General features: G+C 44.9%; 1 protein-coding gene across 1 annotated transcript; it reads right to left on the reverse strand.

Moving 5' to 3' along the window:
• Positions 1-28830: 28830 nt before the first annotated feature.
• HLF (HLF transcription factor, PAR bZIP family member) lies at positions 28831-83259 on the reverse strand. The gene is made up of 4 exons (XM_030881623.2): positions 82722-83259; positions 80214-80549; positions 38119-38339; positions 28831-33117 (listed from the first exon to the last, which is right to left on the reverse strand). Exons 1-4 carry the CDS (start codon positions 82834-82836, stop codon positions 32902-32904), a joined length of 888 nt encoding a protein of 295 aa, XP_030737483.1. The 5' UTR covers positions 82837-83259; the 3' UTR covers positions 28831-32901.
• Between the last annotated feature and the right edge of the window lie 31571 nt (positions 83260-114830).

Below are 114830 nucleotides of genomic sequence, written 5' to 3' on the forward strand. Positions count from 1 at the left end.
AGAAAATATTGGCAAACGAGGAAACTGACAAAGGATTAATCTCCAAAATATACAAGCAGCTCATGCAGCTCAATATCAAAAAAACAAACAACCCAATCCAAAAATGGGCAGAAGACCTAAATAGACATTTCTCCAAAGAAGACATACAGGTTGCCAACAAACACACGGAAGGATGCTCAACATCACTAATCATTAGAGAAATGCAAATCAAAACTACAATGAGGTGTCACCTCACACCAGTCAGAATGGCCATCGTCAAAAAATGTATAAACAATAAATGCTAGAGAGGGTGTGGAGAAAAGGGAACCCTCTTACACTGTTGGTGGGAATGTAAATTGATACAGCCACTACAGAGAACAGCATGGAGGTTCCTTAAAAAACTAAAAGTAGAACTACCATACGACCCAGCAATCCCACTACTGGGCATATACCCTGAGAAATACATAATTCAAAAAGAGTCATGTACCAAAATGTTCACTGCAGCTCCATTTACAATAGCCAGGACATGGAAGCAACCTAAGTGTCCATCAACAGATGAATGGATAGAAAAGATGTGACACATATGTACAATGGAATATTACTCAGCCATAAAAAGAAACGAAATTGAGTTATTTGTAGTGAGGTGGATGGACCTAGAGTCTGTCATACAGAGTGAAGTAAGTCAGAAAGAGAAAAACAAATACCGTATGCTAACGCATGTATATGGAATCTAAAAAGAAACGTTCTGAAGAACCTAGGGGCAGGACAGGATAAAGGCCAGGTGTAGGGAATGGACTTGAGGACACGGGTTGGGGGAAGGGTAAGCTGGGACGAAGTGAGAGAGTGGCATTGACATATATACACTACCAAATGTAAAATAGACAGCTAGTGGGAAGCAACTGTATAGCACAGGGAGATCAGCTTGGTGCTTTGTGACCACCTAGAGGCATGGGAGGGAGACGCAAGAGGGAGGAGATATGGGGATATATGTATACGTATAGCTGATTCACTTTGTTATACAGCAGAAAATAACACAACATTGTAAAGCAATTATACTCCAGTAAAGATGTTAAAAAAAAAATAGTGAAAAGCCTATCTCTTTCCTTCAGCTTTGGGGAAATTGCCATGATGTGACAATTACAAGAGCACTACTTCTTCAGTGACAGTGAACTGCTGCCCTTCAGGTCCATGGAGGGGAGTATGTGATAACAAAAGGGTGCAAATTTGGGTATTAATCATGTGTTCATTCAACAACATTTATTAATGTCTATTAGTGATGGTGTTCTAGGTGCTAGGGATAAAAAAGATGAATAACAAGATTTTAGGAGTTCACTCCCTAGTAACAAGGGACACATACACATGTATATATATAACTGAATCACTTTGCTGTACACCTGAAACTAACACAATATTGTTACTCAACTCTACTCCAATATAAAATAATTTTTTTAAAAATCTCAAAAAAAAGAGACACGTGAACAAATAAATAAAATTCAATAAAATTCAAATAAATTTTATATTCAAATAAAATTCAATGATTGGTCATTCCTGGGGAGGAGAGGTAGGAGGCTTAATAGAGGAGGTGCCTCTTGGGCTGACTCTAAAAAATGAGTGGGTTTTGCCACGTGAAGAAGGAGATGAGGGACAGGGCAGTGGAGGGAGAGGGGGTTTCGTGGGGGAAGGTCCTGAGGCAGGAAATGACAAGAAATATCTCAGGAAATGTGCTTCCCTGTAATGAATCACTGTGCAGCAGGGATGCGACGGGGATGAGACTGGAGACCAGGGGAAGAAGCCACGTCCTGGAGGGAGGGCTGAGGGTTAGGATTTTGTCCTTTAAGCCATGCTGACCGACACGGTAGCACAACCACACGTGACTATAGAGCATTTGAAATGTGGTAGCATGACTGAGAAGTTAATTTTTAATTTTAATTCATTTAAATTTTAAAGGTGTTAATTCAATTATTGAAAAATGCTTAAGTATGTTTGGAGCAACTTGGATAAGTACAACTACTCTTTCAACTCACCTGTACAGTTTATAAAATCTAAATATAAATTGAGTATTTTCAATGAAAATTTAACATCTGAATTGAGATACACCTGTAAGCATAAAAATATATACCAGATTTCAATGATTTGGCATGAAAAAAAGAATGTAAAGTACCTCATTAATGACCCTCATATTGTTTAGATGATGAAATATTTTTGATATATTTGATTTAATAATATATTATTTAAATTAATTTCTTTTGGAGACTTCCCTGGCCATCCAGTGCAGTGGTTAAGACTCCATGCTTTCACTGCAGGGAGCACGGGTTCGATCCCTTGTCAGGGAACTAAGATCCCTCATGCCGCATGGCCAAAAAAATAAAAGAAGAAAGGAGAGAAAGGAATTTCTTTTTTTTTAATTAAAAAATTTTCTAGTAGCCACATAAAACGATTACATATGAGCCTGCATTATATTTCCTTGGGGACGGTGCCACTTAGGCACTGGGGGAACATTGAAGAATTTTATGTAGGGTAGAGACATGATCAGATTTGCGTTTGGAGGGAACATTCTGGCGGGAAAGGAGAGGAAGCGTGGAGAGATCTAAGGCTGGAGAAAGGTACACGGTTAGGAAATGATTGCAATAGTTCAGCTGTGAGAAGAGGAGGGCCTGACTTAGGAGCTTTAGGAATGGAGAAATTAGAGAGATAATAAGGAAGGCCAATTTAGAGCGTCATCAGAATCACCTGGAGGGCTGGTTGCACCACAGATTGCTGCGTCCCAGCCCCAAAGATGCTGGTTCTGAATGAGGATGGAGTCCAAGCATATTCATTTATTTATTTATTTTTATTATTATTATTATTTTGTTTTTGCGGTACGCGGGCCTCTCACTGCCGTGGCCCCTCCCGCCGTGGAGCACAGGCTCCGGACGTGCAGGCTCAGCAGCCATGGCTCATGGGCCCAGCCGCTCCGCGGCTTGCGGGATCTTCCCGGACCAGGGCACGAACCCGTGTCCCCTGCATCGGCAGGCGGACTCTCAACCACTGCGCCACCAGGGAAGCCCCTAGGGAAGCCCCTAGGGAAGCCCCTAAGGAAGCCTCTAAGCATCTTTATTTCTAACTACTTTCCAGATGCTGTTGCCGCTGGTGATCTGGAGACCTTACTCCGAGAATCTCCCCTCTACAGGACTTGGCCACCAATAGGATAACAGCAAGAGAGAGAGAGGGAGCGGGAGAATTCTGTGAACTGCAGGTTTCTGCCACAGCTGTCTGCGTAGATGGAAACTAGAAGAGGTGATGCTTGTTTGGGACAAAATGTTATGGGTTCAGTTTGGGATATATTGAGTTTGAGGTCCCTTAGGAGCACCCAGGAGGAGACACCTACCTCATGAGTAACTGGATATAAGTGGGTTGGAACTCAGGAAAGAGACTGAACTGTAATTAAAGATTTAGAAGTCCTCAGAATAGAGTTGGCAGTTAAAGCCCTAAGCATGAGTGAGGTTGCACAGAGAGACAATGGCAGAGGAGAAGGGAAAACCCAAGGGCAGATTCCCATAGTTGGAGCTATGTTTTGATCAAAAATCAGCAGTGTTCAAGAAATATAAGATAGGCATGAATTTCCACTTGCCATTTTCAACTATATGCCTCTTGTGTTTGATCACAGTGACCGAAGCTTAGGAAACAGTTTCAAAGAACTTTAAAATTCTTCAGAAGATTCTAATCAAAGGTTAGCTATGCTTCATCAATGACATGACAGGCATCAAATAAAACCTTTTATTTATGAATTTCATCATGAATAAAATAGTCTTGGCCAAGACTCTCCTAAGCTTCCGTTTCTTCATCCATTAAGCTGGGCTGCCGATTACCTTTCTCACAGAGTTTCTGGGAAAATGGGGATAATGTATGTCAAGCACAGCACCTAACTGACACGCGGGAGCATCTCACTACGGGCGGTAATTACCATTATTGCTGAGAGAACACCTTCTAGACCAGGCTGCATCACCAAGCCTATTTGGTAGGGGCCAAGGAAAGACTCGCTTCAAATGGAATTCCAGCCAATGCCAAGAGAGTGATTTAGGATCAACAATAGCAATAGTAGTTTCAGTATTACAATTATTGCAATTTTAGAATTCAGAGGGAAAAACAATTCTTTAGAGCAATGTGTATTCTCCATTGTTTCATTGTGTTTTTATAATTGAAGTGGAGGAAAGCAGCCCTCCTATGTGCTAGGCAAGCTGGATATATTATTCCATTTAATTTATCAATGTAATATCTTTAAATAAGGCCCCAGTGAATGGCTCTAAGTGTTTCTTAGCAAGAGGAAGAGGAACTGGGTCTCTGTGGTCCCAACAAATGCCATTGCTGATCAACAGCTGGGCCATTGCAGAGGGCTTGCTGTCCTGTATTCAGAGCAGCGGATGGCTGGACACAGTTCTGACTCAGCTGTTGGGCAGACCAGACCTGTGTAGACAAGCATTGACTTCCTCTGGGGCATTTAGTTCAGATGGGTGGTCTGTCTCCACGTCTTCTCTTCCCATTCAGACTCCCCCTTCACTGTTGTGCCCATTCTGGTCTGCTTTCTCCCCTCACCACTCCAGAATGGCTCCTGTCTGAGTCCACAGTGATTCCTCTGTCCTCATGCTGCTCTGACTGCTCCCGAGGGGGCAGCATGACCCCCAGAGTTGGCTGTGATCAACGGGGAGTTCTTCTGTGTTTCTCTTTCCCTGGTTTTTGCTATTAGGCTTGTGCTCCACCACTTTGCTTGTATCATGCAGATATCAGCCTCCTTCATTGCTCTCCACAAAGATCAGGGGTATTTTCAACAACACTCTTAGGCATGGAGTTCTCCACTCTTTATTCCAAAGAAACTCAGAGCTGTGGAAGTTTTCCTCCTTATGGCCTGCCTTTCCCACTAGGCAGCACCCCTCTACCACTGCACTGGAGCTGGGCCAGAGACCCTTCTCCCAGAGTGATGTGCTTGCTTTACAAGTGGGTTCTGGGGGAGGGGGATGTGGAAACCCCTTGTCATCTCAGCACAGAATCTCTGCCCTGCAAGTGAGCTGGGGTGTGGGCAACCAGGGCCCTAGTACCCTGACTTGCCAAGCCTGGAGCAGAGCTTCCGCCCCACAGGTGGGGGGCCTGGTCCTCTTGGAGTGCCTATCTGCAGTACGACTTCTGCAAAATGAGGCTGGGGGCCAAGAAGCACCAGCATCCTGCCTCTTCTGGGGTCAAACCACAACCCCAGACTGGGATCTCAGGAGAGATGGAGCCCTTGGCTGTACCTGCCCTGGGCAGAACCTCCATAACATGGAGCTAGTGGGGAGGGCAATGGAGCAGAGTGGGGCTCAAACACCACAGAGTTTCACAGTTTTGATTGAGACAGTATAGATTTTCTTGAATGAATGTTTCTCTTTTGCTGTATGCCCTTAGGACACTTTCCAGAGACTTTCAATGATGACTATTTTAAATAATATTCTCAGTTCGATTGTTGTTTTGCTGGGGATAAGGTCTGCCAAGATTTCTACTCCTTTATTCCAGAAATGCTGCCTCTTCATTCATCTTTATATGCCCACCAAAATGTCTCTCGGCATGTTAGCATAGTCACCAGCAGCACAAGCCCCAGACTAACCAGCTTAGGTTCAAGTCTCTATTCTGCCACTTGTTAGCTATGTTGCTAAGAACGAGTTGGCAGCTACCTCAGAGGAGTGTGGTGAGGATGCATGAGCTACGCCTAGTGTGATATTTGGCTCAGAGTTCGCCACCCACTAAAGGATGGCTCTCACCCTCTTGTTGAACTCTGCATGGTGGCAGATTGCCACAAGGGGGCACCAAGAGCCAGGTTAATGATGAACCACCCCAGGGATTCAGTTAGGTCATCCCAATAGTTCCATCTGTAAGCCAACCAGAAGTAGGTATTTTTCCAGACAACAGAAGATGGAAGTGGAAGGCACTTCCTAAACATCACCACACCATTTTCCACAGAAAATAGAAATTTGGGACCTTCTTAAACATCACCAGTTCGCTTCCCCATGGAAATTGAGCTGTGCACAAGGAATTATGCTGTGAAGAGGAAGGTCCTGCGTGCAAGGTCGTGTTCTAGGAGTTGGGAGGATGCAAAACTTCCCTTAAGGAACAAATACCATAAGTTGGTATTTACTTATTGAGTGCCTGCCATGCACTAAGTGTTCTAAACAGTGTCAGGCATCACCCCATTCCTTTCATTCTTTTTATAAAATTTTGTTTATTTATTTGTTTGTTTGTTTATTTTTGGCTGTGTTGGGTCTTCACTGCTGTGAGCGGGCTTTCTCTAGTTGGGGCAACCGGGGGATACTCTTCGTTGCAGTGCGAGGGCTTCTCATTGCAGTGGCTTCTCTTGTTGTGGAGCGTGGGCTTCAGTACTTGTGGCACAGGGGCTCAGTAGTTGTGGCACACAGACTTAGCTGCTCTGTGGCATGTGGGATCTTCCTGGACCAGGGATTGAACCCGTGTCCCCTGCATTGGCAGGAGGATTCTAATCCACTGTGCCACCAGGGAAGTCCCCATTCCTTTCATTCTGATTGAAGAGGACCCAGGGGCTCAGCTGGGGATTTGATTTGTTCAGAGCATGATAAAAGGTCAACAAATATTCTGGATCAGGGGGGAGGTACCTTAATGAAGAAGCACTTAGAATCATTTATTTAGAGTGGGTGCAGGAAAAAAAAGTGGCAAAATCAGGGATGCCCTGGCAATGTTGCAGTAGACCAACGTGATGCCAAATATTGTAACAGCAAAAACTCTTAATAAAGCTGAATTTTAAGAGAAACCCCAGTAGTTAAGAGAAATAAAAATGAAGCTGTTGTTCTGACTGAAACAGGAGTATGGAACCTGGGTCTTCACCTACTAGGCCTCTTTCTTACCTTCTTACAGCTCGCAAATGGCGAATTGGCTATAGTTTTTAAAAATCAAATCAAATGTTGGGAGAACCTTGGGTGTACCTCTGGGTAGCACAATTTGAAAACACCTGCAATTGTCCAAAGAGTACAGTGAGTGGATGGAGATACGGGATAAAGGATGCCTATGAGGATGAAGAGGATGGAGCGGAAAGATGACCAGCACTTATACCTGCTGCCGGCAGCCTTGCTCAGCCCACGCTGCAGCCTGTGCACATCACTCCCTTCCTCCTTGCCCCAATCTCCTGCTCCCCTGCATTCTGCCCATTGTCTTACACAAGCACAGGCTCAGGGTCTGAGCCCCCATTGGCATTAATCTTGGTCTGGTCCTTGGTTGTAATTCACATTTGCCTCTCCTCCCCAGAGGCAACCCGGCCTGCCCCAGCCCTATACGTTGGAGCCCTAGCATGGACCCAGAAGACCACTACTTTTGCCAGGATTTTCTAGCTCCGGTGAAAATTAGGGAAGAAAAATGAAGGATACCTAGCAAGTGATCATATATGGAGGCAGAACTACTACAGGAAGGGAAAAAAAGAAACGTTAAAGGTAAAATTTGTTAAATGGTGGTTATGTACCAGGCACATTGCTAAGTTCATACATGTATTTTTATATATTTATATTTATATAAATATAAGGGAGGCAGATAGGAATAGGACAAGTTTACATGCACAAAGGACACTGTTTTTGATGAGATTCAGGCATTTTTTCGTAATAAATACTGCTCAGATTGTTGCAAGACTTTGGTTAATTTCCAGAGCTCTGAAAATGCTGATTCTGACCATTTTGACCAAATGGTCAGTGTTCTCATTGCTTTGTGGAAGAGCAGAGTTTCAAAGCCTCTACTCTGCCGTTGTGCAAACTGGAAGCCTGGCTGCAGGACTTTCTAAGCAGCAGCGTCACGTTCTCACTCATACTTGGCTTGTAGTCATCAAAAGCTGCAGTCTTTTGTCAGGAGCTGCTGGCTGCTCCTGCCTGTATTTAATTGTTTTTAAGGAGGCTTAAGACTTTTCATCTTCACTAATTCAATTTCGTTTTTCTTTATTGTTGTTTTTCCAAGATGTCAAATAATTGTGAATCCTGCATCAGTAAGTGTGCTTTTTAGTTTCATTTAAGTCACGGACAACATCCCTGGCTGAGTCAGAGCGCAGACCAGTCTTTTGCTGCTTCACCAGGTACCCCTCCAGGGGAACTTTTAGTCCATTAAAATCTTTTGGAATCCTTACCTGTTTCCAAACTGTGCCTCTAGCATTCCAAAATCTACTAGTAAGACAACTTTTTCTCAAAAGGAAAGTTGGTTAATTTTCCATGATTTATTCATAGCAAAATTTTCTAACTCTCATGTTTCACTATTTCTTTGCTGTTCACACATCATTTCTTTCTGAAGAACGTTACACTTAGTGAAATATCAAGGAGCCATCACTGCTCCTTTTTGAAAATTGAGGCAGCGTTGGTCTGCCCTCAAGTTCCTAGCCCCTTTTTCATCTCTTCACATATTACCCAAAAGACAACAACAACTGTGTGAGAATTCATCTGCATCCTCAGCAGTCTTGTTCGCGATGAAGAGAGGGCCTGGAGGAGCATGGTCGGGGGAAAGCTGGCTTAGCTACAGAGACTGGTTCCAGTGTAGGCAGCCTGGGCAGCTAATCCGTAGTTCCAGGTGTGGTGTCACGGGAAGTCAACAAGATCAGAGTTCCAAACTGCACTCAGAGGACTGTGGTGGGGTTCAGAGCTGGCTTTTTTTTTTTTTCTTTCTGTAATCATGAGAGCACCTAGTCAATGATTAGTGGACAGAGGGAGGAGAAATCTGCATTCCCCACTCCCTACGAGGGGGGCTGCTGAGAGTAGCATGGCATAATAAGGCCCAGCTAAGCTGACTGCAGTTTGGGGTGGAGCTTCTGACATAGCCCGCAGGGCAGGGGTTCTGTGCTGTGAGTCGGGCAACTGTGGGCACAGCCCTATTGATTCCTCTGCTGACGTGGCTCCTGCCTGTCTCACGAATGGCTCAAGGTGGAGGGTGGAGCACCTGTGATTCCAGCTGAGAGGGACTGGAGAAGGCAGGAGCCCCTAAGGAACACTGCTGTTGAGAGTTTACCTGGTTTAGTGGGAATGGAGGTTGAGAGAGGCTACTCACACTATGGTCAAACATCTTGGCAAGTTACTTAATATCTCTGAGTTTTAAATTTCTCGTTTATAAAATAAAAATAATCATATCTCTCTTGCAGGAATGGTATGAAAGAAAAATACGTGCATTAAGCACTCAGAACACAAGAGGCCCAATAAGTTGTACTTCGGGGAATTCCATTTTGTATGTGGGTTTCTTTCTGGGAGCAATTTCCCACCTCTACTGCAAGATGGCGCCTGTGAGCAGCGCTGCCCTTTCCAAAGGCTTTCATTTCCACCCCTTGGTGCGAGGTAGTTCTCTTCCTCTGTCAGTGCTCAGGCTGGTATTTAAAATCCAGTATTGCACACAGACTTTGTGTTTTTGATCCATCTGCTCCATGAAGAACTGTGAAACTCAGAAATACCTACTTCCAGCCAGACACCCATTTCTCCACTAGGATTTGTCAGTTGTTAAGCCTTTGTGATATAACCAGGCAGTTGGGCATTCCAAAGAAGTCAAACACTTAATTAGGATGCTGGCTTTTTATATGTTTACCTCTATTATAAGTTAAAGGACTTGGAAAGAGTGCAGAGTTTCAAAGTTCAGGCATGTGGATTTGAATCTCAGAGCGCTGAGCAACCTCGGACAAACAGTTGATCTCTCTGAGCCTCAATTCCTTCATCTCAGAAATGTTTGTAATCATTGTGGTTATTTCATAGGATTGTTGTAAGGATACATGAGATAATATACTTAGGATAATAAGCATAAAACCTGGTACCTAGTAAGCACGCCTGTGAGTATAAGCAATTATGACTGTCAAGGGCATGAGCTTTGAAGTCTGTCAGGTGTCGATTTGATGCCCTGCTCTTTGGCTTAAGATCTTGCATGATCTTGAATAAGTTATGTAAACTCTCTGAGCTCTACTTGCCTTGCAAGTCGAAAGATTATCATGAAAATTACAGAAATGTGTATACAGTACCTTTCACTTTTTATTTGTATCATGACCCATTTTAGATAGGATTTGAATTTACCCACTCAAAAACAGAAATTAGCCCAATGACTTTTTTTTAGAATAGGTCTTAAAATCAAGGATAGAAAAAACAAGAGACAAGGTTAGGATCTTAGCTCCCATCGTAAGCGTCTGTATAATTGCTAGTGATGGGGCACAAATTTGGCTTTGAGCTTCTTAGCATCCAAGGCAGTAAGAAAGGAAATATGGTTAGTTATGATTCAGAGTGCTGAGATAAATGCAGAGGAGTTCTGAAGAAGCCCAGCTATTCCTAGATCTGAGACTTAGGAGACTGTATGTAGCACATGGTGGATACACAATAGACACATAAATGTTAGCCGTCCTCATCTTCAGCACAGAGGGAAGAGTGGGTCTAAGAATAAAAGCAGCATGGAAGGGATAACATTTGAGCTGAATAAGACTGAACAGAATTTGCCAGAGGCCTGGAGGGCCGGAGAAGGGAGGGAGCCTGCCCACAAGGGGAGAGAGCAACAGCCTTGGGATCATCCCCACCCATCAAGGGCAGGGGCCGGGGATGCAACTGCCATCAGGCTGAAAGGCACAGGGACTTGTAGTCTGAAGAGGCTGGAAGCAGCCTTGTCCACACAGCTGCTTTGGTTTAGAGTCTCCCTCCTGGACATCTGGTGTTTAATGACAATCCTCAGAGGGAAGCTGGTTGTCTTTTTTTGAGTGTTTTGTTTTGTTCTGTTTTCCTGAGAACCCAGCCTTATGGCTCTTGAAGGAAGAAAATGATCAGGGTGGTTACAGAGAATATTACTATTTTTTCCTCCAGGTCTTCTCAGCCATTGCAACCAGTGCTGGGGGATTCTGTGACATAACATTGAGAAGGCATTTTTAGGCCGTGAAGACCCAGAGAACTGTTAAGGAATCGTATACTAATTCCTCCTCTTCTTTCATTTGTTCCAACACATTCCTCTCTCTCTCTCTCTCTCTCTCTCTCTCTCTACGTGGGAGGGGGTGAGATAAACCTAGCAGACGTGTTTCCTCCTGCTTCAGCCACACAGACAGGACAGGCCTAGGTTCCTGCATTGCCCTGTGACTTTGTCCTAAATAAACCTCTATGTAAAGGTGGAGCTTTGCTGCTTCCAGGTGTTTGTGCCCAGGAGGTGGAAAATGAGCTCATTAGTGGTTACAATTAGGTTTGGATTCCTGAACGCACACCTGGTATTGTTGCCTCACTCTCAGAGACAATTGAGTAGTCATTCACTTTCAGGACTTGAATACCCGATGGGCTCTTCCTAGCCTGCCCAGGATAGGTGTAGGTGATCATGCAGTCCCAGGCAGTAGCTTACTATCTCTGCAATCATCTGTGTTCTAAGAACTCTCCTGGGGGGCCAGTTCTTGGGATGGTTCTGACTGTTATCTTTGTACCCTCCGTGTGACATCATCTATGGAAGAGTCCACATGCTCCGCCCAGGCACAGGAGGGGAGAGTCAAGACACCTGGGCTTCCGGGTATGACCGTCATAGAAAGTTTGGTGGCTTTGGATAAGTCACTTCTGTTTTATGCTCCTCCATTTTTCCCATCTGTTAAAAATTGCATATTAGAAGAATTTTTATATGTGGAATTTTGCAGAAAGTATCCATGGATATCATTGTTTTCTCAAAAGGGTCTGTGACCAACAATGGCTTAGAATCCCAGGACTTATTGATTTACAAATTCTTATCATCCAACTTGGAGCAATTCCTTGGCTCCGTGCTTCTAGAAATGTCATACATCTAACTGTTCAGCAGTCTTTGCTAACTGCCTACCGATTCCTTTGATATGGTCCAAGGATGCAAAAGTCAATAAGACACTTTCAGAGAGACTGCTCTTCCATGGGAGAGGTGGACTCACAAACAAAGAGGCCATGGGCTCCCACCGACTGTCCCCCAGCACCCTCCACGCGGGTCTCTCTCCTTGTGCTGCCAGCAAGCTTGCTGTTCTTATGTGGGAATGGGCTGTAACCCCTACTGTGTATTCCTCAGATCTGCACCTTCTGGATGAGAAACCCCATACTTTGCAGGAGCCCTGGGATCCCACCAGTCCCTCTTTTCCTGACCTTCCTGGGGCCTCCTGGATCCTTTCAGGCCCAGCACTGCAGGTGAGTGAACTGTGGAGACACTGATGAATGCATATCACACCAGCATGCTAATTTTGCTCAGGTGTGGACCTTAGCAGTTTTCAGGGACCTCCTGGCTCTCCAAGAAACACTGTTAAATGGGAAATCTACTTAAAAGGAAAGAAAAGCAGGAGTATTTCTCTCAGCACACAGTGGGCCGGAAGGGCAGGTGCTGCAGCAGGCCAGGCTCTATTCCCAGTTGCCTTACTGCCTGAACCCAAGCTTTTCCTTTGAGTCACTGTCCCATAGTCCTGCTACCATCACGTCTGCCCTCAACCATTCTACTTAACTTCCACATACGTCTCATTGTAATTCATCCTCCATATGGCAGCCAGAGGGATCTTTTAAAAATGTAAATCAGAACACGCTACTCCCCTACTAAAACTTTCCAAATATTTTCACTGCATGTAAAATAAAATCCAAACTCCTCACCAAGTCCTGTAACACCTCCCATGATCTGGCATCTGCCTACCTGTCTAGCTCTATCCTGGACCCCCTCCTTCTCACTCACCAAGCTCACTGACCTTCTGTTTCCACATTGCGGTAATGTCCTTTCTGCCTCAGGGCCTCCGTGCTTGCTGTTGACTGAACTGCTCTTCACCAGTTGCATGGCTTCTCCCTCTTATGATTCAGATCTCAGCTTCGCAGGTACTTTTTTGTTAGAGTTCTTCCTCGAGGATTTCGTATAAATTTCCCCACCCTACTCTATCACAGCCCTTTTACTCTGCTTTCTTTTACTCTCATATTTGTTGTAATCTGGAATTATCTACTTTATTTGTTTATTGTCTGCCCCCCACCCCCCGACCCGCTAATGAGCCTGGTCTGTCCCTTTCACTGTCGTATCCTCAGCATCTAGAATAGAGTATGGACCATAATAGATAATCAAATATTTGTTGAATGATTGAATGAGTAATGATGGGAAAGTCATTTAATATATTGGAGCCCCCATTCCTTAGCTACATATCTGATCTTTTATTATCCTCAGAAAACTCCCTGAGGTGGATATTACCATCACAGCCACTTTACAGTAGAGGAAATGGAAAATCAGATGAGTTTAACAACTTGCCTAAAATCATAATTGTGGCCTGGAAGTTTATCCCTTTTGAGATACCAATAGACCTTTTAGGGAGAGAAATTCTCTCTATTCTTCCAAATTTTAAATCCCACCATCACGTTATCCATCCATTGGAGAATGGAATAATGCATTGCCTGTCTGGTCTACTCAAAAGCAAGGTCTGTGACCAGGACTCAACCCCAAGGAGTGATGGACTCTATTCCTACACATGTTTCTTCTGCATATGATTCATTCTGAGCACATCTACTACATTCAGTCATTTATTTATTAATACATCGATTCATCACATAAATACTCTTAGCCGGTACTATGATAGGCACCTGGCAGCTCCAGGGAGGAAAGGAACCCTTGATTCATGCTAAGGGTTTGTTCCTGGTCTCCCCTAGAAATGGATGGTCCCTTATAGGTTCTGTTGGTCAAATTCTAATTCTTTTGACTAAATAAGACAATGCATATAAAATGCTTATTAGCTGTTATTCTGGCATGGAGTAGGCACTCAAGGGATATTAGTGATGATGAAGATGATGATAATGATGATGATATTGGAACCTGGACTTCTTTTCTCAGCCAGGATGATTACAAGGGGAGAAAAGATTAAAAATGCCCTTGGCATTTTTTCCCTTCCAGAGGCATCCCATTAAAAACTCCAGCTCACATGACTTCTATTGCCTTTTCCTAAACCCACAGCAAGCAACTGCAAATAATAAGCATAATTTAAATGCTGTCTTTCCTAATTAAAATCCATCCAGAAGGGGGATGCCAGAGTTATTTTAGTCCATAAGGCAGAGGAAGTTCCATTATATTAATCCAGGCTTTTCAACAGAGCTGAAGGGGAGATGTGTTCGGGGGTGTGTGTGTGTGTGTGCGCGCGCGCGCACGCGCGTGGCTCATAGTGTGAGTTTGGAGTGCTATCAAGAATGTATAGTTGGCCCTGGACAGGTTGTAGGATATGAATTTTCAAAGGGAGCTGTTGAGGGAGCCACTGGGGATTGCTTCCTGAGCGCCTCAGGCTGGTGAGTAACTCTGGGGGCTGCCTTGGCCCTATTAGGTGGCTCTGAAGGAACCCACTGGAATGGCTTTTCCGTGAGGAGATGCTGTCCCAGCTTCCTCCATGGAGGCTCCAAATGCTTGGCGGCTCTCCTTGGAAACGATGGTTGCCAGAGCAGCTGTGTCAGCCCAGCTTCCCCAGAAAAGAAGGGAAAGCAAGCAGAGCTCCCTCTGCTAACCCAGGGGGCTCTTTCCAGGGGACAACTCCCAAGAGCAAACCATACAGGAAACCAAATCCAGATAGAGAGGAGATGACAATGGAAAAACAAGGAGGAAAAGAAAAGAAAGGAAAACTCAGAAGGGCAAGCAGGTCTAAAAGGTTTAAGAGACATTCTCTCTGAGGACGGGTTTTGCTTTGCAAGGGCAGGAGTTGGTCTCTGTGTAGAACAGTAAGCTGAAGGGTGAAGACAGTTTGGGGCATGCTTTTTATGTTCAGAGAATTATTCTTCTTTCCCACCACTGGGCCCTGAGCCCTCACTGTAATATTTTTGAAATACATCTAAATGTATTTTCTCTTATTGACGAATCCGTCTCTTTCCCAGGATCCCTTCAGCCATATGGCCACTGGGAGGGAGAGGAAAGCTACGGAGTAGCAAAGAAGGAAGACAGGTTATTAAGGGAATTCCACACCCAGCAGTAAAGGGGAGGAAATGCATTTGTATGTCTGAGAAGAGGGCGTAGAAGAGAGAGAAGTCAGGGCAAGAAGTATGAGGTGTGGGTGTTTCTGCTCCTCCACTCCAGGTCAAACTCAGGTTGTTGTGGGTAGTAGGGGAGGAAAGATATTTATCAGGGGTTAGAAACACCCAGATAGGGAAATAGGATGACTTACCCATCCCCGACCCCAGGAAATGCAAATGTCTTAGCCCAGGGCAGCAGACACCAGGGCTGAGGAAGGTTTCCAGGAGATCCAACTTGCAGAGACTGGCAGACTCCAGCTTGGTTGCGGGGTACACATCTGAGAGTTCCTGGACCCACAGGGAGATGCAGAGGCTGAAATAAAGGAAGAACCAGAATAGATCTGGGTGGTAGATAAGATGGCTGCAGGGAGTGGCAACTCATCCCTGGAGGCCAAGTCGGGGACCCCACACAAAGCTCCGAAGGACCAGGCGGGATTTCCTTCCCAGGTATATACCCAGGAACCAGACCAGAATGGCCCACGGGTCAGCACATACCCAATAGCAGCACATGGAACTGTGACTACCCCCTGCTACTGTAGGACTTTTAAGTTCCATCTCCACCCAGACACCTCCACCTCCACCCTGGAGAAAGAGAGGAAGGTAGAGAAATATCTTGAGAGAAAGTGCCCTGGACATTTGTACTTTGAATTGATTGAATTATTAACCCAAAGAGTTCAAGTTGAATGAAAGAGCCTGTTTTAAATTGGAAAAGAGGAAATTACTTTTAATTGGCCAATTAAATTTTCTGGGAACTCAAATAAATTGATGAAATCAATTATAGATACTTTTTAGTGCTACAATTTTCTTTTTTTTTTGCACAACTGAATTTCAGTGTAAAAATTTTTACCTCTCTATAATGATGTGCTTACACATTCACAAACAAATTTAGAGCCTATGAATCATCTTCACATACATTATTATCATTTTTGAACTTGACATCAAATCAAAGTAGATGTTTTATTCCAACTTTATAGCTGCAGAAAACAGGCTCAATGATGGTCAGAGCCTTGTTCAAGTTCAACAATTCAGGAGAGGGCCTCTTCCATGTCCATTTCAATACCAGCTGCTGAATCTCCGCCTAATTGTCTCCGTTTCTGGAGACAATTTTGGTTGTCACACTGAGGGGAGGGATGCTATTGGCACCCAGTGGGTAGTGGCCAGGGATGCTGGTGAACAACCTGTGGTGCAAAGAACGGCCCCAGCAAAGAATGATCGGGCCCCAAATGTCTAGTGCCAAGGTGAAGAAACCCTCTGATACATACATTATAGGGGATTGATTCCAAGGGGGAAATTGTCTCTCTCCTTTCACACTTGTGAAAATGAACTAGGACCCAGAGCCAAGGTGATTACTATTTAATAAGGAAGACACAACTGATAAAACTTAACTTACCAGAGACATAGCCTCATTGGAGCTTTGTTTCTGAAATGCTGTGGGGGATGGATAAGTCAAAGGTTTTATTGGATCAAGAGGAAATTGTGTGCACCCTTGGCAAGCTGGCACCCAGGGTGTATTTGGAACAGATCATTTTTAACTTCCTTTCCTCTGTACAACACGATTATATTCAGTAACAATCAAATTAAAACAAATAATAACAGCCAGAAGACAATTTTTTTAATTGAATATCATATACATAATTGTCAGTAATAAAAAGATAAATATAGTAAAAAAGGAAAAGGGTACTATATTAATACTTTTAAATTATATGAATGTATTTTATTTTATTTTTTATAAATTTATTTATTTATCTTTGGCTGCTTTGAGTCTTCGTTGCTGCGCACGGGCTTTCTCTAGTTGCAGCAAGCAGGGCTACTCTTTGTTGCTGTGCATGGGCTTCTCATTGTGGTGGCTTCTCTTGTTGCGGAGCACGGGCTCTAGGTGCGCGGGCTCAGTAGTTGTGGCACACGGGCTTAGTGGCTTCGCAGCATGTGGGATCTTCCCAGACCAGGGCTCGAACCCTTGTTCCCTGCATTGGTAGGCGGATTCTTAACCACTGCACCAACAGGGAAGCCCTGAATGTATTTTCTTTCAAAAGAGAAAAAGTATACCTATATATTGGTCTTCTGCAATAATGAATAATATTATAACTTCTATGTTCATGCCTTGACTTCTATCAATTTGTCAATGATTTTGTTAAAATTAGTCTTCTCTGTCAAAATTAGTCTTCTTTGGGCTTCCCTGGTGGCGCAGTGGTTGAGAGTCCGCCTGCCGATGCAGGGGACACGGGTTCGTGCCCCAGTCCGGGAGGATCCCACATGCCGCGGAGCGGCTGGGCCCGTGAGCCATGGCCACTGAGCCTGCGCTTCCAGAGCCTCTGCTCCGCAACGGGAGAGGCCACAACAGTGAGAGGCCTGCGTACCACCAAAAAAAAAAAAAAAAAAATTAGTCTTCTTTGCATATTCATGTTCAGTAGACAATGCAGCCAGCTCTGTCAAGCTATCTTCACTCATTGTAGATCAACAAATATTTTTATTAGTCAGTCTTAATTTTGAAATTTTCTTTCACACAAAGCAACAGTTTTACAAGTAGAAATTTTAATACCTACCTAAGGGTGAGTTTGGCTGAGATACATAAAATATCCCATTTCTTAATAAATTCCAGAAATTGCAATACTCCCCGTGTCTTTGTTTCCCTTCAGGATGTATTCTAGCAGCTTTCCAAAGTCTCCACAGTTGAGAATTTCTACTAAAATACCTTCAGCAGAAAATCCATCTAATATCATTGCATTTGGTTAAAATCTTCGAAAATGTTTCTTCTGCAAAAACAGAAAATGACTGAATAACAGAGAACATTGATATTATCATTTAAAAAAATCACTTCAAACAATGAACCCCTTACTGCCTACACCCAGGGCTGACCTATCCTACCCCCCAGCTCGCCCAGCCCTCGGTAGACACTTCCTGGAGGAAGTAAGTTCCATTTTTACTTTGTTAGGGGAGGATCTGTGTGGTCAGGCAGCCTTCATGGAACCAGTGTTCCACCATGAGGTCCTTCTTTTTTCACTTTTATTTCACTCTTGGCTTAAAAGATATGCAAATACAGAAACACATTAAAGAATAAAAAGGAAGCGTTGTGTTAGTTAGGGTTACGTTCGGTTTTCCATTCATAATATACAGTCTCTGCCCACAAAGATGTTGATGTCTTTGTGGAGGGGCTACTTTATAGACAAATGTATCATTGTAGGATGTTAACCGTCACAAGAGCAGGACAGGTGGAGAGCTTGGGTTGGAAATGGAGTGAGGTCCAGAGGAGGGAGAAACTGCATCCAACCAGGAGACTAGAGGAGATTTCACAGGAAAAGTGACATTTCAGTTTGTCCTGAAGAACGAGTAGGATTTGCATACTTAAAGACTATGCTAATGCCTAGAAGCCAGGGCCTCTATTTCTCCATCCTCTCTACCCCTTGGGTCTACACGGAGAATAACACAAGAGGAGACAGGTGCTCTATTGAACAGAGCCCGGCCTGGGAGGTAGGGGATGACTGTAGTTGCACTTAGCTGTGTGTGATACTCAGCAAGTCCTTTTCCTTCTCTAGGCTACAACACGAAAGGGTTTACCCGCTGAAATATCTCAAAGGCATCCTCTGACTCAAATATTATTGCACGATCCTAAAAGGGCCTTGGGGTGGATTTCTGAGAATGGGCACTGGGCTTCCTGTTCACATAGTCACTTTAGCAAATGGGTATTGCTTCAGGGAGTCAGCTGTGGTGTTTACAAGGTCACAGAGAGGGGGCCAGGAAGTCTGGGCTTTTCCTGTTCCATCTGTGGTCTTCCCCACCTCTCATTCACATCCACCCGCTCACATCCCCCCTCCACCACCACAGAAAGGGAGAGAAGAAGGGAGAGAGGGAGGGAGTGCGGGAAGGGAGAGAAGGAAGGAGGGTTGGGGAGGAGAGAGACTGCAGGAGACAGAGGGAGGGGAGAATAACCATCTCAGCGCACAAATAGCTCAAATCCAAGCTTCCCACCGAGAACTGTGAGACCAAGGAAGTCTCATCTCCTTTCCGCTCTCCCACCTCCGTCTCCTTTCAAAAATTTTTCCTCTATTTCTGAGATTCATCTTCATTCAAAAGAAAGAAAGGGCCTTTGGTCTTTCTTTTCACGAGGCTTTTGTGGGTGTCCACATCCCTCTGTAGTTCTGGGGAGGCAGCAGGGGGAGGGGGCACCTGAAAGAAGGGGTTCTCAAGGTTCCAGGGCAGGAGGGGCATCCCTGGGCTGTCACGGAAGCCTTGTCAAAGGGCTCATGTTCTGGCCTTCAAAGCTATGAACAAAAAAGTTAGGAAGAGGAGAATAAGGGTATAGGTGGGAAGATTCATTTTTAGGAAAGGCAGTCCTGTCGCGGATGAAATCACCCGAGCCCCGGCTTCTCGCTCACAAAGCCTAATCTGATCTCAGAGGTTGTGGGCGACGAAGCACCAGGTGCAAGTTGGGGAGTCAGCACCCTGTCAGAGGCATTTATTTTTTTAATATATTCAAAATTCATTAATTATAGCTGTGGAAGTCGGGGTATGTTTTCAGAGCATTGAGGAGGCATATGATGGGCTGGGGTCAGTACAGTCCCTTAGGGAATGTAGGGATGTCAAAGCCACTCTGCAGCTCAGGTTGCCTCCTCCTCTTTGAACTTGGGCCAGCCCTCAATTTCCTTGTTTATTCTACCTGGAACACCTCACAGGGTTGCTGAAAGGGCCCTAATGAGAAACAGATGAGGGACCGCTCTGAGGTGCAATGGTGTTCAGACATGTCGGGAGCCTCAGCACAGGGAAGGGAATCATTTCCTTCCCTGAGTGGGTCTTCCTCATGTGAAAGGTTCAGGAAGAGACCTGCCCTTCTCTCTCCTTCCTTTCACCCCCTTCTCAAGTCACAGGAGGCCGCCAGGGGAAAGGACAGAATTGGAGAAGAAACCTGGCTTGTAGCTGGACCGTGTGTCATGCTGGAAGCCACCTACTCCCCAGGAAAACTGCACAATTTTCCTGTGGGTCCACACTGAAGGGCATAAATCTCTGAATCCTTACATCCTAGGACTCATTTTCAGGGGTGGCTTCAGAATTTCTAGGCAGAAGTGGCTTAGGGGCTGCAATCTGTTTGGGGAGTGGGGTGCAGTCATGTTAGTAAAGCAAGCATTTTACATGCTAATTTGGGGAAGCTTTCAGAAGTTAGTGCTGATCATGGGGTAGAATATTCCATGATGCTCCGCTACCAGTTTTCCTTGGAGTGAAAAATTAAAGACGTGATGATGGTTCTGATGCCGAAAACTTGGCCTCTGTGCACCAGAGCTGAATGGAACCTCTGAGACAGAGTTTTAGGTGAAGTAGAGAAGAATACCTTTATTGCTTTGCCAGGCAAAGGGGGACACAGAAGACACGTGCACCTCAAAAACTGTGTATCGCAACCAGGCAGGATTTGGTGAGGGGTTTTATAGCGGTGGTTCAAGGGCAGGGTTGCTGATAAGGATTATGGTGTGTGCAGGCCCCCCCACCACCACACTCCTTTAATCTGGTCTCAGGTGGTCTCTTAATCTTGATGAGTTTCTCTGGTTCCTTTAATCTGGATTTAAGAATGCTAACATCTTCCATTTGTTGGGGGTTTTAAATTCTGTAAAGAGCTCAAAGATATTGTTATGTGTATGCCTTGAGGCAGAACCAGGACCCTAACCTCCCTTCCCTGATTAGCAACTGTTGGTATCTGCCCTTTGGAACTCAGGGAAGGTCTTGGAGGCTAGAGTCTACTCTCTACAAATAAGAAATGGGGGACATAGAAAGACTTCCATGGCCAGGAGCCCCACAGGGTTCTTCTCGGTTTCATTTCTTAGGAGGCAAGGTTGATGTTTCAGCATTAGCATTAGACCAGGAGTTTGCAAATCTACGATGGAATCCAGTCTCCACTAGCAAATGTTTGATTTCTAATCTTAAAATAAGGGTAATAGATGAGAGATTCTCCAAGAGTCCTTTTTTAATCCATTCACTTTCCTATAATGTGTTAGAATAGGAATCTTACAAGTAAATCTAGCTTAAGGGACAAAAGTGCTAAAAGGTCTCATTGTGTTCTGTCCTGTCCTGTCCTGTGTTACTCATTTGAATTTCAAAGGCCAGAATGAGGACTCCAACTCTGGGCCCCTCCTACCTGGAGCTTCTTATTTACCTCCTGCAAGGTCAAGGAGAGGAGAAGTTGGGTAGCGTGAGAGAAGGAACTAATACTTGTTGAATGTCTAATATTTCAAGTTGCCAGGTGCTTTATATGTGTTGCTTAATGCAAACAAGGTGGCATTAAATGACTCTGAGACTCAGAAAAATTAAGTACAGTGTTACTAGCTAAAAAGAGCTTCTCCATAGTGAATGCTCAATGAATATTTGTTCATTAAATAAATGGATGTCAGAGGCAGGGTTTGAACCCAAGTGTAAACTCCAAAGCATTAGAGTATTAATTCACAAGCTGCAACTGGAATCACCTGAGGAATTTTTTAAACTACCGATGTCTGGGTTCCACCTACCCCAGCAGATTCTGATAACAATTGGTTTGAATATGACCTGGGAATCAGGATATTTTTAAAGTTCCCCAAGTGATTCAAATGAGGGGCAAGGTTTAAGAGCCACTGCCTTAGATCAAACTCTCAGCTGGTTAGAGGGAGTGGCTTCTCTGGAGTTAGGTGTCCCTCCTAGTTCAGGCAGCCATAGATGGAGCTGGGGCTCACAAGGTATAAACCCACCAGCCCCACTTGGGACTGTATAGGGCAGGTGGGCAAGGATCAGCACATCCGGAGCAGTAGAGGGCTTGGGAGTCCAAAAAGCTTGGTGCGAATCCTGGCATTACTTTTCCTATTTGTAAGCTCTGCTCCAGAAATTCTGATTCCAGAACTCTTTGAGCCTTGGTTTCTTTAAGTCAAGGGTGAAGGGTCTCAAATTAGGGTGTTTGATTTGCCACCAAATGAATACACATTCACAGAGATAGAATGGAAACTTTTTTGGTAACTTTGGGCACTCCTTCACCTTTTGAAATATACCTTAACATCCGTAAGATAGAAATAGCCTGAAGCCTCCCCTACTTTCTGAGGCTTGCCAGAGAAAAGTTGCCAATCTTGGATCCATATTCCTCTCAGGGTGTTTTGAGAGTCAGTGCAGTGCTCTTCAACCAAGGGTATACAAGGGAGACTCAAGTAGGAGAATTTTCTAGGGAAAACAGGCTGGTCTTCCACACCAGAGGCTGCGTGTCTCAGGGTGGTGCAGGCAAGGGTGTCTTCACAATCTCCCCAGATGATCCTTCTGTTCATCCCTGGCTGTGACCCATTGATCAACTGAGGTCATATAAATGAAACCTTAGAGCTATCCTTGACTCTTCTACCAAATCCTGTGGACTCAACCTCCCAATCTATCCATCCATCTCATCTCTAGAGCCTTATTCAGAGACTAATGTAAGATCCTCCCTCACCCTCCAACTCCTCCTAATTCCTTGCAATCCATCTTCCACATAGCTGCCAGTATAATCTTTCTAATGAGGAATCTGCTAATGTCATTCTCCTGATCAGGATAAAGTCCAAAGGCCTCGGACTGATGTGCAAGGACATTCATGGTTTGGCCACACCTCGTTTTCCACCATGCTGCTTCTAAGACCCTATGATCCAACAATGCTGTCACCCCAATGAGGGTTCTGGTTTCTCTCACCTCTGTGCTTCTACCTGGAATATCCCTGCCCATCTTTCCCCCACAAACTCTTGCTTTTCCTCACTCAGCTCAACCATCACCCTCCCTTGTAGAGCCCCCCAAGACCCACCCTGTTCCCCATCAGAGAGTGAGGGAGGCTTGGGGCCACTCCTATTTTATGGCTTTTAAGGTATATTCCAAAAGGTGAAGAAGTGCCCAGAGAAAGTTACCAAAAAAATTGCCATTCTATCTCTGTGAATTTATATTCATTTGATGACAACTCAAACATCCTAATTAAACAACCTAAACCCTTCAAAAATGTAAGACTTGGCCATATGACCTCCCTGCTCCCTACCCCCCCCCCCATCCATCCCACTCCAGCACACTGCTTTGAGCTAGCATAACCTTCAAATTGGAGGAGCCATGCAAGTAGTGGGATATGTGTGCACAGGCGAATTTTAAGGGAATTTCTAGATCCTCAACTTCTATATGTACTTTTTCTTAAACTGATCTGCCCAAGGAAGTGCTGTTGATGAGGACTCCTTTCCTTTCCTCCTCTTTCAAAATCATACTCCTCTCTCTTTACCAAAAATAGGCATACTTCCCGCACAGTCTAAGTCTTACTTGGGGTGGGGGGGCTCTGGTTCCAGGTGTAAAAATGCCTGGGGCACCAAGGGATGAAGAGGAAGTTGGCTGTCTTCAAAGTCTTTTGTTGTCAAGGCACCACAATCACTCACATCCATCTCCCCAAGATTTGCAATTCCACTGAAGTTTTGCTTTTAAAGGTCAGTAGTAAATTTATCAAAAAATTTAACATATGTATGGATGGATCTAGAGATTATCATACTAAGTGAAGTAAGTCAGAAAGAGAAAGACAAATACCATATGATATCACTTATATGTGGAATCTAAAATATGACACAAATGAATTTATAAGACTCACAGACATAGAGAACAGACTTGTGGTTGCCATGGGGGAGAGGGGGTGGGGGAGGGATGGATTGGTAATTTGGGATTAGCAGATGCAAGCTATTATATATAGAATGGATAACCAACTAGGTCCTACTATATAACACAGGAAACTATATTCAATATCCTATGATAAACCATAATGAAAAAGAATATGAAAAAGAATGTATATATATGTATAACTGAATCACTTTGCTGTACAGCAGAAATTAACACAACATTGTAAATCAACTATACTTCAAAAAAATAAATTAAAAAAATTTAACATATATATGTGGTTTTGATCAATTGCATAGTAGTAGTCAAGGTAACTGTAAATCACACCTAAAGAAACATTTTTAAAACTTTTTCAGCCTTATGTTCAGAGAGAAAAAAATAATAATCTCAGTCTATAGATATGGTTTCACGGCTGAAAAATATGGAGGGTCAATACAAGACTTTTAAGCCCCAAAATATATTACATTAGAAACAAATTCAATGAGGGACAATACCATGAAAATAACGATTTTGGGGGAAAAAGAAGTGATGTACAAATTCCAACTGCATTTCTTTTTTACTCTTTTTTTAAAAATTTTTACATTTTATTTTATTTTTGGCTGCATTGGGTCTTTGTTGCTGTGCGCAGGTTTTCTCTAGTTGCGGTGAGCAGGGGCTACTCTTCGTTGTAGTGCACGGGTCTCTCATTGTGGTGACTTCTCTTGTTGTAGAGCAGGGGCTCTAGGCGCACAGGCTTCAGTAGTTGTGGCTCGCATACTGAATAGTTGTGGCTCGCGGGCTCTAGAGTGCAGGCTCAGTAGTTGTGGCGCACGGGCTTAGTTGCTCGCGGCATGTGGGATCTTCCGGGACCAGGGCTTGAACCCGTGTCCCTTGCATTGGCAGGCGGATTCTTAACCACTGTGCCACCAGGGAAGCCCTGCATTTTTCAAATGGATGTTGGCAGGTATCTGATCACTTGGGGTTTTGTACCTCACTGGGTACATTAAGAAGAGCCATGTCGTGCTTTATTAAAATGCTGATATTTAGAGCAGCTAGTGCTCTGTTTGTACCTATTTATACTTGTGGTGAAAATTTTTAGATGTTAGCTTTATAATGTGCAATGTGGGTTCATGGTTAACAAAGAATTTTAGGGAGTTATGTGAGTTAAAATATGGGAAGAAGCCACCGCAATGAGAAGCCTGCTCCCTGCAACTAGAGAAAGCCCGCCCACAGCAACGAAGATCGAACGCAGCCAAAAATAAATAAATAAATAAAATTTATTCTTTAAAAAATGGGAAGATCAGTGCTCTAGGAAACATTAGACCTCATTTCTAGGTATGTAACTGAATATCTGGTGTGAGGGATGGAGGAGGGACCAAGTGGCCAGGGAGAGGGTCTAGGCTAGGGGAGAGATAGATATAGAGGCTGGTCCCCTGAGGGCATCTGGACAGCTCTGGACACTGTTCAAATGCAGGACAAACTGAGGCAAGAGGCAGGCAGTGATATTCTGAAGGTCCAGCCCAACAGGTTGGGCCAAACCAGGGTGGGAGGTCTGTCCTGGAGGTAGGTAAACCACAAGGTCCTGTATGCGAGAGGTGACAAGTCTGGGTTTTAACAAGGAGCCATCCTCCACTCCCCAGCCTGGGGAAGAGGCTGGCAAAGATGTGAGGACTTCAAATAAGGACACTGGAATGCAGAAGAAGGTTCTCAAATCAGGGTAGGCTGACCACTGCAACAGCCAACCCCAGGTTCTCAAAGGCTTAGTACAGGAAGGTTTTTTTCTCCCTCATGTAACAGTTCAGTGACTCAAGAGACCTAGGTCCCTTCCTCCTTAAGTCTCCTTCTTCTCAGAGCACCTGCTGGAGCCAGAAGAAGGAGAAGAGGAAGAAGGGTAGATGGAGATGTTTGTGGGCCAGTCGTGAAGTGACACCCAGGATCACTCCTGCTCATGCTCTATTGGTCAGAATTCAGTTGTCTGGCCACATGAAATGAAAGGAAGGCTGGAAAAGGTGGTCTAGGTGAATGTCTAGAAGGGAAAGCAATGGGTTTAGTAAGCTGCTGACATAGTTCTCAGCCTTGTCATAGACCATGGGGGTCTGGACCTGGCTCTACATGTTATTAGCAGGAGCTAAAAAAAGATGACAGATGATAGAGAGAGAGAGAGAGAGATACATAGATAGATAGATAGATAGATGATAGATACATAGATAGATGATAGATAGATAGAGGTATAGATATAGATGTATAGCATGGAGACTGGGGCAGGCCTGAAGGCAGAAGCTAACAAAAGACCCTTGGGAACCACCCACGACTTCTCATCTCTGTGTGAGCGGGAGCCTTCCCTCACACTGCAAGGGTCAGACTTTCAGTATCATTCAGTACATTCGTTAAAGTAAAGGTCTCCAAGATCCCAACAATATCAGAGGCAACAGAGTTGGCTTGAAATTGGTGATGCTTCATGAATTTTATGTTTATAAAATCAATCTCAGAAACACAACTTCGCTCATAAAGTGACCACACTCTCTCCGCTGTTTACTCATCCATAAAACAGGGATGTCACCAAAATGTAGAAGAGGCTCTTGAATCAAGTATTTGCAGAATAAAAGTGCACCCACTAGGGCTTCCCTGGTGGCACAGTGGTTGAGAGTCAGCCTGCCGATGCAGGGACACGAGTTCGTGCCCCAGTCCGGGAGGATCCCACATGCCGTGGAGCGGCTGGGCCCGTGAGCCATGGCCACTGAGCCTGCGCGTCCGGAGCCTGTGCTCCGCAATGGGAGAGGCCGCAGCAGTGAGAGGCCACAGCAGTGAGAGCCCCGTGTACCGCAAAAAAAAAAAAAAAAAAAAAGCACCCACTAAAATACACAATATATAGTCTGACTCTATCGTAACACATCACCAGTGAAATCAAATCAAGCAACATTTATTAATAATTGCTATGATTATTACAAAAAGCAAATACTTGTTGAATTCCTGTTATACTCTGCACATTGATCCAAGTGTTTTCAATGCATGTTCTCACTTAATCCTAATAACAACCATATAAGGAGAGTTGTAGTTTGTCCATTTTGCAGGTAAAACTCAGGGCAATTTGATGAATTTTCTATGGTCACACAGTAAATAATAGAGACGGGATTCAAGCCCAGGTTTGCCTGCTCTGGGCTCACCCTCCTAATTACAGTGGTTGCCTTTTGCCTTTGTTGAGCCCGTAGTTTAAGCCATGGAGTACAGTAGCACAGAACACAAACTCTGAAATCAGGCTTCCTGCCTGGGCTTAAATTCTGCTTACTTCATTTCCATGAGCCTGTTTCTTTAAAACAGGAAAAATATTAGTAGCAATTTCATAGCATGAGAAGGAAGTGAGATGTGGCAGGTACACGGTTTAGTACCTGTCAGCTTTTAGTTTAGTACAGGGTTCAGTAACTGTCAGCTTTTCCTATCGTGCCAGGCTTTGCAGGATGAGGAGAAGTCAGAGAGGGGCCTTTGGATGCAAGTCTTCACTGACTCAAAGCCCAGAGAGGCAGAGAACGCTCACCACCTTCTTTACCTGGGCCTTTCTCCTCCAATAGGGTCATTTACATTTATTACCAAGAAGCCATCTCCCGACCACAAAGGCAAGACTGCCACAATTCCCACCCAGATCCTTGCTAAAGATGCCCAAAGAGACTTCTAAGCCAGTGATTTTCAAAGAGGGAATGGAATTCCTGTGCTTTGAAGAGAAGGGCTTTGCATTTGAAGGTTTGTTACGTTTAAATGGGAATGGAAAAGCCATCCCAAGGGCAGCATGTGATGGGCCCTGGGGACTGAGGTCTCATGAGTGACTGGGCATCTACACAGCTGGGCTTCACATCAGTTCCTGCCACCCTAAAGTCACAAGTCTCTCCAGGCATGGAGAAGCAGTAATTTCCTCTAAGAGGTTTGAAGATGCAAAAATATAAAATCAGTTACTCAAAGAGAATCTTGCTAAGGTCATTGTACCTATTCCTCTGAGAAAGGAGAAAGTTGTTTAATGGTGAAATAGAGCTGACCCCTGACTTGTAGCTGCTTAAATTGGAAGGTGCCACCTGGATGGACGTCCCCCAACCTGTGGTCAAAGCTCTGATCTACTAGGGATGTCAGAGTATGAACCACACCCATGCCGGGGCATCACCTGTTCTCTCGCCACCAGCCACCTACCCCTTCTTCTGCACAGAACTGTTTTCTGACTTCTTTGGAGGAACAAATGGTCTGAAATATTGAACTGGAAAAAGTGCAGCAGGTACACATTCTATCCTCAGGTCCCTGTGGCAGTAATTTATTGAGGGCCGATGAGGTACCAGAGACTATGCATTTATGTCATTAGTTCTCCCCAAAAACCCTCAGGGGTGGAGAGCTGACCTTCTCACAGATGGGAGATTTAGGTTTAAAAGTGCTTAGTAGCTGTTCAAGGTCACACACTCGCTAAGTGACAGATCTGAACCACTGAACTAACTCCTCACCAGAGCTCCCTTCTCTCTTGCCACAGATGCTGAGCTCCTTGGCCTGGACCGTGGCACATGAGCGCCAGTGTTTTGAGCTCCCCAGGTGATTCTAATGGGCTGCCTGGGCTGGGAACCACCATTCTACATCAGCCTTCCTGTTAATCAGGGGGTTTTATTCCATCTTGCATCACAGATTCCTTTGGAGGGTGGGGAAGCTATGGATCTCCTCTACAGAAAAATACATGTTTATACACAAAAAGTTGCATACAGTTTCAGGTAATTATGGAAGTTTTGAAGCTTCTACATGGATCCCCCAAGGTCATGAACTCAAATTAAGGTCAAGTCTGTAAATCCTTGGCTCTAATTACTTGGCCACACATGGGAGTTAGCTGTGAACCTTTAAGAAATTCAGATTTCCAGGCCCCATCCCAGATGTACTGATTCAGCATCACTGGATCTGCAGTCTTGTAATATGGTCCCAGGTGATTTTTATACGTCCAACAAGAAAACAGTCTTTGGACTGGTTTTGGGGAACCACCACTCTAAATGACACCCATTTGATGGATCAGAACTCTTTTCTGTCACTTCTACCAGCTACTTAAGCTCCCGAACCTTCTATCTTTCTTCTGTAAATGGAGATAACAATTGTCCCTACCTCATAGGGTTGACATGGGATTAAATAAAATATTCCATGCAAGTGTTTAGCATAGTGCCTGGCATGTAAGTACTCAATAAATGTTGATTTTTCACTAACTATATAGTATTATTACTTTATCATCTATGTAATTAACTCTGTCAATGGCTTCTTTATGATAGAATTAGGAACAGAATCTCATTTCCAGCAGACTGTCAACAAAAATAAAGGAAAGACAGGAAACAATCCAAAGTTTATTAAACATTAAGAATAACAGACAGATAAAGGTTTGGACTTATCAGCAATAAACACCACCAATACCATGGTGTACAATTACACTGACCTCAAGTGAACTTGTACCTGTTTAACAGATGCAGTCTTTGTGGTGTTGCCAAAAGGATAACAGTGATTATTGTTATGTTCGGTAAGGTGCTCCAAAATGAAAGATTTTATGCCTTAACTATTCACACACACACACACACACACACACACATACACACATTCCTCTACATACACTTGGCCCTTTGCAAAATGTACTGACTTTAGTTGCCAAATCCAATGCATCAAGATTGAAGACATGGCTTTGCTCATTTAAAAATGACACTGTTGACTGTAGAGAAAACCTAGAGGAGATCTTGGCCTTCCCAGTGGGGGCCTAGAAGCCCTCAGCAGGAAGCTGGCGGACTGAAAGCAGGTGTCTACCACCTTCTGGGATTGGTCTGATTAACGCTGATCAAGTTTGAGTTTTCCTAAAAGGAACATTAGGGGAAAAGTAGATAAACTCCTTGCGTTTTACAGAATGACCTTTGTTTTACTTTGGGGTGGGGGTGGGAGGTGGGAAGGACTCTACTTAAAATTCTTCTTGACTCTTCTGAAAACAGACTCAAGACCTTTCAAATGTACATTCAGAATTATTGTGAATTCCCTCACAAAACTGGTGAGTTGGAAGGAACCTCTGGGCTTTCTCATACAGCTTCCTCCCCACCCAATGCCAGAATTCTGCACGCTCCTCAAACGAATGGTCCTTCTGCTTCAAAGGATGGTTTCACAGTGGTCTGTTGTATTTGAAGATGAAAGGCCTGTCACTATCCTGCTCACTGTGGGTTTTGAATGGTCAAAACTGGCCACTGTCTCAAGGGGAGGAAGTGATCACTGACCTCCCTCCCATTCCCTACCTATGTCCTCAAGGCGGCACAAGCAGAAGGACAGGCTGACCAATTTTTGCCTTTCTTCGCAAGTCTAGTCAAAAGAAATGATGATGTGACCTTGTCAGAAGTTCTAGGCCGCTCATTCCAAATCATGTCTAAATGATGTTGGCATAATATGATTTGGATTCATTTTTAATGGCCAAGTAATTAATCTCTGAAAGATGCTTATGATGAAAAGGTGAAAAATTACAACAGGACTCTTTTAATAGCTTCAGTCTGCAGAACTCATTTGACCCTGGATGATCCAAGTCATTCCAAATTGGGCCGGGCTTCCCATACCATTTAGCAGAACTGCTTTATTTACTAGTTGACTGCCCTGGACAGAAGGCAGTGAGTCCAGGGGTTGAGTGCTCATGTGTGTGGTGACAATAACCTACATATAAGGCACCTATACAGACTCCAAAGTTTTTAAAGTTTTAAGACGAGGTAGGTTTCTGAAACCTCCCTTGGCACGCCAAAGAATGTTTTATTATGATCTTATTTCTTCTGCAGGAAACATTTATGATGCTCATTTGATACAAACAACCTAATTTCAGAAAGACCAGTACTCAAATACAGTTTTTCAGCTACCATTTTAAACGTCAATGAATTTAGATGGTCTTCAGGACAATCCTTCAACACTTCTCCACTTAAAGATGTCATTTGTTTCTGTTTTAGTGATGATTTAACAATTCTGCTGCAATTAGTCTCTTTACCTATAAAAAGGCCAACTCCATGTCCACTTGTTTCTCTGAATAACACTTATTCAGTTCTGCTTAAGTTTGCCAAAGGTCTTGTTTATTTTATTGGTTATTTACCTGAACAATGTATTTCAATTCCAATACTCTCCCATCTCCCACCATAATCTGTAGCTTGGGACAAAACGGATACCTAGCAGGAATATTTTACTATTCAGATTTTCCAAGACTATGACACTATGAGAGAAGCATTGCTGATGGATTGACAAGGAGACCACCAGGTCACTAAAGAATTACATACTCTGGACACAGGAAACTAGAAAATCCCACTGATTAAAGGGTATTTTAATCTTGCGGAAAATGTTTCTTTGCAACAACAGCAGAATCTCTCGACACAAGTTAGTGAAACAAAAGAACAATCGTCTTTAAAGTCAAAACATCTATCAAATTATAAACCATACACATAGCACCAATATTAACCTTATACTGCGTACGATGCACGTGCTCACAGAGGAGAACAGAATTGTTTGGGATGCTTGCAGTGATGCTCCATTCCAGGAACTCATAATTTTGAAGTGAACATTTTTGTGGCAGATGCTTTGCCTAAAAAACACTGTATCATCCAATAAATATTTGACTAACATCCATTTTGTGCTTTTGGGTGATGTTAACTGACTTCTTTCTGAGACCTAATAGGAAATAAGAAAGCTCCTTTGATGTTTTAGAGCAGAATTTGTCACAGCAAGCTTCGATACTGTTGTAAAATTTTAATTTAAAGCAGAAAACATGCTGATGTGTCAGTGATAGGCTTAAAATATTAAAGACTTCAAAAACACCCAAGCACTTCTTCTCTGTACAACATTGATGAATATATATCTTTGCTATATAATTTTAAAACATGGAATAGTTTTCCTTTTCTCTTTGCTATATATAATATATGTCTTCCAAAATACATCGTCAGTATTTATATCTGAAAAATACTGTACAAAAAGAACTTCCTATAATTACTCTGTATAAACATTAAACAATTTAATAATCTCTCCTTTTGGTCTACAGTAAACATTTAAATTGATTGGATTAACCACAGTTTGTGACAACACCATCCCCTTCTGAGATACACCAGTGTCTTTTACATTCATTTTTCAGAAGTCCATTTTATAAGAGCACATACGTTCAAAAGCAAACAGAGAATAAGAAACATAAGCTCCAAAATCATTAATTTATGAAGCATTCAAAAATGACACCACTAGGAAAAAGGGTTTTACAAAACATCAACTTATTAACTTAACTGACTGATCTTTAAAAACGACAAGGTATAATTCACAAAAACATATATATTACAAAAAACGGGGAAAACTGAATCTTAATTGAATTGTATTGAATATCAAGAGGGATGTGGAAAAAGTTAACTAGAAAACTGGGGGCTAAGGGTATGGGAAAGAGAAGAAAACAAAAGCAAACACATCAATGTCAAAAACTGTTCCAAGATGCATTTTTTTGGCTGTATACTGATAAGTTAACCCCTCGTTCTTAGACCTGGCATTTCCCTCTGCTTCTCTGTCCTGGGGATGTTCTGGTCATGCTCAAATGCATTACTGTAATTTTTGTTTTTTAAAAGACAGTGAAATTCTTAGGTAGGGAAAATATCCTACGTCCACTAGTAATACTCAGGCAGCATGCTCTAGCGTACAATAGGATTATTGCTTTAGGTACAGACAGTGCAAAACACACTCTGTGTTCTATAATAGTACTCTTACTTGCCGGGGTTGGTAGAGTTAAAAGGAAACTTAGTAGACAGCAGTAAGTAAATATGGGATCTAATAAATCTAAACAGCACTTTAAATTTGAAGACGATTATCACCAAAACTGAAGATAGGAGGGAAGCAACCTGTAACTGAATGGAGCTGCAGTGTAGTGCTAAATTATTCTGTGCACCTTATTAGCATGGTAACTTACAGATTAAACAGAAACAAGAGCCTGTGGTCTTGAAAACCAAGATCTACTATTTCACCAGGGCCCTTCTTAGTGAGCCCAACCAAAGTGTCCTGGAAGAGTAGGTAAGTGCCAACATGAAGCCACGCGGAAAGGACAGGAGTGGAGGAGGAAGGGGGTCAGGAAACCCACGAGAGGTCTCCGCAGTCCAGTAAAAACACGGCACCTTTCATTTTGGAACTCAAAGACGATGGAGGGCTATCAAAATGGCAAGTGCAAAGGGACGCGCGCATGCGCGCGCACACACACACACTCACACACACACACACCCGTTGACCACACATGAGCACAAGCACATACACACACCCACGCCAAAATGTGAGTCCGTCCTGTTGATGCATCTGGTAAAGTGCTGATGTCAGGAAGGTCGGTAGGTGCGGTGCAATCAACCAGGAGACCCCTGTCCGGGGCCTGAGGCCGCCCGCGGACGCCGGCCTACAGGGGCCCGTGCCGGGCCTCGTACTTGGCCAGGATGTTCTTGCACTTGCCCAGCTCCTTGCGCAGGTCGGCCACCTCCTGGCGCAGCGCCGAGTTCTCCTTCTCCAGGAAGGACGCGCGGATGGCGATCTGGTTCTCCTTGAGGCGCCGCGCATCACGCGAGCGCTTGGCCGCCATGTTGTTCTTCCGGCGCCGCGCCCAGTACTTGTCGTCCTGCTCGGGGCGGGGGAAACACACACCGACGCGGTTAGACCTCGGCCCGCGTCCCGCATCCCCACCGGGCTTCCCGTCCCCGGCTCCGGCTCCGGCTCTGCGAGCCGAGGGCACCCGCCCTTCGCCGGGCCGCCTCTCCCGCCCAACAGAGCGCACGTCCCCAAGCGAAGCCTAGCTTCCCGCACTCCCTGAAGGACAAGCCTAACTCCTTCCCTCTCTTTGCTGGAAATGTTAAACCCTTTTCTTCCCTGGGAGCGTGCTTTCCTGAATAAATTGACACAGCATTGTTGAAAGGCGACCTGGCAGTATCTGCACCGTGCCTCTGGGCTTGCACCCTAGCGCAGTCCTCACGCACGTGCGCACACACGGGCACACAATTTTTACTGCAGCATTGTTTGTAATAGAAAATAATGGGCAAACCCCCCTAATTATCAGGAGCTTTAATAACTACATCATGATAGATTCACACAACTGTTAAAAATAATGATCCAGCTGAACCAGAAAGATGCTAGCAACATATCACTATCTGGGTAGAAACAGTGGCAATTTGCAGATCAACAGGTTCCTCATCCCACTTTGGTTTAAAAATTATAATAGTATATATTCATAGAAAGAGGCCCAGAAGATTTATACGCAGCTATTAAAAGTGGTGGCTTTGGAAAGGGGATTGAAGGAGGGAGCCAAGGAGAGAGGTAGGATCTTTCACCTTTTATTTTATATCCTTCTGAACTACTAGAATATTCTATAATGGGCATGTATACTTTGGCAATTAAAAACAAATAAAAAAAGTTCCACCTGCCACTGATCAATATACTCATTTTGGTGGCTAACATTTAAATAATTTACTCGAATTTCCTGTTTAACTGTTTTCTAGGCTGTCTTAGCCTAAGTGATGTTTAACTGTGGTCAACATGAAAGCAATCCCTCCTTCCCCCCCCCCCCGCCCCCATCACTGCCAAAAAAGGGAAAACCTTCCTAGGAGGACTAAGAAATGTAAGTCTTCTTCCATTTATGGTGCCACCTGGTGGGTTTTGCAACCCCCTTTTTTCAACAACTTGCAACAGTAAATTCCTCAATCCTAGCAAAGCTAATACCTGCAGTTATGTGCCACCCAGAATAAGTGAGTGAGCCAGTTCTTCCCCTCCCCCAGGATTCCAAGAGGCATTTGGCACTGGAGGAGGTCACATGGTTTGAGGCCAAGGCTGCGAGCAAAGTCCAAAGTCAGTGGTCTGTGCCATCCCTGCCATTTATCCTGAGCCAACACTTGCCCAGCACAAAGACAGGAAGTGTGAGACAGAAAGCATATGCAAGCACCTTCTATCTGCCCTTCACAGGCTAGTACTGTTCTCTTATTTATAAACCACTCCCAGCTTGCTATACATTTCATAATGTGTAACAAAGTGAAAAAGGTGATCTTCATAATAGCTAGTACCAGAATTCTTCTTAGAGAGGAGGCTGTCCTTTGGAAAATACCTGGATAATTAAGCTTCGGGCAGGATTTGTTGCTTTCCTTCAGAAAGGGTGCAGAGGAGGGAGGAAGGGGTGAGAGACTAGGGCGCTGGCCCAGAGAAGCTGGGAGGAGCTAAGAGAGCACAAGACTCCACAGGGGTGAGACAGCCTAAGGCACATTAACAGCAGTGAAAGCTCCAGCTCTGATGGAACTTGTCTGCATTACTTTGGAAGCCCCAATTCCACCCCCTTGGTCAATCAGTGAATCTACCATACTCATTAGTCTTCCCAGGAGTGTAGTTTCCAAGATGATTGGAAAGAGGGGTTGGCTTAGGATGTATCAGAACCTGCACACAGGGGCCGGGGAGAGAAGGGTTACATGAGAACAAGGAGAAGCTGTGTGCAGCGCGCAGGAGGATGGGGAAGCGGTACCACCGTAGGCCATGGACTTGGTGGTTTGTGACCAGGTCTTAAGGACCAGGGGAGTCACCAGCTGACCTCAGTGTAGCAACCAGTTTCTGAGCTCTTCTCACTTCTAAGGTGCTTTCATTTCCCAGCCTCACCTGTCCACATGTGCAGATGAGCTGGGCAAGGTGTGGAATGGGGACCATCTCAGGTGGGAGGGGAGCTGGGAATAGGACTGGAGCAGAGGCTGCAGAAGGCAGGCATGATAGGAGGACTGTCCCAGACAAGAAAAACCAGCTTTCCCACCTTTGTCAGCACAGAAATGGGGGGCGGGGAGAGCGGGATATTGAGTGGGGCTGATACATCACCTGTACCCTTTCCCTCTATCTCCCAGGGGCAGATGCCATCTGGCTACGGAGATACCCCTACCTGGCAAAGAACTCCTCAGTCCAGTCCCATCTTCTTGAGGGTCTGGTGTTTGATGACACCTCTGCCCAGCAGGCCCCCCCTGACATGTCAACACTCCCTTTTTCTCACTTGGGGGCAGGAACAATGTCAGTAGTGGCTCACCTTGGAATCCCCAGGCCCTGACATCGGACCTGGCAGACACTAGCATTTGAAAAATATTTATCAAGTGAATGAATGGGTGCTTGAAAGACACCAAGGCGATTAAACTGACTCTCAGCTAGGAATCAGTATGCCACCCCTTCATCCTCCTGGGGCTGCCCCCTAACCCAAATGAATGGCTCCAGAGAGAGAGTGCAGGCAGTGGCAGGGAGAGCCACTTCACTCACTCGGTCTGCTCATCCAGGGCTGGAGGTCACCTGCCCCACCCAGCTCAGTCCTCCTGCCACACGAGAAACATCTTACAGCTCTGCTTCTTGCTTCACCATTGCTCATGCTCTGGGGCCTGAGACTTTACTCACAACTGAAGGAATCCAAGGACACCTGGCAGGACAGTGTTCCTGCCTGCTCCCCTCACTGGCACGTGAGAAGGCCAGGCCCAGCCACGGTGGCAGTGACATGCATAATTCCAGCACAGACGTTTTTCACGTGGCCTCTTTGTTGCTGAGGTTACCAGGGTAATTAAGTAAGCTTGCTCTTTGCTTTAAATGTGTAAATTTGGAGACCATGTGCAGGTCTGGCTGGAAGTTGTATCTACTACTCAGCAGCATCCCTTCAAACTTGCCTCCATTCAAGAGGAAATCCCTACTGAATGGGCTCCCCTGTTTAGTTTAAGAGGCAAGTTCCAAAATGCACACAGAATTGTATGGCTAAGAACACAAGATGAGGAAAAGCATGAGCTGAAAGAAGATGCCTAATCACCCAGGACCTAATCCCATGGGGCCCCTTTCTTACCCCATCTTAGTCTAACCATCGATTCCCTGACTAGCTTCAATTTTCTGGTGTTTTTACTATGCACTTTCCTCTTTTGATTCTCAGGGTGACAGCTATTGGTTTGTCACCCAAAGGCTCCCGATGTAGCTCCTGTCAGGGCCAACGTGCTTCAGTGACCTTTCTGGAAGCTAGCCGACCTGGGGACGAAGCTGGGCCTTACACTAACTAGCAGTGCTCACCTCTACCTTTCTGTGTCTCCATTTCCTCAGTGGTAAAATGATCACTTTGGTCCAGTGAATCTCTGAGGTCCTTTTTAAAACCCGACATTTTATTTTTTAATAAATTTATTTATTTATTTATTTTTGGCTACATTATGTCTTTGTTGCTGCGTGCGGGCTCTCTCTAGTTGCAGCGAGCGGGGGCTACTACTCTTCGTTGTGGTGAGAGGGCTTCTCCTTGTGGTGGCTTCTCTTGTTGTGGAGCATGGGCTCTAGACATGTGGGCTTCAGTAGTTGTGGCACACGGGCTCAGTAGTTGTGGCTCGCGGGCTCCAGAGTGCAGGCTCAGTAGTTGTGGTGCACAGGCACAGTTGCTCCGCGGCATGTAGGATCTTCCTGGACCAGGGCTCGAACCCATGTCCTCTGCATTGGCTGGTGGATTCTTAACCACTGCACCACCAGGGAAGTCCCAAAACCCGGACATTTTATGATTCTGCATCACTGAAGGTAATCTGAGGTATTGGATGACAGCAGTGACTTAAATCTGCCGGGTACATTTTCCTCCAGTGCTCTTTGTATATGTGAAAAGCAGAAGTAAATGGTCTAAATCAGTTCCAGGACAATGTCCCAAACTCCCATTTTCCCAACAGGAGTGTCTCTTCATGTGAACCATATTTAGGTTTGAGAAATGGTGGTCAGCAGTTAGAAAATTATGTCTGCTTCCAATGCCTTGAATGTATACAATCATATCTCTATTGTCCATATGATTGGAAAGCAACATAAACACAAAAAATTCTAAGCAATGGGTAATCAAAAATGGTTCTATTTTGGTATTGGTAGGCGTGGCGTAAGTTTAGAAAGAATTCTCTTCCTAAGGTATCGTTAAATGTGTCAGATTAATTTTAAGTTGTATCTGATTTCCTAAGGTAAGGCTATTTTCCTTTATAAATAATGTGTGCCTTCAACACAGTAGAGAAAAACCAAGCCCAAATTAACCTTTTGTTGAGATACTCAAGTGATCTTTACTTGAGACACAGAGTGAATATTACTTATAAATAGTGTCAGGAAACCCACCAGCTTCCTTAAAAATCCCACCCTAGCTTCCAAGGCTGGCAATGTGCAGAGAGGTCCTGTCTCTGGCTGTTACTCCCTGAGGCCTACAGAGAAATGGAAGCAGTTAATTAGTGTGAAATTCCCAAAGGAAAGGGAACCCTTGGAGACTATGAGGTCCAGATGCCCTTCCCCAATAATTTTTTTTTTTCTCTTTTCAACCTTGAAAGATCCTGGTTTGATTTTATTAGGCTTTCATAGGTTTCCTTGCAGATAGTAGTGGGTTTGCTTCCTTCATGGGCTGCAAAGCACTCCATTTTATTGCTTTTCCTTATATCTATGCATTATCAAGATATGGAAGGCATAGTTCAGAAGACACCCAGAGAGGAAGCAACTTGCCTCGTCACGTGCCAAGAAATGGGATCAGAAATCACAAGTCTTTGTTCACTAGCTTGTGTGATTTTCCTGGGGTCACCCTTTTAATCTGCCTCTTGATCCCACTCTCCACTTGCCCACAGCCTAATTACCAGTTCCAATTTACCTTCAGATCATCTGGGATGAAGACTTTGCGAGCTTTCTTAATCATGGGCTGTGGCTTCAGTTCTTCCTCAGAGAACTTGCGTTTGCGAGGGTCAAACATTTCCTGCCCGGGGATGCTGGAGAGGGCAAGGTCGGCCGGGTCTGGCTCATAGCCCACCGGGACCTGGATGGTGTCAGGGTCAATGGGGCTCGGAGTATTGCGGTTGGCTGGCAACAGCTGGCCTGGAACAACACAGGAGTTTTAATTCATGCACACTCTATGGAGGCCCAGGAGACAGCTACTTGATGATGCTCAAGTATGAGAATGAGGGCAAGAGTCTTAAACTTACTTAAATGTGACTCTAACATCGTTCCTGAGGCACAGCAGGCTGAATGGCTTTACTCATGTCAGATCAGGGAAAACAAGGACCCACATACACATATTCACAAACTAAATTAAAAAATACATGCATTCATTCCGTCCTACAACATATTCATGAAGCACCAACTATGTGTCAGGTACTCTTTTTTACCTTTAAGGTGTTTTCCAGGTGAGTCAGGGAATCAGACCAAAACTAGCCAGTGAGAGATAGTGAAGGGATGAAAGGAAACCACACGTGCTTCCAGAGTGTGGGGGGAAAGGACATAACCCGAAGCAGGTTAGGAACACTCCTAGAGAAGATGCTTGGTATAGCGGCGTCTTGAGACACACAGTAATTAGCAAAAACGGTAATCCAGGGACAGATACAAGACAGAGGGTTGCATTTTTGAGGAACCACAAGTAGTCTTGGGTAGCTGTATCAGAACACAAGATGGAAAGGAGAGAGGCATAAATGCAAGAGACGTGGTCAAGGAAGGTGGGCAGTAGGGATGTTATAAAAGGCCTTGAATGTCACTGAGGGTTTCTGAGCACTGAAGTGAGAAGCAGAGCTGAAGTGTGGAAAGAAGTGTGAGGAGTGAACTGAAGGGGGCAGGACTGGAGACAGGAGATGAGCTACCAGGCTGTGGTGCTAACCCATGTGTGCATTCAAGGAATATTGAGCAAAACGGAAAAGATGCAACGGAGATGATCTAACTTCCACTTGACGGTTCTGCAAACAAAACCACTGAAACGCACAAAGGTCCTCGAAAGAGGGTGGACTGCATTTCGGAATAACAGACTGCAGCGTTTATGTGGGGAGCTCTGAACCTCAACTTCTAGTTCCATTTGAATTTTACAATCACCCCTTTCACGCCCAGAGAATAAATGAGAGGATACAGCTCAGCTCGGCTTAGCACACGTCCTCTTCTCCCTCACTGCTGAAGGCTGGACGCCATGCGGAGTATCCTGTAGGTGCCATTAGAAACTACCCCGGGTTGAAGGGCAAAGCCATCGACTTGCTTTCTGGCTAACCTGTGAAACCAGGCTCGTCTGTTTTCCGGAAAGGCCTGGTGGGGAGCTTGCAGAATGAACGTTCTGTGGACCTTTTGGTCCCCACTCTGCTTTGAGCTCTCTTTGTATCCTGCTTGCCAAAGAGGAAGAGATGGGTCCCAAGGCATTGGCAGAGGATGGAGATTTCTCATTAGCCACGCTCAGTTCAGCTCCAGCTTCTAGAGGCTGCTGAGTTCTGCACTGGATGGGGTCAAGCTAAATCTGATCTTGTGCCTCTCGACATTGCCTTAGAAAATGGACCATATCTGAGTCAAACGGGTATTTTACTTTCCCTTTAGAAACTCTCTTTGAACTTAATAATAAAGCTACCCAATGCCCTCTCAGTTCAACCACCACGCCCCAGGTGTCACCCCCGCATCACATACACACACCCACAGGTAGATACATCCTCTGCTCCCCTCTGGAAGCGTGTCTTAATTAATATTTCCCAAATCTAATTGCTCAAAGTTACTTCAAGTTCTTCCCTAGTACTTCAGTATTCTGTTAATTATGTTGTATTTAAATCCCCTTTATTGATTTATACATGCTAAGGTTTACACACACACACACCCTCCTCTACCAGACCACATGGTCTTTCATGTTTTCTCTATCTTATCCCCACCCCACTCCTCACGGTGGTGCCTACTTCAGAGTTCTGCTTCTACAAAGAATACTCCTCATTTAATGGGGGCCCTCTGAGATGCTGGGCGCTGACATTCATTCATGAACATTCTAACAATAACACTTCACATTTAGGCAGAAGCTTTATCTGCATTCTTTCTCTCGAGCCCTTTCTCCCAATGGAAGTAGGTCAGCCCTACCTGCAGCACAGAGAAAACCTAACTGGACCACAGACGAGTCAATGGCTTTCAATAGCTTCCCCAGCATCACAGAGCAACCAGCAAAGGACATGAGAAACACAGCCGGGTCTCTTTTCTCCCAAGATACCCTTGCATCAACTTGTTTGTCTATATTTTCTACTGTATTAACTCTGCTGGACTCATTTTTCCCCCTTTATTCCTAAATGTCCACGGTATCACTGAGTAACAGGGAGGAAGATCTTTATTATTTTGTCCTACCTTTTGTGGATTTGCAATTTTTTAATATAAGAATTTTCAAGTTAAGAATGCATCATTACATTTTTTTTTTTTTTTTTTCCCGGTACGCGGGCCTCTCACTGTTGTGACCTCTCCCGTTGCAGAGCACAGGATCCGGACGCACAGGCTCAGAGGCCATGGCTCACGGGCCCAGCCACTCTGCGGCATGTGGGATCTTCTCGGACCAGGGCACGAACCCGTGTCCCCTGCATCAGCAGGCGGACTCTCAACCACTGCGCCACCAGGGAAGCCCTACATTATTTTTTTTAAATTACCAAAGATGTTCATTGCAAAATTTCAACAAATGCAGAAATGTGTCTCCCTTGCCCCCAATCTACCTTGCTGCTCTTCCCAGAGGAGACCACCCTTAACTGCTTGGTGTGAACCTCTCAATCCTTGGTTTTTACATATAAATGATTTAACCCAAATAGGATTATTCTACCCACAGATCTTAAATTACTTTTTCAATATACCAGTATACCATATGCAATTTCCCATGTTAGTACAAACAGAACTACTCTGTTCTTTTTAAAGGGTGAGTAGTATTCCATAGCTTGGATATGTAACAATTTACTTAATCATTCCCCAATGGAAGGATTTTTAGGTATGTGAGTATTTTTATAGAAGGGATGTCTAGGAGTGAGACTGTTCATGCAAAAGACATGTATATTTTATATTTCTAAAAGCATTGCTGAATCTTATCTATTTATAGTTGTACCAACATTTCTAAGAGTGCAGTTTTGTACAATTAAATATTAATTTTTAAAATGTTGCCAATCTGATATATACAAATATCACTATTGTTGAATTTACATTTCCTTGTTACTAGTGAGACTGAGCATCTCACATGTCCATTGGATCCATTTCTTCTCCTGTATACCACCCTCTTCATATCTTTTGCTTCTTTTTAAATGGATTTTGTTGCTTATTCATTTGTAAGAATTCTTTATAGAAAGAACTCTTTATAGACGATGGATATAATCCTTTCATCTGTTTTATTTGTAGAAAATATTTTCTCCCAGACTGTTTGTTTTCTAACTTTGCTTATAGAGGTTTGCACTACTGACAAGATCTTACACTGTAATATGGTAATAATGTCTTAAAATTTTCTCCTTTATGGCTTCTAATTTCATACCTTCTCTATCCCCAAATTATATGCATGCACGTATACATGTATGTATACATATACATGTGTGTACATACGTGTGTGTACATATATTACTCTATACTTTTCTCTAATACAACTATAATTAATTTATATTTTTAGGATTTTGAATCACCTAAGATTTATTTTTGTATAAAGTACATGCAAGGGGCATTACACAGTATTCTCCAAGTGTCTTAATATAATGGTAAGTAAGGTTTGATATTTGATAGGGCAAGTTCTTCCCTCTTTATTGTTCTTTTCGTAAAATTTTATTCAGTATTCTTACACTCTTCTAGATGAATTTCAGGATATATTAAGTTATATTTAAAATTATTAACGGAATTTTTGAATGAAGATTGCATGAAAGTCATAGGTTAATTTAGGGACAACTGATACCTTTTAAATATTCAATATAACCTTAGTATACTCCCCATTTTTATTTTTTGTTCTTTTTCTTACATCTTTAAGTTTCACAGTTTCCTTCACTTTAAACTTTCACATTTTTTGCTAAATTTATCCCTTCAATGTTTTCTCATAATTGTTGCTAATGTAAATTTCCCTTGTTAGACTTACTAATTGGTTACTGCTGACATATAAGAAGCTACTGGTTTTAAAATGCTGGGTTTATATCCAGCCACTTTACTCCCTTATTAGTTCTAATAGTTCTAACTTCTCTGAGTTTTCTAGGTAAATAATCTTTTCTGCCTCTAGAGATAGTTGTTGCCTCAATGTTTATAATTCCTACCTAAAAAAAAACACCTCCCTGCACTGGCTGGGCTCTGCAAGGCAATAGGTAAAAGGGATGAGACTGGAGGTCCCTGCTTGTCCCAGACTTTAATGAAAAATCTTTTAATGCTTCATATCCTTAAGGTCTATTATAGAATCCTAGCAGATAACAGTTTGACAAGCTAAGGCATTTCCAACGCTTCCAGCCCTACTGCACTGAGAGTTGTTTTTTTTAAAATCAGAAATCACATATTAAATTTCCTCAAATGACTTTTTTGGTATCTGTTGAGATGATCATGTGGTTTTTTCCTGTATTTGTTAAGTCTGAACTTGGTATTTCTCCAAGGCTTTCTTTGAAATATCAGGGGTGGACAGGATCAACCCCACGGTGTAGACTCTGCAGTTTGCTGGAACATTGTTTTCTTCTTTTTAAAACCATCTTAATGAAAGTCACTTCCAGGAGAGCCAAGGAGGATTTCTGGTGGAAAGGGTGGAACAAAGGGCTTAAATCTAGAAGATTAGAAGTTACCTTCAAACCCAAAATTGGCCTCCACTTTTGTCATGGAGTAGGCATGCCTAAACCTCCAAATAGCATAACTGAAGATAGGATGTTTTTTATTCTTACCTACTTAACAAGAATTTAGCATCTCACGTTCAATTAGCTGATTAGCTAGAAGTCATCAATGAATGGGTACGGCCACAATCTGTGTTCTGTGTCCCAATCTGAAGTTGATGGTTTATTTCTTTAGTTTATGGCTGCATCAAAGTAATAAACTGTAGCTACATTTACGACTTAACCCTCAAGACCAATTACAGCATCTCCAACCTTTCTGATGTGCTCCCCATTCAGGAAGTTAAACACAGCCGTACTGTCAGGACAGACACCATATCCTAGTGTTACCACTGACGAGCATCAGCCAGCTGATGAACATTATCCTCTATAAAGAATGCTGAGAAGAGAGAAAATGATTTGGTGTTGGCCCATGGGTTCTCTATTAGAACTGATGGGTGAAATTCCTTGTGATTCAGTTTGGTTCATGATCTTCCTCTCCTTCCCATAACCAGTCTGTGGTCTGTTTGCTTCTCATGACCTCTCTGACCCTAGAGAGTCATAATTTGAGTTTGAAATAGCACTTCTGACCCCCTTTGTACCAACTGCTTTCAGAAGAGAACCATCCTCGGGGCTCCCTTCACTGCAAAACACCCTGCTTCCGAGAATCCTTACATTACAGGGTGCCAATTAACTTAGAAGACTGCAGTAACACTCAAGGGTATGTAAAGTGTTACCATACTAGGTACAGAGATTAAATAAAGGCCTCAAAAGTACACCCTAAGGATGCAGGCTTTCTGAACTCTGAGGATGATTTAGCTAGTCTCTATTCCGATGGCAGGAACCTGTTAACTTGGCCAACAAGCACTCTGCAAAGCCAACAATGTCCTAATGGCCAGAGGTCTCATCCCTCCCTCTACCCATGTCCTGTTCCACGTGACTCTGCAGTTCCAGGCTGAGTCTATTTCCCCACCCCTTGAATCTGGGCTGGCCTTGTGGCAGAAGTGACAGAGTGTCAGTTCTGAGGCTGGGCCTAAAGAGGTTTTGCATGTCCTGCTGGTTCTCTGCAGCACTTTCGTCACCACCATATATACATGCTTAGTCTAGCCTCCTGGGGGGTGTGAAGGGCATGTGCGGCAGGCCAGTCTAGGTCAGCCCAGATCACTTGTTCCTGAGATGTGCGAGTCCAGCCAAGATCAGCAGAGCTACCTGACCAACCCACAGCAATTTCAGACGAGAACAATAAACCCTCGTGTGTGTATGCTACCAAGTATTTGTGAGTGTTTGGTAAACACTGTCATGGCAATAGATGACTGATCTACAAGCTGAGCTAGTATATTTGGGGACGTGCTTATACAATAACATTAATATCACAGTTTTTAAAATGTACTGGGTAGTGGTTAAGCTGTGAAGTGAGTCAGACTTAGGTTTGATTTCTCATTCCACCACCTATACAGTATAAACTTGGGTGTTTGTGAATAAAGGGCCAGAAAGAAATATTCCGCATTTCCTAGTAAGGTCTGTTGTGAGGACAGGAACTACTGGTGAATTTTCTTCCTTTTTTTAAACCTACCTCTCTTAGTTCCAGTTTTTTCATCTGCAAATGGAGATTACAATGCCTGCCTCATAGGGCTACGTGAGAAATGAATGAGACAAGGTATTTATAGAGTGCTTAACATAATGCACAGTGCCTGGAAAGCAATCAGTAGTCTCCAGATAAACACAAATATAAAGTATAGACACTGTGGGGAATTCCCTGGTGGTCCAGTGGTGAGGGCTCAGCGCTTTCACTGCCATGGCCCGGGTTCGATCCCTGGTTGGGGAGCTAAGATTCTGCAAGCCGCAAGCCAAAATATATATAGAGATAGACAGATACTATGATCCCAGATACTTTAAAAAAAATCAAGAAAAAAGACTGCCTCCTCATCCAAGCTGGCATGGTCTCTCCCTTGAGCATCTCTCCACATCCTCCTAACTGCTCCCCTCCTTCCACTGGAGTCCCCACAATGCACTCTCCACACAGCCACTAGGAAACACTCTAAAAACAGAAACCTATGCAGGTCACCCCCTACCTCAAACCCTCCAAAGGCTTTGCACTGCCACACATGATAACACTCAAGGCCCCTCCTTACCGCACATGCCCAGCCATGCCGGCCTTCCTTCTGCTCCTCAACTGCCCTAAGCAGGGCCCCCCCTCCCCCAAGGCCTGTGTCCTTAGTATTCCCTCCACCTAAACACTTGCCCCCTGCTCTCTGCCTGCCTGGTCCTTCTGCATGCTTTAGACACCAGTTCAAATGCCACATCTTCAAACCCTCTGACTTTCCTCTGTCCCAACTCACCACCTATCAAACCACCCAGTTTCATTTCCTTTGCAAAATTTATCTCCCCCCCCCAAATTATCTTTTGTATTTGTTTGACCTTTGTCAGTGACCTCCTTCCATTTGCATGCAAGCTCCAGGGAACGGGGACCTTGTCTTCTTTGCTGCTGCATCCCTGGCTTCTAGAAGGAGCCTGCATGGAGAAGATGCTTAGTACTAACTACTGAGTAACTGGAGATAAACACCCCTGGTTCCTAACAAGGACTGTTGTGGGGAACACGGACTATTTTTTCTTTTTATTTGTTATATTTTTCAAATTGTCTATAATGAGCAACGTTTACTTTCAAAGACAGAAATAAAAATTATCCTCTAAAAATGGACTTTGCTTCACTTTGCACATATATAACCTTCAAGAGGCTGTGTTAAATACTGTCAAGAAAAGACCATTCAAACCCCCAGAAAGGAAGAAGAGGAGGAGAAAGAAAAGGCTTAACCAAAGGTTATATTAGAAAGAGTCCTTCTCAACTCCAGAGGCTGGGAATCTGTCATAACCCTGAGACTTTTCAAGTGTCCTGAGCCTTACGCAGCTGATACACTGACTTCAAGGCAAAAACAAATCCCTCCCCCAACCGCCTCTCTCTCTCTCCCTCCCTCTCTCTCTCCTCTCCTCTCCTCTTCTCCCTCTCTCTCCCTCTCTCTCCCTCTCTCTCTCTCTCTCTCTCTCTCTCTCTCACACACACACACACACACACACACTTCATTTGTGCCATATCCAGACAAGGTGCCCAGTAAGTGCTGTCTGTGATTGTGGAACAAATACACTGAAAGGTCCTCTATAAAGATTACTTTGATCAAAGCAGCTCTTTTCCAACAACTCTCTCCACCCAGTAACAGGCTGTCAACAGAACTATGGGTAAAGCACAGCACCAAGAAGCCAGCCCAATCCATTACTTGTAAACATTAGGAAGGGTCTGTCTGTTACCATTTACTGAGAGGGCGAAAGAAATGCAGTCCCGTGGGCTGGCAGACAGGCCTCCCCTGCCCGCTGAGTAACCAGTTAGTCACAGTGATGAGTGGCCGGGAGGAGTACCCCCTCGCCAAGGCCCTGCCAGTGTATCACCTCACTTAATCCTCAAGATAGTTGTGTGGGGCTTCCCTCGTAGTGCAGTGGTTAAGAATCCGCCTGCCAATGCAGGGGACACGGGTTCGAGCCCTGGTCTGGGAAGATCCTACATGCTGCGGAGCAACTAAGCCCGTGAGCCACAACTACTGAGCCTGCCCTCTAGAGCCCACGAGCCGCAACTACTGAACACGAGTGCCACAACTACTGAAGCCCACATGCCTAGAGCCCGTGCTCCACAACAACAGAAGCCACTGCAATGAGAAGCCCGCGCACCACAACAAAGAGTAGCCCCCCTCTCCCCAACTAGAGAAAAGCCTGCGTGCAGCAATGAAGACCCAATGCAGCCAAACTAAAATAAATAATAAAATAAAGAAACTTAAAAAAAAAAGATAGCTGTGTGAAGGTGGAATCATTAGTAACCCCATTTTCCAGACAGTTTAAGACAAGCTCAGAAAGCTAAATGATTTGCTCAAGGTTGCCCAACTAGTACATGAAACAGAATCTCACCTCCCAACTCTTCTGATTCTAAAGCCCAAGTTCTTAAGCATGTAAATGCTTCAGAGGACAGCAAGGGACTGTGTGCTTCTCAACTGAGAGTTTCGCATCAGGACCTGGGTCTCCTGGCCTCAAGTACAACGTTCCACTGACCCATCAGCCCGCGCCACATTTTATGGATGACGAAGTGGAGGGTCAGAGGTGAAATCCGCCCCCAACAGCCATACACAAAGTCATGCAGCCAGAAAGCTGGTGGGAGGTTGGTGGGGCTCAGTCTCTCATGGCCCACCGGGCTCCTGGGCAGCAGATGGTCCCCCAAGGAGGCAGGAATGCCTCCGGCTATGGACAAGAGTCCCAGGAACTTTCGGGCAGCCAGCCACCCCATTTCCTTTCCCTCCCTTCCCTCCTCCACTACTTTGGTCCTCCTGAATGGCGAGCTCCTGCCAAGAGCACTCCTTCAATGACAAAACAACTAATGAGCCTCAGGGCTAGGGCTCCTGTCAACACTACATCTCACTCAGGCATCTTTAAAGAGATTCTGGATAGCCAGGGACCACACCTCATTTATTCTGTTATGGGATATGGCTGCAGAGGCCAATACCCTTGAATTATCAGTATGCCAATTAATACTGGGTCTGGGTTTGGGCAGAGACAGCTGGAACACCGTTCCAGGCTCCTGCTCTGGCCTTCATCCCTCACTTTGACCCGTCCTGGGAGATGGCTCAGTTCATCAGAAAGCACAGACAGACCTGGACTCACGGTGCCTTTGCCCCTAAATAGCTCTGTGGCCTGGGGCCAGCCACTCCCCCATGCAGAGTACTGCTCCCTCCTCTGTCCGCTGTCCCTCCCTGAGCCCCCCGTCCCTCCCTGAGCCCCCCGGCACACACCTCCCTCTGGCTGCAGCCCAGGAAAAGCGTGCTAGATGTCGCCAAGTGTGACCCGTGTCCAGGACCAGCACACTGCTCTGGGATGGTGCACCAGTACCCAAAATGGCCCTGCCTTGACTTGGCAGCTCCTGATCTGGCAGAGGCTGGGACTGGATTAGCAAGGCCTCTCATTCCAAGGCTGCGGACCAGCGCGTGCCTTGCCAGTGGAGTCAGCAAGAAACCTGCCTCCTTGAGGTGAACTTGAGAGGCGAGAGCAGAGCGGCTCAGAGCCACGCCTGCTGGCAGTCAGTGACATGGAGCAGATCAGTTCCATTCAGGGGTCAGGGCACGTGTGGGCCCCCTGGCCACCACGCCACTGTCCCCAAGACAGAGCAGCAGAGTCCCCGTCACCTGCTCTCCCGGGGTCTAAGAGCCTCTCCCCACTGCTGTCACAGCACCTCCGTGTACAGACAAGTAACAGCGTGGCCAGAAATGTACTCATAGTGCCAGAGACCAAAGCCTGCGTGAACTGGATTTCAGATCTTGCGACACTGACCCCCACCCCTGCCCCGCCACAGGTGCGAGTGTCATAAACTGGAAACAAGGTGCATCGTCCTTCCCCCACACACACTCATGTCCCTGCGCCACTCCACCCCAAGTCATGGAACATGCATGGCTGGAGAAAAGCAGGCCTCCTGGCTTCCTCTGCACTTGTAGGAAACGCAGGTGGGTGAAGACCCGGGAAGTGCAAGGTTGAGTCCCACCAACTGCCTGCTTGCCCAGTCTTCAAATGCTCTGTGCAGCAGCCATCCCTTCTTTTTTATTTTTTAATTTATTTATTTTTGGCTGTGCTGGGTCTTTGTTGCTACGAATAGGCTTCCTCTAGTTGTGGCGACTGGGGGCTACTCTTCGTTGCGGTGTGTGGGCTTCTCATTGCGGTGGCTTCTCTTGTTGCACAGCACGGACTCTAGGTGCGTGGGCTTCAGTAGTTGTGGCACACGGGCTCAGTAGTTGTGGCTCGCAGGCTCTAGAGCGCAGACTCAGTAGTTGTGGTGCACGGGCTCAGTTGCTCCACAGCATGTGGGATCTTCCAGGACCAGGGCTCGAACCCGTGTCCCCTGCATTGGCAGGAGAATTCTTAACCACTGAGCCACCAGGGAAGTCCCCGCAGCCATCTCTTCTGAGAGAGCAGAGGCCCAATCCTCCCAAGGCTGTAACAGTGACAGTGGCTATAATCCAGAATGGCCACTTCAAGCCCTTCTGCAACTCCTCATGCTAGAGGATAAGCAACAAGAGACATCTGGAAAGGATAAAGTGGGGACTAGAGTCCTAACCTCAGCCCCTCCTCAGAGCCCCCATGTGTGCTCTCCAGGCAGGAGCAGAGGAGGGGCTCCTGCCTGCATTTACATGCTGCATCTAGACCTGGTTCAAGTGCACGCTGAGTATCTATAACCTCATCCCACCCTCCTGACAACCCTGAGAAGCATGTAGGGCCCATGGGCACATTTTACCTACGGAGAAATTGAGCCACTAAGCAATTTACTGAGGTCCCCCTAGGCTGGGGCTACCTTCTTATCAAGCAGAGAAACAAGCTCGCTATACCTGGAGGCTCTTTCCATCTTTAATGACAACAGGCACCGCTGGAATCAGCACCACCTAGGTCCCTGGAGTCTCTTTAATTGTCTGAGATGGTGAAAATGTGCAGGCCTAGTCATTTGAAACCCGCAGTTTTCAAATTGCTGTCACGCTGAGTTATTAAACTGACTATTCTCCTTTGGGCCATGTGAGTTTTTTGTTTGGATTTAGAGGGGAGAGTGAAGCAGAGCGTGAGGTAAGTGCAGGGCTTGCTGACGTCCACTGTGAACCCAGGAACCGACTGCAAACAAGTGGCCCACACTCTCCTGAGCAACACCCTTCCTCCTCTCTCAACCCCCCAACCAGTCCAAACAAACATAGGAAGAAAACCAGGATTGTTTTAAAGCCTGAGTTTCCGGATGAACGTGAATAGGATTCAGGTGTGTCTGTGGTTCTGCGGCTGCTCAAGGAGATCCACAAGAATTCCTTCCTGTGCGAGTCTCCAAGTTGAGCACCCAAAAGTAAACAAGCTTTTCTAAAGCCTCCTGCCTTGGCGCCTGGCCAGCGCTCTCTGAAATTCCCTCACCCCAGAGTTCACAGAGAACCCTGCACTGGTCTGGGTGCGGCTGGTCATGGCTCACTGTCGTCTCAAAGCCAAACTCATCCTCCAAGCTCCCAGGGACCATCAGCCTGAGAACTGTCGTCGTCTTTCCATCAGGCTCTGAACTTTAACCACACTCCTCTCATGCAGAAGGATTGAAATCCAGAGACCACGCCAGTTATGGGAACTGTGGGGGAGAATCCCTGGGCTTCGGTTTGACCACCCGTTATATAATGGGACAAGAGTTTGGGATGACAGCAAAGGCTCATTCTAGCTCTTGCAATAAATTATCCTTAAGTTCAGTGAAGGTTTTCTGCTGTGGTTCAGATCCCTGTCACAGGCCAGGGCAGGCCATTCCTCTGAGGACCTGGACAAATTCAGTGCCTTCCTAACTGGCCTGTCTGCCACCTGCAATCCTGTCCTGCAACACGACCACCAGGTTCCTCTTCCTGGAACATCTCTACCATGATCAACGGCAGCAGTGGCCTCCCACTGCCTTCCAGTCCAAGCTCTCCATCTGGAGGTCAAGGACATCCTCACTCCCACCTCTGCTCTCTGCTCCAGGCACACTGGTCTGGCTTCTCATCCTCTCCGCCTCTACCTGTCGCACCATCCCTCAAGGCCTAAGTCAAGTCCTCCTCCCGCTGACTGTCCCAGTGTTGGTGACAACTTCCAACTTCCCTCACATTTAAGATCTATATCCTCTTGCACTTAAGCATATGCTGGCCTGGAAGTTTTATCAGGTTAAGTGACTCTATAGCTTTTAAGCAATTATCTATTCTCAAACTAGACTGGAAATCTTTTCAGGCAAAGTCCTTACCAATGCCTCACATAGAAGATGATTAACAAAGGCCTGTTGATTAAAACACTGATTTGTTTAACAAACATATATTGAGACATACTACGGACTAAGCTCTGGAAATATATAAATAAAACCCACGTCTGGGAGCACACAGTCTGGAAGTGGAAATAGGTAAGCAAACAGGTGTTCACAGAACAGGTGCTAAGTGCTATGGGAGGGCTTTGCCCGGGGAACCAAAGGGTGGAATCCAAAAGTGGATCACTAATCCAGATCCTTGGAGGGAGTGCAGGGGCATCAGGAAATGCTTCTCAGAGGGAGTTGGCATCTTGGTGGATTCTTGAAATTGGCCAGAAAGTAAAGAGATAAGGGGTAATCAAGGCAGAGGAACAGAATCTGTGAAGGCATGAAGATGTGACAGAACTCATGGCCAGGCAGGGAACTGAAAGCAGTTGTTAGTTGGAGCTCAGAGGGCAAGAAGAGGGGTTGGAAGAGTTGAGACCAGACAGAGAGGGGCCCTTGATGGTCAGATCTTATCCTCAAGGGAATGGTGAGCAATCGAGGAAATAACGCTGTGGCAACCAAGAGGAGAAGGCATCGGAGGGGAGACAGGAAATGGTGAGAGGCTCGCCCACATCAATGGCAGAGGACCAGGTAGATTCAAGGGTTATTAATGAGGTGGGATCAATGTAAGTCTCAGTCAAGTCAATATAAGGGAGAGAGAAGGAGAGAGCAAGTTAACTTTCAGGTTTCTAGCCTGGACAGCCAGAAAGGAGGTGGTAAACTTCACTGAGATGCGGAATGCAGTGTCCTGAGCACATTCAGAAGAAAAGGCAGCATCTGATTGTGGATCCATCAAGTCCAAGGCACCTCTGGGCTGCAGAGAAAGATGCTGAAGGACGTGGATCTCAGCTTTAAACACGAGTCCAGGCTGCAGGAGAGCAATCCTAACTGGAGATACAGATTTCATAGCCTTGAGATTCCCCCAGGAGAGAATACAGAGCAAGAAGAAAACCAAAGACAAGGCCTTGGGGGGCCATGGACATTTCAGGGACGGGTAGATGAAGAGGACTCTGTGGACAGTACTTTAGAGGAGCCAGAAAAGCAGGAGGTAAACTAATCCTTGGACAGGTTGGTGCAGCGGGACTGACTGAGGAAAGGTTCTCCTAGCTATGTTATCAACCCCTCACAGGCAGTCCCTGCGCCTCCAAACCAGGGAGCTGTATCATCTCCACCGAACAAAGGAGAAGCAATCGACCAGCTTGGGTAACTTGCTCAAGGTCAAACAGCTAGTGAGTTGGAAGAGCCTACGTTCAAACCAGGGCCAGCTCCAAAGCCCTAACCCTCCTCTCTACACTTCCACTGCCACCCGCACGTGCCCACCCACAAAAGTAATGCCACAGGCTGGTGGCCAACAATTCCCTTCAAGCAGCCCACACCTAGACCCCACCTGTGGCAGGAATCCTGGGGCTCTGACATGGTCCTCAGGACGTTCCTGTCTGCTCTGCCTTCTCTGGGGGAGATCTCTGTGAGCGGTGTTGAGCGACCCAGCCTATTACGTTGATGGCCTATGACATCTGTTTTTACTCTTGGTCTACAGAGTGTATGCTGCGGGCTGGAGGGCAGGGGCTATGGAGAGAGAGGGAGGGTGATAGATTAAAATGCCTGTAGACACCCCCTCCAGCCAACAACAGAGAGGTCTGTAATGCAGGCTGTGTATATGACAAGGAATAGGGATGTTCTCTTCCTAATTCTGAAAGGTTACTAAATAACTATCGCTAGGCAACAGAAGCTGCGGTGGGGGTGAGGGGTGGCGTTACGCTAAGTCAGGGATCTGGATTCTTGGGGGGGAAATCGACTTAATTCCACAGAGTCAGCTGGTAACTAAACACAATGGATTTTGTGCCCCCCAGCGTCTCATCCGGGGTGGGGTGAGCACTGCCAGCCTCTGCGGCAGCTGCCAGGCACTCTGCTTCATGTAGGTGTTCATCGGTCTTGTTATCGCCTGACCGGCATATACATTTGTGATGAGGTATCACGGGAGGAATTCTATTTTAAAGAAGTGACAGCTCAGTCTCAGTCATCTGGGCAGAGGAAAAGGGAAGACTAAAGAGCAACACATACAGTTCCCAGTGATCTATAATCCGAAGCAACATTCAATGAGCATGCGTCACGCATCTGATTTTACATCCAGATGCAAGCCAAGACTTGGGAAAAGGCGTACACTCGGGTTTTCTCAAATAACTTCAAGTCCCACACAAGGGAAAAATTGCCCAACAGCCCCTGATTCTGACAAGGAATAAAGATGGAGGGGCTTACTGAGTGCAGTTCTTACCACCGCCACGTTGGTGCGGGACAAAGGGAGCCGCAGGTAAATTCTCATCCATATTTATAAGCCCGCAGTAAGTCAGCCCATAGTCGTGCGGTTCCCTTACATATGCTAGAATAATATTCTAAACCAGACAATTTCTTAGAAATGTGTTGTTTTGGAAAAATTGGAATTTTCCAGCTTGTACTAAGATTAGCCAAGCTAAACCCATCTGGCTCCTGCCTAATGTAGAGAAATCTGTATGGGGCAGAAATCTGCCTTTCTATTCCACAGGCACAGGTGAGGTCTGTGTGCCTCTTGGGTAAACAGAAATGAGACACTAAGTCATTATCAAACACTTGTGCGGGTTCCTTAGTGCTGTGGCACACCTTCTTCTTTAGCTTCAGGCTGGGGCCCGTCAGGACCACGCGTGAGACAGACATGAGACGGGAAGGCTCAGCACAGTCTGCAACCTTTCTGTGGACCCAGAGTGTCCAAGCACCTCTGAGATCCTTTGTCATTCCAGTGCGCACCAGCCCCCCGCCCCCTTCCCCCCACCATCCCAATCGGCTCAGATTTCCTAATATAAACTTAACGGAAGGCAGTTCTCACCTAAACATGGAAGTGAGATAAAGAGACCAACTGAAAAGAAATGTGGGCAAACGACAAACGGGAGGGCGCAGGGGTGTTTCCTCAAAAAGGCAAAGACAGACTTGCTGTTAGATTGAAGGCAATGGTCTTCGGGTTGGTGGGAGGAGTGAAGGCGTGACACGGCTTCCTAATGCCACAGAGCAAGGGACACCGTCCTTGGTAGCAGCTCAGTGGACAGAGACACAGAAGAGGATGGCAAGACACGGCCTCAAGGGGAGGAATGAAACAGGCTGTGAAGGAGGAATCATCCCCCAAGATGGAGAATGCTTACAACAGGATCTCTGGAAAAGAGATGTCATTTTTCTCTCTCTCCAGCTACTGTGGCTAACTAAGCAGCAGAAAGGAGACACTTTGGTTACTTCCCAAAGCTGGCCAGCTGCCTACCAGTCCAGGGGCTCTTCATACTGAAATCAGAGAACAAGGTACTGACTTTAATATCCACAAACTCTACCTCTTCTAATAGAATCTGAAGCCACACGGAAAGGAATTAAACAATTATTTCTTAAAAGTCTTTAAAGGAGAAATGACTTATGAACAAATAATTACAAAGAATAGTGAGAAAAGTATCAAACTGTACCTAGGTGTTACTTCTCTGGCTCTTGTAGCTTTAATCCTACTCTAATAAATACAGATTCATTTAATTTTATGTCTGTCTAAATAAAGATCTCTAGTTTAAGAAGAACTTCAGAGGAAATGGGTAGCTCTATTCCCCAGCTGGCCACAGTAAGGGAAATCTTGCTGTTTGGGTCTGAAAGGGCATAACCAAGGCATCAGCATTTAGGAGAATGGCTCCTAACTTTACCCCCTCTATCTAAGGCCATAGTTCCCAACCCTGGTTATGGACCAGGTTCACCTGTGGATCTAAAAAAATAAAGATGCTCAGCACCCCTCCCACCTCAATCAGAAGCTCTGAAAATGGGGCCTGGGGCTCTGTATTTTTGTTTTGATTTACTTATTTATGAAAGGAGAAATAGCCTTTACTTTTAATGAAAGGAGAAATAGCCTTCGCACACACTTTTGGTGGGAGTATGAACTAGTACAATTCTTTTGGAGCCTACAGTTTTTTTTTGTTTGTTTGTTTTTTTGTGCTACGCGGGCCTCTCACTGTTGTGGCCTCTCCTGCTGCGGAGCACAGGCTCCGGACGCGCAGGCTCAGTGGCCATGGCTCACGGGCCCAGCCGCTCCGCGGCATGTGGGATCTTCCCAGACCGGGTTACGAGCCTGCGTCCCCTGCATCAGCAGGCGGACTCTCAACCACTGCGCCACCAGCGAAGCCCCTGGAGCCTACATACTTTGACCCAACTGTTCCACATCTAGGGATTTAAACTTTAGGTATGCTGAATGTACGGAGAATGGCAACCAAGGATGGAAACAAGCTAAAGGTACTTGTTAAATAAATGATGGCATAACCAGGCAATGGGATTCCATGCAGCTGATAGATCTATATATACTAGTATGAAAAGATATCCAAAAGATATTAAGTAAAAAAGGCAAGTTGCACATTATGTATAGTACATATGCACTATGTATAGTATATAGTCTATGTATAGTGTGTGCATATACATATATTTCCATACTTCTGTGCACACACAATCAATCTCTATATAAATATATGTACAAATACATTTATACACACACTCACGTATGCTTATAAACACAACGGAAATGTCTGGATGAGTATCCAAGGAACTGTTGACTGTTAAATCTAGGAATGGGATATAGGAACTCAAGCTGTACACCTGCACAGTTCTGACTTTATTTTACAACAGTCATATATTACTTTGTAATTAAATATTTCTAAATAACTTTTTCCAAAATCTCCACTGGTGATTCTCGAGTGAGGCCAAGGTTGAGAACCAATAGTCTGGAGTAAACAGCCCCTGTGGAGGTAAGCAGCTGGTACACTGAAGCTTGGAAAACCCACCACCTATACAGTCCGAGGATCCACACCATGTGATATCTCTGATTTGCCAGAAGGTGGTGCCACAGAGGCAATCACCCAGCTCTTCAGCCAAAACTTCAAAACCAATTTTTCATTAACTCAAGTCCTTTTGCTACTCTAGGGACGCTTTTACTTATGCCTACAGCATTCTTTGCTGCTGCTGCTTCCATAAAGGGAGATTTATACACATTTATGCCATATGCATTTTTTCATAGAAATCCATGGGTCATTCAATATATTCAAATACAATGCTTGGGAGGTATTTGCCTGAAAGGAGTTGGCACTGCTTGCTCAGAACTCCCCTTCCTCCCCCACACTGTTCCCCTGTTGTCTTTGTTCTGGTTTACGCATCTCCTATATTATTCCAGAGTCAATTCCACAAAGGCAGGTGGCAGTCAGCCATGTGGGGCATTTGTCCTCAATCTGTCCACACCTTTGGCCCAGAACAGGCAGTGTGGGGCACAGGGCAGCCCAGGGCAAGTACCATGAGTTCTCCTGCTCTCCCACTAACTGATTTTCTGGAAGTGGGTGTGTTGCCACAGCAACTGTCAAATCACATCTGTTATGCCGCCTATAACCTCCCAACTTCTTTAAACATGCCATGTTTGAGACACGTGGCTCAGCTGCCCTGGCAGTGCAGAGCCCGGGTCCCTCACCATGCAGCAAGGTTTCCCTTCTCTGGGTAGGAGGGAGTTAGTTAGCCCCTCTGTGGATTAACCACCCTATACGTTCTTTTTATTCTCCTTTTTCCCCCTCATTTTTTTATTCCAGTCCCATGTCCCTTCACACTATGACCTGAATTAATTCTTGAGCATATTTAATGGAAATTAACTTAATATCAGACAAGAAAAATTCAATGAGTCACTTAAATGTATCCTTCTTATTGAACAATTTGTGCTTATTCTTCAATACACAATTCAAAGATCATCTCTGATCTTACCTCCGCACCCCATTCAGAGCTGATCTCTCTTGCCTTCACTTTGTACATACCCTTAACACTTTATTCGCAATTATTTAACTCTCTCTTTGCAATTCATAAACTGCTCAAGTTCAAGGGATGGACCCTTCCTTATCTCTGAATTCCCAACACCTAGCTCAGTGCCTGGTAAACAGTTGGCCCTCAGTAAATGTCAGGTAAGGAAAAGGATAAACGCACTCAAAACAAATGTCCATTTGCTGTGGTTCTACATTAATTTTTGTCATGTTATTCAATAACAGGGATAATGATGTGATGAACAGGTATCAGACTTGAAAGTAAGATCCAAATAACACGCACATCCTTTTTAAGAAGGAGAAAACAGAAAGTTCATTCCTGGGACTTTTCTACCATCCTCTTTTTCATTCTTGTTTTTCAGATGCAAGAAGTGCATGGAGAGGGAGGCCTCTCCACAGAGTGAAGAAGCAATGAAGCCCCTAAGAAGGAAGCTGTCACGTTCCTGGAGTCCTCACCAGGCAGCCTGACATCTGGTCCACACTCAAGGAAAAGAGGCCACATCCTCACATGGAGATCTATTTTTGCATCCGAACTGCTGACGCTTCCCTTGTACGACTTGCCTCACACACAGGAAGGGGAAGGGAACTAATATTTACCAAGTGCCGGCTGCATGCTCTGTGCTGCTTCACATACACAGCTCTCGAGAACACACGTCCCCCATGTTTTGAATCTGCAAGGAGCTCTCAGCAAGCACATCTCTGAGAAGCACGTGAAGGCGAACACTCCTTCCCCCCCCCCGGCTGACGGCAAAGTGCAGAGCTGCCGCCCAGCACATCCACACAGCCATGCATGCTTCTGTATGTGGGTTTCTCAGGGCGGCTGAAGTGGGGGATCTCTGCATGGAAGACTGCGATTCTCCGGACTGATGGGTCTCACGATTGTATCAGGGCAGATCCGCAAAGAATGGGCACCAGGAGGATGATTCCTGCTCTCTGCCTCACGTGGACTGTGCCGTGGGCTTGGCACCAAGGCATGACATGTTCCCAATACCCCTCTAGACTGTCCCTGACTCTTTCTGGATGTCTGTGTTTATCATTTCACAGAGTTTCACTTTTAAGAAATTGGAAGGCACTGTGGATTTGAGAGTCACACCAAAGCACAGAATCCATTTTTAAATTAAACTCTTCATGATTTAAAAGTAAAGCCTGTGCTCTGAAAGCTGGCCTCTCCAGGCCCTGGCTGCGGAGACCTCAGGGCCGCCACAGACAATGCGTTTGACTGGCCTGGTTTTGTTGCTCCTTTCGTCTGCATCCCCCCCACACCCAGGTTCCCAGTACACCTAAGACACTGTGTTGTGCCATCCACACGGGGGTTCTGAGGTCCCAGGAGTTCTCCACCTTCCATGACGCAAAGTGCCTCCTATGGAGAAGCAGGAGAGGTAGCGGCTCGGCGCATGGATGCTGGTGCCAGGCCGTGGGGCTGCACGTACCAGCCCTGCTGTCTACTAACTGGGCTCCCGTCAGCATTTACTCGGTTCTCTGGGTCTTGGTTTTCTCATCTGTGAAAGGACCATAATAATAGTACCTACCTAGTACTAAAAATAGCAGTGCCCAGGGTTTGTTTTGAGTTTTAATGAGATAATACATGTACTTAGCCTAGTGCCCAGACTACAGTAAACACTAGAGAAGGGTTAGCTATTATCACGCTGTTTCTTTTCACCCGTTTGATGGAAGCTCTGTGTTCAGAGGAAAACTGGTGCACGCTGTAGATTGCCTGATTCACAGGATTTCACCAACCAGGAGAGAAGGCACAATGGCGACCACTCCAGCTGCCACCTCTAACGGGCATCCCTATGACACTGCAGTCCTTGGAGTGAGCCAGTGTCACAGCTCACTGCCTGTCTCCAGGCTGCACCACGCCCTTCTTTGAATGTTGGTTGTGCGTATTTGTCTGTTTTTCTTCAGCACAGAGGGAAGAAGATGGCTCTGGTGCAGTCTCTCCTGGGGTTAAGGGATACTCCTTTTATATTCCAAAGGGAAACACCCAGAAACTCTGTGCCAAACAGCCGCCTGCCTATCCTCTGACAAAGTCTAACCAAAAGGAATGCAGCGTTCTGATGCACCAGCCTGGCCTTCTTTTCTAACTAGACTAAAACCAGGCTTATTTATTAATACAACAGACCCAAAGTGCCAGGAGGGATTCACATCTGAGAAAGCAGATTTGGAGTTATTTCTGCTCTGCCTTATGAGTTCACACACAGCTTTTTTTAAAAAGTTCCCCAAGACCCCAACTTGATCTATAATGTTTAAATTCATAGATGACTATATAAATTTATATATGAACATATATGGTAAATATGCCAAGTTGTTAATTCTGGATAATGGAGGAAGGGTCCTTGCTATGTATTTTTAAAAATATTTTAAATCCTTCTCAAAATAATTTTTCAAATGCCTCAGTTATTTGAATAATTTTCTGCACTGTTCCTTCCAGAGACCTTTGCAACCTCACCCTGGTAGGAGGGAGGTTATTTTCCCCAACGTTCTACTAAACTGAGACACAGCAAACTGAACACACACACGTGGGAAGGGTCGAGCATCTCCGGGTGTTGCTAGAAGCTTCACACTGTATTCCCTGGTGTGGGCACAGAGCATGCTGGGGGCTTAGAATGAATTCTGCTCAGGGACTGCTGAGGACATCACAAGTCCAGCCATCAACCTATTCTAACTCTTCACCTGCTGCTGTGGAGGCAGTGAGCCAGAAGGGCAGCCTCCTGCCACCCCTCAGTGGCGGGCTGCAGCTGCTCCTGGAGTGGACCTCAGAAGCCCCTCTCCTCTCCAGCAGGGCTGTGTCTGTTTTAGTGACCCCAACCACTGGCAGGTAAGGGCAGAAGCACCACTCCATAAACCAATCAAATCCTATGCTCAAGGAAGTTACATCCTCACACGCCAGCCAGAGAGGCCTCCTCCGCACCTATTAGCCAAAGAAATATAAGTTGGTGTTTTTTAAAAAAAATCGACATCCCTCTCCGTTCCTCCTTTCCCCCAGCCCAACATGGGACTTCTTACTTGCTCAGTTAAAATTCCAATTAAGAGGGGACTTCCCTGGCGGTCCAGTGGTTAACACTCCACACTTCCACTTCCACTGCAGGGGGTCTGGGTTGGATCCATGGTCGGGGAACTAAGATCCCACATGCCCCGTGGAGTGGCCAAAAAATAATAATAATAAAATAAAATATTATGAATTCCATGTTTAAAAAAATTCCAATTAAGAACCTGTTAGATGGGCTTCCCTGGTGGCGCAGTGGTTAAGAATCCGCCTGCCAAGGCAGGGAACACAGGTTCGAGCCCTGGTCTGGGAAGATCCCACATACCATAGAGCAACTAAGCCCATGCGCCACAACTACTGAGCCTGCGCTCTAGAGCCCGTGAGCCACAACTACTGAGCCCGTGTGCCACAACTACTGAAGCCTGTGCTCCTAGAGCCCGTGCTCTGCAAGAAGAGAAGCCACCGCGACGAGAAGCCCGCGCACCACAACTAAGAGTGGCCCCCGCTCTCCGCAACTAGAGAAAGCCCGCATGCAGCAACGAAGACTCAATGCAGCCAAAAATAAATAAATAAAATAAATAAATTTATTAAAAATAAAACTGTTAGATGAGTTTCAAGAACTCTTACAGGTGATCTGGGAATACTGTAGAATCTGGAGCTGCTGACTTCCAGTTGTGTCTATCATTGAAGATGGAAAGTCAGGGTTGGGTATCCACCTTTACTTGTGATCTCTCATCTGAAAACACTTCATCCTTGGCTATTTAACAACCAATCCGAAAATAGCAAAAAGTTCACATGGAAGAGCAGCTCACCAAAGCCTTGTGGTGAGCCCTGGCCCTGTCGCTGTCCACATGGTCTGTCTGCATGTCCCTTCCTCCAAGACCACCCTGACTCAGTTCTGCCCCAAAGGAGCTCAACACACTCACGTGACCTTTTGCAAAGACTCGCCATGTTGAACTGAATTCTGCCAGCATCACTGAAGATATTAAAGTGAGCACAAGTGCTCTTGTAAAACCATTTATAATGAAAGTAATGTCTTTGTTATTTCAATCACTGAACAAATGTTTACTGAGTAAACACTTACACCAACTACAGTGTAAAGCATGGGCTTAGGTGCCCAAGAGAAAACCCTTTCCTGTGCCTCTGAGACACTCGCAGGCCGAGTGCAGAGTCCACAGAAGTGCTTTGGGGAAAACTGGGTTCAACACACCTCTACCCGTTTTATGCAAAACTCTCACAGGATTCAAGTACCCACACTGGCACGAGAGTAGGCCAAACTCAGGCCCAACCACTTAACCTACTGATTGTCAAAGCAGTCCCGATACAGTCGATTCTGAGTGATACGTGTCGTGCCACCGTAACACACTAAGCAAAGCACTGCACGTTGCTTCAGTTAATTATAACACGAAATTACATTCCCTGAACACCTCCCCAAGCGAGGGCAGAGGGCTAAAGCCTCCAGGTGCTGTCTTGCTGGGTGGCAGATGGCAACTAGCCAGAGCTTACACATTCACCACGGCCCATGCAGAAAGCAGATGACCCACACAACAGACCTGCCGCTGACTGCAGATCAGACCATCCCAGTCATCCGCCAGATCTTCTGTCCATCAAAAAGGAAAATGTGACTAAAAAATACCTGTCTCGCTTATAAGGGGAAGGGAAACAAAGCTTCAAATCAACTTCTGAACTTCAACCATTTCTCAATGCTTTCAGGAGAACTCTTTGAAACTGCAGGGTGACTTTCATCTCTCCAATAAACTTTATCTGACCTCTCCTGAAATGAGTAATGTGATTGCAACCGTTTTACTCTGTGAAGTAGCACTCTTTCCACCCTGCACTGAGCTGAGGCATCTACCCACCATATGAGAACTTGGCATTATTTTTAAAACTACTTACTTGCAGGTGGAATGGGTTTCTGCCACCTCCCTTCTGCAGAGTAAGCATAAGCTTCACCAGGTGACTGGTAGGAGACTGCATCCGGGTCCCAGGAGACTGCATCCGGGTCCCCAAGGTTCTGGGCATCCTTCTCAGTGAGAGGGGGCTTCCCACGGGTGGCCTGTCCTACGAAGCAGCAGGTGGCATATGCATCTTGTGGGAAAAAGTTTCTTTAAATCTTGATTAGTTGTTGCTTGGCTGGATGGGACCGACAGCAAAAGCAACATCCCAAAGTAGTCAACACTAGAATCAGAATAAGCTTTGGCACTTGGGAAATCCTCACGGAATTTATGGGTTGGTGTGATGGGGAAGGAAGAGTTTACTTTCAACTTTTTTGTTTCAAGAGGGATCTATTTCATTGAGAAAAGTCAGTATTATTCCAGTAAATCTTTGTTTTCTAACCATTCCAATCTTTCCTAAAAAGGGTTTAAAATTCCAGGATCAAATTTCTTTTCAAACCCAAGTCAGGCTTCAGGCATCCACGTGTAAGAGCCGAGTATGCGGGGGACACCAAAAGAAGTGAATTATATCACCTCTTTCCCCCAACTCCTCTTTTTGAAATTGGATATTTGTGCTACCGAAGGCAAAATGATCAGCTTGCTCCCTGAGAAAAGTGAGACGGAGATGGGAGTAGAAGTGGAGAAGGGAGAGTATTACAAAATGTTAAGTACCGGGGTGGGGGGTGGTAAAATAAGACATAAAAATAGACCAGTAAGGGAAAACTGAATGGAAGAGGCTCGTTTGTTTACTTTAACAGTGTTTTCCATTCCAGGAGGCTTGCTGAAGTTCTCTCTTTCAATGGTTGGCCTTGGACCAGCATTTGAAAAGTCTTAGATCTTTGGAAAGGAAGATCTGGACAACAAAGTTGTTTTATCTGGGAGGGTAACTAGTTTACTCAAGAGTTCCAGGACTTTGGTTTTGATGTTATTACCTTGGCCTGAGTTTCTCTGTCCCAGGCAGTCCTGGCTATGTTTACTGATTTAGGAAACAGGGGAACCTGGGAGGGAGGGGGCTTCTCTCACGTGCTGCTGCCACGCTTCGCTGGATCACCTAACTACCTGGGCACCTTGCAGACAACAAGGATGGGGAAAGGTCAAACATTTTTTATTTATTTTTATTTTTTTATTTTATTATTATTTTTTTTGCGGTACGCGGGTCTCTCACTGTTGTGGCCTCTCCCGTTGCGAAGCACAGGCTCCGGACGCGCAGGCTCAGTGGCCATGGCTCACGGGCCCAGCCGCTCCGTGGCATGTGGGATCTTCCCGGACCGGGGCACGAACCCGTGTCCCCTGCATCGGCAGGCGGACTCTCAACCACTGTGCCACCAGGGAAGCCCTGGTCAAACATTTTTTAAAGGTCCTATCTCTCGACACGCAGAAGAGGGAAATAACACTTCTCTGACTTACCCCCCAAATAGACACCGCCGTGGATGTCCTGCCAACGAGTGATGTGAAAGTGTGTTCCAATGTGAAATGTAAGCTTGGCCCGGTGCCCAGCTCTCGGCTGTATTCTGCACAGAGAGCTGAGGGCTGGCGAAGCGAAGGAGCACATTTCTCTCCATGTGACTGTGAGAGCCAGGCAGCCCGAGCAGATTTCTTTGTGTTAATAAAATGTGATCTCTAGACTGTACACACAAGCAGCCCTGGGAAAACGTGAGCGAAAGAGAAGGACCTGAGGAAACCCATGGCCCAGGCTGAGAAGGGAACGCAGCTGTCGGCAAACTGGGGTGTACTGAGGCAAGGCCTCCAGGCCTGGCAGGTGCAGGATGATCACGGAGTCAGAGGTGAAAGGATGTGCCAGGTGCTCGGGTGAACACTGCCTAAGACATAAAGATAATCCACAGAAGCCCATCAAACACCATCCTGTGCAAAGGCTTGTTCTTCCTTCACAGGCCATAGGCCAAAGTCCGTCATGGACACTTTCTCAAGATTTGGAGTTTACCTGGGATTCAAGGTTCCTCCCCACGAAACTGAGATCACTCCAAGTATGGCAGGAGTTTGGCTCCCGGGTTAAACTGTGTATACTCTGGGCTGGTGTAAGGTGTGGCAAACACCTTGCTTTTGTGGGCAACTCCCACCTCGTTGCCACTGTGGCCTTGGCCTCCTATGACCACAGGAGGGACCCATTGCTCAGGGTCTCAAGCCTGTCAACTACATCTTTGGGGTGGCGATGGAAGGGTGGTTCACGGGCTGAGGAAGAAAAGGGGGATTAGTGCCCCTGCTCACTGCGCCCCTTTCAACATATTAGATCACTGCATCTCTGGGAATTTCAAATGCACTGTGCCCTCCAGCCAACTTGAGCTTCCCAACTTGGAAGGTACTGGGGACAGGGGCAGAGCACCAGGACTCCAGGAGCCTCTGAACCTCCCAGGGACTGTACCAGAGACTGCAGGATTTTATGAGCCAGTGGGCTCCTCTCGTTGAAGGTGGTGGAAGGTCCTAGAAGACACTGCTCCTTGTCTCCCCTCCCTTGCAGCAGCCCAGCCCTCAGGCTCCTGGACCACGGGGTATGCAATCAGCCATAACCAGCTAATTACGGAGCAGTTGAGATGATGAGCACCTCCCAGGCCCAGGTGAGCCTTCACCTTGGTTAATCTGCAAACCGGTTAATTGGCTCAGGATAATTGAAAGTTAATCATATGCACAGCTCAAGTGCAGTCACTGGAAACAGCAGGAAACCTCAGTAGCAGAGGAAGTCAGGTCCACTCTCAGTGAACTCTTTTGTACCTTCTCCATAGACAATGTTTAAACTCGAGCCCACTTCACCCCACTGCCCCCATACACTCCTGCACCAATCCCTTGTCATACAGTGACCCTGGTGCCTGGAAGCACATACTAAGTGTTCAATAAATTGCAACTATTATCAATCCACTAGTGTAGTTGATGGATTTAAAGTTAGGAGATTAGGGGGTCTCCAAGACATTTGGCTGGCTAGGGGAAGCACACTGGGGGAGCTGTGAAGAGCACTACACTCCCCCAGAGCATGCTTTACAAAAAGAAAAATCTGAAGCGTTCAAACATCTCTAGGAAAGCAGATCAACAGCACAAAAACATAAAGCACATTCCAAGGCTGAAGAGAAAAAAACTTCAGAACTACTAACATGGGTAACTGAAGGTCACCTCCAATCCTAAGTAGACTGGTAAATTCTCCAATGCTTTTTAAGGAAGGTAACAGAACTTCTGTATTCAGTGTCAAGAATCACAGTGTGTAGGGACTTCCCTGGTGGCTCAGTGAGTAAGAATCTACCTGCCAATGCAGGGGACACAGGTTCAAGCCCTGGTCCAGGAAGATCCCACATGCCGCGGAGCAACTAAGCCCGTGTGCCACAACTACTGAGCCTGTGCTTTAGAGCCCATGAGCCACAACTACTGAGCCCGTGTGCCACAACTACTGAAGCCCATGTACCTAGAGCCCGTGCTCTGCAACAAGAGAAACCACCGCAATGAGAAGCCCACACACTGCAATGAAGAGTAGCTCCCACTCGCCGCAACTAGAGAAAGCCTGTGTGCAGCAACGAAGATCCAACACAGCCAAAAATAAAAAACAAATAAATAAATTTATATATATATAAAAAAAAGAATCACAGTGTGTGGAGTCCCGAGGGCCCAGCCTCCTCGTCCTTCCAAGGGCCAGTTTTCCAGGGACTCTGCAGCCGTGACCGCTGGCCACAGCCTGCCAGGCTCTATGGCTTGCCACTGCCTCTGCTGAGCAGTAAGCACCCCAGTCTGTGCTCCACTGGAATATCCACGGGAATCTGACGGGGACTGTTGGAGTTATAGCTTCCTTCCACCTGGCCACTCCTGTCCTGTGACCATGGTACAGAATCAACAGACTTCCCTTCTTCCATTCTGTGAAGCTAACCAGAGTTAACACTTCCGCTGACAAAAAACAATACTTGCCAGGGTCTTGGATAAACACTTTTCCAGGACACCGGAAACAGCACTGGCCCGAGTCCTTGATCTTCTGCCCACTGGAGGGACAAGTACTAAAGGATCCTTCATAACCTGCTCTGTCAGGAGAGCAAATAGCTGGCACAAATATGGTCCTACCTAAGCCCAGGGCAGACATCCCTAATCAATCACAGAACTCTTTCCATTGAGCCCAGACCAAGTTTCAGTCTTTCGAGATGACATTCCAGGTACCTACTAATCCATCCAAACCGGCCGAGGTGAAACCTGCTGCATGGGAAGCTCCTTCAAACCAGGATCTGGCCACCCAGAGGAGCAAGCCAAAGTGCAGCTGGCAACTGCCCTTCTAGAAAAGTTGCCATCAAAGCTAGCTGTGGGTCTTGGGGTTTTCCTTTTTTAAAAATTATTTTCTCTGGCTAATAAAAAACCCTGCTTAAAAAAATCTAACCCTTGGAGCAATGACTCTAGCCAGATAACTTGCTTTCAGGCTTCCTCTGGAATGCTGAACACCAGAGAGAAGCCAGCGGTTCCCATTCAGAATGAAGACCATTCTTTAGGAAGTAACGAGCTTTAATGCTGTTGCCTTTTTTCCCCAAAGGTGTCAAATGTCTTTTGCTTTACAGTTTTAGCTTTTGAACTCTGTCATCCTTTATGAGTGGCAGAACGTCAGACTCTTAACCCACTGACCAGCTTGGAAGCAGCACCATCACCCCAAGAAGCTTTACATGTTTTGCACCAAAATTTGAATATTTGTCTTTCGATTCATAGTAGTCTTAGAATACAGGGTCACAGAACTAAAAATAACACCCGTGTTTGATAGATAAGAAAACTGAGGCCTTGAGAGATTCAATGACCTGTCCAGAGACACACCACCAATCCTTGCAAACCAGGTCCGGCACCTAGATTGGCTGATTCCAAATTCTGTGTTCTTTGTAAATGGTCTACCTTGAAATTATTGCTATGTGTTTTCCCCTCTTACCACTTAAAACCCAATGTAAATAAAAATGCTAACACGATTTATACTTTGATTTGAATTTAGATTGGTCAATTTTCTAATTGACTATCTTATTTTATATTTATTTGTAAGTTAGAAAAACATAGATTATTCCCATCTTACAAATGAAGAAGTGAAGCCCAGAGAGGTTGACAACTTGCTTAAGGTATTTAACAGCATAGCTGAAACAATAAATTGGATCTGTTAGTGTACCTAAAGGAGCATCATGGGGCTTGAAAAGACTCAGCCCAGCAAGTCGGAAATCTAAAAGTGAGACTCCAAAGATATGAACTACAAGTACATTCTTGTAGAAAGTGATGTTTAAATACCAGATTATCACTCTGAGTTGAAACTTACTGAGTGACAACTCTCCCAGGTCTGCTCACTGATTAGCCCATTTAATGGCATTTAACCCTCACAGCATTCCTACAAAATAGGTCGCTATGATCCAGACGAGGAAACAGGGCTCAGAATTTAAGTGACTTGCCCTGGGTATCGTGGCTTCTCAGGCGACCTCTGACTCCAAATCTGATTTAGAATAGTTTAGTGCCTAAAGGCTCCAACAAGAGTGTGCTGATGCTATTAAGACTGTGCTTCTCTGAATGTCTTTATCAAAGCTTGTTATTTCTGCCTTACAATGATTTCATCCTGATCACCATGGTTTTTGGCCCCTGAGATGGGCCCACATTTATTTTTAAGCAGCTTGTAATCAGGATGGAAGGGCTGACGAAGAAAAGAGAAGACATGCTTTGGCAGTGGATCCTCAACAGCCAATCCTCTTGCGAGCAGACTAAATTCCAGGAACCAATTTCATTTCTTTTCTTTTTTTTAAATAATTAATTAATTAATTAATTTTGGTTGTGTTGGGTCTTTGTTGCTGCATGTGGGCTTTCTCTTGTTGCAGCGAGCAGGGGCTACTCTTCGTTGCTGTGCGTGGGCTTCTCACTGCGGTGGCTTCTCTAGTTGCAGAGCACGGGCTCTAGGTGCGTGGGCTTCAGTAGTTGCAACGTGAGGGCTCAGTAGTTGTGGCTCGCAGGCTCTAGATCGCAGGCTCAGCATTTGTGGTGCATGCACCTAGTTGCTCCACGGCATGTGGGATCTCCCCAGACCAGGGCTCGAACCCGTGTCCCCTGCAGTGGCAGGCGGGTTCTTAACCACTGTGCCACCAGGGAAGTCCCCCAGTTTCATTTCTAATATGACTGACTTGATTTCCTACAACCTCTTACACTGAGTGCTGAGCAGCATCCCAGCTTTAACACATAATGGGTATGGCTATGATTTCATATGCAATTAGCTCATTTAAACTTAGGAGCATCGTGCCTACTCTTTTATAAAAGCTCAGATATCTGATTGGATGTAAAAATATGCTGAGGGAGCTTTAGTTCCCTCTTGTGAGGGAATTCAAACGCCCCTCACAAGAGGGAACGGTCTTGACTAGTTGCAGGACTGTTGTACCTTTAAAAGGTTTATCCTGCCACACCCATATGTACACACTGTACTATATTAAGACCCATGCCAAGAACTCCACATCTCTGATCTGGCTGCAAAGCAAAGTTATATCAGGTTAATCCCAATTCTTAAATTAACTGACTTACAGCTTTCCCTTTTGTGTAAAAAACTATTTTCACACTTTTCTTCCGAATAATTTACCTCTGTTTTCTCAGTTTCCTCATGTTTCCATTGTACCTTGACAGAAGCGTCTATTTTTCCTCTCTGGAGACACCCTCTGCCAGGTTTTCATCTTGTAGGGAGGGCTAAGAAAATGTTTGAGAGATTTACACCAGGGGGAGCAGAAGCCTAGGGGGTTCGTTACCATGGAAACCCTCTGTCCTGCCTCCCCCACTCAGCAGCCCATCACTCACAGCTAGGGGCACTGCCAGTCCTCCACTCCACAACCCAAAGGTGTCACCAAAAAAGGAAAAAGAAGAAACCCCAGTCACAAATCCTATAGCACTCTGGAAAAGCTTGAGAGCACTAACAGAAACGAATTAAGTCACATTTCCCCCTTCACCCCCTCAAGGTCTTCCAGGAACAGAGTCAGAGGACGGTAAGGGGTGTGAAGATGAAAGACACAGCCCTTGCCCACGGAGCTATTCAAGGAAACAGGCACTTACACTGTTACGGGATCACAAACGGGTTTTTTGGGGAGTGGGGTATATCTTCTCACAGATGTCAGTACCTAGAATGCTCCAGCTCTGCCTCTCCATCACCCTTTCTTCCCTACAATGACTCAAGGGGCGGAGAGCATTGCTACAGCAATCATCGCTGGCCACCACTACTACAGCACAAGATTCCTTCCCACTTAAGTAGGAAAAGAGAAAAATAGTAATCGTAGAATAAACATGGGGCTTCCCTGGTGCGCAGTGGTTAAGAATCCGCCTGCCCATGCAGGGGACATGGGTTCGAGCCTGGGTCCAGGAAGATGCCACATGCCGCGGAGCAACTAAGCCCATGCGCCACAACTACTGAGCCCACGCTCTAGAGCCCGCAAGCCACAACTACTGAGCCCACGCGCCACAACTGCTGAGGCCTGTGCACCTAGAGCCCATGCTCCACAACAAGAGAAGCCACCGCAATGAGAAGCCCGCGCACTGCAAGGGAGAGTAGCCCCTGCTCACCGCAACTAGAGAAAGCCTGCACACAGCAACGAAGACCCAACGCAGCCAAAAATAAATAAATAAATAGAAAAATATTTTTTAAAAAAGAAATAGAATCTCTCAAATTAAAAAAAAACGAATACAAATGAAAGTGGTGAAAGCTTTCATTCAGATCGGCCGCTGTTCTAAGTGCTTCCCCTAGAGCATCTCGTTTACTGGTCCAGGAATCGGCTGGAGCAGGTACTGCCACCCCCACTTACAGAGGAGAAAACACAGGCAGAAGAGTTAGAGAGCGGGTCAATCTGGCTCTGAGAGCCAAGATCTAAGCCAAGTCTGGAATTTTAACCACATTATGCTGCCCGTCGGTGAGAGGAAGCGAAGAATGAGAGCAGGCTGCTCTAGGAGATGATTATTTCATTAGTAAAATTCGAGAGAAAACCACCATCTTTGCAGATTGGTCTATGACATCTTCTCTGGCGGTACATAATTGAACAAAAACATTCTTTCGTTTCCATATATTTCCTTATATGAAAATCTAAGTTTAAAAATATGAAAATTTAGTGGGTGGAGACAAGTGGGAGGGAAGGGCAGAGAGAGATAAACTGCAACAATTTGGTGGGAACACTAATCCGAATTACTGAAACATCTAAATGACATAAATTCTTTTGCTCCTTGCTAATATACGCTGTGATTAAGAACATCAATGTATATACACGCAGCTAATGTCTTTAAAGCCTATTTTGTACTCAAGTGCCTCCTAAAATTATATTTGCATAATTAATGTGTTTGGCAATATCTTTATAAAGAAGACAAAGATACCAATTTCAATTTAATCATCAGTGTAAAATCAAATGATCACAAAATCTGAATCAATGCAATGTTACTGTCAGGTAAGCTTGAGGGTAAAGAGAAATAAGTAGACTATAAGTAAACTCAAATTGCTTCTTTATACCTAATTTTTGCAATACTGAAACTTCCTGTCTTTTACCTTTAAACATCTAAGGAATCCAATAACTAAATATCACTAAATGCCCTGTTATATTTGGGCCAATTTCATTTACAATGCTAAAAAATATTTTTGACATGAATATAAATATTATTTTAAAAATCATTCATGTGTTACTGGCCATTTGAAATAAACATACTTTAGATTCTATGAGGAAAAAAAAGGCATCCAACTCCCCTGGTAAAGTGTATTAATAAAAAGAAATCAACTGTAATGAAATGAATTCTGTGAAATTCCTATGAAGTCAGTTCTACAAATTTTCCTTTTCTAGCCTCAGAAACTCCATCAAGGCTTTATTTCTATCTTTACATTTTATATTATTTACTCTTTCCTCTATAAATCTTTCAGTGGCATTTGGTCTCTAAAAGCAGTATTATTCCAACTGGATATGAGATCCCCATCCTATTTTTAAAGTTTTCTCTAGTAAAAGCCTCCATAATCTCCTTCAGTGATACTAAGCCCACAGCACAATGAATCCATTCTAAGGTGAACTAAGTCTTCTGATCAATCCTTTGGGCAGATGGAGTTTGACTCTTTGTCACTCTCCTTAGAAGAACTCTTCCTACCTTGGGGTACTGAGATCTCTGTTCTGAGCAATCTGATTACTGCCTATCTAGATGATCTTGTTCATCTGGTTTACAGCGCTGATTCCCATTGGTCAGGGCCTGGTGGCATCCTTCCCCAAACAAACCTTCATTTTACCCATTCAATTCAATTCAAGAGGCATTTATTGTGCATGAATGGACAGCCTCACTTAACTCTTTCCATTAAGTGCAAAAACACTTACAGAGCAGCAGTGAGGCTTTCCTTCTCTGCTCCACTATCCATGCTTGGGTTCTACTGCAAGGACATCAAAGCAGACTGTTACCCAGAGTTAATTACAAAAGAAAGCACTGCTCTTTCCCACTCAAGGAGTTTCTGCCAAAGCACTTATTTCTGCTGAACCATTTATGCAATCTCACTTTCTAAGAGAACACTTTGTCACAGATGATTTAATGTTGTAGCTCCCTGGAGCACCCTTCTGCAGCATGCACTCATTGTTTTTAGGAATCTAGGGTCTCCCAGGCAAGATGTGAGAGGGAAAGGGGTTTAATTAGCCACAAGCCATCTCTCATTACAAGACCCTAAATTCCAAAGCATTCTTCCAAAAATCATTAATGAAAAAAATAAAAAATCCTGGATTAAACTTCTAAAAACAAAACTTTTAGGAGATCTGTGTGACAGTAGAACTGTATAATTTTTCAGGACAGAAAATGAGACTGGATTCCCATTATGAGCTGGATGGTTAGGGACTTGAGACAGTAACAATACTTGCTAAAGTCAGAAAAGAAGGAAAACAAACATTTCAGGAATTTTCACGTTAAGTCATGGAGTGTATATCCACCAGAAGCCAATTTGACAGAAAAGAGTACTGAATAGTTTTCCCCAACAGATGCCTGATTCTGCCAACACTCCTGTAATTGGCTACTGTGCATAGCTGGGGGTGAAATTGCACACATTGACTGTTTTGGTTTTTTCTTTTACTTAAGGGAACTGGTTTGGGTTAGGGCAACTCCTCCTTATTTCTGTCATCTTGGCTTGATCTCAGAGAACACTTCGGGGGTACCTGAGTGAGTTACTTCGTGCAGGTGCCATTCAGCAGCTCCCATTGCTCTCCCAGAGCCTGTCTGCTCCCACAAAGTCCCTTTCCTCCAGCAGCACCCCCCAACCCCAGCCACCAGATCTCTGCATGTTGTGCAGCTAATTCCGGCTTCAGGGAAGAAGGGAGCCACAAATACAAGGTCAGGACTCAAGAATACAAAACTGGGGCTTCCCAGGTGGCGCAGTGGTTGAGAGTCCACCTGACGATGCAGGGGACACGGGTTCGTGCCCTGGTCCAGGAAGATCCCGCATGCCACGGAGCGGCTGGGCCCGTGAGCCATGGCCGCTGAGCCTGCACGTCTGGAGCCTGTGCTCCACAACGGGAGAGGCCACAGCAGTGAGAGGCCTGCGTACCAGAAAAAAAAAAAAAAAGAATACAAAACTGTAATAAGGACTCCTTTGTCTCTCAGGAGTAAAATTACTAAGCTGGCCAAACACTTGCCTAAGTGTTTTCAGGCTGATATTACTGCTGCAGGTAATCCTTATAATCAAGTACTATTTGTATCACTGAAACCTTCCTTCTTTCTCTCTCTCACATACACATATACACACACTCAAAGAAAAACAAAAACCTACACTCATAGAAATAGGTGTAACATACTTGTTTGCAAACCCAGTAAGCTTTATAACAGAGGCATTGTAAAGTCATGAATATTAATGGCTTGGGCTTATTAAAATCTATTTTTCTACTCCTATGAGATCAGGCCTGCTTTTGGACTTTTAAATTCTGAATCATTCAAATCCCTCAAACTATTTTCTTGCCAAAGAGTGTTTCCCCTAATTGCCAAAATTATGGGCTTCATAAGTGAAACTTAAACCCTGTGTTTTTGAATTACTTTCTCTAGATCATTAGAACATTGTGTTTTGAAAAACTGTTTTATGTTCAAGGGAGAGTATTTATTTTCAAAATAACAAAAATAAGGAAGTCCCGGTTCGCCAGAGGAAACTATTGTGAAGTATCTAAAAATGTTTCAAATCCAACCTTGAACCCAAGAGGAAACGTCCACATGCCACTTCCCTGCTCAAAAACCTTCAATGGCTCCCCACTGCCTCCTGGATCAAGTTCAAGCTCGGTAGCCTGGCATGCATGAAGCTGCCAGCCTGGCTGGCACCTGCCTCTCCAGACTCACACTCCTGCCTCCTTCATATGAATTTTCTGCACCAGCCAAACTGGATCCACACCTTGTTCCCTAAACACCCGTGGGCATCCCTGCCTCCACGTTCTGCCGTTCACCATCCTGGCTCCTCCACCACTCACTTGGAGGCCCAACGGAAGGTCCAACTCCTGCAAGAAGCTTCGCCCCAGGCCCTCTTGCCCCAGGCACTGACTGCTTCCTGTGAGGCCTGGCAGCCCTCACCGTCTGCACTGCTCCCTTATTAATTTTCAAATGTTTTGCTCACTTTATTGCTTACTCTTTCACCCTCCTCTTTTCAGTAGACATTGGAGGCTTCTATGTACACATCACTTGGCACTGAGGACATGCGAGCTTGTCCTGTCACTCATCTTTTTACCTACAAGTTCTATCTTCCCTACTAAGCTGCCATCTCCTGGAGACCAGCAGCCAAATCACACCCTTGTCTGTCTTCCCCAGGGGGCAGCACAAAGCCAAAGCTGATGCTATTGCTGGGGACCGTCCACACGGCTCCCCACCCCGCCAGCTTCCTCTGCGGCTTTCTCATCTTCATACCATTGACTGCAGGAAAGTAACGGTATGGATCTCGGGTAAGGGTTGGCCAACTAGGGTAGGTACCATGCTGGCCCTTCATGCACATTAGAGAGCTCACATCAACCCAACCAAAATGCTACTTTGCAGATGAGAAAATAAATGTGTGGAAAGAGAAAGATTTATCCATTAAAGGACCACTGGGGGGAAGGAGGAATTATTATTCTGGAATGCTTATGTAAAGTCTTACTTGTAAGTAGGAAGATGAACTAGACTCCCCTCCTCTCCCAGCACCCTAACACGCCTTTATGGTTCCTTTACCCCTGAGGTCACTGTATTTCCTTCAAGTATAATTACTGCCTACTAGTAAAAATTCACAATAGTAACAACAATTGATTGACTGATTTACTAGCCATATATGTCCTGGAGAAATCCTCTACTCAAGAACTTCTTTGAACTGCATTTTGCTTGCTTGATTTTTTTAATCTCATGAACAAGGAGGACTGAATAAAGTTAGCTACCCAAGGCTACTTAAAACTCAGAGGCGAAGAGAGGGGCGAGAAAGGCTCGGCAGAGAAGCAGAGGAGGAATTCCAACTCCAGAGGCCTTAACTGGCTAGGAAGGGAAAAGTATGGAGACTGCCTAGGAGTCCAGTGGGAGGTCCTCCTATGAGAAATGAGATCAGATGGTAATGAGAAAGCCACTCGGAGCAGCTGTTATTGGGCGTTGCTGTGTGCCCGTCCCTGTGCCTAGTAATCCCCATATAAACTTCAGCAATGCTAGGAGGCAGGTCCAGGGATTACTCCGAACTTCCAGGTGGGAAATCCGAAGCTCAGACCATTTGAAGGACCTGCCTGAGATCGTGAGCAGGCATGGCAGGGGCGGGATTTTGCCGGGAGGGATCTGTGTCTTTCCAAACACAGGTCATTCTGATGGACATTTGAATGGTGAGCCAGCAGGCATCTAGGTCTGCAGCACATTTCAGTTTATTCCAAACAATGGTTTAGTGGTTTCAGATTAAGACATTTGCTGCGGGGACACCAAATATTATAATAAAGGAAGACATCAGATGGGACCAATACTCTCAATCATTCCCTTACAGAATCAGATACAGGGCCTGTACCTGCCTGTCCCTCTCTCATGTATTATTTTCCAATGTTTTTCTCAATCTCATTACTTCCCCTACTACCTTCCCTCTCTCCTCCATTTCCACTGCTGAGACATAAAAAATGATTCCTGGGTGAAAGTGATTAGTGCCGGTTGGAGGGGAGGTTTATGAGAAACCTAATAAGTCACCGCTGTCTCTCACCCTCTGGCTCTCTACACCAGGACGTTATCACAGCGCCTTTCTTCGCACCCACACCCTCACCCCCTTCCTTCTCCTCTACCGAGTTCTGTCTTGATGTTGCTATTTTTCTAGTCTGGTAGACACAGCGCTGAACTGCAAAGACTCTGACAAGCCCCCTGGCAGGCGCTGGCCTACAGGAATCCCGCCTCCTGTAGCAGCGCAGAGAACACAGCGCCTCCGGGCAGACGGGCAGGAGAGAGGGCTGCATTTGGGGTCTGGCTAGAATGTGGGGCAGAGCAGGTTTCCCTGGCATGGGAACGGCCCTCCAGAGCTCAGCTTTCTCATGCCAGGGTCAGGATTACAGTTCCTCACTGGCACTCGCTGTAGTTCGCCTGGGAAGGGAAGCGAGAGTGGGGGCAGGAGGGTGGCAGGCAGCCAGCACGCCACCCAGAGCTGGGCGAGCTCCACAGGGCACAGCCACGTGCCTGGAGCACACGGTCATGCAGGCAGGCAGCCAGGGTGCCCGGGGCTCGCACGAGACCTGGGGGCTGGGTAGCCAGTGAGCGGCTGTTTCCACACTGGAGGAACAGGAGTTGCTAACCCAGAAGCGCAGCTGCTGGGGTAACGTCAGGGAAGTGGCTCGTCTCAACCCAGAGCAGAGGAGAAAAGTCAGGCAGGCTCTAAGGAATAGGGCCTGGGCATGCTGGGGAAAAAACAACAACAACAACAAAAAAACGCACGTCCTATTTTTGCAGAGGGAAGGGCACTGGATGAAACAAATCCCTAAATGGAGAACGGGTTTGGGAATAAGCCATTCCTTTCCCTACTTGCAAGCCACGACATCATTCTAGCTCCAGGCTCTGAGTATGCATGTGCCACACACCCTGTTAAAACCCCACAAAAGGGGGATTATTTACAGTCTCCATTCTACTGATGAGAAAACCAAGGCTTAAAGAGGTCAAGGAATCGACCTCTGGTTACAAATCCAGGATGTGAACCCAAGTCCCTGGGTCCAGAGCTGATACTCTTAAGCACCCAGTCACCCTTGCTGTCCATACCTGTCTGGGAATACCTCTTGCCAGAAGGCTAGGATCCACTGTCCTGGGAATGTTTCACATGACAAAGCCAAGGGAACAGGGCAGGCCTGTCCTCTACAAGGTGTGGTGGAGAAGACAAACCCTTACAAGAAACAAAAAAGTCTGCCTGCTTCCAGAACAAAGCCGTCTCTCTCCCCTCGTGATCTCCTTGAACCTGATGAATGAAAAGCACTTTCAAGATATACCTGGGGCGCGGTGCACCTCAACTCAATCAGGGCGCTGCCAATCTGCAGATTTATCAACATGCTGGAAGGGAAAATATACGAACTGCATGCCCTGAAGGGAAGGGAGAAACTGAAGCTTCATCTCATGATGCTGGAAAAACCAAAAGAAGCCTGTTGCCTAAGCAGGACTCTCATAATCCCAGAACCACCAGCACAGAACTCCCCTCCACCATGGTTCAGAACCCAGAGCCAGCATCTTCCTTCCATGTGAAAAGCTCATTACAAGGCAAGGTCAGCAATTCCAGGACACGGATTCCATCCTGCGAGGGTACCATGGGGTCTCCCCTACCTCCTCACTCTCCTTGGGCCACCCATTCATGCCCTCCTCTTCCCACTCACCACCACATGTAAGGGTTTTCACTTCACTCCGTAACCAGCCTTCATCACAACCTAGGCTCTGTGCTCAGAACTGGAAAGAGAGGCTTCGGAATTCTCAGCTGAATACGGGTCTAAAGTGGTAGGACACCCTCAAGCTATTCAAAGAAAAACCACCAGAGGAAACAATTTCAAATCTGGCTTTACAAGCATGTGATTTAAAAATAACTCTGCCTTTGTCTGCTACAGATGACTTCCCTAAAGGGACTGCTGTCCTTAAAGCAATTGCTCAATTCTCAGGGCAAACTGATTCTTATTTTTCCAGTACGCAGCACATACCTCCAGGAAAGCACTCCCAGGTACCACCTCTGATAGCATCTGACATGCAAACATCGAAGTGGTCAGGATGATTTCCTGCCTGGGAAAGTCCAGGCTGGCCCGGGAAAGTCCAGGAAGCTGCATCTCGGGTGACTGAGAAGCCCGTGCAGGTGGCTATAGCACCCAGGAACCACCACTCTTCCTTCATTAAGATGTCACCCCAGAAAGCTTAGCAATAACCCCATAGCCACAGGAGGTTTCAATGGATCCCTGGGTTATTTCTTCAAGGAAAATTGTATTCAGATATTTAATTCATTCTTTGATCAGATAGCTAGACAGAGGAATAAGGATGAGTATATAAAACAGGAAAGGGGTTGGAGGGTAGTCAGGGTAAATAATAAGAGAATTCACAAGAACGCTCACCTTGTCATTCCAAGACACACTTGGGGTAAACCTAGAAATGCATAATTTGTCACCTCACAGCTTCATTTCCTTTCAACCACACAGGCAGCACTAATGGCACAATGTTACTGAGTGTAACTCAAAAGATGCATGCCGAGCAGAGAGCAGAAAACAAATGTTTAATAAAATTGTTTTGCAATTATCTCCTGATTAGTCTGATGTCTCAGTTTTATCAACTAAAAGTGTATAAGTATACTCTTATTAACATTATATTTCTTCTTGGCAACTTAAGGTCTCCTGACCTTCTCAAAAGTTTTGCCATAAAGCATTACAGGAGGTAAAAAGCACCCACGTGTGTGACAGGACCCTGAATTAAGCCCAGATTTTGTCATTCAAATCGAAAGTCAAGATCAGTAGTTCTCAACGGGGGTGATTTTGCCCTCAGGGGACATTTGGTAGTAACTGGAGACATTTTTACTTGTCACAGGTTGTGGGAGGGGGTAGTTTTACTGCCTTCTGGAGGACAGAGGCCAGGGATGCCCTTAAACATCCTACAATGCACAGGACAGTCCTCACAACAAAGACTTACCTGAAACGTCAAACAGTGCCAAAGCTGAGAAATCTTGCTCTAGACTGAAATTCTACAATTCCCAGAATGTTCACAGCTACATCTGTGCTCTTCCCTTCTGAGGACTTATTTTCCTCAAGATTAACTTGGTATTTCTATTCTGGTCACCACTGTGATTACAGAGAATAATCAAGAACTTCCTCCTTTTTCAGGTTTGCTTGTGATATACCATCCAACACTCCCTAGAATTTTACTTTGCATTATCACCTTTATAATGATCAGCACTGTACGAAAAAGCAGTGTTATTTTACCTGCATTTGGTATTTTAAGAAGAGCTCTAACTTCTTTTCCTTTTTTGTCAGGACTATCACTGAGTTTAAATGAATTGAAGAGTATTATTTTGAAGTGTGTTTCCATTATGAAAAAGGACGCTTAAATGAAGAGCTTATTTCTAGATGCCAGTGCCCCGTCTGATCCTAGTGCCTTTAACTCCATAACCTAACAAAATGATAGCCACTGAAACTCAGCAGTCCTTTGTTATGGATTGCAAACCTGATTCGGGCATCAGAAGTTTCTGAAAGTCATTAATACTGATTCTGTGAGCCCTGACAAGTGACTTTTAAGGAAGCTTCAAACTCCAAAACCCCAATTCTTGATTTTTCAGTAGAAACCTAAGGGTGGGGTCCCAATATCTGCATGCCTCTTGGGAAAAAATACAGCATTTCTAACATGGCACATATCCTGTACGTGAGAGAAAACTGAGAAACACGTGTCAACTGAGTGTATGTGTTAGGCTTAGAATACCCCAAGCCAAAAACTATTGGTCAAAATCTCCTGACATTTCTCTCCAGAAAAAAGGGTTATATACTGTACCTAATTACTTTATGAAGGTATTTCAGAAGGCAGAAATTGGAATAAATGATGAAAGTTGACACAGAATAATGATCGTAACTGCTCTCATTAAAAAATAACTAGTGCTTGTCATTTGACCCTTTATACATACTGTCTCTAATTTTCACAATAGTCCAATCAAATAGAAATTATACCCTCCTACACAAAGGGAAACTGAGGCCCGGAAAGACTGTATCACTTTGTAAGGTCACACGGCTACGAAGTGGTCAGTCTCATTCTGCAGGGAAGATGACTGAGGCATAACTGCACCTTCTCCCTGAGGCTCTGTCCCCTTCCTCCTGGTTGTTTTCTCACTCTGAATGGTTATTTATTTTGTTGTCTGTTCCTGGGAAAACGGCCTGTGTGTCCTAAGTAACAGGGGCTCAGGGTCACATAAAGGAGTGTTTCCCTAAGCTTCCGTGGCCTTCTGAGGTGGTCAGAGGCTAAGACTTAAAGCCAGGCCAGCCAGTAGCCTTGAAGTTATAATTCAAAGTGGGTTTTGGAGAAGGGGCAGCACAGAGAGATTTGATGGGAAAGCTTCAACACTAACATTTCAAGGCAGGGGCGTTCTCTTCCTCCTCTGCACCGTTTCGTTTCATTTTAATCTCGCTCTGTGTGTCACAGAAATTCTACACGAGTTGAGGACACAGACTTCAGGAATGATCTCTAGCACAAGTCTCCCATTGTCCTGCTTTCTGTCCTCCCCGCAGCTAAGGCCCTTGGCTCAGCGACCTTCCTGACAATTTATCTGGCTGCATCTTTGTTCCTGGTTACCTGCGCTCGCTCGTGAAGTGGCCTTTCTTCCTGTTCATTTTGTACGACAGGGTACTAAAGGCACGAAGACAGAGCTCCCTCAACTTGTGTTTATATCTGAGCATTTGGCGGTGGGTTTTGAAGTACTGGTCATTTCAGGTAACGTTTTTGTGTAATATTTCAACACCATTTAAAGCCAGCCTTGGGGCCTTGTGGGTTTTGATAAAAGTGGATTACGTGTGGTGAACAGATGAAAATGAAAAAAAATATATAAGAACAATTTGGTTTATAGGAATGGGGAAAAGAGAGAGACGGGATCTGATGCTGAAGAAGGCTAAGCCACGCTTAATGTGAGAGCTGCTTTTAGATTTAGTTTCTCAATCGACGACAACACAAGATGAAATGGATGGAAAAGCTATCTGCCCCACACCCCTGACTCACATTTTTTTCCTTTGGGCCAGAGAACAATGCATATAGGTAAACCACAGCCTTATAGACAGTCTGTCTACCCAAACCATTCAGCAAGGTCCTATTATCTGTGTATTTGGGGAATGAGGAAAAGAGACAGAAGATGAGATGGATGCCTAAATTACCCAAATCATTAACTGTAGGTTGGTATTTCTTAAACTGCAGTCCTTGGATCAGCTGCATAGAATCCCCCAGGGAGCCGGTTAAAAATGCATATCCCTGGGCCTCATCCAGACCTGAAAAATCAGACTTTCTGGGGGTAGGTTCCATAGAATCTGCCTTTAGCTGACTCTCCAGCTGATATGCTCATTGAAGTGGGACAACCACTACAATGAAATACAAGACTCCACTTTTCAAGTGTGCTAAAGCACCCCTGATCGTTAAGACGTTTATATCACCCGCACCCTCTCCCTCCTTCTCCCTCCTCCCCACCTGAAGGGAGAACCTTCTGAGAGTTTACCTGGTCTGATGGGGCTCTGCATACAGTTGGGGGATGGGATGCCAGGGTGAATGGGTGCAGAGGTCCGACTGCTGAGGTCCATGACGGAGGGGGCAGCTGAGGAAGCCGGCTGTAGCCCGGGAGGGTGAGGGCTGTGGTCATGCTGAGACGGGCTGGGGGGAATGCCATTTTCCGACAAAAACTCCTCCAGGTCCATGTATTCCAACTGGAAAGTATCTCCATCATAGGGAAGAGTTTTGTCCCATAAGGTGGGTCCCAAGAATGCTGACTGGGGGACCGTCGGGCTATTACTCTCATCATCCAGCTTCTTTTCCTTGTCTTTATCTTTACTAAATGCTGCAAAAAGGGGGGGGGGAATTGGAGTTTAAAAAAGAAAATGAAAAAGTCTTGCTTTTTTAATCACTCCTCCTGGCTTCTGCTACAAGACTACTTCCCACAAATGCCGGGGTTCTTCTCTAGCTGCTGGTTCTTGTGGACCTAGAGTTAAAAGTTCAGGCAGGACATGGATCTCTGCCTGTTTTTCAACATCTTCCTATTTACTTTGGAAAGAAAGCACTAGTCCTCGGGACAGGGCTAGAGACTGATCTGGGATATAAACAAGACAGCACAGGATTCAGTGCATTATTGAGGAGACGATAATTTAAATCTACAGTGGTAAAATAACACCTGCAATTACATACAAGTGCTGTGATTTTTAAGAACACAGCCAATAACCAGGCATGATTTATCCTCCAGGAAACTGATTACAGTAACAATATGAGGTCATTCATATTTAGAAAGCCAGTGCATTCATAATTCTAATTTTGGTAAAGCAGGGACTCTCCACCCTTCTTTGATACCATGTACTGAGCACCTACTAACATACCTGGTTCTTTCCATATATTTTTCCCTCAAAAAAATCTCATAATAAACTTGCAAATAGCGACGATCCCCATTCACAATGAAGCAATGGAGGCTCTGAGACTTGATAGGAGCTTGACCAATGCCTCACATTGCAGAGAGGAAAGCTGAGAACTGCCTAGCCCACAATGTGCTTTGCTTCTAAAGCCACTGAGGTACGTCGTATTTTACAAAAGGAGTTTTTTGTTTTGGTTTGGTTTTAAATACAAAGTGTTTTCTTCCTCCTCTTCCCCAAACACTGAAGTATGATCCAACTCAAAAATTATACATGTATGCAACCTGTCAAAAACACAAGTATCAGAAAAGGTGGTTCCTCTGGATACCTGTGATGGAGGTGTGCAGCTGCTTTCTACCTGGAAGTATCACTCACCCCATTAGGTCTTTAACCAGCGCTCTGGATTTGAACAAGTCTAGTACTCAGGTGCGGGTGGCATCTGGGATTAAGCAATTTGGCTTCTGAGCTTCTTCCTCACAGAAACACAGTCTCCATCGCCATTCATTCTAATCCTCTACGGTCTCATCTCTCAAGAATCTGACTTTAAAACACCCACAGATGCAAAAGACTGCAGGCAACACCTTCCTCCCAAGTGCTCCTCCTTAAAGGGGAGTTAAGAGGGAAGCTATGTTCTGCAGACGGCGAACCAAACCCCTCAACTCTTGTAATGCAACAGGTTGCCCTAGGAAAGAAGATGCGAGTAATCCCGGGCTACTTGTAGCCAAATGATCTTTCAAGACTTTACACTCTGAGCCGCACGGTTCGCCGCACGGTTCATATCTGCTACCATGATATCGAAGGCATGAAACCCAAACGACAAATCCCTGGCGGCACCAGCTGGGTTCGGCGCCGCCTCGCACGACCCCTCCTGGCCCGCTCCAACCAAGGTTGCCTGGGGAAGGTTTGGGACTTACCAAGAAAAGGCTCAAGCCAGAGGAGGCTCCTGCGCGGTTACACGTGAGCCTGCTCCGCTCTCCCCTCCCACCAGGAAAAGTGCGCTGGGAAGGTGGCAGCGCTGGGGGCGTGCGCGGCATCCCGCCCAGAGACCACTCCCCCAGCCAACCCCAACCAACACCCCCCTTTCTGAAGCACCCAGCCAGGGAGAACAGGCGTCTCCGCTCTCACCTCGGGTGTTCCAAACACTAACAACTAACAGCAACGATAAGCACGATCCCAATACCCAGGCTCCGCAGTGAGACCCCCGACTCGAGCCCCCACCCGCGTGGAAGCCGGCCCTGTGGTTTCTCCTCCCAGCCCGCGCTACTCTGCCTGCGTGCAGGCGGTTTCACTCTGCGTGCGGGTGAACCTCAATCTAGGGAACACTGACCTGTCAAGTTCTATCTCCCACCTGCGCCGCCCGAGCGGGACCCGGGAAGGCCCGGCCGGGTCCCCAACGCTATTTTAAACGTTGCTCAGCGAGGGGGTCCCCTCCCCTTTTTGAGGAGGAGGGATGGGGCGATAGGTGAGCTCCTCGATTTCATCAAAGCAAGGCCGGGGTGCCGGGGGCAGGGACGGAGGGGTATGGATGCTCCAGCGGGGGTGCCCGGCCCAGGAGGGGGCCCCGGAAGCGTTGTTCCTTCCCAGAGCGGGGCAGCCAGGAGGGCAGCGCTCACCGTCTTCGTGATGAAGGGGGAGCTTCAGCGGGTTCTCCAGCAAGGACCTGAGCACGCCGTAGGGAGGCGGGATAAAGGTGGGATTCAGTGGGAGCTGTCGGGACATTTTCTCCATCGCGATGCACTCAATTTTTTTTTTTCTTAAAAAAAAAAAAAAAAAAACAACCCCAACCTCCCCCAAAAATGTTGCTGAGCTTTTTCCTCCGTCCTTTGCCAAAAGTTCTCGCTTTCAAGGCGGTGCAGACAGGGAAGAAAAAAAAATTACTTATGTCTTTATAAATACATCTGCGTAAAAATATAAAAACAAAAAACTTTCGGGTTCCCAATGCAGTCCCCAGAGAGCGCGCCAAGTGCCCGCGGGCTCCTCCACGACGTGCAGGATGCTCTCACTTGCTTCGAACCCCTCGTCTTGTTAAATGTTCAAAATTGCGAAAAAGAAAGAAAAAATATGCAGACAGCTGCAGAGGGCGGAAGGCACCGCACCGCCCGGCCGCGTCGCACTAGCTCAGAGGCCGCGGGCCGTCCCACCCCACCCCCCTCCCCGAGCCGGCGGCCGCTGCTCCCCCGCGCTCCGCTGCCCCGCAGCGCCGGGCTCAGCGCATCCAGCCGCCCATGTGCCGCGGCCTGACAAGAGTGACGTCAGGGCCCGCACCGCGCGCCGATAGGCGTGCGGGGGCGGGGCCCCACGCGGGCCCGCCCGTCCGCCGCCGCGTGTTTAGCGTCGTCGCGCGCTCCAATTTTCTGGGACCGTGCGGCTCTAGCGGGCTGCAAAGAGACCGGCGTCGGGGCGTCAGGTCCCCTGGGCCACAGACCTGGGCTGAGAATCTAACTTTTTCAGAGTAAGAAGAGGAATGAGAAATTTATCTCAGTAGTTTTTAACCTGGGAATAATCTAGGGAGTTAAAAAAAAAAAAAAATCCAGATGCCCAGGCCGCATCCTAGATCAGTTAAATCGGACTTCTGGCCTGACATCCAGGCAACATTAGTTTTTAAAGCTCCCGGAGTGGTTTTAAGGAGCTGCCAAGTTCGACAATGATTGGTTTAGATCGAATTGAAAATACCCTTCTAAATATTTCTCCTGGTGCCAGCCAAGCTTAGCACCCTCTCTCTTGCCCCGTACTTGCTAGAAGTTCTAATGAGTTACAAAAAGCAGAGAGGGGGACGACAGAGACTCGTTGTGAACTGTTTCCCACGCTTTGAAGGGGGGTATTCATAGGGATAAACTTTGGCCTGAAGTTGAGTGAGGACAGGAGAGAGACACACAGGGAATGGTATTTCAGAAATATTTGCTCTAGGAGAGAACATATGACTGTGCCTGGGTTACGAGATCTGCACGGTAATTAAAATAATTTTGTAAAGTTTCCCTTAAAGTGGTATAGGCGTTCAGGGCGATCGCAGCGGCCGCAGTTTGGTCTCAGGGCTCTGGTGGTCGCTGAGCACTGCCAGCAACTGGGTGTGGGTTGGGTGGGAGCGCTGGCATCCAGGCTTGGAGAGCTCGCAGCAGGCATCGGGGTCTTCCACCCCGCCTTCGTCTCCTCGCTAAGATTAGGGTACCGTCATCTGGGGAAGGAACTGAAAGAAGGAACGGGCACAAATTAAAGAAAACATTCTTTCAATGAGGCAGAAAGGCCTCTGTAAAGACTGCCTCTGAGGTGGGATATGCTGGAGTCTCAGCGGCTCTTCCCTGGAGCCCCCGATGGCATCTGGAAGCCAGGAGACCAAGTGCAGGGTGCCCCTGGCAGGGTGACTACTGGCAAGTGCCCTTCCCTCTTTGAGTTGCAGTTTCCTCATAAAAGGCATGTGATCAAGTGACCTCTACATTTCTCCTCACTAGAAAATTATGATGAAAGATTCTAAGTGAGACGGTGCTGTAATGTTTCAGATTTCAACCAAATTCCCAAAACAGCAGACTTAGCTAATGCCACATCCATTTATTGAGCACCAGCTGTATGCCAGGGACTATGCTGGAACTGGGGAGAAAAAGATGAATAAGACATATCTAACCCTCAAGGAAGTTTAGTTTCAGGCCTGGCATATATGTGCATTATAAGATTGTCTTAAATGAGCAAAAATGGATAGATGGAAGTGACATCTCCAAACAAATCACTCAAAAACCTACTGGCTTAAAAGAACAACCATTTTATTTTCTCTCATCATCCTGCAATCTGGCCTAGGCTCAGCTGGGACTCTGACATGGCCAGCCTTCTCTTCCTCTCCATGGAGGGTCAAGGTTTCTCTACTTTCATGTGGCTTCCTTACATGGTCTCTTTGTGTGGTCTCTCCAGCAGTGTAGTCTGACTTCTGACGTGGCAGCTCAGGGCTGCCAAGAGCCATCCATCCAAGATAAGCCCCAGTGTGCAGTGCTCATCAGGACTTTTCTTGCTAATGTTCCACTGGTCAAAGCAAGACATGTGGCCAAGCCTTGAGTTGGTGTGTGAAGGTACCATACAAGGGTATGGAAGTTGGGTGGCATACTTCATTGGGAGGCCCCCAAAGTAAAAGTCTACCACAGTCATTAAGTTATTTTATCTTAAATAAAGGCAAATAAGATCAGAGAATTTATCCAACATCATTGGACAGAGCTAGTATTTGGACCAAGATCTTCTGACCGTAAGTCCAGCGTGTCATTGGATGAGTATGTGTCCACTCAGTCATTCATTCGGTACTGTAAAGCTCTGAGTGCTGTGCAAAGATAAATCAGACCAGAGGGATCAGGTCGGATGGGAGCTTAGAGACTGGCTGGCGATATGCCATATGTAACCAATGTGAAAAGTGATGTTCTATGAGAAACACAGGAAGAGTACAGAAGAGGTCTGGAGGATAAAGAGAAGGGAAGGGAACCAGCAAGCTTCCTCAAAACAGGACATTAAGACTGCATAGTATTTGTACATGCAGAAATCAGGGATGGGATAGGAAAAAGGGAATTCCAGAAGGGAATGACATGGGTAAAGATATGGAGAAAGGAAACTGACAATTTGTGAATGTGTTTTCATTTCTCTTGGATAAACAAATAGGAGTGGAGATGGCTTCATTGGGTAGATACATGTTTTACTTTCCGAGAAACCGCCAAACACCTTCCTGAAGTAGGTGACTTATTCTACGTTTCCAGCAGCAGTTGAGGATTCTGGTTGCTCTGGATTCTCACCAATATTTGGTGGTGTCAATTTTAAAGTATTTTAGCCATTGACGTGGGTGGATGTCTCATTGCGCTTTTAATTTGAATTTTCATGATAACAAGTGATGTTAAGCACTTTTTCATGTGCTTATTAGTCATTTGTACATCTTTCCGTGCAAAGTGTCTGTTCAAGTGCCTTGTCCATTTTAAAATCGTTTTTTTTTATTATTGAATTTTAGGAGTTCTTTATATACTTCGGTCCTTTGACAAATATATGTGTTGTGTTTCCTTCCAATCTGTTGCTTGCCTATTAATTTTCTTAACATTGCCTTTCCATGAGCAAAAACTCATGGACTCATGGAAATTTAATTTGATGAAATTTATTAAAAATTTTTTCATGGTTATTACTTTCTGTGAACTAAGAATCCTGAGTTTTGGAGATATTTTCCTCTAAAGCTTTTATAGTTTAAGCTTTTCCTTTTAGGTCAATGACCCACCTCAAATTAATTTTTGTGGATAGCACTGAGGTAGGGGTTGAGGTTCTATTTTTTTCTCATGGGAATTTCTGATTGTTCTAGCAGCAACTGTTGGAAAGACTTTTATTTCCCCCTTGAATGGCTTTGGTGCATTTATTGAAAATTATTTGACTGTATATTTGTGGGTGACCAAAACCTTTGACCCCAAGGGAAAGTGGGTGCTTTATTTCCAAGGACAGAATAATGCTATTTCTAAGTTTCCCGGGCTCTGATTCATATCAAGCAACAGAACAAAGTTCATCCAAGTTCATAGCTAAAATGAATGGCTCACTTTCGATGGCTCCTTTGGTTTGTTACAAGACCTTCTACAAAGTTGTCTACATTAAGGTAAATAAGAGCCTAGAGGCAGAGGCAATGGCCAATTTGCTTTTTATGTATATGTGCAAATAATCAAGTCTATTGAATGTTTTTGGTTACAACTATGAGCATTTTTAGCACTCCTGTCCTAACCTGCATGTGCTTGGGGGGGAAAAAATCAAAACTAAACCTCTGTTGCAGAAATCCAAACAAATAAATACTATAAGGAGAACATTTGACAAGTCAGTGGAAAACTCTTCAGTTGCCTCTTCAAGCGAGGAAGGATAACAGAGGCTTCCGGGGTATGGAACTGTCCTAAAAATAGAAATGACCATAGAAGAAAGGTTTCTCAGAATCCACTTCTTAAAAGATGCAGCACAGCCCTACTCTGCCCCGAAGCTCTGGAAATCAGCCTTCTGCCCAGCCAATGTTTTCTACCTGTCTTATTTCAGGAATTTGAATAGTGAGGTTGGGTAAGGAAGTCTTTCTCGCAGCCCAGTGGGGGCAGATGTGATGCAGCCACCTTGGCACTGGCCCTGCAGGTCTGCAGAAAGGTCTTTGCAGGGTAAATAGTGTCTGTGTTTCAGATTCCCAATGGGTGTGAAACCTTGTTGAGCACACAATGCCTGCCACTGTACCCTACCAGGGGCTGGGAGCCTGGGGTGGAGAGAGATAAGCACTGGGGTTATAAAAGTCTTTCTATGCCAGCGAGCCAAACTTCTCGCTGAAGATGTTCATCTTGTTGCCAGAAAGGGCACTTTATCCAGGGAATTAAATCAGAAGTAAAAGGCAGCACATGGGAGTTGAGCTGGATACACCTAACCCAGCTTTCTTTCCTTCCTGAAACCTCTATCCCAGCTAAAACACTGAAAATGGAAAATTGTATTGAATTAGCTTAACTACTGGAGACCCTCAAATCCGTTTTCTTGGTGCAGGAACATGCAAACCAAAAACAATCAAACACGTGTTTGGAAGGCTAAGCTCTCCTCCAAAGGATGACTCGTGCAAAGGACCATGGCTGGGCTTCCTATCCCAGCTCTGGGTCGTGGGGTGCTTAGTGAATGTGAGTGAGGAAGACTGGGACAAACAGATAGGTAGTAAGCCAAGTATGTGTGTGTTTATTGAAAGCCAGAGGCTTTATGGATGTGTGATAGGAAGGAAGGTGAAGAAAAACTGTGTTGAAGAGAAGGAAAGAAAAAGATATATGTGAAAAAGGGAGAGAAAAAAAATGCAGTGTGTTACAGTAGAATAAACAGAGTTTGGGGTGAGACATACTTCGGTATCTACTACTGCTCCTACTGAAATAATAATTGCAACAACAGCGTAGGGTAGGGAGCATTGTTTTCCCTGTTTTACAGATGAGGACAGTGTGACTCAGAAAAGTCAGTGACTTGCCATGGTCCTATGGCTAGCTGAGACATGGAGAAGCTGTAGCTGAAAACGGTTCTGCTTGACTGCAAATCTTACGCTCTTAACCTCCATACAGTAAATGAATGGCAATCATCCATCAAATAAACTTGCTGGGCTTCCAGCTGGTTCAAATTCTGTCTCTGTCGTGTGACCTTGAATAACCTCTCAGATCTCCACTTTCTTTGTGTAAAATATAAACTAAAGCTCACAGAGTCGCTTGGAGGACTAAATGAGATAGTGCACATGGAGGTGCTTGGTAAATTGTGAAGGACTAAACAAATGTCAGAACTTGTTTAGTGGGGCTTTTTGCATTTTCTGTTTTTCTGCTCCTTTGCAGGGATGCTCCCACTTGTGTGTTTGCATTTCTGTTTATTTGGTCCATGATATTAAATGCTCCTTTTCATCCAAACACACATGTCCTTTTCTCTTCTCACCCTCTTCTCCCTTTCCCCAGGGCAGCCACCTTCTATTGCTCCCAGACTCCAAAATACATATGAGTTTGAAGTTCAATGAAACAATCAAGTAAAGCAGATTCCAAATAGCTCTTCAGCCAGAGTAGAGGAGGGATGCCCATTTCCTGTCTTACTAAAAGCTGAGGAATAGAAATTTGTGGCTTAATTAACACATGAAAATATTTCAAATCTAGTAAATATAACCGAAGTTAGAGACAGCTGAACTACAGAGGCAAGGACTTGCCATGACCTAGAATCTAGTCTTCAGTTTTCTCAGGATCCAGGGTCCATCAGGCTCAGCAAAATCGATTAGCGTTAATCACTCTCTAAAATATAATTTCCAAGCTGCGCATTAGGCTCTTTTAGGTGCATGGAAGATGTAAGGCCAGATGCCCTGAGGTGATGAGAATTTACTGTTAGGCTAAACATGCAGAGAGGAAGACCACAAACTTGTGCTGAGGACACACGCTGTCATGGATCAAGCACTTCCCTGACCACCACATCCCGCAGACCTGGAGAGAACAGGAACAGTTGGCTCTCCGCATGCAGGGATGCAGGACAAACTTCCCTCTGTTCGTTGTGTCTTCACGCCAAGACAAAGGTTGATCCGTAGACAGCGTCACCATTCTATATCGAGTTTTGCCATCTCATAAGTGATTGGCCAACCTGATGCCTATAAGTGTGTGTCTTTGTTGGGACATCGGTAATCGATTCAATTACTAGAGGCCAAGGCAGCTGGTTTAACTCAAACACGTGGCACAAACCATGTGCCACCAGATTAACTTGGCACGGCTTTCCTTTGGAAAGGAGCTCCGGGCAAACCAGGTATGTTGAACTTCAAGCAATCCTTAAAAATTCATGTCAGCTGGACAGTGTGTTCCCTGCCCCATATGAACACTCTCCGTGGGAGCACCCTTGCTGGGCGTGGAGTCAGAGTGAGGCAAGTGAGTTGCATGGCCTTAATGCCACCAGGCAGAGCCAGCCGGCTGCACACAGTCTTGCTGGGACTTCTCTCCCATTGAGTAGCTGTGAGGATGTGGACATTTACATCACAGAGGCTGAGAGCCAGAGTGGGAGAAGCAGGAGAAAGGGCCTTTCTTGGCTAGAGGTTGTGCTAGGTCTTCTCACACACTGACAGACATGTTCTAAGCTCAATGCATACAGATTCAATGCAATCCCTATAACCGTTCCTACTGGTTATAACTCACAGGCTTCACATCTACTGGTCTTTGCACAGCTGGAAGCAGGCTTCCTGACTCTTTGGGTGCCACTTTTACTAGACTCCAAGCACACTATTCCCCATCTGTTAGTGCTTTTTTTTTTAACGTCAGGCAGGGAACATGAAGATTGAGGAGCTTACAGCGGGCCTGTCTTCCTGATTCTGCAGGTCCTCTTCTCCTCAGTGCACAAAACACTGATGCAGGACCCTTCGGGGCCAAGTGTCATGCTGGATGCTGAGGATTAAAGCAAAGAAGAGAAGTATGGGGTTCCCTGTAGTCAGGTGGGGAGACAGCCAGTTAACTAGATACCTAGGTCAGTATGATCTGAACAGTTGAGAGAGAAAAAGGGGGTGTGAAGAGGGAAGTGACTGCCTCTGTCTGAATGGCTTAGGAAGTCTTCAGAGAGGGGCCTCAGGAAGGTTTTGTAGATAGCATAGGAGTAGATTAGGAAGGTGGGGAACAGGAGAGGTCTGTCCAGTACAAAGTACACAGGTGTGGAATAGCACAGCTGGAACTACGGCCTGTTCAGTTTCTGGAATGCCAAGTTCACAAGAATACGAATGATACAGATGATCTTAACCATGACAATGACTATTTGCAGAACACAGACCAGGCCAGGCTCTGTACTAAATACTTTGTATCATCACAGACCATCTTCAAGACAACCTTATGAGACGGGCACTAATTTTTTTTTTTTTTTTTTTTTTTTTTTTGCGGTACGCGGGCCTCTCACTGTGTCTCTCCCGTTGTGGAGCACAGGCTCCGAATGCACAGGCTCAGCGGCCATGGCTCACGGGTCCAGCCGCTCCACGGCATGTGGGATCTTCCCGGACCGGGGCACGAATCCATGACCCCTGCATCGGCAGGTGGACTCCCAACCACTGCGCCACCAGGGAAGCCCTAATATATTTTGGTTGATGAAAATTCTTGGGGGGTCATAAGCCAAAGTCACACTGGCTGAGGCAAGTGTGGGGAGCTTGGGAAGCCTCCTCTTTGCCTTCTCATTGTCTCTTGCTTCCCTCTTTCTGCAAACTGGCCTCTTCTGTGCACTACATGACTTCCGGTTGTTTAGGAGTTTCATTAAACTCTTTGGCTTTCTTCCACCAGAGAGGGACTAACTCTCCTTCTTGGTTTTTTATTTTTATTTGTTTTATTTAACATCTTTATTGGAGTATAATTGCTTTACAATGTTGTGTTAGTTTCTGCCGTATAATAAAGTGAATCAGCTATATGTATACATATATCCCCATATACCCTCCATCTTGCATCTCCCTCCCACCCTCCCTATCCCACCCCTCTAGGTGGTCACAAAGCACCAAGCTGATCTTCCTGTGCTACGCAGCTGCTTCCCACTAGCTATCTATTTTACATTTGGTAGTGTATATATGTCAATGTCACTCTCTCACTTCATCCCAGCTTACCCTTCCCCCTCCCCGTGTCCTCAAGTCCATTCTCTATGTCTGTGTCTTTATTCCTGTCCTGTCCATATTAACAAATTGAATGATAAAAAACATATGATAATCTCAATAGATGCAGAAAAAGCTTTCAACAATATTCAACACCCATTTATTATAAAAACTCTGCAGAAAGTAGGCATAGAGGGAACTTACCGCAACATAATGAAGGCCATATATCACCAACCCACGGCCACCATCATTCATTCTCAAGGGTGAAAAAATGAAACCATTTCCTCTGAAATCAGGAAAAAGACAATGTTGCCCACTGTCACCACTATTATTCAACATAGTTTTGGAAGTTTTAGCCACAGCAATCCGGGAAGAAAAAGAAATAAAAGGAATCCAAATTGGAAAAGAAGTAGAACTGTCATTGTTTGCAGATGACATGATACTAGACATAGAGAATCCTAAAGATGCCACCAGAAAGCTACTAGAGCTAATCAATGAATTTGGTAAAGTAGCAGGTTACAAAATTAATGCACAGAAATCTCTTGCATTCCTATACACTAATGATGAAAAATCTGAAAGAGAAATTAAGGAAACACTCCCATTTACCATTGCAACAAAAAGAATAAAATACCTAGGAATAAACCTACCTAAGGAGACAAAAGACCTGTATGCAAAAAACTATAAGACACTGGTGAAAGAAATTAAAGATGATACCAACAGATGGAGAGATATACCATGTTCTTGGATTGGAAGAAGCAACATTGAGAAAATGACTCTACTACCCAAAGCAATCTACAGATTCAATGCAATCCCCATCAAACTACCAATGGCATTTTTCACAGAACTAGAACAAAAAAATCTCACAATTTGTATGGAAACAGAAAAGACCCTGAATGGCCAAAGCAATCTTGAGAAAGAAAAAAACAGAGCTGGAGGAATCAGCCTCCCTGACTTCAGATCTTTCTTGGTTTTAGTAAAAAAAAAAAAAAAAAAAATCCCAGAGAAGGGCTCAGATGGGCCCAGCTTAAGTTGGCTGCCCATTCTGGGATTAATCAGCAATGGTTGTAGATGGTAAGAATGTGACCATCCAACTGGGACCAAATGGTTGGGGTGGAAGGAAGACCAGTTAGAGGAGAGGGTCCTTGGCAGACAAAATCACATATGCCCCTTGCATTCTTTATTTTAGGAATGGGGATATTGAAGCTTGAGAGGCTGACTAACATGTTGAGGTCACACAGCTAATAAGTAGCAGAAACTGGAATCCAATCTAAGTCTTTCTCTGTGGTTCTTAAAGAGGGAGGATTTTGCACCCTCCCCTTGGCACAGCTGGCAACATCTGGAGATATCTCAGCTCCTCACAACTCTGGTTGGGGGTGGGGCTGCTTCTGGCCAGGGATGCTACTAAAGTTGTACCCTGCACAGGACAGCCCCACAGGGAATGATCTGGCTCAAGAATGGCAGTAGTGCTAAGGCTGAGAAGCCCTGGTCCATCTGAGTACTGATTACCACTCCCCTACACAGCCCCACACTCTGGAAGGACATTGCTTGGGCTTTGCTGGCCCCCAGGCCTCCTCCCCATGCATTTACAGACAATATGTTGGGTTATCTCAACCTCCTTGTTTTCGGTTTTGAGTCTTACCAGTTTCCCTGTCAGAGAGCTGCCTCCTTGTTTTCAAGTGCTGGGTTCAACTCGTGCACATAAATGCTAACTAGATGCCAAACAATGGACAAAATTAAATTCAAACCCTTTGGAGCTAAATTATTTTATCAAAATTAAAGTTGATAGTCTAAAAAAATGCTTTCAATATATGAGGATTACGTATTATTTCTGACTAGACCTGTTTTTCCATGAGGAGAGATGGATTTGCAATGAGGTAACTATATTCTTCTATCTCTCCCCTCAAGGATAATAGCGCAGTCTGTGGCTTCAGAGTTGGTGAATTTGCCTGTGTTTTTTTATTCTTTAAGGTGATGGTCAGTCAGGCGCAGCCACAGAGGAGATAAGGAGAGGCTCAGGAAAGCAAGTTTATTATACCCACAGGTCCTAGAAATGGGAGGCACGGCACTCCGTGCGGGGCCACGTGAGAAAACACCAGTGCTGGTCAAGAGGCAGAAGGGGCAGGAGTGAGGGGAGAACCTGGGCCACAGCCTTTACTGGAGTTTCTGTGGGAAAGGCAAGTCAGGGAAGGGTAAACAGTCTACAATTGGCTAGTTTAATAATTTCAGCGGGCTCCAGGCTATAGAGGTGGTCCCTAGCTGCATAGCACCCAGCCCTGGGATAATTAAGGCAAAGGAATTTTGTCCTTGGGGGTGTGCAGGCCAGTTAGAGGAGGTATGGCTCTGGGTTGGTTGGTTTGTAAATCAAAGGCATGCTCTCAGCTGAGTCCTCTGCTATCTCTAACAATTGTCCAGCACCAAGAGGGGCAGTCTCCCCGCAGCCAGAAAGGTTTTTAAGATGTCAAACCATCATAATATGAAGAAAATAGAAAATGGAAACAATACGGCCTGGTTAGCACAATTTTCTAATTCAACCAAGTGAGCTTAGCTGAGAATCTAATGCTCTTTGCAATATAACTCTAAATTATGCTCCACTTTCCTCCTGCTCTCAAATAAACTAACTCCTCCCCTTTTTGTATTTCCTTCTCCCCCCGCCCCCGCCACCACTGGCACCAATTTACCAAGTCACCAAGTTAGAACCTACAGAATTGACCCTTCTTTCTTCCTCATGCCCCCTAATTTGACTTTTTGAGAACTAAATGCAATATTTAAAATCAAAGGCAGATTCTATCTGTTTCTCAGAAATACCCGCTCTCCTCTGTCCTCAGTGCCGTTGGCTTGGTTAAGACTTGCTTCAGCTCTCCTTAGAGGGGCGCCTCCTTACCTACTGCTGTCCCTGTACTTTCTCTCTTCACTCCCACCCCAAAACAGTCTTCCACCAAAGTTATCTTCCAAAAGCCTGATTGGATTTTATTTTGTTTTGTTTTACTTACGAGCCTTCAGTGTCTCCACACTACCTGCAGAGTGAAACCCAGCCTTCTTACCATGCAGCAGACACCCTGTCCCAGTTGAGCACCGGCCTCCAGATTCTTTCTAGCTCCTGCCGTCTGCTGCTCTCCACCTGTACTCCAGTCCCACCAGCAGGGGGCAGCATGCAGTGTTTAGGTGGAAGCCTCTGGAACAAGACCTTAGGGCTCAAATCCTGGCTCCACCATCTGTCAGTTGGATGATTTGGGGCAAGTCACTTAGCTTCTTGGTGCTTCGGTTTCCCCAGTCATAAGATGAGAATAGCACTTGTACCAACCTCACAGGTGAGGATTACATGCATTAATACACGTAAGAATTTAGACTGGAGCCTGGCCCAAAGTATGAGCTCAATAAATATGAGTAGTCATGCTCTCACAGCACATGCTCCCTTCCTTTCCCCATTTGATGAATGCCTGTCTTGACCTTCGGGCTCAGCTCAGCTGCCACTCCTTGCTGAAACCTTCCTGACACCCTGAGAAACACTTCCTCCTCCTTTGTACTCCTGAAACTCTTTCTTACATGTCCATCTCTCCCTCTTCTCCTCAAAGGTGTGGTCCTTTCCTCTTGGTATTCATCACCATACCTAACTCCGTACCACCAAATAGAAGACAATACCTGTTTGAAGGCATAAAAATATGGATAGCATGGGGGCAACACCAAAATTTAGAGTCATTTGCCCAGGTCATCCAAAGGTACCGATCAGTTTACCTAGCCATTGTTTTCTCTAACTCTCACATTTCAGCAGTTCCTACTTGCCTACATTCAAAGGCGTGGAAAATATCGTTTACAGAGTTCGGTAGCTTGGTCCTTCCGCCTTCACCTGTCAGCTTTTATCCAAGTCAAGTGTTAGTCGTGTTTGTTATCAATGCTTCCCAGATTCTCCATTACCTCTCCAGCTTGGTTTCTGTTTACCTGCCAGTACCAACCCATGACCGTTCAGCTCTCCTCCCTCATTAGTTTCTGCACACACGATTGAGAGGTTTCCCACAATGAGACCGGCCACCAGGTCTCCAGGCTTGTAGTTCCAGTTGCTGCACAGTCAGGGCTTAAGTAATTATCTCTCCAATAACTAGTAATCTGGGTATCTCATACTTCTGCCTAATAATCCTAGGTTCTGTGCTAAGACAATAGCAGGCAGCCTATGGGATTTCCTTTTTCATTAAAAAAAAAAAATCTTGAAATATTGGGCCACTTCAGTCCTGAAAGACAGAAGCCACACTCCATTGTTCTTTATCAGCAGCCATCAAGCTTTATATACCAACTTTTGGAGGGATTCGTAAGAATGCAGATTCCTGGGCCTGCTATTAACGGTTCTCGTTCAGTAGTCTGGGGTAGGGTCTAAGTATTTGCCTTTTCATCAAGGCATATAGTTTCCTAGGGCTGCCCTAACAAATTACCAAAAACTTGGTGTCTGAAAACAAAAGGAATTTTTCTCTCACAGTTCTGGAGGCCAGAACTGAAGGTGTCGGTAGATGAGGGTCCCCTCAAAGGCACATAAGGAAGAATCCTTCCTTGCCTCTTCCAGCTTCTGTGGGCTCTGGGCATTCCTTGGCTTGTGGCTGCATCACTTCAGTCTCTGCCTTCACCTTCACATGGCCTTTGCCTCTGAGGTGTGTCTCAAATATCCCTCTTCTTTCTCTTATACGGATACCAGTAATTGGATTTAGAACTCATCCTAAATATAGGAGGCTTTCATCTGGAGATCCTTAATTTAATTTCATCTGCTAAGATGCTATTTCCAAATAAGGTCACATTCACTGATACTGGGGGTTAAGACTTGGACATATCTTCTTTATGGGACTAAGTTCGACCCACTACAGAAAGTTATTCTGATTTATAGAGTTCTGGGATTATACTGTAAAAATGCTGCCCTAGGTCCTGGATCAGTTTTAGAGCTTATCTTTGTACTAGTTTATATGATATCTAGACAGTTCTACACTAGAATACTAGTAAGTTGAAAAATAAGAAATAAAAGAGAATGCTCTCCCCCTGGGCAGAGCACATCTTCCTTGCCACATTGCTGTTGTGGAAGAAAAGGAGAGGAGGAAGTGCAGAAGGGCTGGCTTCCTTCCTCTGCTCCATACTGCTCTCTCCCCTCCCCTCCCCTCCTTTTCCCTCTTCTCTCCCCCTCTCCCTCTCTCTCTCCCCTCTTGAATGCCTTTTCTTTCCAGCCAATATAAGACTTTGGCTCTAGAAGCAAAGTTTGAGGCTCAGACGCTGCCTCTTCACCAAATGCATGGAACCTACTGCTGGAAACATAGATATTAAATGCATGAATGAATGAACAAACACACAAAAGAATGGAAGTATTTCCTCTTCTTTCAACTCATGCAGGGCTTTGTATATTGAACCTTGAAAAATAATCAGCCCTTCCTCCCTGTAATCCTTATCCTGGTTTTCTCTTCCCTATGTCTTATCAGTATGGTTTTACCATTGAGATAAGATTCCTCCTTTTTCTCTTTTTGTGTGTTAGTCACCTTCCCCTGTTTCAAACTAAAGAAGTCTTTGAAACCAAGGATTCACAATAATACCTGCTTTTTCAGCAAAAGTATGGGCGTCTTAATTTCATGGCTGCAAACTGCCTTGCCTACAAGAGCCCCGTCTCTTTTACCATATGTTTATTTCCTGTACACCTAATCCTCCAACTATCGGTTACAAATCCTATAGCTGCCCCCTCTTTAAACAAGACACATTTTACCTTTCATACAGTCCTCAATCCTTTCTCTTACCCCAAAACTCCAGGTCTTAGAATGTTTCCAGAAGCTGTGACCCTCCTTGACACTGGGATCAGGGCCAACAACCAACCACACTGTGTTCCAAGCAAAGCTCTGCCTCACCTTTCTAACTCCCTTCTCAGATTTTATCCTGAAAGCAAAATCTGGCCAAAAGCACCTCTTCACGGGTGTCCACCTCTCCCATCCTTGTACCCCTGCTATTCATTCTCCTCTCAGTGCATCCACTCCACGTAACAACATGGATGAGTCCCACAAATACAGTATGGATGGAGCCAAAGAGATAAAGATTCAAAAGAGTATATGCACCGTGTATAAGGTTTCTATGGGTCTAGAAGCCCGTATAGTTGCCGTTACTCTTGGAGGGATGGGTGGGGGACAGATGAATGTTTAGCAGTTGGCTCTCGGAAAAAGAAAGCCAAGATTTCTAGTACTGACTGTTTGCCCTGTGTAAATACTTCTATCTCGGCCAATTTCAAGCTACTAATGCAATGTCATTTAATGCAGAGTTGGGAAAAGCTATATTGTAGCACAACATTATGTGGAATTTCCACTGGACAGATGTAAATAACCTCAAGAGCATAAATACTAATAAAATGTATTAGAATGCTTAGGAAGTGGAGAATTTTGAATATTTATTACCTTTTTCTGGGTACTAAATGACCTGTCCAGCGCCTCACTCACATGCAAATTTGAAAGCCCCAGCAGCTAATGTCTTCTAAGACATAGGACTGAAATGATGTCAAATGTCCAAATACCCTCTTGATTTCCACCATTCTTTTTTTTTTAATAGATTTTATTTATTTACTTTTGGCTGTGTTGGGTCTTCGTTGCTGCGTGCCGGCTTTCTCTACTTGTGGTGAGCGGGGCTACTCTTCGTTGTGGTACATGGGCTTCTCACTGCAGTGGCTTCTCTTGTTGTGGAGCCCAGGCTCTAGGTGTGCAGGCTTCGGTAGTTGTGGCACGTGGGCTCAGTAGTTGTGCCTCGCAGGCTCTAGAGTGCAGGCTCAGTAGCTATGGTGCACGGGCTTAGTTGCTACGTGGCATGTGGGATCTTCCCAGGCCAGTGCTCGAACCCATGTCCCCTGCATTGGCAGGCGGATTCTTAACCACTGCGCCACCAGGGAAGCCCGATTTCTACCATTCTTGAACCCTCCTAGTCTATCTATATTTATTCAGCTTATGAACAAATATAGCAAGCTATGTTCCAATCAGTTTTTCTTTTTGACAGTTCTGTTGAAGTATAATTGACATAAAGTAAACTACACATGATTAAGGATACAATCTAAGTTTTGATAGCTGTATATACACCCACAAAACCATCACCACAATCAAGATAATGAACATATCCACCAACCTCAACATTTCCTGATGCCCCTGTGCGACCCCTTCCTCCTTCCCTCCCTGCCCTCCCCCATCGCCAGGATACACTGGTCTGTTTTCTGTCACTATTCATTATTTTTCATTTCCTAGAATTTCTTACCTTTCTTTTTAATATAATTTATTTAATTAGAAGTTTGTATAAATTGTTTTCATAGTTGCTGTGTTTAACAACCAGTTCATAAATTCCTGAAAACTTAGTCCTCATAACTCACAAGCCACTAGGAGCCAGCTTCAGCATGAGACGGGGGTGGATAAGTGAATGGAATGGGACATGAGGGGAGATTCTGGGCTTGGGGTGATGCTCTGTTTCTTCATCTGGGTGCTGGTTAGAGATCTTCACATGGTTAAAATTTATTGAGCCGAACACTTACAATAAGTGGACTTTACTGAACTTATGAACGTCAATAAATTTACCCCCTGAAAAGCATGAGGATTAAAAAAGGCAGAGGCATTGGATCACTTCTTCCCTGTTTAAAATCTTTCTCTGGCTTTCTCCTGCATTTCAGCTAAAATCTAAGCTCCTTAGTACAGCTCTCAAGCCCTGCCTTGCAGATTCTGGCCCCTGATTCGATTTCCAGTTTTACTTCTTCAAGCCTCCGGTCCTCAAACCTGGTATGTTCTTTCCAGCTTTCGGGCCTTTACACACGCTGTTCTCTCTGCCTGGAGCTCTTCCTGCCACTTTCTCTAGAACTCCGAGTCCTTCCAGCCTGGACTGGTCAGTCAAAACCTAACCTTCCCAGGTCTGCCCCCTGCCCCCAGAGCTGCTGTCTCTAAAGTCGAGTTACTCTTTTTCTCTTTTTTTCAAAGCCTTATTTTTTTCTTTCTAAATACTTTTTTTTTTTTAAGATGTTGGGGTAGGAGTTTATTAATTAATTTATTTATTTTTGCTGTGTTGGGTCTTCGTTTCTGTGTGAGGGCTTTCTGTAGTTGTGGCAAGCGGGGGCCACTCTTCATCACGGTGCGGGGGTCTCTCACTATCGCGGCCTCTCCCGTTGCGGAGCACAGGTTCCAGATGTGCAGGCTCAGTAGTTGTGGCTCACGGGCCTAGTTGCTCCGTGGCATGTGGGATCCTCCCAGACCAGGGTCGAACCCATGTCCGTGGCATTAGCAGGCAGATTCTCAACCACTGCACCACCAGGGAAGCCCCTAAATACTTTTAAAACTGGGTAATTGTTTGTTTCTGGCTTGTGCCCCCTACTAAAGTATAAGCTTTATGCAGCCAGGAATCATGCATGTCTTGTTGATCAGTGTGACCAGGGCACAAGGTCAGGCTCCTGGAAGGTGCTCAATATATATTTTGTGAATGAAGCCCTTGATCCTTGGCTGTCTCGGGCCTGTGAGGAAGCTCCGGCCCAGGGCGTGTGTGTGGCTGCAAGGAAGAGAGCAGAGACACTGGCCCAACATGCGGATTGGGAAGCACTTTGTGTCATTCCTAACCAGCTGCAGGTTCCACAGCCTTCTTCCCACAAGAGCCTGAGATAGTCTAGCTCAACCCCAGCACCCACGGCCTTCAGATGAGGACACTGAGCCTCGAGTGCCTGGTCCTGAGAACCCCTTTTCCTGGGCCCCACCCAGAACTCACATCCCTTCATCACAGTGTCAGAAGCCTGTGGGTGGGGGCAGGGTGGGTGGATAGAAGGAGCATGAGTTTTTAACAAACGCAAGAAAATCCGACTTCATAATTTCCTTGTTCAGCACTTGTGGACAAATAGCCCAGTCTCCTAAGCCTCAGTTTTCTCATCAATAAAACGGAGATCGTAACGACAATTTTATCCGGCTCTTGCGAGTAATGAAGGAAACAACGTGTGTAAAGCACCTGTCTCATTCTTGGTATTTAGTAGAAACCCTGTTGGCTGCCTTTTCCTCTCTGTAGTGGCAGCAGCTGGTGAAGGCTGAGCAAGGTGAGACCTCTCTTCACTATTCCACGGATTTTCTAGTCAGGGCTCTCACTGTTGCCCAATTTAATTAATGCCCTGGCAGTGGGCTGACATTCACAGGCCTTAACAGGGTAAGAAAAGAGCTTGTACCATCACACGGGGCTAACACATCAAGCTTCTGCCACTGAATGTCTAATGAATTCATTCCTGCAGGCGTTCTGAGGAGTGTGAGAAAACTAAGGCTTAGATTGGATGAAGAGCTATCTGTGACAGTTATAAGGCATGAAATCAACAATGCCTCACTTTCCCAAAGAACTGGAAACTTTTTAATGTCAAAAATATAGCAAGATTTCTCCTGGCAAACATATGTAGTGATGCTATCCTCTTAAGAACAACCTTTTGTAGTTATCGGTATTTAGTTTCCCATTAAAACGTAGTCACATTGACCTTGGGGTTTCCAGGCATTAAAATGATGTGCTGAGTGAAGTGGGGGGAGGGGCAGGCAGGGCACTCATATTTTTAGTGCATACTTTGTTCCAAACACTGTGCTAGGTGTTGACCTCCCTATGCATACTGGTCTTCTCATTAAGGACTTCAGATTTAAGTGTGAAAGGAAATATATCAGTTAGGTAGGATCTAAGATGATGTAACAAAGAGACCCCAACAGTATAGAGGTTCCAACAGGTTAGAAGTTGGAAGTTGATTTGATTTCTCTCACAGAACTGTCCATAAGTAGGAAGCCTAGGATCAGGAGGTGGCCAGGCAATCCTTAAGACAATGCTTCTACTTCTGAACCCAAGGTGGCTGCTCCCTCTGCTCTTGTTGTGTTTGCATCCCAGACAGCAAAGTCAGGGAAAGGCAAGGTGATCTTTTCTTTACTTTCTTTATTTTATTTATTTATTTTTTTGCAGTACGCGGGCCTCTCACTGTTGTGGCCTCTCCCGTTGCGGAGCACAGGCTCTGGCCGCGCAGGCTCAGCAGCCATGGCTCATGGGCCCAGCCGCTCCACGGCACGTGGGACCTTCCCGGACCGGGTCACGAACCCGCGTCCCCTGCATCGGCAGGCGGACTCCCAACCACTGCACCACCAGGGAAGCCCTGATCTTTTCTTTTAAGGGCATGATCCAGAAGTACCACACATCATTTCTGCTCACAGCCCTAAATAGCAATGATTTAAGTAACACAGAAGTTTATTTCTCCCTCTGAAGGTAAGAGAAGGTATCAGTCTGAAGGTAAGCAGTCCAAGGACCTCCATGGTGTCAAGAACCACCTTTCTGGGCTTCCCTGGTGGAGCAGTGGTTGAGAGTCTGCCTGCCGATGCAGGGGACACGCGTTCATGCCCCAGTCCGGGAAGATCCCACATGCCGCGGAGCGGCTGGGCCCGTGAGTCATGGCCGCTGAGCCTGCGCGTCCGGAGCCTGTGCTCCACAACGGGAGAGGCCACAGCAGTGAGAGGCCCGCGTACCACACACACACAAAAAAAAGAACCACCTTTCTTCTTGTTATCCTATTCATCCCTCATAATTTGCCATCTTCTACATGGTAGAAGGTAGCTCATCACCATATGTTCCCCATGGGGACCAGAGGAAAGGAGAAGGAAAGGACAACTCTTTTCGTTTTAAGGGCACAATCTAGAAATTGTTCACATCGATTCTGTTCGCATCCTATGGCCAGAATTTGGTCACATAACCAAAACTGGTTGCAAGGGAAATTGGGAAATGTGCCTAGCTAAAATTAGGTAATTCTATTAGCAGAGGAAGAAGACATAAATGTTTTCTGGTTGAAAATAATGCTCTCGGGCTTCCCTGGTGGTGTAGTGGTTAAGAATCCTCCTGCCAATGCAGGGGACACAGGTTTGAGCCCTGGTCTGGGAAGATCCCACATGCCACGGAGCACCCAAGCCGGTGCACCACAACTACTGAGCCTGTGCTCTGGAGCCTGTGAGCCACAACTACTGAAACCCGTGCACCACAACTACTGAAGCCTGAGTGCCTAGAGCCTGTGCTCTGCAACAAGAGAAGCCACCACAATGAGAAGCCTGTGCACCGCAACAAAGAGTTAGCCCCCGCTCGCCACAACTAGAGAAAGCCCACGTGCAGCAACGAAGACCCAACGCAGCCATAAAATTAATTAATTGTTTTAAAAAAAAAGAAAATAACCCTTTCTGTCATAGAAAGTCATTGTAGGGATTTGTGCAAGGCAGTGACACAATGTGACTGATTCTTCAGAAGTTGTTATGGATACTAGAGGAAAGTAGATTCAGGAGGGAAGAGTGGAAACAGAGACCAGTGGAGAAATAAAGATAGCTTGGTCTAGGGTAGTAGCAGCTGAGGTGGTGAGAAGTGACCTGATTTGAGATATATTTTGAAATCTACTTTCAAAAACCCTCAGCTGGGCTTTCTGAAGGGTTGGATGTGAAGTGAGACAAAGAAAGAGGAATTGAGGGTCTTTGGATGAATGGCTTCTTCAGGTCATTCAGGGTTCAGCTCAAACACTAAAGTTACCCTCGATCCACTGCTTCCTGGCAGTCACACTGTTAACATCATCCTGGTTTTTCTTCCTAAAACGTATCTCTATCTGAAAGGATCTTGTTTAGTTTTCTGTTTAATTATTTACTACCTCCTCCCAATAAAAGGTATGTTCCATGGGGTGGAAACTTGGTCCATCCCATTCATTCCTCTACTGTTGTCATCTAGAACAATGCCTGCCACATAGAAATATTGAGTGGTAACCAACATTTAATATTTGTTGAATGGATGAATGAGTTAAGACAGATAGTTGGTGTATCTGAAGATAACAGAATAAAAAGAAAAGTTAAACAATATAACAAGAAAATGGAATGATGAAAGCCAATGAGCTACACAATGAAGGGTCTATGGTGTTTTTTAAAATGATTAAATATTGACCAATGCTATCACATAATCTTTGTGAAGTTGTTATTCTAAAGTTTACAATCTATAAGTGCCCCAGCAGAAGTCAGGTTACTCTAAAAGAAGTAGTAATCAGGCTGATCTTAAACCTCCCTTCAGCCCAATAGATAAATAACAGATTAAAAAAATCACATAAAGAAAAAGCAATCCCCAGAGACCTAAGCGGGCAAGGGAGTGACTCAAGAATTCTAAAACAATCAAATTGTCATTCTCCACCCAAAAACTGTTAGAACTAATAAATGAATTCAGCAAGGTTACAGGATACAAGGTTAATATACAGAAATCTGTTGCATTTTTCTACCCACTAATAATGAAATATCAGAAAGAGAAAGTAAAAAAAAAAATCCCATTTAAAATTGCATCAAAAAAATTTTAAATACCTAGGAACAAATTTAACCAAGGAGACCTATATGCTGAGAACTTCAGAACATTGATGAAGGAAATTAAAGATGATTCAAAGAAATGGAAAGGTATCCCAGGTTCTTGGATTGGAATAATTAAAATTATTAAAGTGGCTATACTATCCAAAGCAATCTACAGATTTAATGCAATTCCTATCAAAATTCCCAGGACATTTTTCACAGAACTAGAACAAATAATCCTAAAATTTATATGGAACCACAAAAGACCCAGAATTGCCAAAGCAATCCTGAGAAAAAAAGAACAAAGCTGGAGGTATAACCCTCCCAGACTTCAGACTGTACCACAAAGCTACAGTAATCAAAACAGTGTTGTACTAGTACAAAACAGACACAAAGATCAATGGAACAGAATAGAGAGCCTAGAAATAAACCTACCCACCAATGGTCAATCAATCTACAATGAAGGAGGCAAAAATATACAATACAAAAAAACCAGTCTCTTCAACAAGTGGTGCTGGGAAAGCTAGACAGCCACATGTAAAAGCATGAAATTAGAACATTCCCTCACACCATATACAAAAATAAACTCAAAATGGCTTAAAGACTTAAATGTAAGACATGAAACCATAAAAATCCTGGAAGAGAACATAGGTGAAACAATTTTGTACATAAATCATGGCAATATTTTCTTGGATCCATCTCCCAAGGCAAAGGAAACAAAAACAAAAACAAACAAATGGGACTTACTTAAACTTAAAAGCTTTTGCGCAGCAAAGGAAACCATCAACAAAACTGAAAGACAACCTGCAGAATGGGAGAAAATATTTGGAAATGATGACGAGCGGTTAATATCCAAAATATACAAATAGCTCACACAACTCAATAGTAAAAAAACAAACAATCCAATCAAAAAATAAGCAGAAGACTTGAACGGATATTTGCCCAAAGAAGACATACAGATGGCTAACAGGAACATAAAAATGTGATCAACATCACTAATTATAAGAGAAATGCAAATCAAAACTACAAAGAGGTATCACCTTACCAGTCAGAATGGCCATCATCAAAAAGTCTACAAATAATGTTGGAGAGGATATGGAGTAAAGGGAACCCTCGTACACTCTTGGTGGGAATGTAAATTTGTGCAACCACTATGGAAAACAGTATGGAGGCTAAAAAACTAAAGATAGAACTACCATATGAACCAGCAATTCCACTCCTGTGTATATACTGGAAAAAAACGAAAACACTAATTCAAAAAGATACAGGCACCCCAGTATTCATAGCAGCACTATTTACAATAGCCAAGATATGGAAGAAACCCATGCCCATCAACAAACAATTGGATTAAGAAGATGTGCAATGTGTATTTATATATATATGAATATTGCTCAGCCATAAAGGAGAATGAAATACTGCCATTTGCAGCAACATGGATGGACCTAGAGAATATTATGCTTAGCAAAATAAGTCAGACAGAGAAAGACAAATACTATATATCACTTATTATGGAATCTAAAAAATAAAACAAATGAATGTATAGAAACAGACTCACAGACATAGAATACAATCTTGTGACTACCAAAGAAGAAAGGGAATGGGGAGGGATAAATTAGGAATCTGGGATTAACAAACACAAACTACTATACATAAAATAGATGAGCAACAAGGATTTACTGCATAGCACAAGGAACTATACCTATTATCTTGTATAACCTATAATGGAGTATAATCTGCAAAAATACTGAATCACTGTGCTGTACACCGGAAACTAATACAATATAGTAAATCAACTATATTTCAATTTTTAAAAACTGTCATTCAAATATGAAGAACTCTGGGAATATATCACTCATATATCCCTTTTGGAATGAAAAGATACCACCAGGGCCCCTGGGCATGATTAAGAATAAGGTATTTATGAAAGGGGTGATGTTGAGACACATAAGGATTATTGGTGAACATTGAAATATACTAAGCATAAAGTGAATTTTTTTTCTTTTTTTTTTTTGCGGTATGCGGGCCTCTCACCGATGTGGCCTCTCCCGCCGCGGAGCACACGCTCCGGAAGCGCAGGCCGAGCGGCCATGGCCCACGGGACCAGCCATTCCGCGGCACATGGGATCCTCCCGGACCGGGGCACGAACCCGCGTCCCCCGCACTGGCAGGCAGACTCTCAACCACTGCACCACCAGGGAAGCCCTAAAGTGAATTTTTTTAATATTTATTTATTTATTTTGGCTGTGCAGCGTCTTAGTTGTGGCATGCAGGATCTTTTTAGCTGCAGCAGGTGGAATCTTTAGTTGCGGCATGCAAACTCTTAGTTGTGGCATGCATGTGGGAATCTAGTTCCCTGACCAGGGATGGAACCTGGGCCCCCTGCATTGGGAGCACAGGGTCTTAGCCACTGGACCACCAGGGAAGTTGCTAAAGTGAATTTTTAAATAATTATGGTTATAAAACATAATGTAAAAGTTACAATTCTCAAAAGAAAAGCTATGCAATATAATAACAGAATATTGATTTAACAGATACCAACCTAATAGTGGTTTAAATAATATAGAAGTTTATTTCTCCCTCTTACAGAAGTCTGAGTGCAAACAGTCCAAGGCTGATCTAGGGCTCCATGGCATTAGGAACCCAGGTTTTCTCTCTCTTGTTGCTCTCTATTCCCTACAGGGGGGCCCTCTTTGGCTTGGTTGAATACGGCTTCCCACCATGTCCACTGGTCCGTATTCTAGCAGCAGGAAAGGTTAAAAGAGGGAGGAGGGGCAGAGGTTGCACTGACATCTTCTACTCACATCCAATTAGTTGGCTATCTACCGGCAAGGGGCAAAGGAGGCTGGGAAATCTTGTCTCTAGCTGTGTGGTGCATGTCTACCTAAAACTTCTATTATTATGGAAGAAGTAGAGAAAAGATATGTATGGGAAAGGGAGATGCCATCAATCTTTGCCATACTACTACAGAGGTTCTTGTGAGGATGAAATGAAATGTCAGGACACATGCTTAATACCTATATCAACACAGTAAGTATCCAGAAATTATTTGGTATTATTTTTAAATGAAAATAATCTTACGTCTTCTTATAAAAATGTTGGTTATAAAGTATTCGAACAATACGAAAGAACACAGAAAAAGTAAATGTCACTCCTTACTCCACCTTTAGAGTTAACCACTGATAATACTATGTCCATATCTGATAATTTGTCAAGTGTTTGAGCCCAGTATGTATTTTTATAAATGTTTCAACACTTAAAAAAAAAAAAGAATATGTATAAGGAGGGTGGGAGGGAGACGCAAGAGGGAGGAGATATGGGGATATATGTATATGTATAGCTGATTCACTTTGTTATAAAGCAGAAACTAACACACCATAGTAAAGCAATTATACTCCAATAAAGATGTTTTAAAAAAAAGATAAACACAACAACAACAAAAGAACATGTATTTTCTATTTACAGGGTAAAACACTGATGTTTGTCTATGTTATTTCAACCATATTAGTTATGTTTTACATTTTTGTATTATGTTATTTGGTGCAAAAAGATTTATGATAGTTATACTTTGGGGTAGTTATACTTCCCCTTGGTTTTGAACGTCTGATGTTAACATCATTACCCTTCCTTATTTTCTACTTCCACTTGCCTGGACACTCAGGCTGTTATAAGAATTTGACTCAAGCAAATTCAGAACTTTAACAGGTTAATTTTTTTAAAGGGCTCAATTTTCTTCTTCCCTTTCCTCTTAACAACTAAGGTACAGTTTACAGCCACCTGCTTTGTACTTAGTAATCTTGGGTTCTATAAGAATCTGAGATCATGTAAATACTACATATCCTAGTTGAATCCACTTCCCCCATATTGAAAAAGATTGTGCCTAAACTCCAGGGAGTTTGAGTTTTCATTAGATTTCAAGTGGAGCTATCAATTCACAGCTAATGTGCAGTTCAAAGGAAGTTTAAGGGCTTCTTTTCACTCCCTTGAGAATGTCACATATACCATAGTATATGTAGACATTTTGTGCTTCATCTATAGAGAAGCAGCCCCTTCAGAGTTGGCATCCCTGCTTACCAAGAGGCAAGTCAGGGCTTTCCAAATTTATTCTCATTCCTTTTGAATTCCTCTCATTAAGGGGGAACTATGAAGAAAAAGTAAAGCCTTGCTTATTTGCACCTATTTTTTTCTTTCTAAGAAAATAATAATGATGATGCCAGGAACCGGTTGAGGGTACCTATTATGTGCCAAGCACTTTACATACATCATCTTTACTCTGATGCTCATAGCCACCCTGCCACATGAGTGTGATCTGCCATTGCGCAGATTCAGGAGCGCTGAAGCTCAGAAGGTGAAGACACAAATAGTTACACATGTAAACTAGTTGTAGCAAGAAGGAGCTGGAGTTTGAACCAGTTTTGTTTGACTCCAAAATGTCTGCTTATTCCACTGCTCCAGGAGCTGGACTTCTGGGGGAAGCAGAAAACTCTTTGTTTTTCGATGTGTTGAGTAATGTTTCCTCTTTTTCTCTACTTGGATGCTCTTTACTGGAGTCCAATGAGAGCAAAATCCATATGCAGCCAGAGAGATGCAAGTCTGAAGGAGTGGAAAGCTAGAACCTGTTTAATTTACAGTTCAGCAAGCAAATATAATTTCCTTACATAAACCCTCCAGGAGAGTTGATGGAATCAAGCCTCTTGTTATTTTAGTGCTGTAATTCCAGAATGTAACTCAGTGATTTAACAAAAACATTGATACCAAATATTGCTCTGCAACTATTGCAAATGCCATACAAAGTTTTGTTGTTGTTTAGAGTACATCAGCTCTGTAGCAAAACATTACCCCTAGTTTCAGAAATGCTAACTGCATTTACAATGGCAAAATAGGCAGAATTTTATGAGTTACTTAGATTATTTTTCTCACAACCAACTAAAATTCCTAATATGTAACTTTGGGAAAAAAGAATTGTCCCTCGATTGCAGATATATTTCCATTAACATGAGCTGTATTTGTAATACAAGGTGTTTTAGCATCATTGGCCAAAAGGAACTGGGAATGGCTTATGGGAAGAAGGAAAGTGTTTGGATCAAACCCGCAGTTCGGAACTGGTTATGTGTGGCATTATACCTGTAGATCTTTCCACAAATTCAGGCCCTTCTCCAGAATCACTGATTCAAAATATTGAGAAATGGAGTCACAGGCATGTGTACTGAAAAACTGTCACAGGTGATTGTGATGTTCATCCCTGGTTAAGAACCTCTGGGCTGGAGCATGCCTTCCTGGGATGGTACACTGAGAAGCAATAACAAAATATTCTCCTTAGAATGCTGGCTTCCACTATGAACAATTCTTCTTCCCTCCCCTTTCCTCGCTCTAGGAAAAAAAAAAGTAAAAGAATTGTACAATGAGATAAACATGGGCAGATGTTCAAAGATGGGATATCTGAATCATCTCATTCTTAAGAAATGTGCCTTCGTTATCTCTTGTGAGTACCTGATGCAGGTGGTGTTAATAGCCACTTGCTGGACTTCCTCGGTGGCGCAGTGGATGAGACTCTGTGCTCCCATTGCAGGGGACGTGGGTTCAATCCTTGATCAGGGAACTAGATCCCACATGCATGCCGCAGCTAAGAGTTCACATGCTGCAACCAAGGAGGCTGCCTGCTGCAACTGAGACCAAGTGCAGCCAATAGATATTTTTTAAAAATAGCCACTTGAATGCTGGGAAAGAGTTTTTGAGAACACTAAGTGCAGTTTTTACTAATAAAGCCCAACAAAGAAACCAAAATTCATTCTTTTCATCTAATCCTATGATAAATAGACAGAAACAACGGAAATCATGGAGTCCAACTGCTTCACTTAACATTCAGAGAAACTGAGCCCAAAGGTGGGGAAGTGTCTTCTATGTCCCACAGCTTTTCCCTATAGTACAAAGTATGCAAGTCAATGACCAACCTAGGAATACAAACTGAGCTCTCCATTCTTTTTTGGAATGTTGCCTTACTGAAATTAGAACACAGAAACAGCTTTTCAAGCAGGTCCAGAAATCAGATTCTACTCTTCAATAAAGCACCAGCAGTTTAGCCAAGAAGTGTTAAGGGAGGAAAAAAAAATCTGCCTGAAGCATATTCTTTAGCAAAGTCACCCATCTTCACAAAGAGTAAAATAATCAAGGCTTCCTTTACCTTTGCTTTCCTGTCCTCAATGTGAATTGTTCTTTGAGGACAGATATTTAAGAGTAGATCTAGCCTGAGCTTCATTGCATGCAGTTTTTCTGGATCTATACCCTCAGGCATGCTCTTCCAACATCCGTCTCTCTCCCTTCCTGAGCCCCTACACACACACACACACACACACACACACACACACACACACACACACACACACACACACACACACACACACACAAGCAGTCCTGAACAAAAGCCTTGGAGAAGAGAACTAGAATAAGAACTAAGATCTGATATTAAATAACCCATATTATATCATCAATGTCTTGTTGGATGTTATGAGCTGAATTGTGCCCCCCACCACTAAATTCATACATATTAAGCCCTAGTCCCCAGTATCTCAGAATGTGTCTGTATTTGGAAATAGGATCTTTAAAGAGGTAATTTAGTTAAAACAGAGTCATTAGGATGGGTCCTAATCCAATATGAATGGCATCCTTATAAGAAGAAGAAATTGGGAGACACACACACACTAAGGGAAGAACATATGAAAACACAGAGAGGGGATGGTCATCTACAAGCCAAGGTGAGAGATCTCAGAAGAAGTCAACCCTGCCAACACCTTGATCTGAGACTCCTAACCTCCAGAACTGTGAGAAAACAAATTTGTGTTGTTTAAGCCACCAGTCTTACCATCCAGTGGTATTTTGTTATGGCAGCCCTAGAAAATGAATATTTTGGGTCATTGTATTCATCTGCCATGGAGGTAAGATTTAATCCCATTCTTTAACAAGTTCATGCTCAGAATGGAATGCCAGTGTCATCATTTTAACCCTTTAATTAAAATAAGGACCTAGGCATGGTTTCAGATAAGATGCTTCTGCTGGCAAATAACAAATAACCCAACTCCAGTGACTGAAGTAACAAATGGGATGTGTTTGGCTCAAACAACTGAACTGTCAAGAGGTGGTTGGTGCCGGCTACAACTGAAGTTTGATCGGGGTGTGGCCTCCTCTGCCCCCCTTGTTTATCAGGTGTGTGGTGGGTTGGCTCCCCTCAAGGTGGATGGATGGCATCAGTGGTTACACATGCTTCTTTATCCCCATCCTAGGAGAAAGAATGTCATCCTGTAACCACTGAAACAAGTTCAGGCTTTCTCTCATTGAATAGTCATTGTTACACTAATAATAACAACAGTATCAACAACAAATGTTCATTGCGCACTTAACATGTGGCAGTCACCATTCTAAGTGCTTTTGCTGAATTAACTCTTCTAATCCTCATAAAAAGAGCAATGGGACTACACTGATTTGTTAATTCAGTCAAGGCCAGCCCCTGAAGCTGAGGGGAGGTAAGCCCTGCCCCCCAAAGTATAAGGTCATTACGCAATGTGCAGAATGGATATTAGGGAGACAACCACAGTACGAACTACAGCCACGTCTCTGCAAAATCATAACTGCACCATGCTTCTGTTTTCCTTAACCATCTAGCTTAATACAGGCAAAAAGTAAGAAATGTTCTGCTTTCATAGTCCGTATTACCTAAATTACTTTTCTCCTAAATGTCCTTTTCAGTGTCACAGTATTGTTTTCTCCTTGCAGGTACAGATGCCAACAGAGACCAAGCGGAAGCATGTTGGTTTCTGGAACTTCGTTCCCAAACACATGACCAGCCTTCCTCCTGTAAGTTATAGTGGCCTTTTGGGTCAAACTCAGGGCCTCTTTGATTCTGCTGCTGTTCTGACACTTGCAGAGAGGCGTGGAAACTTCTTGTCTTGTTCTGGCTTGTGTGGAGCTACTTTCCCTTCCTCTTGATTCACAGCAAGAAAGGAGTAATCAGAGTAATCAGGTATTTGTGCTGCTTTAGTTAGTATCACTCCTCTCCTCCCCTCCTCTCCCCCTCGTACATGCTACCTGGTTTCCTGTAAGGATGAAATGCATTGATCTGATATTTTCCATTTTTCAAACTTGAATTCATTCAGAATTTTATCACGAAAACTAGAAATGCATGTATTATGATTTATGGCATTCTAGTAAATCAAGTGTTAATCTCATCAGGCTACGTTGACTTGAAATAATTAACAGGCAACTTACTGCCTGAATGCTAAATACTTACATGCCACCTTGGTACAAATTTACTACAACTTTTTTGGAAAATAATTTGACAATGCTTTACAAAAGATACAAAATGTTTGTGTCTTCTACGCAGCCATCCTGTTCCTGGAGTTTAAAGTGGAGGGGGGAAAGTATCGTGCATAATGATGTTCATTAAAGACTGGTTTAGAATAACATAAATGGAAACTATATACATTCCAACTACATGCATGGCTAAAACAATTATAGTAAAGAACTCCGTGAGGGAAACATTATGTAACTATTAGTAGCTCCCTTTGTTTGGAACACTTTTCCACCCCCTCTGCCTTACTTTTCTGCCAGCTAACTCCCACTTAGCCTTCAAGGCTCAGGGTACCCAACCCTGCGCTCGGGTGCCCCTCCTCCTCTGGGCTTATGTAACACCTGGGCACACCTCTAACGAAGGATTTACAGCCCACCACGGTGTAGACCATTGACTTTGCTTGTCAGTCTCTTCCACTGGATTGCAACCCACTTAGGCAGAGCCTGTCTTTGTGCAACAAGTTTAAAATCAGAAAGGATGGCACGAAATAAAATGATTCCTAATGCATAAAATTCAGACTTCAGTTGATTCAGGGCTGCCTTCACACACACCCAGCCCCATCGGCACCACCATCACCTCTGAAGTCTCTTGTAGGTGAGAAATGTGCCTACAATCCTTGTAGGCGGGTATATTTGGGCGGCGGTGGGCAGAAGATTAGAAATGGGGCCTGTAGAACATTCCTGCAAATGTTCAGGAACCATTCACATTCTTTTCTATTTCCTTTGACAAAGTTTGTTTCCTTGAATGTCTGTGTTCCCTTATAACATGGGGACCGCAAAGGATCGGTGGGATTCGTCTAACACCGAAACAAGACGCACTTCCCTTCCTTCCAGGCTGCAATGCTTCAAAAAGCCGCGTGCGGGTGTCAGGGACGCGAGGCCGCTTTCCTTTGCCGTGTGTTTCCACCCCGTTCTGGGAGGCTCAGTGCGGCGCTCCACTTGCCCGCCCGACTTCGGAGCGGAGAGCCCCAAAGGGAGGAGAACCGGCGAATCCTCGCGGGCGCCGGGCGCTCGCGGACCCCGCCCGCCCCGCCGCGCCCGGCCGTCACGTTGGGTGCGGAGCGCCTGCTGGCTCTGCCCGGGCGACAGGCGCCGGGGTAGCTGAGGGGAGCGAGTCACGTGACAGGAGGAGTCTGACCTACTTTTCCTGCGGCCGGCGCAGGCGCAGTCCTCCTCTGCGTGCCGCTAGGAGCCTCACGTGGAATCGCACGTGCCGCTCCTCCGCCGGGGGCTGCGGGCAGGTCGCGTGCAGGGTGGGGCGGCTGGCGAGTGGGCCGGGCGAGGCGTGGCTCCGCTTTGCGCTGCCGGAGCCAGGGCTCGCTCTGCGGGTTTCCTAGTCCTCAGCCCAGTATCTAACCGTCTGCTTTACAGAAGTGCTCAGGCTCCCCACGCGGCTGCCCGCGAATTCATCGAATTTAACATTCATGAATTCGAAAATGAAAAAGTTACTGTACATAAGCCCTTTGAATCAGCAATTCCACGACTCGGAATTTATCCTACAGATGGGTTCCCACTTCTGTGAAATGTCTCCCTAGAAGGATAATCATGACATCACTGTTTTACATCCCATTATCGTTTCCGCAAACGATGGGAAACGTTCTAAGTGTCCAAAGGTAAACATGGTCAAATTCATGGAAGGAGAAATTACGTTTGGGCTATGTTTCGAATTCTCTGAAGTGGTTAAAAAGAAATGGACAACCCTACAGACACTGATGTGGAGAGGCCTCCAAAATACATCATGTGATCTAAAAAAAGTAAAATGGAGCACGGCAGTGTATATGGGATGCTACGGGTGCGTACAGAATAGCTCTAGAAATATGCACAAGAAATGCAAAGGAAGGTTTATCGGCTACTGAGGGCTAGGGGAGGAGAGAGACTACACTTACAGACTTCGGTAACTTCATGTACCCTGTATGATTAGTTTGTCTTTAAAAATAAAAATAAAATTTAAAAACAAAGAGTTATTTAGCACTGTGTGCTGGGCATCGGGTTTTATCTAAATCATTTCCTTCTAGAAAGTTCGTCATGTGCAGTACTTTTTATTCTGTTCAGCTTGTATTTTAATGTTTCAAGCTTTCTGATAAATTCTGTTGAGAAAAAATTTTAACTCCCAAGATAGCCACCCAACAAGACTTCTGCATCTTTAAGATCCTCTCCATATTCTATCTCCTAAGAGAAGACATCTTAACAGAGGGACTCTCAGCAACAAACATTTGCATGATAAAGCCTACTCAGCAACAAACATTTGCATGATAAAGCATACACAGCAGTTACGCACCCATGATTAACTTTTACTCTCCAGACTACTCTGTGAGTTTGTAATGCAGCTATTATTGTCATTATATGTATACCAGTTATAATATATTTGGTTGCAAGGAACAGGAAATCCAACTCTAAGTGGATTGAGTTGAACTTGAACAGGTACCTCATTTAACTGAAGTCCAGGATAGGACGGACTTCAGGGATAGTCTGATTCAGCAGCTAAACAATGTCACCAAGAGCCGGTTTCTTTCCGTCTGCCATGCCTTCTATGATGTCAGCTTCCTCTAAAGGTTTGGGAAGGTCTTACTTAATGAAAATACTTCTCTTCCAGAGTCAGCGAACAAATGTCTTCCCCATACTCTTTGGCCTGAGTTGGGGAAAGTGCCCACAACTGAATCAACAATGGTAGCAGGAGATCGGATTATTCATTCATTTGGGTTAATCCATTATCCCACTTGCTTTGGGGGGAGCTACAGATAACAAGCAAACATACTGGATGTAGATCTTGAGGAGGCAAACACAGTGCCCCTCACATCACTTTTATTACTACTATTGCCTATTACTGTCCCCTTTTCCAGGTGTGGATTGGGTGACAGATCTTGGTTTGCCCCAAATTATGCAGCCAGTGTATTTGCAGTTTTTCCTGCAATGTACATCTACCAATTGAGGGTGTGAGTAAGAGCGTCAGTACATCAGGGAAAATCTGTCTTCACTACTACAAAAACAAGTTATGGTGAGAGATTAAGTGGTGTCATTTTGGCAGAATC

This window comes from Globicephala melas, chromosome 20 (assembly GCF_963455315.2).
Source record: "Globicephala melas chromosome 20, mGloMel1.2, whole genome shotgun sequence".
NCBI classification, from domain to species: domain Eukaryota; kingdom Metazoa; phylum Chordata; class Mammalia; order Artiodactyla; family Delphinidae; genus Globicephala; species Globicephala melas.

What these genes read in the sequence shown, in the direction of transcription:
- HLF (XM_030881623.2), bottom strand. Translation starts at nt 82,836, where the DNA reads ATGGAGAAAATGTCCCGACAGCTCCCACTGAATCCCACCTTTATCCCG. An exon ending in CCCCCTTCATCACGAAGACG is followed by an intron (nt 80,550 to 82,721) that starts GTGAGCGCTGCC and finishes CCCTTTTTGCAG; the next exon opens with CATTTAGTAAAGATAAAGAC. An exon ending in GCAGAGCCCCATCAGACCAG is followed by an intron (nt 38,340 to 80,213) that starts GTAAACTCTCAG and finishes GTGTTGTTCCAG; the next exon opens with GCCAGCTGTTGCCAGCCAAC.